Here is a 136,805-nt window from a genome sequence, read left to right on the forward strand (position 1 = left end):
CTCACCAACACAACTCAGCCAAACCTGCCAGGAAGACCAATGCATTCAGCTGCTTCTACGAAACATCAGCTTACACTTTTCTACTTTAAAAACTAACAGTATATTTACATGCAAGATTTCTTAAAAAGTGGCTATATCCAATAATTTAAAAAAAGCTTAAACATAATACCAAGCTTGTCACCAGCTGCATAGGTCATACTATCAATCCTCTTTATTTCATTCTCCTTTGAAAACAAAATTCCAAGGAGCTCTTGAAATTCATTTTTAAGAGCGCCTTTTGTATCCTTTATTCACTCTTAAAGATAACCATGGAACAAGTAACGAAATAGCTGAAGGAAAATTAGCAGTGTTTTATTTGTCCTGAACCTAAGAATTTAGAACCTTACATTTTTACAAACATGATTTTATACAAAGTATAGGCAATGAAGTTTTCCATCCCCACTAAAGAAAAGGATGTGGCCTGAACCACGGCTGCAGCACCCCCAAGGCTGTAACTGCTCTGCCAAAGGTTCTTCCATGGTCATGGCTCTCAGGTGCTCCAGCACGACCCCAGGCACAGGCACTGATGTTTCGAGGGCTACCTGCTGAGCATGGCCTAATCCACAGCCACAGAGGCTTCAGGTTTATCCCTGGGCCACAATCCCTTCTTGGGCATGGAAACAACCATGGCCACAGGTACTCTGAGAGATTCCTGCTCTGCCATGGGCTTATTCCCAGCCACGGATGCCTGCTCCTGTCTGGGCTCATCCACAGGTCACAGATCCCTCGACTGGAGCTCACACCACTGGAGTTCCAGCAGCACAGAAACAGCAGCGATGTCCTGGCCTGGTCTCATGGATGATGGGAAGGAAAAGCAGGTTCTATTTCAGGGTTTTAAGTGGAGTTTTGATCCTGTCCCTCACAGAATACACCTGGAGCAGGTGTCCAGCTGTGTGACACACAGAAAGGGTGTGCTGGGTGAAGAATGGGCAGATGTACTGGCTTTCAGTAGGATAGGATCCATTTTCTTCCCAGGGAGCGGCAAAGAGCTGGGTTTGGATTCAGGACGGGAATGTGGTGGATAGCACACAGATGTCTTGGATGTTGCTGAGTGGGGCTTGCCCTCCTCAAGGACTTTGCAGTGGCACATTGGACAATCCATGTCCCGTGCTCTGCCAACAAGGAGGTGAGACCATCAACATTCCCCTCCTCATCCCTGTGTCCTACGTAAAGCAGAATCTTCCACCCGCTCTGCTCCAGAGAGCTGGCAAGTGCCCCTAGGGAGCCCCCTCATCCCTCCTGGGGCACTGCGGAGGGCGGGGCCGAGGCAGGGCTGTGACTGCACAAAGGGGCAGAGCGCTGGCGTGAGGCAGGGCTGTGATGTCCCAGGGCTGTGCTGGCCGCAGCACTGTGACATCGCTGTGACATCACCGCGCTGTCGCTGTGTGAGACGGGCCAGCGCCCGCAGCTGCCAGTGCAGTCGCGACGGGACGTGCCGGAGCCATGGGTGACGGTGACGTCCTGCTGACCGTGCTTCTCCTGCTGCTGGCCGCCGTGGCTGTCTGGTGGGCCTTTGGCCACCGGCAACCGCGGGGCCGGCGGACACGGAGAGGGAAGTGGAGGAAGCGCCCCAGGGTCCAGCCCAGAGGCTCACGGAGGAAGCGAGGAGCCCCTGCGGCTCCCAGGTTCCCCAGGCCTCGGGCGACTCCTGGCAAGCGGCCACGTGCTCCCGCCAGCCCCCTGGGCAGCCCCTGCAGCTGCGGCCCCTGCCTGGCAGAGGCCCGGGAGCTGCAGGAACTGATGCTGCACCTCGGGGATGGCAACGGGACATGTGAGCCGCTCTACTCCGGGATGTGGCAGGCATTGTGGAAAGAACTGGAGGAGCTGCAGAACCAAGGCCACCTGCCCTACTGTGGCTTATCCAGCTCCTCCAGAAGCCTCCATCCCGTCCACAGGCTGCTCCCAGCAAGTTTCTCCATCCCTGGGAGAGCCTCAAGGCCTGCAAGGATGGCACAGCAGGGGAGAGACATCTCCATTCATGCAGGAAGCTCAGGCTGTCAGAGACCCTGCATCCAGCCAGGGGCCTCTGCTATCTCTGACAGCCTGCATCCCTTGCAGAGGCTCAGTGAGACCTGTCAGTCTGCAGAAGGAGCAGAGCCCGTGGACAGGCCTCCCAGCTCCCTTGGACTCTGGGACTTCAACAACACAGGCAACATCCTGACCCTTGACGTGGCAAGGGAAAGCCCAGAAGTCCAACTGGGAGCCCAGACCGGTGCAGGGGAGCCTGCTCAGGAGCAGCTGGCGGGGCAGCAAGCGTCCTGGAGCCAGCAGTGGGCATCCCACAGCAGCCAGGACAGCCAGGACGCTCTTCTGGTTCTGCCCGCCAGCAACAGCCCCAGCCTGGTGGTGGAGACGGGCCTCCAGACAGCACGGAGGTTCCTCCATCTGCAGGAAGCTGCCCCAAGACAGCCCTCGAGTGCAGCCAAGGCCTTTCTAGTAGCAGGTGAGATCTCCCGAGGAGCTGCCTGCGGCTCCCCCGGGGCTCTGGAGGGGCGCGGCCAGGCCAGGCCAGGGCCCCTGCGAGCAGCCTAGTCGCCGGCTGTTTCCAGTGCCTCCGACGGCACGGCTTGAAAAAGCCCTGTCTGCCTTGCAGCCGCTCCTGGCATCCCCCTGTGCCAAGGCTCGGGCTGCAGCCCCGGCCGTCGTCAGGAGCAGAGCCCAGCCCACGCCGCCGGGGACAGCGACGGTGCCGCCCTGCCCCGCTGCCCCGGGGCTGCCGCAGCCGCCTGTGCGCGCTGCCCCGGCCCGGCTCTGCCGCTCGCCAGCCCGGCGGCTGCAGGGCGGTGGCCGCTGCCCGGCGCGCAGCAGGAAGCAGGTGAGAGCGCGGCGGCCGCGGGGGCCCGGCCCGCTTCACTCGCGGGCACTTGCGGGGGGTTCTGGGCGCAAGGCTGATGGCTTCTCTCGGCCGCAGGGCAACAGAGGCAGCGGCAGGAGCTGTACCTGTGGGGCCCGCAGCTGGGCAGCGGCGGCTTCAGCACCGTCTACTCGGGCATCCGCCTCTCGGACGGGAGCCCGGTGAGTGGCCGCCACGGCCGGGCGGGGCAGGAGGGGCAGCGGCGGGGAGCGGCAGGGCTGGAGCTCAGCCCTCCTCTCTCCGTGGCTCGCAGGTGGCCATCAAACGCGTGGCCCGGGAGAGCGTCCTGCAGTGGGACGAGCTGGTGAGTGAACGGGGCCAGCGGGACAGAGCGGGGCGTGGCGGGCAGGGAGAATCCCGGGGCGGGCTCAGCGTGCGGAGCCGCAGCCCCGCGGGCCTGGGCACACCGGAGAGCGGAGCTGGGGCCGGGCAGCGGCAGCCCCGAGCATCCCCCGGGCGGGAGGAAGCGCAAGCGCCTGGGAGGCTGCGCCAGGGGGCACTGGGGCATCCCGGGCAGGGCGCAGCGCAGCCCCAGGGCTGCTGCAGCAGCAGCAGCAGCAGCAGCAGGCTGCTGCAGGCACTGACTTTCTCCTGCTCACAGCCCGACGGCACCCGCGTGCCCTTGGAGGTGGTGCTCATGGAGAAGGTGGGCTCTGGCTGCCAGAATATCATCCAGCTCCTGGACTGGTTTGAGCTGCCTGACAGCTTCGTGCTGGTCCTGGAGCGTCCGGAGGCATCGCAGGATCTCCTGCAGCTCCTGCAGGAGCAGGGCTGCCTGTGCGAGGAGCAGGCGCGCTGGCTTTTCTGCCAGGTGCTGGAGGCCGTGCGGCACTGCACCGCCTGCGGCGTCCTGCACCGGGACATCAAGCCAGAGAACCTCCTGGTGAACCCGGAGAGCGGCCACCTGAAGCTCATTGACTTCGGCTGCGGCACCTTCCTCCAGGAGCGGGCCTTCACGGGCTTTGCCGGTGAGCCCATGGCCTGGGCCCTGCTCCCGGTGCCAGGCACCGCATGGCCCCGTTCCCTCCTGGGCTGCGGGCTGCGTCCTGCAGCCGGCCGCCTTTAGGAACGGGGCGGATGCCGAGCCCCAGGAGCCGGCTGCCAGCCCTGCCGACAGAGGGGGGGCAAAAGCGGCTCCCGGCCCCTGGGCTCAGCGGGCCCACGATGGCCTGGGCTGCTCCGCTGGCCTTCTTGGCCTTGCGGAATGGTTTCGTGCCTTTGGCCAGCTGGCTGGGGGACGCGGGGTGGCCTCGGGGGGAAGCTGTGGCCACGGCTGCAGCCCCTGCCTCGGCCAGGAGGCCGGCGCCAGGCTCTGGAAGGCAGCAGCCTGCGCCCGGCCAGCGCCGCCTGTCTCCCCTAGGAACGCGTGTGTACAGCCCGCCCGAGTGGATCTGGCTCGGCTGCTACCACGGCCACGCGGCCACCATCTGGTCCCTGGGCGTGCTGCTGTACGTCATGGTCTGCGGGAGCCTCCCCTTCCAGGATGAGCCTGACATCGTGCTGGGCAAGCTCGTCTTCCGGCAGCAGCTCTCTCCAGGTGGGTGTCCGGCCTCAAGCCGGCGGGCTTTGGCAGCTGGCGGCGCGCAGCTCGGCGCGGCCCTCACCAGCTCCGCGGGACGTGGATCTGCCCTCCAGGGCCGGCCGCAGGAGGGGCCCGTGCCGACGGGGTCAGCACGGCACGGGCGGCCGGAGGAGGCGGCCGTGTCCCGCCGTGCCGCTCTCCCGCGTGGGGCAGAGCCGGTCGGGAGCCCGGCACGGCCCAGAGCCCGGCACAACATGGCCCGGGCCCCGCGGGCGACAGGGGCAGCTGGGCAGGAGACTCTGCCGGTGACCGGCGCTTTCTGCCTTCTCTCCCCAGATCTCCAGCACCTGATCCGATGGTGTTTGGCCAAGCACCCTGCGGACAGGCCGGAGCTGGAGGAGATCTCATGCCACCCTTGGGTGCAGGGCCGGCACTTTTGATGCCTTGCCGGAGCCTCTGCAGCACCCACTTTCCGAGTTCCACGCAGGACTGAGAACCCGAAAAATAAAACAGCAAACCCATTGTGGTGTGTCAAGGGGCTGGTTCTTTTCAGCAACTTCAGCTAAAGAAACGTCTTGGGAAAAGGGGGAATCAGAGTGCTGCCTTCAGACTTTGTCAAGCTTTCCATGCCTGCCCTCCCGGCTGGTTCTTTATATCTTCAAGCTCAGGCCCTAGTGCGGGCAGGAGGGGCTTTGCCCAGCCAAGAAATTCAGCAGCGCAACAACAGCTGCCCTTGCAAAGTGGCAGGGCTTCTTGGTGTCTCTTGAAGCGACACACAGGTCCATGTGTGAATTCCAAGGGTTATTTGATTTCCGGGACAGAGACGTTCCTCTCTTAGCAGAACTCTGAGGAGAGCCAGAAGCTACAAAATATCATTTCAGGTTGAGCCCTGCTGAGCTCTTTTTTATTTCTTCCTATGAAATGGGAGGCAGGGCTAGGCACTTGACCAGCTTGGTCTGCATCATCCTAAGTCATGTGCATGGAGCCCACAGGAAATGTTGAGATGCCAGAGTCATTCCCACAGTGCTGGTCTCATTTTACCCCCCAAAAATATCTTCTGCTGCCTTAAAAACAACCGATGGTAATGGAAAGCGCAGTAACCAGTCACAGGAAAGCACCCAGCTGCCCGCCTGTGGCAGGTTCCATCTACTAAACCTGTGCCACCTTCAGAAAATAGTGTGGCTGCCTCTGCGAGGCAACAGCGCATTCTCCTGCTCTCATTCCCACTGTCAGAGCAAAACTGGAACCAAGCAATCCCATTCCATCACAACCACCCTTACGCTGAAAAGGTGGAGCCCTGATCTCAGGAATGCCATTTGTGGCAGAGGTTTTCCGGGAGCGAAAGCATCCTCCCTTCCCAGAGGTATTGCAAGTTCCCCCTCTCCCCACTCCATTCCATCCATAAATTGAACACTAACAATCCAGAAATGTTATACACCACAACCCTGGGATGTATTTTTTTCTTTAGGCAGATCTAAAGCAAGCTGGAAGTTGATCAGCATCTTCTGCCCTCTTCAAGTGAGCATTTGTAACTTTTCTTCCTACAATAATCCAACCAAACTGCTTGGTTACTCCTTGTCCTAGATTGCAAGGCAATGTGTGTATTCTCTCTGCCACCTGTTGGAGGTGTGGCAGTTATCTTCTGTTCATTGGGCAGTTTTCTTTATCTCTTCTACAAACCAATACTCCCTCTGGGGAGAAATCTGCTGGTAATGGGCCATGGAGTGGCCCTGCATGGCTGATAAAATTATATCATCTCACTGGGAGATCTTCTGCCCAGGGGGAGGAACCAAGTATTCCTAACTGGGTATAATCAGAGATTTTGGGACACCAGGGCAGCCTTTCTCCCAACTGGATTCCTGGAGGTGCAGCTTTCTTCGCCACTGGATTCCCAGAGGAAGACCAGGCCCATCTATACCACTACTGGGCCTTCAGAAGAAAACTCCACCTTTCTACAGGATCCCTGCTCCAGCAGAAGCACAGCTGGAACTGCAGGAGCACTGCAGCCACCATTTAATGGGATGCTGCCACCACCCTGACCCACAGGGTGTCAGGTCTTATTCTGACTCTCTCACTCGTTTCTTTTTGTTGAGCTTTGTCCTATTACATTTGTATTTTTGAGTTTTCCTAGTAAAGAACTGTTATGGTTTGACACTGGCACAATGCCAATGCTCCCATGAAAATGTGATCCCTCCCTTGAATGCTGTGAAGTGGAATTTAGAGCAGAGCAAAACAGGCCTAAACTTAATAACAGAAAAAAAAAAACTTTATTAAGCTACTACTACAAAAGAAAAGAGAAAGGAAAAAAAGGAAAGAAAAAATACACAAAGATCAAATGAAAACCTTGCAAAGCATTCCTCTTCCTACCACCCAACTCTAACAAACTACAGTGAGACACAATCTAGACCCCAATCAGGTTTTTACCTTCTAAACAATCGATACTCAGCCCCTTCGAGGGAGGCAGGAGCCTCTCTTGTGGCACAGACTCTTGAAGAAAATACAGATCTACATCTTGTGTTTCTATGTCACACATGGCACCGCCCGGAGAAAAGTTTGCTATAGTGACCCTCTCTTTTCTATGCACAGTGCTCTCACCACCAATGCATGGATGGACAGACTGCTTTTAGGATATTTCCTTTCAAGGATGCCCTGCCAAGAGGGAAGAAAAACAACAGTTCAGTTTTTCATTTTTTGGGACCACAGTCCCCCCTATTTTCCCATTTCCCCTAGAGCTGAGGGCTTAAAAACAGAGATCTTCTTCTCTTCTCTTTCCTTTAAAGACAGGGGGTGCCACCACAAACCCTCTAACTTTTTTCTCTGTTCACTTCTGTGTCTTCCCAGCTGAAGCAGGTCTCTTGACTCACTGGCATTTTCTCAAAATACAGTCTTTCTTAAAAGAGAAGATTAGTTCAGTTTGTGGCTAACATGGAAAAGTCCAGTCAAAAGCCACTCCTTGTCCGCCTCCCATCTAGAATTTCTCCTTCTAACATCCCAGGGTCCAAGGTGTCCCTCTTCCTCTCTTTCAAACCGAGGAGGGGAAGGAAAAATTCACAAAGCTTTCATTTCTCAAGAAAGGGTCAAAAGTTCAAACTCCGCACGGATGGCTCGATGCCCAGACTCCGGCAACTCCCACGCACTGGGCACCTTGCAGCTCCCCCCGCTCCTCCTTCCTCACGGTGGAATTGCTGACAAAACTGCCGATGTCTCTTTCTCTCTCTCTCTCGGGAGAGAAACTCTGGGGGGGGGGAACGGAGACATCTTAGATTTCTTCCACCCTTCCATCTGCAGGGGCCAGCCCGGTTCCAGTCCCTCCACCCTTTGGCATTACCTCCGTCAGGCCATGGGCCTTCCCCTCCCCACCCAGCCACGGGCCGGGCGGGGGAGGCTGCACTGCACGCTGACCGGAACTAAAGACAACGAGTTCCCCTGGGAATTCTGCTTTTAACCCCTCTGTGTTCTCAGAGGCGTGTCCACCTTCAATTGGTTAATATCTAAATTGAGCTCTTCCTTCTGGAAAAAATTCTCTTTCCGTGTCAAACTATGACACTCTACCCTTTGCTTCAGAGAACACTGATTACAAAAAAAGAAAAAAAAAAAATCAGTATCAAAATTACATTTAACACATTCTATATGAAACAGCAACTTATACTAAATTTCTACCCTAATTTATTTCAAAATTTAACACATGCTTTGCTTTTATTCTTCTTTGATTTCATCTTACAGCTTTTATGTTATCACTATCTTATCTTGTCTTATATGATTTTATTTTATTTTTCCCGGTCAGGGAACCAAAAATGTCATGGTTTGACACTGGCACAATGCCAGTGCTCCCATGAAAATGTGATCCCTCCCTTGAATGCTATGAAGTGGAATTTAGAACAGTGCAAAACAGGCCTAAGCTTAATAAGAGAAAAAAAACTTTATTAAGCTACTACTACAAAAGAAAAGAGAAAGGAAAAAAGGGAAAGAAAAAATACACAAAGATCAAATGAAAACCTTGCAAAGCATTCATCTTCCTACCACCTAACTCAAACAAACTACAGTGAAACACAATCTAGACCCCAATCAGGTTTTTACCTTCTAAACAATCGATACTCAGCCCTTCGAGGGAGGCAGGAGTCTCTTGTGGCACAGACTCTTGAAGAAAATACAGCTCTACATTTTGTGTTTCTATGTATTTCTTGTGTATCTTGTGTTTCTATGGGGGGGGGGGCGGGGGGGGACGGAGACATCTTAGATTTCTTCCACCCTTCCATCTGCATGGGCCAGCCCGGTTTCAGTCCCTCCACCCTTCGGCCTTACCTCCGTCAGGCCATGGGCCTTCCCCTCCCCGCCCAGCCACGGGCCGGGCGGGGGAGGCTGCACTGCACGCTGACCGGAACTAAAGAGAGCGAGTTCCCCTGGGAATTCTGCTTTTAACCCCTCTATATTCCCAGAGGTGTGTCCACCTTCAATTGGTTAATATCTAAATTGACCTCTTCCTTCCGGAAAAAGTTCTCTTTCCGTATGAAACTACGACAAGAACTGTTATTCCCATATTTTCACCCGAGAGCCTTTTAATTTTAAAATTATTATGATTTGGATGGAAGGGGTTTACATTTTCCGTTTCAGGGGAGGCTTCTGCCTTCTTTAGCAGACACCTGTCTTTTCAAACCCAGACACTGCTCCAAGTAGTTGTTGCTGGTAGATTTTGCTGTGCTTCCCCATTATTAACCCAATTTAAATTTAAGCCAAGTGAAATAAGTACTATTTTGCAAATATTGAAACGTCTATATTTGAAGTTCTCAACATACTACAGAGATTGGATAGGTGATTTTCAAACTCTAACGGTGATATTGACCACAGAATATCAATAAATAGGAACTATCAGACAAAAGTTTATCTAATACACACCCTCAAAAAGCCTCAATTTTCTTTTTCTTTTCTATTCTGGAAGAAACAAATTTACCAGCAATGCCATGCATCCAACAAAGTGACCCAGGCAGGCTGATGATCCTTCAGATTCCAGTTTTCAAGGGTGACTCTAGTTGGACACTGCTTGGAGCACTGCTCACACAGTGCTCATGTTAGGATGAAGTTCACAGAATAAAGTGTTTTATTAATTTGCCTTGAAGGGGCAATTTCTTCCATAAAACTTCCAAGATTTCTCCGGGAACAGAAGGGATCACGCTGTGCTGTGCAAGGCTACCATGATTTAAGAGTCCAGATTACCTTGGCATATTTAAATAACCTTGTCATTAACAGCAAAGGAGCGGTGCAATTTCCAAGGCTGCGTAAGAAAAGGATGTGTGTAGATCCAGCTCTGAAACAAAGCCCAGCTACAAGGTACTTTTGTTTGCTAGGTTTGCAGAGAGCCTTTTTCTCCTGCCCAGACCATCCTCTCCAGGATAACTGCAACAAAACCAAAACACACACTCACCAACACAACTCAGCCAAACCTGCCAGGAAGACCAATGCATTCAGCTGCTTCTACGAAACATCAGCTTACACTTTTCTACTTTAAAAACTAACAGTATATTTACATGCAAGATTTCTTAAAAAGTGGCTATATCCAATAATTTAAAAAAAGCTTAAACATAATACCAAGCTTGTCACCAGCTGCATAGGTCATACTATCAATCCTCTTTATTTCATTCTCCTTTGAAAACAAAATTCCAAGGAGCTCTTGAAATTCATTTTTAAGAGCGCCTTTTGTATCCTTTATTCACTCTTAAAGATAACCATGGAACAAGTAACGAAATAGCTGAAGGAAAATTAGCAGTATTTTATTTGTCCTGAACCTAAGAATTTAGAACCTTACATTTTTACAAACATGATTTTATACAAAGTATAGGCAATTAAGTTTTCCATCCCCACTAAAGAAAAGGATGTGGCCTGAACCACGGCTGCAGCACCCCCAAGGCTGTAACTGCTCTGCCAGGGGTTCTTCCATGGTCATGGCTCTCAGGTGCTCCAGCACGACCCCAGGCACAGGCACTGATGTTTCGAGGGCTACCTGCTGAGCATGGCCTAATCCACAGCCACAGAGGCTTCAGGTTTATCCCTGGCCCACAATCCCTTCTTGGGCATGGAAACAACCATGGCCACAGGTACTCTGAGAGATTCCTGCTCTGCCATGGGCTTATTCCCAGCCACGGATGCATGCTCCTGTCTGGGCTCATCCACAGGTCACAGATCCCTCGACTGGAGCTCACACCACTGGAGTTCCAGCAGCACAGAAACAGCAGCGATGTCCTGGCCTGGTCTCATGGATGATGGGAAGGAAAAGCAGGTTCTATTTCAGGGTTTTAAGTGGAGTTTTGATCCTGTCCCTAACAGAATACACCTGGAGCAGGTGTCCAGCTGTGTGACACACAGAAAGGGTGTGCTGGGTGAAGAATGGGCAGATGTACTGGCTTTCAGTAGGATAGGATCCATTTTCTTCCCAGGGAGCGGCAAAGAGCTGGGTTTGGATTCAGGACGGGAATGTGGTGGATAGCACACAGATGTCTTGGATGTTGCTGAGTGGGGCTTGCCCTCCTCAAGGACTTTGCAGTGTCACATTGGACAATCCATGTCCCGTGCTCTGCCAGCAAGGAGGTGAGACCATCAACATTCCCCTCCTCATCCCTGTGTCCTACGTAAAGAAGAATCTTCCACCCGCTCTGCTCCAGAGAGCTGGCAAGTGCCCCTAGGGAGCCCCCTCATCCCTCCTGGGGCACTGCGGAGGGCGGGGCCGAGGCAGGGCTGTGACTGCACAAAGGGGCAGAGCGCTGGCGTGAGGCAGGGCTGTGATGTCCCAGGGCTGTGCTGGCCGCAGCACTGTGACATCGCTGTGACATCACCGCGCTGTCGCTGTGTGAGACGGGCCAGCGCCCGCAGCTGCCAGTGCAGTCGCGACGGGACGTGCCGGAGCCATGGGTGACGGTGACGTCCTGGTGACCGTGCTTCTCCTGCTGCTGGCCGCCGTGGCTGTCTGGTGGGCCTTTGGCCACCGGCAACCGCGGGGCCGGCGGACACGGAGAGGGAAGTGGAGGAAGCGCCCCAGGGTCCAGCCCAGAGGCTCACGGAGGAAGCGAGGAGCCCCTGCGGCTCCCAGGTTCCCCAGGCCTCGGGCGACTCCTGGCAAGCGGCCACGTGCTCCCGCCAGCCCCCTGGGCAGCCCCTGCAGCTGCGGCCCCTGCCTGGCAGAGGCCCGGGAGCTGCAGGAACTGATGCTGCACCTCGGGGATGGCAACGGGACACCTGAGCCGCTCTATTCTGGGATGTGGCAGGAGTTGTGGAATGAACTGGAGGAGCTGCAGAACCAAGGCCACCTGCCCTGCTGTGGCTTAGCCAGCTCCTCCAGAAGCCTCCATCCCGTCCAGAGGCTGCTCCCAGCAAGTTTCTCCATCCCTGGGAGAGCCTCAAGGCCTGCAAGGATGGCACAGCAGGGGAGAGACATCACCATTCATGCAGGAAGCTCAGGCTGTCAGAGACCCTGCATCCAGCCAGGGGCCTCTGCTATCTCTGACAGCCTGCATCCCTTGCAGAGGCTCAGTGAGACCTGTCAGCCTGCAGAAGGAGCAGAGCCCGTGGACAGGTCTCCCAGCTCCCTTGGACTCTGGGACTTCAACAACACAGGCGCCATCCTGACCCTTGACGTGGCAAGGGAAAGCGCAGAAGTCCAACTGGGAGCCCAGACCGGTGCAGGGGAGCCTGCTCAGGAGCAGCTGGTGGGGCAGCAAGCGTCCTGGAGCCAGCAGTGGGCATCCCACAGCAGCCAGGACAGCCAGGACGCTCTTCTGGTTCTGCCCGCCAGCAACAGCCCCAGCCTGGTGGTGGAGACGGGCCTCCAGACAGCACGGAGGTTCCTCCATCTGCAGGAAGCTGCCCCAAGACAGCCCTCGAGTGCCGCCAAGGCCTTTCTAGTAGCAGGTGAGATCTCCCGAGGAGCTGCCTGCGGCTCCCCCGGGGCTCTGGAGGGGCGCGGCCAGGCCAGGCCAGGGCCCCTGCGAGCAGCCTAGTCGCCGGCTGTTTCCAGTGCCTCCGACGGCACGGCTTGAAAAAGCCCTGTCTGCCTTGCAGCCGCTCCTGGCATCCCCCTGTGCCAAGGCTCGGGCTGCAGCCCCGGCCGTCGTCAGGAGCAGAGCCCAGCCCACGCCGCCGGGGACAGCGACGGTGCCGCCCTGCCCCGCTGCCCCGGGGCTGCCGCAGCCGCCTGTGCGCGCTGCCCCGGCCCGGCTCTGCCGCTCGCCAGCCCGGCGGCTGCAGGGCGGTGGCCGCTGCCCGGCGCGCAGCAGGAAGCAGGTGAGAGCGCGGCGGCCGCGGGGGCCCGGCCCGCTTCACTCGCGGGCACTTGCGGGGGGTTCTGGGCGCAAGGCTGATGGCTTCTCTCGGCCGCAGGGCAACAGAGGCAGCGGCAGGAGCTGTACCTGTGGGGCCCGCAGCTGGGCAGCGGCGGCTTCAGCACCGTCTACTCGGGCATCCGCCTCTCGGACGGGAGCCCGGTGAGTGGCCGCCACGGCCGGGCGGGGCAGGAGGGGCAGCGGCGGGGAGCGGCAGGGCTGGAGCTCAGCCCTCCTCTCTCCGTGGCTCGCAGGTGGCCATCAAACGCGTGGCCCGGGAGAGCGTCCTGCAGTGGGACGAGCTGGTGAGTGAACGGGGCCAGCGGGACAGAGCGAGGCGTGGCGGGCAGGGAGAATCCCGGGGCGGGCTCAGCGTGCGGAGCCGCAGCCCCGCGGGCCTGGGCACACCGGAGAGCGGAGCTGGGGCCGGGCAGCGGCACCCCCGAGCATCCCCCGGGCGGGAGGAAGCGCAAGCGCCTGGGAGGCTGCGCCAGGGGGCACTGGGGCATCCCGGGCAGGGCGCAGCGCAGCCCCAGGGCTGCTGCAGCAGCAGCAGCAGCAGCAGCAGGCTGCTGCAGGCACTGACTTTCTGCTGCTCACAGCCCGACGGCACCCGCGTGCCCTTGGAGGTGGTGCTCATGGAGAAGGTGGGCTCTGGATGCCAGAATATCATCCAGCTCCTCGATTGGTTTGAGCTGCCGGACAGCTTTGTGCTAGTGCTGGAGCGTCCGGAGGCATCGCAGGATCTCCTGCAGTTCCTGCAGGAGCAGGGCTGCCTGTGCGAGGAGCAGGCGCGCTGGCTTTTCTGCCAGGTGCTGGAGGCCGTGCGGCACTGCACCGCCTGCGGCGTCCTGCACCGGGACATCAAGCCAGAGAACCTCCTGGTGAACCCGGAGAGCGGCCACCTGAAGCTCATTGACTTCGGCTGCGGCACCTTCCTCCAGGAGCGGGCCTTCACGGGCTTTGCCGGTGAGCCCATGGCCTGGGCCCTGCTCCCGGTGCCAGGCACCGCACGGCCCCGTTCCCTCCTGGGCTGCGGGCTGCGTCCTTCAGCCGGCCGCCTTTAGGCACGGGGCGGATGCCGAGCCCCAGGAGCCGGCTGCCGGCCCTGCCGACAGAGGGGAGGCAAAAGCGGCTCCCGGCCCCTGGGCTCAGCGGGCCCACGAGGGCCTGGGCTGCTCCGCTGGCCTTCTTGGCCTTGCGGAATGGTTTCGTGCCTTTGGCCAGCTGGCTGGGGGACGCGGGGTGGCCTCGGGGGGAAGCTGTGGCCACGGCTGCAGCCCCTGCCTCGGCCAGGAGGCCGGCGCCAGGCTCTGGAAGGCAGCAGCCTGCGTCCCGGTCAGCGCTGCCTGTCTCCCCTAGGAACGCGCGTGTACAGCCCGCCCGAGTGGATCTGGCTCGGCTGCTACCACGGCCACGCGGCCACCATCTGGTCACTGGGCGTGCTGCTGTACGTCATGGTCTGCGGGAGCCTCCCCTTCCAGGATGAGCCTGACATCGTGCTGGGCAAGCTCGTCTTCCGGCAGCAGCTCTCTCCAGGTGGGTGTCCGGCCTCAAGCCGGCGGGCTTTGGCAGCTGGCGGCGCGCAGCTCGGCGCGGCCCTCACCAGCTCCGCGGGACGTGGATCTGCCCTCCAGGGCCGGCCGCAGGAGGGGCCCGTGCCGACGGGGTCAGCGCGGCACGGGCGGCCGGAGGAGGCGGCCGTGTCCCGCCGTGCCGCTCTCCTGCGTGGGGCAGAGCCGGTCGGGAGCCCGGCACGGCCCAGAGCCCGGCACAACATGGCCCGGGCCCCGCGGGCGACAGGGGCAGCTGGGCAGGAGACTCTGCCGGTGACCGGCGCTTTCTGCCTTCTCTCCCCAGATCTCCAGCACCTGATCCGATGGTGTTTGGCCAAGCACCCTGCGGACAGGCCGGAGCTGGAGGAGATCTCATGCCACCCTTGGGTGCGGGGCCGGCGCTTTTGATGCCTTGCTGGAGCCTCTGCAGCACCCACTTTCCGAGTCCCACACAGGACTGAGAACCCGAAAAATAAAACAACCAACCCACTGCGGTGTGTCAAGACTGGTCCTTGTCAGCAACTTCAGCTAAAGAAACGTCTTGGGAAATGGGGGAATCAGAGTGCTGCCTTCAGCCTTTGTCAAGCTTTCCATGCCTGCCCTCCCGGCTGGTTCTTTATATCTTCCAGCTCAGGCCGTAGTGCGGGTAGGAGGGGCTTTGCCCAGCCAAGAAATGCAGCAGTGGAACAACAGCTGCCCTTGCAAAATGGCAGGGCTTCTTGGTGTCTCTTGAAGCGACACACAGGTCCATGTGTGAATTCCAAGGGTTTTTTGGTTTCCGGGACAGAGACGTTCCTCTCTTAGCAGAACTCTGAGGAGAGCCAGAAGCTACAAAATATCATTTCAGGTTGAGCCCTGCTGAGCTCTTTTTTATTTCTTCCTATGAAATGGCAGGCAGGGCTAGGCGCTTGACCAGCTTGGTCTGCACCATCCTAAGTCATGTGCATGGAGCCCACAGGAAATGTTGAGATGCCAGAGTCATTCCCACAGTGCTGGTCTCATTTTACCCCCCAAAAATATCTTCTGCTGCCTTAAAAACAACCGATGGTAATGGAAAGTGCAGTAACCAGTCACAGGAAAGCACCCAGCTGCCTGCCTGTGGAGGGTGCCATCTACTAAACCTGTGCCACCTTCAGAAAATAGTGTGGCTGCCTCTGCGAGGCAACAGCACATTCTCCTGCTCTCATTCCCACTGTCAGAGCAAAACTGGAACCAAGCAATCCCATTCCATCACAACCACCCTTACGCTGAAAAGGTGGAGCCCTGATCTCAGGAATGCCATTTGTGGCAGAGGTTTTCCAGGAGCGAAAGCATCCTCCCTTCCCAGGGGTATTGCAAGTTCCCCCTCTCCCCACTCCTTTCCATCCATAAATTGAACACTGACAATCCAGAAATGTTATACACCACAACCCTGGGATGTATTTTTTTCTTTAGGTAGATCTAAAGCAAGCTGGAAGTTGTTCAGCATTTTCTGCCCTCTTCAAGTGAGCATTTGTAACTTTTCTTCCTACAATAATCCAACCAAACTGCTTGGTTACTCCTTTTCCTAGATTGCAAGGCAATGTGTGTATTCTCTCTGCCACCTGTTGGAGGTGTGGCAGTTATCTTCTGTTCAATGGGCAGTTTTCTTTATCTCTTCTACAAACCAATACTCCCTCTGGGGAGAAATCTGCTGGTAATGGGCCATGGAGTGGCCCTGCATGGCTGATAAAATTATATCATCTCACTGGGAGATGTTCTGCCCAGGGGGAGGAACCAAGTATTCCTAACTGGGTATAATCAGAGATTTTGGGACACCAGGACAGCCTTTCTCCCAACTGGATTCCCGGAGGTGCAGCTTTCTTTGCCACTGGATTCCCAGAGGAAGACCAGGCCCATCTATACCACTACTGGGCCTTCAGAAGAAAACTCCACCTTTCTACAGGATCCCTGCTCCAGCAGAAGCACAGCTGGAACTGCAGGAGCACTGCAGCCACCATTTAATGGGATGCTGCCACCACCCTGACCCACAGGGTGTCAGGTCTTATTCTGACTCTCTCACTCGTTTCTTTTTGTTGAGCTTTGTCCTATTACATTTGTATTTTTGAGTTTTCCTAGTAAAGAACTGTTATGGTTTGACACTGGCACAATGCCAATGCTCCCATGAAAATGTGATCCCTCCCTTGAATGCTGTGAAGTGGAATTTAGAGCAGAGCAAAACAGGCCTAAGCTTAATAACAGAAATAAAACTTTATTAAGCTACTACTACAAAAGAAAAGAGAAAGGAAAAAAAGGGAAAGAAAAAATACACAAATATCAAATGAAAACCTTGCAAAGCATTCCTCTTCCTACCACCAAACTCTAACAAACTACAGTGAGACACAATCTAGACCCCAATCAGGTTTTTACCTTCTAAACAATCGATACTCAGCGCCTTCGAGGGAGGCAGGAGTCTCTCTTGTGGCACAGACTCTTCAATACAGATCTACATCTTGTGTTCCTATGTCACACATGGCACCGCCTGGAGAAAAGTTTGCTATAGTAACCCTCTCTTTTCTATGCACACTGCTCTCACCACCAATGCATGGATGGACAGACTGCTTTTAGGATTTTTCCTTTCAAGGATGCCCTGCCAAGAGAGGAGAAAAACAACAGTTCAGTTTTTCATTGTTTGGGTCCACTGTCCCCCCTATTTTCCCATTTCCCCTAGAGCTGAGGGTTTAAAAACAGAGATCTTCTTCTCTTCTCTTTCCTTTAAAGACAGGGGGCGCCACCACAAACCCTCTAACTTTTTTCTCTGTTCACTTCTGTGTCTTCCCAGCTGAAACAGGTCTCTTGACTCACTGGCATTTTCTCAAAATACAGTCTCTCTTAAAAGAAGACTAGTTCAGTTTGTGGCTAACAAGGAAAAGTCCAGTCAAAAGCCACTCCTTGTCCCCCTCCCATCTAGAATTTCTCCTTCTAACATCCCAGGGTCTAAGGTGTCTCTCTTCCTCTCTTTCAAACCGAGGAGGGGAAGGAAAAATTAACAAAGCTTTCATTTCTCAAGAAAGGGTTAAAAGTTCAAACTCCCCACAGATGGCTCGATGCCCAGACATCCAGCAACTCCCACGCACTGGGCACCTTGCAGCTCCCCCCGCTCCTCCTTCCTGACAGTGGAATTGCTGACAAAACTGCCGATGTCTCTTTCTCTCTCTCTCTCGGGAGAGAAACTCTGGGGGGGGGGAACGGAGACATCTTAGATTTCTTCCACCCTTCCATCTGCAGGGGCCAGCCCGGTTCCAGTCCCTCCACCCTTCGGCCTTACCTCCGTCAGGCCATGGCCTTTCCCCTCCCCACCCAGCCACGGGCCAGGCGGGGGAGGCTGCACTACACACTAACCAGAACTAAAGAGAGCGAGTTCCCCTGGGAATTCTGCTTTTAACCCCTCTATATTCCCAGAGGCGTGTCCACCTTCAATTGGTTAATATCTAAATTGATCTCTTCCTTCCGGAAAAAATTCTCTTTCTGTGTCAAACCACGACACTCTACCCTTTGCTTCAGAGAACACTGATTACAAAAAAAAAAAAAAAATCAGTATCAAAATTACATTTAACACATTCTATATGAAACAGCAACTTATACTAAATTTCTACCCTAATTTATTTCAAAACTTAACACAAGCTTTGCTTTTATTCTTCTTTGATTTCATCTTACAGCTTTTATGTTATCACTATCTTATCTTGTCTTATATGATTTTATTTTATTTTTCCCGGTCAGGGAACCAAAAATGTCATGGTTTGACACTGGCACAATGCCAGTGCTCCCATGAAAATGTGATCCCTCCCTTGAATGCTGTGAAGTGGAATTTAGAGCAGAGCAAAATAGGCCTAAGCTTAATAACAGAAAAAAAACTTTATTAAGCTACTACTACAAAAGAAAAGAGAAAGGAAAAAAGGGAAAGAAAAAATACACAAAGATCAAATTGAAACCTTGCAAAGCAGTCATCTTCCTACCACCTAACTCTAACAAACTACAGTGAGACACAATCTAGACCCCAATCAGGTTTTTACCTTCTAAACAATCGATACTCAGCCCTTCAAGGGAGGCAGGAGTCTCTTGTGGCACAGACTCTTGAAGAAAATACAGCTCTACATCTTGTGTTTGTATGTGTTTCTTGTGTATCTTGTGTTTCTATGGGGGGGGGGCGGGGGGGGACGGAGACATCTTAGATTTCTTCCACCCTTCCATCTGCAGGGGCCAGCCCGGTTTCAGTCCCTCCACCCTTCGGCCTCACCTCCATCAGGCCATGGGCTTTCCCCTCCCCACCCAGCCACGGGCCGGGCGGGGGAGGCTGCACTACACACTAACCAGAACTAAAGAGAGCGAGTTCCCCTGGGAATTCTGCTTTTAACCCCTCTATATTCCCAGAGGTGTGTCCACCTTCAATTGGTTAATATCTAAATTGACCTCGTCCTTCCAGAAAAAATTCTCTTTCCGTATCAAACTAGGACAAGAACTGTTATTCCCATATCTTCACTCGAGAGCCTTTTAATTTTAAAATTATAATGATTTGGAGGGAAGGGGTTTACATTTTCCGTTTCAGGGGAGGCTTCTGCCTTCTTTAGCAGACACCTGTCTTTTCAAACCAAGACACTGCTCCAAGTAGTTGTTGCTGGAAGATTTTGCTGTGCTTCCCCATTATTAACCCAATTTAAATTTAAGCCAAGTGAAATAAGTACTATTTTGCAAATATTGAAACGTCTATATTTGAAGTTCTCAACATACTACAGAGATTGGATAGGTGATTTTCAAACTCTAACGGTGATATTGACCACAGAATATCAATAAATAGGAACTATCAGACAAAAGTTTATCTAATACACACCCTCAAAAAGCCTCAATTTTCTTTTTCTTTTCTATTCTGGAAGAAACAAATTTACCAGCAATGCCATGCATCCAACAAAGTGACCCAGGCAGGCTGATGATCCTTCAGATTCCAGTTTTCAAGGGTGACTCTAGTTGGACACTGCTTGGAGCACTGCTCACACAGTGCTCATGTTAGGATGAAGTTCACAGAATAAAGTGTTTTATTAATTTGCCTTGAAGGGGCAATTTCTTCCATAAAACTTCCAAGATTTCTTCGGGAACAGAAGGGATCACGCTGTGCTGTGCAAGGCTACCATGATTTAAGAGTCCAGATTACCTTGGCATATTTAAATAACCTTGTCATTAACAGCAAAGGAGCGGTGCAATTTCCAAGGCTGCATAAGAAAAGGATGTGTGTAGATCCAGCTCTGAAACAAAGCCCAGCTACAAGGTACTTTTGTTTGCTAGGTTTGCAGAGAGCCTTTTTCTCCTGCCCAGACCATCCTCTCCAGGATAACTGCAACAAAACCAAAACACACACTCACCAACACAACTCAGCCAAACCTGCCAGGAAGACCAATGCATTCAGCTGCTTCTACAAAACATCAGCTTACACTTTTCTACTTTAAAAACTAACAGTATATTTACATGCAAGATTTCTTAAAAAGTGGCTATATCCAATAATTTAAAAAAAGCTTCAACATAATACCAAGCTTGTCACCAGCTGCATAGGTCATACTATCAATCCTCTTTATTTCATTCTCCTTTGAAAACAAAATTCCAAGGAGCTCTTGAAATTCATTTTTAAGAGCGCCTTTTGTATCCTTTATTCACTCTTAAAGATAACCATGGAACAAGTAACGAAATAGCTGAAGGAAAATTAGCAGTGTTTTATTTGTCCTGAACCTAAGAATTTAGAACCTTACATTTTTACAAACATGATTTTATACAAAGTATAGGCAATTAAGTTTTCCATCCCCACTAAAGAAAAGGATGTGGCCTGAACCACGGCTGCAGCACCCCCAAGGCTGTAACTGCTCTGCCAGGGGTTCTTCCATGGTCATGGCTCTCAGGTGCTCCAGCACGACCCCAGGCACAGGCACTGATGTTTCGAGGGCTACCTGCTGAGCATGGCCTAATCCACAGCCACAGAGGCTTCAGGTTTATCCCTGGCCCACAATCCCTTCTTGGGCATGGAAACAACCATGGCCACAGGTACTCTGAGAGATTCCTGCTCTGCCATGGGCTTATTCCCAGCCGCGGATGCCTGCGGGTGTCCTGCTCCTGTCTGGGCTCATCCACAGGTCACAGATCCCTCGACTGGAGCTCACACCACTGGAGTTCCAGCAGCACAGAAACAGCAGCGATGTCCTGGCCTGGTCTCATGGATGATGGGAAGGAAAAGCAGGTTCTATTTCAGGGTTTTAAGTGGAGTTTTGATCCTGTCCCTAACAGAATACACCTGGAGCAGGTGTCCAGCTGTGAGACAAACAGAGACAGGGTGTGCTGGGTGAAGAATGGTGATGTACTGGTTTTCAAGGGGATAGGATCCATTTTCTTCCCAGGGAGCGGCAAAGAGCTGGGTTTGGATTCAGGACGGGAATGTGGTGGATAGCACACAGATGTCTTGGATGTTGCTGAGTGGGGCTTGCCCTCCTCAAGGACTTTGCAGTGTCACATTGGACAATCCATGTCCCGTGCTCTGCCAGCAAGGAGGTGAGACCATCAACATTCCCCTCCTCATCCCTGTGTCCTACGTAAAGCAGAATCTTCCACCCGCTCTGCTCCAGAGAGCTGGCAAGTGCCCCTAGGGAGCCCCCTCATCCCTCCTGGGGCACTGCGGAGGGCGGGGCCGAGGCAGGGCTGTGACTGCACAAAGGGGCAGAGCGCTGGCGTGAGGCAGGGCTGTGATGTCCCAGGGCTGTGCTGGCCGCAGCACTGTGACATCGCTGTGACATCACCGCGCTGTCGCTGTGTGAGACGGGCCAGCGCCCGCAGCTACCAGTGCAGTCGCGACGGGGCGTGCCGGAGCCATGGGTGACGGTGACGTCCTGCTGACCGTGCTTCTCCTGCTGCTGGCCGCCGTGGCTGTCTGGTGGGCCTTTGGCCACCGGCAACCGCGGGGCCGGCGGACACGGAGAGGGAAGTGGAGGAAGCGCCCCAGGGTCCAGCCCAGAGGCTCACGGAGGAAGCGAGGAGCCCCTGCGGCTCCCAGGTTCCCCAGGCCTCGGGCGACTCCTGGCAAGCGGCCACGTGCTCCCGCCAGCCCCCTGGGCAGCCCCTGCAGCTGCGGCCCCTGCCTGGCAGAGGCCCGGGAGCTGCAGGAACTGATGCTGCACCTCGGGGATGGCAACGGGACACGTGAGCCACTCTACTCTGGGATGTGGCAGGCATTGTGGAAAGAACTGGAGGAGCTGCAGAACCAAGGCCACCTGCCCTGCTGTGGCTTAGCCAGCTCCTCCAGAAGCCTCCATCCCGTCCACAGGCTGCTCCCAGCAAGTTTCTCCATCCCTGGGAGAGCCTCAAGGCCTGCAAGGATGGCACAGCAGGGGAGAGACATCACCATCCATGCAGGAAGCTCAGGCTGTCAGAGACCCTGCATCCAGCCAGGGGCCTCTGCTATCTCTGACAGCCTGCATCCCTTGCAGAGGCTCAGTGAGACCTGTCAGTCTGCAGAAGGAGCAGAGCCCGTGGACAGGCCTCCCAGCTCCCTTGGACTCTGGGACTTCAACAACACAGGCAACATCCTGACCCTTGACGTGGCAAGGGAAAGCCCAGAAGTCCAACTGGGAGCCCAGACCGGTGCAGGGGAGCCTGCTCAGGAGCAGCTGGCGGGGCAGCAAGCGTCCTGGAGCCAGCAGTGGGCATCCCACAGCAGCCAGGACAGCCAGGACGCTCTTCTGGTTCTGCCCGCCAGCAACAGCCCCAGCCTGGTGGTGGAGACGGGCCTCCAGACAGCACGGAGGTTCCTCCATCTGCAGGAAGCTGCCCCAAGACAGCCCTCGAGTGCAGCCAAGGCCTTTCTAGTAGCAGGTGAGATCTCCCGAGGAGCTGCCTGCGGCTCCCCCGGGGCTCTGGAGGGGCGCGGCCAGGCCAGGCCAGGGCCCCTGCGAGCAGCCTAGTCGCCGGCTGTTTCCAGTGCCTCCGACGGCACGGCTTGAAAAAGCCCTGTCTGCCTTGCAGCCGCTCCTGGCATCCCCCTGTGCCAAGGCTCGGGCTGCAGCCCCGGCCGTCGTCAGGAGCAGAGCCCAGCCCACGCCGCCGGGGACAGCGACGGTGCCGCCCTGCCCCGCTGCCCCGGGGCTGCCGCAGCCGCCTGTGCGCGCTGCCCCGGCCCGGCTCTGCCGCTCGCCAGCCCGGCGGCTGCAGGGCGGTGGCCGCTGCCCGGCGCGCAGCAGGAAGCAGGTGAGAGCGCGGCGGCCGCGGGGGCCCGGCCCGCTTCACTCGCGGGCACTTGCGGGGGGTTCTGGGCGCAAGGCTGATGGCTTCTCTCGGCCGCAGGGCAACAGAGGCAGCGGCAGGAGCTGTACCTGTGGGGCCCGCAGCTGGGCAGCGGCGGCTTCAGCACCGTCTACTCGGGCATCCGCCTCTCGGACGGGAGCCCGGTGAGTGGCCGCCACGGCCGGGCGGGGCAGGAGGGGCAGCGGCGGGGAGCGGCAGGGCTGGAGCTCAGCCCTCCTCTCTCCGTGGCTCGCAGGTGGCCATCAAACGCGTGGCCCGGGAGAGCGTCCTGCAGTGGGACGAGCTGGTGAGTGAACGGGGCCAGCGGGACAGAGCGGGGCGTGGCGGGCAGGGAGAATCCCGGGGCGGGCTCAGCGTGCGGAGCCGCAGCCCCGCGGGCCTGGGCACACCGGAGAGCGGAGCTGGGGCCGGGCAGCGGCACCCCCGAGCATCCCCCGGGCGGGAGGAAGCGCAAGCGCCTGGGAGGCTGCGCCAGGGAGCACTGGGGCATCCCGGGCAGGGCGCAGCGCAGCCCCAGGGCTGCTGCAGCAGCAGCAGCAGCAGCAGCAGGCTGCTGCAGGCACTGACTTTCTCCTGCTCACAGCCCGACGGCACCCGCGTGCCCTTGGAGGTGGTGCTCATGGAGAAGGTGGGCTCTGGCTGCCAGAATATCATCCAGCTCCTGGACTGGTTTGAGCTGCCTGACAGCTTCGTGCTGGTCCTGGAGCGTCCGGAGGCATCGCAGGATCTCCTGCAGCTCCTGCAGGAGCAGGGCTGCCTGTGCGAGGAGCAGGCGCGCTGGCTTTTCTGCCAGGTGCTGGAGGCCGTGCGGCACTGCACCGCCTGCGGCGTCCTGCACCGGGACATCAAGCCAGAGAACCTCCTGGTGAACCCGGAGAGCGGCCACCTGAAGCTCATTGACTTCGGCTGCGGCACCTTCCTCCAGGAGCGGGCCTTCACGGGCTTTGCCGGTGAGCCCATGGCCTGGGCCCTGCTCCCGGTGCCAGGCACCGCATGGCCCCGTTCCCTCCTGGGCTGCGGGCTGCGTCCTGCAGCCGGCCGCCTTTAGGAACGGGGCGGATGCCGAGCCCCAGGAGCCGGCTGCCGGCCCTGCCGACAGAGGGGGGGCAAAAGCGGCTCCCGGCCCCTGGGCTCAGCGGGCCCACGATGGCCTGGGCTGCTCCGCTGGCCTTCTTGGCCTTGCGGAATGGTTTCGTGCCTTTGGCCAGCTGGCTGGGGGACGCGGAGTGGCCTCGGGGGGAAGCTGTGGCCACGGCTGCAGCCCCTGCCTCGGCCAGGAGGCCGGCGCCAGGCTCTGGAAGGCAGCAGCCTGCGCCCGGCCAGCGCCGCCTGTCTCCCCTAGGAACGCGCGTGTACAGCCCGCCCGAGTGGATCTGGCTCGGCTGCTACCACGGCCACGCGGCCACCATCTGGTCCCTGGGCGTGCTGCTGTACGTCATGGTCTGCGGGAGCCTCCCCTTCCAGGATGAGCCTGACATCGTGCTGGGCAAGCTCGTCTTCCGGCAGCAGCTCTCTCCAGGTGGGTGTCCGGCCTCAAGCCGGCGGGCTTTGGCAGCTGGCGGCGCGCAGCTCGGCGCGGCCCTCACCAGCTCCGCGGGACGTGGATCTGCCCTCCAGGGCCGGCCGCAGGAGGGGCCCGTGCCGACGGGGTCAGCACGGCACGGGCGGCTGGAGGAGGCGGCCGTGTCCCGCCGTCCCGCTCTCCCGCGTGGGGCAGAGCCGGTCGGGAGCCCGGCACGGCCCAGAGCCCGGCACAACATGGCCCGGGCCCCGCGGGCGACGGGGGCAGCTGGGCAGGAGACTCTGCCGGTGACCGGCGCTTTCTGCCTTCTCTCCCCAGATCTCCAGCACCTGATCCGATGGTGTTTGGCCAAGCACCCTGCGGACAGGCCGGAGCTGGAGGAGATCTCATGCCACCCTTGGGTGCAGGGCCGGCACTTTTGATGCCTTGCCGGAGCCTCTGCAGCACCCACTTTCCGAGTTCCACGCAGGACTGAGAACCCGAAAAATAAAACAGCAAACCCATTGTGGTGTGTCAAGGGGCTGGTTCTTTTCAGCAACTTCAGCTAAAGAAACGTCTTGGGAAAAGGGGGAATCAGAGTGCTGCCTTCAGACTTTGTCAAGCTTTCCATGCCTGCCCTCCTGGCTGGTTCTTTATATCTTCAAGCTCAGGCCCTAGTGCGGGCAGGAGGGGCTTTGCCCAGCCAAGAAATTCAGCAGCGGAACAACAGCTGCCCTTGCAAAGTGGCAGGGCTTCTTGGTGTCTCTTGAAGCGACACACAGGTCCATGTGTGAATTCCAAGGGTTATTTGGTTTCCGGGACAGAGACGTTCCTCTCTTAGCAGAACTCTGAGGAGAGCCAGAAGCTACAAAATATCATTTCAGGTTGAGCCCTGCTGAGCTCTTTTTTATTTCTTCCTATGAAATGGGAGGCAGGGCTAGGCACTTGACCAGCTTGGTCTGCATCATCGTAAGTCATGTGCATGGAGCCCACAGGAAATGTTGAGATGCCAGAGTCATTCCCACAGTGCTGGTCTCATTTTACCCCCCAAAAATATCTTCTGCTGCCTTAAAAACAACCGATGGTAATGGAAAGTGCAGTAACCAGTCACAGGAAAGCACCCAGCTGCCCGCCTGTGGCAGGTTCCATCTACTAAACCTGTGCCACCTTCAGAAAATAGTGTGGCTGCCTCTGCGAGGCAACAGCGCATTCTCCTGCTCTCATTCCCACTGTCAGAGCAAAACTGGAACCAAGCAATCCCATTCCATCACAACCACCCTTACGCTGAAAAGGTGGAGCCCTGATCTCAGGAATGCCATTTGTGGCAGAGGTTTTCCGGGAGCGAAAGCATCCTCCCTTCCCAGAGGTATTGCAAGTTCCCCCTCTCCCCACTCCATTCCATCCATAAATTGAACACTAACAATCCAGAAATGTTATACACCACAACCCTGGGATGTATTTTTTTCTTTAGGCAGATCTAAAGCAAGCTGGAAGTTGATCAGCATCTTCTGCCCTCTTCAAGTGAGCATTTGTAACTTTTCTTCCTACAATAATCCAACCAAACTGCTTGGTTACTCCTTGTCCTAGATTGCAAGGCAATGTGTGTATTCTCTCTGCCACCTGTTGGAGGTGTGGCAGTTATCTTCTGTTCATTGGGCAGTTTTCTTTATCTCTTCTACAAACCAATACTCCCTCTGGGGAGAAATCTGCTGGTAATGGGCCATGGAGTGGCCCTGCATGGCTGATAAAATTATATCATCTCACTGGGAGATCTTCTGCCCAGGGGGAGGAACCAAGTATTCCTAACTGGGTATAATCAGAGATTTTGGGACACCAGGGCAGCCTTTCTCCCAACTGGATTCCTGGAGGTGCAGCTTTCTTCGCCACTGGATTCCCAGAGGAAGACCAGGCCCATCTATACCACTACTGGGCCTTCAGAAGAAAACTCCACCTTTCTACAGGATCCCTGCTCCAGCAGAAGCACAGCTGGAACTGCAGGAGCACTGCAGCCACCATTTAATGGGATGCTGCCACCACCCTGACCCACAGGGTGTCAGGTCTTATTCTGACTCTCTCACTCGTTTCTTTTTGTTGAGCTTTGTCCTATTACATTTGTATTTTTGAGTTTTCCTAGTAAAGAACTGTTATGGTTTGACACTGGCACAATGCCAATGCTCCCATGAAAATGTGATCCCTCCCTTGAATGCTGTGAAGTGGAATTTAGAGCAGAGCAAAACAGGCCTAAACTTAATAACAGAAAAAAAAAACTTTATTAAGCTACTACTACAAAAGAAAAGAGAAAGGAAAAAAGGGAAAGAAAAAATACACAAAGATCAAATGAAAACCTTGCAAAGCATTCCTCTTCCTACCACCCAACTCTAACAAACTACAGTGAGACACAATCTAGACCCCAATCAGGTTTTTACCTTCTAAACGATCGATACTCAGCCCCTTCGAGGGAGGCAGGAGCCTCTCTTGTGGCACAGACTCTTGAAGAAAATACAGATCTACATCTTGTGTTTCTATGTCACACATGGCACCGCCCGGAGAAAAGTTTGCTATAGTGACCTTCTCTTTTCTATGCACAAGTGCTCTCACCACCAATGCATGGATGGACAGACTGCTTTTAGGATATTTCCTTTCAAGGATGCCCTGCCAAGAGGGAAGAAAAACAACAGTTCAGTTTTTCATTTTTTGGGACCACAGTCCCCCCTATTTTCCCATTTCCCCTAGAGCTGAGGGCTTAAAAACAGAGATCTTCTTCTCTTCTCTTTCCTTTAAAGACAGGGGGTGCCACCACAAACCCTCTAACTTTTTTCTCTGTTCACTTCTGTGTCTTCCCAGCTGAAGCAGGTCTCTTGACTCACTGGCATTTTCTCAAAATACAGTCTTTCTTAAAAGAGAAGATTAGTTCAGTTTGTGGCTAACATGGAAAAGTCCAGTCAAAAGCCACTCCTTGTCCGCCTCCCATCTAGAATTTCTCCTTCTAACATCCCAGGGTCCAAGGTGTCTCTCTTCCTCTCTTTCAAACCGAGGAGGGGAAGGAAAAATTCACAAAGCTTTCATTTCTCAAGAAAGGGTCAAAAGTTCAAACTCCGCACGGATGGCTCGATGCCCAGACTCCGGCAACTCCCACGCACTGGGCACCTTGCAGCTCCCCCCGCTCCTCCTTCCTCACGGTGGAATTGCTGACAAAACTGCCGATGTCTCTTTCTCTCTCTCTCTCGGGAGAGAAACTCTGGGCGGCGGGGGACAGAGACATCTTAGATTTCTTCCACCCTTCCATCTGCAGGGGCCAGCCCGGTTCCAGTCCCTCCACCCTTTGGCCTTACCTCCGTCAGGCCATGGGCCTTCCCCTCCCCACCCAGCCACGGGCCGGGCGGGGGAGGCTGCACTGCACGCTGACCGGAACTAAAGACAACGAGTTCCCCTGGGAATTCTGCTTTTAACCCCTCTGTGTTCTCAGAGGCGTGTCCACCTTCAATTGGTTAATATCTAAATTGAGCTCTTCCTTCTGGAAAAAATTCTCTTTCCGTGTCAAACTATGACACTCTACCCTTTGCTTCAGAGAACACTGATTACAAAAAAAGAAAAAAAAAAAATCAGTATCAAAATTACATTTAACACATTCTATATGAAACAGCAACTTATACTAAATTTCTACCCTAATTTATTTCAAAATTTAACACATGCTTTGCTTTTATTCTTCTTTGATTTCATCTTACAGCTTTTATGTTATCACTATCTAATCTTGTCTTATATGATTTTATTTTATTTTTCCCGGTCAGGGAACCAAAAATGTCATGGTTTGACACTGGCACAATGCCAGTGCTCCCATGAAAATGTGATCCCTCCCTTGAATGCTGTGAAGTGGAATTTAGAGCAGAGCAAAATAGGCCTAAGCTTAATAACAGAAAAAAAACTTTATTAAGCTACTACTACAAAAGAAAAGAGAAAGGAAAAAAGGGAAAGAAAAAATACACAAAGATCAAATTGAAACCTTGCAAAGCAGTCATCTTCCTACCACCTAACTCTAACAAACTACAGTGAGACACAATCTAGACCCCAATCAGGTTTTTACCTTCTAAACAATCGATACTCAGCCCTTCGAGGGAGGCAGGAGTCTCTTGTGGCACAGACTCTTGAAGAAAATACAGCTCTACATTTTGTGTTTGTACGTGTTTCTTGTGTATCTTGTGTTTCTATGGGGGGGGGGCGGGGGGGGACGGAGACATCTTAGATTTCTTCCACCCTTCCATCTGCAGGGGCCAGCCCGGTTTCAGTCCCTCCACCCTTCGGTCTCACCTCCATCAGGCCATGGGCCTTCCCCTCCCCACCCAGCCACGGGCCGGGCAGGGGAGGCTGCACTACACACTAACCAGAACTAAAGAGAGCGAGTTCCCCTGGGAATTCTGCTTTTAACCCCTCTATATTCCCAGAGGTGTGTCCACCTTCAATTGGTTAATATCTAAATTGACCTCGTCCTTCCGGAAAAAATTCTCTTTCCGTATCAAACTAGGACAAGAACTGTTATTCCCATATCTTCACTCGAGAGCCTTTTAATTTTAAAATTATAATGATTTGGAGGGAAGGGGTTTACATTTTCCGTTTCAGGGGAGGCTTCTGCCTTCTTTAGCAGACACCTGTCTTTTCAAACCAAGACACTGCTCCAAGTAGTTGTTGCTGGAAGATTTTGCTGTGCTTCCCCATTATTAATCCAATTTAAATTTAACCCAAGTGAAATAGGTACTATTTTGCAAATATTGAAACGTCTATATTTGAAGTTCTCAACATACTACAGAGATTGGATAGGTGATTTTCAAACTCTAACGGTGATATTGACCACAGAATATCAATAAATAGGAACTATCAGACAAAAGTTTATCTAATACACACCCTCAAAAAGCTTCAATTTTCTTTTTCTTTTCTATTCTGGAAGAAACAAATTTACCAGCAATGCCATGCATCCAACAAAGTGACCCAGGCAGGCTGATGATCCTTCAGATTCCAGTTTTCAAGGGTGACTCTAGTTGGACACTGCTTGGAGCACTGCTCACACAGTGCTCATGTTAGGATGAAGTTCACAGAATAAAGTGTTTTATTAATTTGCCTTGAAGGGGCAATTTCTTCCACAAAACATCCAAGATTTCTTCGGGAACAGAAGGGATCACGCTGTGCTGTGCAAGGCTACCATGATTTAAGAGTCCAGATTACCTTGGCATATTTAAATAACCTTGTCATTAACAGCAAAGGAGCGGTGCAATTTCCAAGGCTGCATAAGAAAAGGATGTGTGTAGATCCAGCTCTGAAACAAAGCCCAGCTACAAGGTACTTTTGTTTGCTAGGTTTGCAGAGAGCCTTTTTCTCCTGCCCAGACCATCCTCTCCAGGATAACTGCAACAAAACCAAAACACACACTCACCAACACAACTCAGCCAAACCTGCCAGGAAGACCAATGCATTCAGCTGCTTCTACAAAACATCAGCTTACACTTTTCTACTTTAAAAACTAACAGTATATTTACATGCAAGATTTCTTAAAAAGTGGCTATATCCAATAATTTAAAAAAAGCTTAAACATAATACCAAGCTTGTCACCAGCTGCATAGGTCATACTATCAATCCTCTTTATTTCATTCTCCTTTGAAAACAAAATTCCAAGGAGCTCTTGAAATTCATTTTTAAGAGCGCCTTTTGTATCCTTTATTCACTCTTAAAGATAACCATGGAACAAGTAACGAAATAGCTGAAGGAAAATTAGCAGTGTTTTATTTGTCCTGAACCTAAGAATTTAGAACCTTACATTTTTACAAACATGATTTTATACAAAGTATAGGCAATTAAGTTTTCCATCCCCACTAAAGAAAAGGATGTGGCCTGAACCACGGCTGCAGCACCCCCAAGGCTGTAACTGCTCTGCCAGGGGTTCTTCCATGGTCATGGCTCTCAGGTGCTCCAGCACGACCCCAGGCACAGGCACTGATGTTTCGAGGGCTACCTGCTGAGCATGGCCTAATCCACAGCCACAGAGGCTTCAGGTTTATCCCTGGCCCACAATCCCTTCTTGGGCATGGAAACAACCATGGCCACAGGTACTCTGAGAGATTCCTGCTCTGCCATGGGCTTATTCCCAGCCGCGGATGCCTGCGGGTGTCCTGCTCCTTTCTGGGCTCATCCACAGGTCACAGATCCCTCGACTGGAGCTCACACCACTGGAGTTCCAGCAGCACAGAAACAGCAGCGATGTCCTGGCCTGGTCTCATGGATGATGGGAAGGAAAAGCAGGTTCTATTTCAGGGTTTTAAGTGGAGTTTTGATCCTGTCCCTCACAGAATACACCTGGAGCAGGTGTCCAGCTGTGTGACACACAGAAAGGGTGTGCTGGGTGAAGAATGGGCAGATGTACTGGCTTTCAGTAGGATAGGATCCATTTTCTTCCCAGGGAGCGGCAAAGAGCTGGGTTTGGATTCAGCACGGGAATGTGGTGGATAGCACACAGATGTCTTGGATGTTGCTGAGTGGGGCTTGCCCTCCTCAAGGACTTTGCAGTGTCACATTGGACAATCCATGTCCCGTGCTCTGCCAACAAGGAGGTGAGACCATCAACATTCCCCTCCTCATCCCTGTGTCCTACGTAAAGCAGAATCTTCCACCCGCTCTGCTCCAGAGAGCTGGCAAGTGCCCCTAGGGAGCCCCCTCATCCCTCCTGGGGCACTGCGGAGGGCGGGGCCGAGGCAGGGCTGTGACTGCACAAAGGGGCAGAGCGCTGGCGTGAGGCAGGGCTGTGATGTCCCAGGGCTGTGCTGGCCGCAGCACTGTGACATCGCTGTGACATCACCGCGCTGTCGCTGTGTGAGACGGGCCAGCGCCCGCAGCTGCCAGTGCAGTCGCGACGGGGCGTGCCGGAGCCATGGGTGACGGTGACGTCCTGCTGACCGTGCTTCTCCTGCTGCTGGCCGCCGTGGCTGTCTGGTGGGCCTTTGGCCACCGGCAACCGCGGGGCCGGCGGACACGGAGAGGGAAGTGGAGGAAGCGCCCCAGGGTCCAGCCCAGAGGCTCACAGAGGAAGCGAGGAGCCCCTGCGGCTCCCAGGTTCCCCAGGCCTCGGGCGACTCCTGGCAAGCGGCCATGTGCTCCCGCCAGCCCCCTGGGCAGCCCCTGCAGCTGCGGCCCCTGCCTGGCAGACGCCCGGGAGCTGCAGGAACTGATGCTGCACCTCGGGGATGGCAACGGGACATGTGAGCCGCTCTACTCTGGGATGTGGCAGGCATTGTGGAAAGAACTGGAGGAGCTGCAGAACCAAGGCCACCTGCCCTACTGTGGCTTATCCAGCTCCTCCAGAAGCCTCCATCCCGTCCAGAGGCTGCTCCCAGCAAGTTTCTCCATCCCTGGGAGAGCCTCAAGGCCTGCAAGGATGGCACAGCAGGGGAGAGACATCACCATTCATGCAGGAAGCTCAGGCTGTCAGAGACCCTGCATCCAGCCAGGGGCCTCTGCTATCTCTGACAGCCTGCATCCCTTGCAGAGGCTCAGTGAGACCTGTCAGTCTGCAGAAGGAGCAGAGCCCGTGGACAGGCCTCCCAGCTCCCTTGGACTCTGGGACTTCAACAACACAGGCGCCATCCTGACCCTTGACGTGGCAAGGGAAAGCCCAGAAGTCCAACTGGGAGCCCAGACCGGTGCAGGGGAGCCTGCTCAGGAGCAGCTGGCGGGGCAGCAAGCGTCCTGGAGCCAGCAGTGGGCATCCCACAGCAGCCAGGACAGCCAGGACGCTCTTCTGGTTCTGCCCGCCAGCAACAGCCCCAGCCTGGTGGTGGAGACGGGCCTCCAGACAGCACGGAGGTTCCTCCATCTGCAGGAAGCTGCCCCAAGACAGCCCTCGAGTGCAGCCAAGGCCTTTCTAGTAGCAGGTGAGATCTCCCGAGGAGCTGCCTGCGGCTCCCCCGGGGCTCTGGAGGGGCGCGGCCAGGCCAGGCCAGGGCCCCTGCGAGCAGCCTAGTCGCCGGCTGTTTCCAGTGCCTCCGACGGCACGGCTTGAAAAAGCCCTGTCTGCCTTGCAGCCGCTCCTGGCATCCCCCTGTGCCAAGGCTCGGGCTGCAGCCCCGGCCGTCGTCAGGAGCAGAGCCCAGCCCACGCCGCCGGGGACAGCGACGGTGCCGCCCTGCCCCGCTGCCCCGGGGCTGCCGCAGCCGCCTGTGCGCGCTGCCCCGGCCCGGCTCTGCCGCTCGCCAGCCCGGCGGCTGCAGGGCGGTGGCCGCTGCCCGGCGCGCAGCAGGAAGCAGGTGAGAGCGCGGCGGCCGCGGGGGCCCGGCCCGCTTCACTCGCGGGCACTTGCGGGGGGTTCTGGGCGCCAGGCTGATGGCTTCTCTCGGCCGCAGGGCAACAGAGGCAGCGGCAGGAGCTGTACCTGTGGGGCCCGCAGCTGGGCAGCGGCGGCTTCAGCACCGTCTACTCGGGCATCCGCCTCTCGGACGGGAGCCCGGTGAGTGACCGCCACGGCCGGGCGGGGCAGGAGGGGCAGCGGCGGGGAGCGGCAGGGCTGGAGCTCAGCCCTCCTCTCTCCGTGGCTCGCAGGTGGCCATCAAACGCGTGGCCCGGGAGAGCGTCCTGCAGTGGGACGAGCTGGTGAGTGAACGGGGCCAGCGGGACAGAGCGGGGCGTGGCGGGCAGGGAGAATCCCGGGGCGGGCTCAGCGTGCGGAGCCGCAGCCCCGCGGGCCTGGGCACACCGGAGAGCGGAGCTGGGGCCGGGCAGCGGCACCCCCGAGCATCCCCCGGGCGGGAGGAAGCGCAAGCGCCTGGGAGGCTGCGCCAGGGGGCACTGGGGCATCCCGGGCAGGGCGCAGTGCAGCCCCAGGGCTGCTGCAGCAGCAGCAGCAGCAGGCTGCTGCAGGCACTGACTTTCTCCTGCTCACAGCCCGACGGCACCCGCGTGCCCTTGGAGGTGGTGCTCATGGAGAAGGTGGGCTCTGGCTGCCAGAATATCATCCAGCTCCTGGACTGGTTTGAGCTGCCTGACAGCTTCGTGCTGGTCCTGGAGCGTCCGGAGGCATCGCAGGATCTCCTGCAGTTCCTGCAGGACCAGGGCTGCCTGTGCGAGGAGCAGGCGCGCTGGCTTTTCTGCCAGGTGCTGGAGGCAGTGCGGCACTGCACCGCCTGCGGCGTCCTGCACCGGGACATCAAGCCAGAGAACCTCCTGGTGAACCCGGAGAGCGGCCACCTGAAGCTCATTGACTTCGGCTGCGGCACCTTCCTCCAGGAGCGGGCCTTCACGGGCTTTGCCGGTGAGCCCATGGCCTGGGCCCTGCTCCCGGTGCCAGGCACCGCACGGCCCCGTTCCCTCCTGGGCTGCGGGCTGCGTCCTGCAGCCGGCCGCCTTTAGGCACGGGGCGGATGCCGAGCCCCAGGAGCTGGCTGCCGGCCCTGCCGACAGAGGGGGGGCAAAAGCGGCTCCCGGCCCCTGGGCTCAGCGGGCCCACGAGGGCCTGGGCTGCTCCGCTGGCCTTCTTGGCCTTGCGGAATGGTTTCGTGCCTTTGGCCAGCTGGCTGGGGGACGCGGGGTGGCCTTGGGGGGAAGTTGTGGCCACGGCTGCAGCCCCTGCCTCGGCCAGGAGGCCGGCGCCAGGCTCTGGAAGGCAGCAGCCTGCGCCCGGCCAGCGCCGCCTGTCTCCCCTAGGAACGCGCGTGTACAGCCCGCCCGAGTGGATCTGGCTCGGCTGCTACCACGGCCACGCGGCCACCATCTGGTCCCTGGGCGTGCTGCTGTACGTCATGGTCTGCGGGAGCCTCCCCTTCCAGGATGAGCCTGACATCGTGCTGGGCAAGCTCGTCTTCCGGCAGCAGCTCTCTCCAGGTGGGTGTTCGGCCTCAAGCCGGCGGGCTTTGGCAGCTGGCGGCGCGCAGCTCGGCGCGGCCCTCACCAGCTCCGCGGGACGTGGATCTGCCCTCCAGGGCCGGCCGCAGGAGGGGCCCGTGCCGACGGGGTCAGCGCGGCACGGGTGGCCGGAGGAGGCGGCCGTGTCCCGCCGTGCCGCTCTCCTGCGTGGGGCAGAGCCGGTCGGGAGCCCGGCACAGCCCAGAGCCCGGCACAACATGGCCCGGGCCCCGCGGGCGACGGGGGCAGCTGGGCAGGAGACTCTGCCGGTGACCGGCGCTTTCTGCCTTCTCTCCCCAGAGCTCCAGCACCTGATCCGATGGTGTTTGGCCAAGCACCCTGCGGACAGGCCGGAGCTGGAGGAGATCTCATGCCACCCTTGGGTGCGGGGCTGGCGCTTTTGATGCCTTGCCGGAGCCTCTGCAGCACCCACTTTCCGAGTTCCACGCAGGACTGAGAACCCGAAAAATAAAACAACCAACCCATTGTGGTGTGTCAAGGGGCTGGTTCTTTTCAGCAACTTCAGCTAAAGAAACGTCTTGGGAAAAGGGGGAATCAGAGTGCTGCCTTCAGACTTTGTCAAGCTTTCCATGCCTGCCCTCCCGGCTGGTTCTTTATATCTTCAAGCTCAGGCCCTAGTGCGGGCAGGAGGGACTTTGCCCAGCCAAGAAATGCAGCAGTGGAACAACAGCTGCTCTTGCAAAGTGGCAGGGCTTCTTGGTGTCTCTTGAAGCGACACACAGGTCCATGTGTGAATTCCAAGGGTTTTTTGGTTTCCGGGACAGAGACGTTCCTCTCTTAGCAGAACTCTGAGGAGAGCCAGAAGCTACAAAATATCATTTCAGGTTGAGCCCTGCTGAGCTCTTTTTTATTTCTTCCTATGAAATGGCAGGCAGGGCTAGGCGCTTGACCAGCTTGGTCTGCACCATCCTAAGTCATGTGCATGGAGCCCACAGGAAATGTTGAGATGCCAGAGTCATTCCCACAGTGCTGGTCTCATTTTACCCCCCAAAAATATCTTCTGCTGCCTTAAAAACAACCGATGGTAATGGAAAGGGCAGTAACCAGTCACAGGAAAGCACCCAGCTGCCTGCCTGTGGAGGGTGCCATCTACTAAACCTGTGCCACCTTCAGAAAATAGTGTGGCTGCCTCTGCGAGGCAACAGCATATTCTCCTGCTCTCATTCCCACTGTCAGAGCAAAACTGGAATCAAGCAATCCCATTCCATCACAACCACCCTTACGCTGAAAAGGTGGAGCCCTGATCTCAGGAATGCCATTTGTGGCAGAGGTTTTCAGGGAGCGAAAGCATCCTCCCTTCCCAGGGGTATTGCAAGTTCCCCCTCTCCCCACTCCTTTCCATCCATAAATTGAACACTGACAATCCAGAAATGTTATACACCACAACCCTGGGATGTATTTTTTTCTTTAGGTAGATCTAAAGCAAGCTGGAAGTTGTTCAGCATTTTCTGCCCTCTTCAAGTGAGCATTTGTAACTTTTCTTCCTACAATAATCCAACCAAACTGCTTGGTTACTCCTTTTCCTAGATTGCAAGGCAATGTGTGTATTCTCTCTGCCACCTGTTGGAGGTGTGGCAGTTATCTTCTGTTCATTGGGCAGTTTTCTTTGTCTCTTCTACAAACCAATACTCCCTCTGGGGAGAAATCTGCTGGTAATGGGCCATGGAGTGGCCCTGCATGGCTGATAAAATTATATCATCTCACTGGGAGATGTTCTGCCCAGGGGGAGGAACCAAGTATTCCTAACTGGGTATAATCAGAGATTTTGGGACACCAGGGCAGCCTTTCTCCCAACTGGATTCCCGGAGGTGCAGCTTTCTTTGCCACTGGATTCCCAGAGGAAGACCAGGCCCATCTATACCACTACTGGGCCTTCAGAAGAAAACTCCACCTTTCTACAGGTTCCCTGCTCCAGCAGAAGCACAGCTGGAACTGCAGGAGCACTGCAGCCACCATTTAATGGGATGCTGCCACCACCCTGACCCACAGGGTGTCAGGTCTTATTCTGACTCTCTCACTCGTTTCTTTTTGTTGAGCTTTGTCCTATTACATTTGTATTTTTGAGTTTTCCTAGTAAAGAACTGTTATGGTTTGACACTGGCACAATGCCAATGCTCCCATGAAAATGTGATCCCTCCCTTGAATGCTGTGAAGTGGAATTTAGAGCAGAGCAAAACAGGCCTAAGCTTAATAACAGAAATAAAACTTTATTAAGCTACTACTACAAAAGAAAAGAGAAAGGAAAAAAAGGGAAAGAAAAAATACACAAATATCAAATGAAAACCTTGCAAAGCATTCCTCTTCCTACCACCAAACTCTAACAAACTACAGTGAGACACAATCTAGACCCCAATCAGGTTTTTACCTTCTAAACAATCGATACTCAGCGCCTTCGAGGGAGGCAGGAGTCTCTCTTGTGGCACAGACTCTTCAATACAGATCTACATCTTGTGTTTCTATGTCACACATGGCACCGCCTGGAGAAAAGTTTGCTATAGTGACCTTCTCTTTTCTATGCACAGTGCTCTCACCACCAATGCATGGATGGACAGACTGCTTTTAGGATTTTTCCTTTCAAGGATGCCCTGCCAAGAGAGGAGAAAAACAACAGTTCAGTTTTTCATTGTTTGGGTCCACTGTCCCCCCTATTTTCCCATTTCCCCTAGAGCTGAGGGTTTAAAAACAGAGATCTTCTTCTCTTCTCTTTCCTTTAAAGACAGGGGGCGCCACCACAAACCCTCTAACTTTTTTCTCTGTTCACTTCTGTGTCTTCCCAGCTGAAACAGGTCTCTTGACTCACTGGCAATTTCTCAAAATACAGTCTCTCTTAAAAGAAGATTAGTTCAGTTTGTGGCTAACACGGAAAAGTCCAGTCAAAAGCCACTCCTTGTCCCCCTCCCATCTAGAATTTCTCCTTCTAACATCCCAGGGTCTAAGGTGTCTCTCTTCCTCTCTTTCAAACCGAGGAGGGGAAGGAAAAATTCACAAAGCTTTCATTTCTCAAGAAAGGGTTAAAAGTTCAAACTCCGCATGGATGGCTCGATGCCCAGACTCCAGCAACTCCCACGCACAGGGCACCTTGCAGCTCCCCCCGCTCCTCTTTCCTCACGGTGGAATTGCTGACAAAACTGCCGATGTCTCTTTCTCTCTCTCTCTCGGGAGAGAAACTCTGGGGGGGGGAACGGAGACATCTTAGATTTCTTCCACCCTTCCATCTGCAGGGGCCAGCCCGGTTCCAGTCCCTCCACCCTTCGGCCTTACCTCCGTCAGGCCATGGCCTTTCCCCTCCCCACCCAGCCACGGGCCGGGCGGGGGAGGCTGCACTACACACTAACCGGAACTAAAGAGAGCGAGTTCCCCTGGGAATTCTGCTTTTAACCCCTCTGTGTTCTCAGAGGCGTGTCCACCTTCAATTGGTTAATATCTAAATTGATCTCTTCCTTCCGGAAAAAATTCTCTTTCTGTGTCAAACCACGACACTCTACCCTTTGCTTCAGAGAACACTGATTACAAAAAAAGAAACAAAAAATCACTATCAAAATTACATTTAACACATTCTATATGAAACAGCAACTTATACTAAATTTCTACCCTAATTTATTTCAAAATTTAACACATGCTTTGCTTTTATTCTTCTTTGATTTCATCTTACAGCTTTTATGTTATCACTAGCTTATCTTGTCTTATTTGATTTTATTTTATTTTTCCCGGTCAGGGAACCAAAAATGTCATGGTTTGACACTGGCACAATGCCAGTGCTCCCATGAAAATGTGATCCCTCCCTTGAATGCTGTGAAGTGGAATTTAGAGCAGAGCAAAACAGGCCTAAGCTTAATAAGAGAAAAAAAAAAAAACTTTATTAGGCTACTACTACAAAAGAAAAGAGAAAGGAAAAAAAGGAAAGAAAAAATACACAAAGATCAAATTGAAACCTTGCAAAGCATTCATCTTCCTACCACCTAACTCTAACAAACTACAGTGAGACACAATCTAGACCCCACTCAGGTTTTTACCTTCTAAACAATCGATACTCAGCCCTTCGAGGGAGGCAGGAGTCTCTTGTGGCACAGACTCTTGAAGAAAATACAGCTCTACATCTTGTGTTTCTATGTGTTTCTTGTGTATCTTGTGTTTTTCTGCGGGGGGACGGAGACATCTTAGGTTTTTTCCACCCTTCCATCTGCAGGGGCCAGCCCGGTTTCAGTCCCTCCACCCTTTGGCCTTACCTCCGTCAGGCCATGGGCCTTCCCCTCCCCACCCAGCCACGGGCCAGGCGGGGGAGGCTGCACTACACACTAACCAGAACTAAAGAGAGCGAGTTCCCCTGGGAATTCTGCTTTTAACCCCTCTATATTCCCAGAGGTGTGTCCACCTTCAATTGGTTAATATCTAAATTGACCTCGTCCTTCCGGAAAAAATTCTCTTTCCGTATCAAACTAGGACAAGAACTGTTATTCCCATATCTTCACCCGAGAGCCTTTTAATTTTAAAATTATAATGATTTGGAGGGAAGGGGTTTACATTTTCCGTTTCAGGGGAGGCTTCTGCCTTCTTTAGCAGACACCTGTCTTTTCAAACCAAGACACTGCTCCAAGTAGTTGTTGCTGGAAGATTTTGCTGTGCTTCCCCATTATTAACCCAGTTTAAATTTAACCCAAGTGAAATAAGTACTATTTTGCAAATATTGAAACGTCTATATTTGAAGTTCTCAACATACTACAGAGATTGGATAGGTGATTTTCAAACTCTAACGGTGATATTGACCACAGAATATCAATAAATAGGAACTATCAGACAAAAGTTTATCTAATACACACCCTCAAAAAGCCTCAATTTTCTTTTTCTTTTCTATTCTGAAGAAACAAATTTACCAGCAATGCCATGCATCCAACAAAGTGACCCAGGCAGGCTGATGATCCTTCAGATTCCAGTTTTCAAGGGTGACTCTAGTTGGACACTGCTTGGAGCACTGCTCACACAGTGCTCATGTTAGGATGAAGTTCACAGAATAAAGTGTTTTATTAATTTGCCTTGAAGGGGCAATTTCTTCCATAAAACTTCCAAGATTTCTCCGGGAACAGAAGGGATCACGCTGTGCTGTGCAAGGCTACCATGATTTAAGAGTCCAGATTACCTTGCCATATTTAAATAACCTTGTCATTAACAGCAAAGGAGCGGTGCAATTTCCAAGGCTGCATAAGAAAAGGATGTGTGTAGATCCAGCTCTGAAACAAAGCCCAGCTACAAGGTACTTTTGTTTGCTAGGTTTGCAGAGAGCCTTTTTCTCCTGCCCAGACCATCCTCTCCAGGATAACTGCAACAAAACCAAAACACACACTCACCAACACAACTCAGCCAAACCTGCCAGGAAGACCAATGCATTCAGCTGCTTCTACAAAACATCAGCTTACACTTTTCTACTTTAAAAACTAACAGTATAAATATACATGCAAGATTTCTTAAAAAGTGGCTATATCCAATAATTTAAAAAAAGCTTAAACATAATGCCAAGCTTGTCACCAGCTGCATAGGTCATACTATCAATCCTCTTTATTTCATTCTCCTTTGAAAACAAAATTCCAAAGAGCTCTTGAAATTCATTTTTAAGAGCGCCTTTTGTATCCTTTATTCACTCTTAAAGATAACCATGGAACAAGTAACAAAATAGCTGAAGGAAAATTAGCAGTGTTTTATTTGTCCTGAACCTAAGAATTTAGAACCTTACATTTTTACAAACATGATTTTATACAAAGTATAGGCAATGAAGTTTTCCATCCCCACTAAAGAAATGGATTTGGCCTGAACCACGGCTGCAGCACCCCCAAGGCTGTAACTGCTCTGCCAGGGGTTCTTCCATGGTCATGGCTCTCAGGTGCTCCAGCACGACCCCAGGCACAGGCACTGATGTTTCGAGGGCTACCTGATGAGCATGGCCTAATCCACAGCCACAGAGGCTTCAGGTTTATCCCTGGGCCACAATCCCTTCTTGGCCATGGAAACAACCATGGCCACAGGTACTCTGAGAGATTCCTGCTCTGCCATGGGCTTATTCCCAGCCGCAGATGTCTGCGGGTGTCCTGCTCCTGTCTGGGCTCATCCACAGGTCACAGATCCCTCGACTGGAGCTCACACCACTGGAGTTCCAGCAGCACAGAAACAGCAGCGATGTCCTGGCCTGGTCTCATGGATGATGGGAAGGAAAAGCAGGTTCTATTTCAGGGTTTTAAGTGGAGTTTTGATCCTGTCCCTCACAGAATACACCTGGAACAGGTGTCCAGCTGTGTGACACACAGAAAGGGTGTGCTGGGTGAAGAATGGGCAGATGTACTGGCTTTCAGTGGGATAGGATCCATTTTCTTCCCAGGGAGCGGCAAAGAGCTGGGTTTGGATTCAGCATGGGAATATGGTGGATAGCACACAGATGTCTTGGATGTTGCTGAGTGGGGCTTGCCCTCCTCAAGGACTTTGCAGTGTCACATTGGACAACCCATGTCCCGTGCTCTGCCAGCAAGGAGGTGAGACCATCAACATTCCCCTCCTCATCCCTGTGTCCTACGTAAAGAAGAATCTTCCACCCGCTCTGCTCCAGAGAGCTGGCAAGTGCCCCTGGGGAGCACCCTCATCCCTCCTGGGGCACTGCGGAGGGCGGGGCCGAGGCAGGGCTGTGACTGCACAAAGGGGCAGAGCGCTGGCGTGAGGCAGGGCTGTGATGTCCCAGGGCTGTGCTGGCCGCAGCACTGTGACATCGCTGTGACATCACCGCGCTGTCGCTGTGTGAGACGGGCCAGCGCCCGCAGCTGCCAGTGCAGTCGCGACGGGACGTGCCGGAGCCATGGGTGACGGTGACGTCCTGCTGACCGTGCTTCTCCTGCTGCTGGCCGCCGTGGCTGTCTGGTGGGCCTTTGGCCACCGGCAACCGCGGGGCCGGCGGACACGGAGAGGGAAGTGGAGGAAGCGCCCCAGGGTCCAGCCCAGAGGCTCACGGAGGAAGCGAGGAGCCCCTGCGGCTCCCAGGTTCCCCAGGCCTCGGGCGACTCCTGGCAAGCGGCCACGTGCTCCCGCCAGCCCCCTGGGCAGCCCCTGCAGCTGCGGCCCCTGCCTGGCAGAGGCCCGGGAGCTGCAGGAACTGATGCTGCACCTCGGGGATGGCAACGGGACACGTGAGCCGCTCTATTCTGGGATGTGGCAGGCATCGTGGAAAGAACTGGAGGAGCTGCAGAACCAAGGCCACCTGCCCTGCTGTGGCTTAGCCAGCTCCTCCAGAAGCCTCCATCCCGTCCACAGGCTGCTCCCAGCAAGTTTCTCCATCCCTGGGAGAGCCTCAAGGCCTGCAAGGACGGCACAGCAGGGGAGAGACATCTCCATTCATGCAGGAAGCTCAGGCTGTCAGAGACCCTGCATCCAGCCAGGGGCCTCTGCTATCTCTGACAGCCTGCATCCCTTGCAGAGGCTCAGTGAGACCTGTCAGCCTGCGGAAAGAGCAGAGCCCGTGGACAGGTCTCCCAGCTCCCTTGGACTCTGGGACTTCAACAACACAGGCAACATCCTGACCCTTGACGTGGCAAGGGAAGGCCCAGAAGTCCAACTGGGAGCCCAGACCGATGCAGGGTAGCCCGCTCAGGAGCAGCTGGCGGGGCAGCAAGCATCCTGGAGCCAGCAGTGGGCATCCCACAGCAGCCAGGACAGCCAGGACGCTCTTCTGGTTCTGCCCGCCAGCAACAGCCCCAGCCTGGTGGTGGAGACGGGCCTCCAGACAGCACGGAGGTTCCTCCATCTGCAGGAAGCTGCCCCAAGACAGCCCTCGAGTGCAGCCAAGGCCTTTCTAGTAGCAGGTGAGATCTCCCGAGGAGCTGCCTGCGGCTCCCCCGGGGCTCTGGAGGGGCGCGGCCAGGCCAGGCCAGGGCCCCTGCGAGCAGCCTAGTCGCCGGCTGTTTCCAGTGCCTCCGACGGCACGGCTTGAAAAAGCCCTGTCTGCCTTGCAGCCGCTCCTGGCATCCCCCTGTGCCAAGGCTCGGGCTGCAGCCCCGGCCGTCGTCAGGAGCAGAGCCCAGCCCACGCCGCCGGGGACAGCGACGGTGCCGCCCTGCCCCGCTGCCCCGGGGCTGCCGCAGCCGCCTGTGCGCGCTGCCCCGGCCCGGCTCTGCCGCTCGCCAGCCCGGCGGCTGCAGGGCGGTGGCCGCTGCCCGGCGCGCAGCAGGAAGCAGGTGAGAGCGCGGCGGCCGCGGGGGCCCGGCCCGCTTCACTCGCGGGCACTTGCGGGGGGTTCTGGGCGCAAGGCTGATGGCTTCTCTCGGCCGCAGGGCAACAGAGGCAGCGGCAGGAGCTGTACCTGTGGGGCCCGCAGCTGGGCAGCGGCGGCTTCAGCACCGTCTACTCGGGCATCCGCCTCTCGGACGGGAGCCCGGTGAGTGGCCGCCACGGCCGGGCGGGGCAGGAGGGGCAGCGGCGGGGAGCGGCAGGGCTGGAGCTCAGCCCTCCTCTCTCCGTGGCTCGCAGGTGGCCATCAAACGCGTGGCCCGGGAGAGCGTCCTGCAGTGGGACGAGCTGGTGAGTGAACGGGGCCAGCGGGACAGAGCGGGGCGTGGCGGGCAGGGAGAATCCCGGGGCGGGCTCAGCGTGCGGAGCCGCAGCCCCGCGGGCCTGGGCACACCGGAGAGCGGAGCTGGGGCCGGGCAGCGGCACCCCCGAGCATCCCCCGGGCGGGAGGAAGCGCAAGCGCCTGGGAGGCTGCGCCAGGGGGCACTGGGGCATCCCGGGCAGGGCGCAGCGCAGCCCCAGGGCTGCTGCAGCAGCAGCAGCAGCAGCAGCAGGCTGCTGCAGGCACTGACTTTCTCCTGCTCACAGCCCGACGGCACCCGCGTGCCCCTGGAGGTGGTGCTCATGGAGAAGGTGGGCTCTGGATGCCAGAATATCATCCAGCTCCTCGATTGGTTTGAGCTGCCGGACAGCTTTGTGCTAGTGCTGGAGCGTCCGGAGGCATCGCAGGATCTCCTGCAGCTCCTGCAGGAGCAGGGCTGCCTGTGCGAGGAGCAGGCGCGCTGGCTTTTCTGCCAGGTGCTGGAGGCCGTGCGGCACTGCACCGCCTGCGGCGTCCTGCACCGGGACATCAAGCCAGAGAACCTCCTGGTGAACCCGGAGAGCGGCCACCTGAAGCTCATTGACTTCGGCTGCGGCACCTTCCTCCAGGAGCGGGCCTTCACGGGCTTTGCCGGTGAGCCCATGGCCTGGGCCCTGCTCCCGGTGCCAGGCACTGCACGGCCCCGTTCCCTCCTGGGCTGCGGGCTGCGTCCTGCAGCCGGCCGCCTTTAGGAACGGGGCGGATGCCGAGCCCCAGGAGCCGGCTGCAGGCCCTGCCGACAGAGGGGGGGCAAAAGCGGCTCCCGGCCCCTGGGCTCAGTGGGCCCACGAGGGCCTGGGCTGCTCCGCTGGCCTTCTTGGCCTTGCGGAATGGTTTCGTGCCTTTGGCCAGCTGGCTGGGGGACGCGGGGTGGCCTCGGGGGGAATCTGTGGCCACGGCTGCAGCCCCTGCCTCGGCCAGGAGGCCGGCGCCAGGCTCTGGAAGGCAGCAGCCTGCGCCCGGCCAGCGCCGCCTGTCTCCCCTAGGAACGCGCGTGTACAGCCCGCCCGAGTGGATCTGGCTCGGCTGCTACCACGGCCACGCGGCCACCATCTGGTCCCTGGGCGTGCTGCTGTACGTCATGGTCTGCGGGAGCCTCCCCTTCCAGGATGAGCCTGACATCGTGCTGGGCAAGCTCGTCTTCCGGCAGCAGCTCTCTCCAGGTGGGTGTCCGGCCTCAAGCCGGCGGGCTTTGGCAGCTGGCGGCGCGCAGCTCGGCGCGGCCCTCACCAGCTCCGCGGGACGTGGATCTGCCCTCCAGGGCCGGACGAAGGAGGGGCCCGTGCCGACGGGGTCAGCGCGGCACGGGCGGCCGGAGGAGGCGGCCGTGTCCCGCCGTGCCGCTCTCCTGCGTGGGGCAGAGCCGGTCGGGAGCCCGGCACAGCCCAGAGCCCGGCACAACATGGCCCGGGCCCCGCGGGCGACGGGGGCAGCTGGGCAGGAGACTCTGCCGGTGACCGGCGCTTTCTGCCTTCTCTCCCCAGAGCTCCAGCACCTGATCCGATGGTGTTTGGCCAAGCACCCTGCGGACAGGCCGGAGCTGGAGGAGATCTCATGCCACCCTTGGGTGCGGGGCCGGCATTTTTGATGCCTTGCCGGAGCCTCTGCAGCACCCACTTTCCGAGTTCCACGCAGGACTGAGAACCCGAAAAATAAAACAACCAACCCATTGTGGTGTGTCAAGGCTGGTCCTTGTCAGCAACTTCAGCTAAAGAAACGTCTTGGGAAAAGGGGGAATCAGAGTGCTGCCTTCAGACTTTGTCAAGCTTTCCATGCCTGCCCTCCCGGCTGGTTTTTTGTATCTTCAAGCTCAGGCCGTAGTGCGGGTAGGAGGGGCTTTGCCCAGCCAAGAAATTCAGCAGCGGAACAACAGCTGCTCTTGCAAAGTGGCAGGGCTTCTTGGTGTCTCTTGAAGCGACACACAGGTCCATGTGTGCATTCCAGGGGTTATTTGGTTTCAGGGACAGAGACGTTCCTCTCTTACCAGAACTCTGAGGAGAGCCGGAAGCTACAAAATATCATTTCAGGTTGAGCCCTGCTGAGCTCTTTTTTATTTCTTCCTATGAAATGGGAGGCAGGGCTAGGCACTTGACCAGCTTGGTCTGCACCATCCTAAGTCATGTGCATGGAGCCCACAGGAAATGTTGAGATGCCAGAGTCATTCCCACAGTGCTGGTCTCATTTTACCCCCAAAAAATATCTTCTGCTGCCTTAAAAACAACCGATGGTAATGGAAAGCGCAGTAACCAGTCACAGGAAAGCACCCAGCTGCCTGCCTGTGGAGGGTGCCATCTACTAAACCTGTGCCACCTTCAGAAAATAGTGTGGCTGCCTCTGCGAGGCAACAGCACATTCTCCTGCTCTCATTCCCACTGTCAGAGCAAAACTGGAACCAAGCAATCCCATTCCATCACAACCACCCTTACGCTGAAAAGGTGGAGCCCTGATCTCAGGAATGCCATTTGTGGCAGAGGTTTTCCGGGAGCGAAAGCATCCTCCCTTCCCAGAGGTATTGCAAGTTCCCCCTCTCCCCACTCCATTCCATCCATAAATTGAACACTAACAATCCAGAAATGTTATACACCACAACCCTGGGATGTATTTTTTTTCTTTAGGTAGATCTAAAGCAAGCTGGAAGTTGTTCAGCATCTTCTGCCCTCTTCAAGTGAGCATTTGTAACTTTTCTTCCTACAATAATCCAACCAAACTGCTTGGTTACTCCTTGTCCTAGATTGCAAGGCAATGTGTGTATTCTCTCTGCCACCTGTTGGAGGTGTGGCAGTTATCTTCTGTTCATTGGGCAGTTTTCTTTATCTCTTCTACAAACCAATACTCCCTCTGGGGAGAAATCTGCTGGTAATGGGCCATGGAGTGGCCCTGCATGGCTGATAAAATTACATCATCCCACTGGGAGATCTTCTGCCCAGGGGGAGGAACCAAGTATTCCTAACTGGGTATAATCAGAGATTTTGGGACACCAGGGCAGCCTTTCTCCCAACTGGATTCCCGGAGGTGCAGCTTTCTTCGCCACTGGATTCCCAGAGGAAGACCAGGCCCATCTATACCACTACTGGGCCTTCAGAAGAAAACTCCACCTTTCTACAGGATCCCTGCTCCAGCAGAAGCACAGCTGGAACTGCAGGAGCACTGCAGCCACCATTTAATGGGATGCTGCCACCACCCTGACCCACAGGGTGTCAGGTCTTATTCTGACTCTCTCACTCGTTTCTTTTTGTTGAGCTTTGTCCTATTACATTTGTATTTTTGAGTTTTCCTAGTAAAGAACTGTTATGGTTTGACACTGGCACAATGCCAATGCTCCCATGAAAATGTGATCCCTCCCTTGAATGCTGTGAAGTGGAATTTAGAGCAGAGCAAAACAGGCCTAAGCTTGATAACAGAAAAAAAAAACTTTATTAAGCTACTACTACAAAAGAAAAGAGAAAGGAAAAAAAGGAAAGAAAAAATACACAAAGATCAAATGAAAACCTTGCAAAGCATTCCTCTTCCTACCACCCAACTCTAACAAACTACAGTGAGACACAATCTAGACCCCAATCAGGTTTTTACCTTCTAAACGATCGATACTCAGCCCCTTCGAGGGAGGCAGGAGCCTCTCTTGTGGCACAGACTCTTGAAGAAAATACAGATCTACATCTTGTGTTTCTATGTCACACATGGCACCGCCCGGAGAAAAGTTTGCTATAGTGACCTTTTCTTTTCTATGCACAGTGCTCTCACCACCAATGCATGGATGGACAGACTGCTTTTAGGATATTTCCTTTCAAGGATGCCCTGCCAAGAGGGAAGAAAAACAACAGTTCAGTTTTTCATTTTTTGGGACCACAGTCCCCCCTATTTTCCCATTTCCCCTAGAGCTGAGGGTTTAAAAACAGAGATCTTCTTCTCTTCTCTTTCCTTTAAAGACAGGGGGCGCCACCACAAACCCTCTAACTTTTTTCTCTGTTCACTTCTGTGTCTTCCCAGCTGAAGCAGGTCTCTTGACTCACTGGCATTTTCTCAAAATACAGTCTTTCTTAAAAGAGAAGATTAGTTCAGTTTGTGGCTAACATGGAAAAGTCCAGTCAAAAGCCACTCCTTGTCCGCCTCCCATCTAGAATTTCTCCTTCCAACATCCCAGGGTCCAAGGTGTCCTCTTCCTCTCTTTCAAACCGAGGAGGGGAAGGAAAAATTCACAAAGCTTTCATTTCTCAAGAAAGGGTCAAAAGTTCAAACTCCGCACGGATGGCTCGATGCCCAGACTCCGGCAACTCCCACGCACTGGGCACCTTGCAGCTCCCCCCGCTCCTCCTTCCTCACGGTGGAATTGCTGACAAAACTGCCGATGTCTCTTTCTCTCTCTCTCTCGGGAGAGAAACTCTGGGCGGCGGGGGACAGAGACATCTTAGATTTCTTCCACCCTTCCATCTGCAGGGGCCAGCCCGGTTCCAGTCCCTCCACCCTTTGGCCTTACCTCCGTCAGGCCATGGGCCTTCCCCTCCCCACCCAGCCACGGGCCGGGCGGGGGAGGCTGCACTGCACGCTGACCGGAACTAAAGAGAGCGAGTTCCCCTGGGAATTCTGCTTTTAACCCCTCTGTGTTCTCAGAGGCGTGTCCACCTTCAATTGGTTAATATCTAAATTGAGCTCTTCCTTCTGGAAAAAATTCTCTTTCCGTGTCAAACTATGACACTCTACCCTTTGCTTCAGAGAACACTGATTACAAAAAAAGAAAAAAAAAAAATCAGTATCAAAATTACATTTAACACATTCTATATGAAACAGCAACTCATACTAAATTTCTACCCTAATTTATTTCAAAATTTAACACATGCTTTGCTTTTATTCTTCTTTGATTTCATCTTACAGCTTTTATGTTATCACTATCTTATCTTGTCTTATATGATTTTATTTTATTTTTCCCGGTCAGGGAACCAAAAATGTCATGGTTTGACACTGGCACAATGCCAGTGCTCCCATGAAAATGTGATCCCTCCCTTGAATGCTATGAAGTGGAATTTAGAACAGTGCAAAACAGGCCTAAGCTTAATAAGAGAAAAAAAACTTTATTAAGCTACTACTACAAAAGAAAAGAGAAAGGAAAAAAGGGAAAGAAAAAATACACAAAGATCAAATGAAAACCTTGCAAAGCATTCATCTTCCTACCACCCAACTCTAACAAACTACAGTGAGACACAATCTAGACCCCAGTCAGGTTTTTACCTTCTAAACAATCGATACTCAGCCCTTCGAGGGAGGCAGGAGTCTCTTGTGGCACAGACTCTTGAAGAAAATACAGCTCTACATCTTGTGTTTCTATGTGTTTCTTGTGTATCTTGTGTTTCTCTGGGGGGGGCGGGGGGGGACGGAGACATCTTAGATTTCTTCCACCCTTCCATCTGCAGGGGCCAGCCCAGTTTCAGTCCCTCCACCCTTTGGCCTTACCTCCGTCAGGCCATGGGCCTTCCCCTCCCCACCCAGCCACGGGCCGGGCGGGGGAGGCTGCACTGCACGCTGACCGGAACTAAAGAGAGCGAGTTCCCCTGGGAATTCTGCTTTTAACCCCTCTATATTCCCAGAGGTGTGTCCACCTTCAATTGGTTAATATCTAAATTGACCTCTTCCTTCCGGAAAAAATTCTCTTTCCGTATGAAACTACGACAAGAACTGTTATTCCCATATTTTCACCCGAGAGCCTTTTAATTTTAAAATTATAATGATTTGGAGGGAAGGGGTTTACATTTTCCGTTTCAGGGGAGGCTTCTGCCTTCTTTAGCAGACACCTGTCTTTTCAAACCCAGACACTGCTCCAAGTAGTTGTTGCTGGTAGATTTTGCTGTGCTTCCCCATTATTAACCCAATTTAAATTTAAGCCAAGTGAAATAAGTACTATTTTGCAAATATTGAAACGTCTATATTTGAAGTTCTCAACATACTACAGAGATTGGATAGGTGATTTTCAAACTCTAACGGTGATATTGACCACAGAATATCAATAAATAGGAACTATCAGACAAAAGTTTATCTAATACACACCCTCAAAAAGCCTCAATTTTCTTTTTCTTTTCTATTCTGGAAGAAACAAATTTACCAGCAATGCCATGCATCCAACAAAGTAACCCAGGCAGGCTGATGATCCTTCAGATTCCAGTTTTCAAGGGTGACTCTAGTTGGACACTGCTTGGAGCACTGCTCACACAGTGCTCATGTTAGGATGAAGTTCACAGAATAAAGTGTTTTATTAATTTGCCTTGAAGGGGCAATTTCTTCCATAAAACTTCCAAGATTTCTCCGGGAACAGAAGGGATCACGCTGTGCTGTGCAAGGCTACCATGATTTAAGAGTCCAGATTACCTTGGCATATTTAAATAACCTTGTCATTAACAGCAAAGGAGCGGTGCAATTTCCAAGGCTGCGTAAGAAAAGGATGTGTGTAGATCCAGCTCTGAAACAAAGCCCAGCTACAAGGTACTTTTGTTTGCTAGGTTTGCAGAGAGCCTTTTTCTCCTGCCCAGACCATCCTCTCCAGGATAACTGCAACAAAACCAAAACACACACTCACCAACACAACTCAGCCAAACCTGCCAGGAAGACCAATGCATTCAGCTGCTTCTACGAAACATCAGCTTACACTTTTCTACTTTAAAAACTAACAGTATATTTACATGCAAGATTTCTTAAAAAGTGGCTATATCCAATAATTTAAAAAAAGCTTAAACATAATACCAAGCTTGTCACCAGCTGCATAGGTCCTACTATCAATCCTCTTTATTTCATTCTCCTTTGAAAACAAAATTCCAAGGAGCTCTTGAAATTCATTTATAAGAGCGCCTTTTGTATCCTTTATTCACTCTTAAAGATAACCATGGAACAAGTAACGAAATAGCTGAAGGAAAATTAGCAGTGTTTTATTTGTCCTGAACCTAAGAATTTAGAACCTTACATTTTTACAAACATGATTTTATACAAAGTATAGGCAATGAAGTTTTCCATCCCCACTAAAGAAAAGGATGTGGCCTGAACCACGGCTGCAGCACCCCCAAGGCTGTAACTGCTCTGCCAAAGGTTCTTCCATGGTCATGGCTCTCAGGTGCTCCAGCACGACCCCAGGCACAGGCACTGATGTTTCGAGGGCTACCTGCTGAGCATGGCCTAATCCACAGCCACAGAGGCTTCAGGTTTATCCCTGGGCCACAATCCCTTCTTGGCCATGGAAACAACCATGGCCACAGGTACTCTGAGAGATTCCTGCTCTGCCATGGGCTTATTCCCAGCCACGGATGCCTGCTCCTGTCTGGGCTCATCCACAGGTCACAGATCCCTCGACTGGAGCTCACACCACTGGAGTTCCAGCAGCACAGAAACAGCAGCGATGTCCTGGCCTGGTCTCATGGATGATGGGAAGGAAAAGCAGGTTCTATTTCAGGGTTTTAAGTGGAGTTTTGATCCTGTCCCTCACAGAATACACCTGGAGCAGGTGTCCAGCTGTGTGACACACAGAAAGGGTGTGCTGGGTGAAGAATGGGCAGATGTACTGGCTTCAGTAGGATAGGATCCATTTTCTTCCCAGGGAGCGGCAAAGAGCTGGGTTTGGATTCAGGACGGGAATGTGGTGGATAGCACACAGATGTCTTGGATGTTGCTGAGTGGGGCTTGCCCTCCTCAAGGACTTTGCAGTGTCACATTGGACAATCCATGTCCCGTGCTCTGCCAGCAAAGAGGTGAGACCATCAACATTCCCCTCCTCATCCCTGTGTCCTACGTAAAGAAGAATCTTCCACCCTCTCTGCTCCAGAGAGCTGGCAAGTGCCCCTAGGGAGCCCCCTCATCCCTCCTGGGGCACTGCGGAGGGCGGGGCCGAGGCAGGGCTGTGACTGCACAAAGGGGCAGAGCGCTGGCGTGAGGCAGGGCTGTGATGTCCCAGGGCTGTGCTGGCCGCAGCACTGTGACATCGCTGTGACATCACCGCGCTGTGGCTGTGTGAGACGGGCCAGCGCCCGCAGCTGCCAGTGCAGTCGCGACGGGACGTGCCGGAGCCATGGGTGACGGTGACGTCCTGCTGACCGTGCTTCTCCTGCTGCTGGCCGCCGTGGCTGTCTGGTGGGCCTTTGGCCACCGGCAACCGCGGGGCCGGCGGACACGGAGAGGGAAGTGGAGGAAGCGCCCCAGGGTCCAGCCCAGAGGCTCACGGAGGAAGCGAGGAGCCCCTGCGGCTCCCAGGTTCCCCAGGCCTCGGGCGACTCCTGGCAAGCGGCCACGTGCTCCCGCCAGCCCCCTGGGCAGCCCCTGCAGCTGCGGCCCCTGCCTGGCAGAGGCCCGGGAGCTGCAGGAACTGATGCTGCACCTCGGGGATGGCAACGGGACACGTGAGCCGCTCTACTCTGGGATGTGGCAGGAGTTGTGGAATGAACTGGAGGAGCTGCAGAACCAAGGCCACCTGCCCTGCTGTGGCTTAGCCAGCTCCTCCAGAAGCCTCCATCCCGTCCGGAGGCTGCTCCCAGCAAGTTTCTCCATCCCTGGGAGAGCCTCAAGGCCTGCAAGGATGGCACAGCAGGGGAGAGACATCACCATTCATGCAGGAAGCTCAGGCTGTCAGAGACCCTGCATCCAGCCAGGGGCCTCTGCTATCTCTGACAGCCTGCATCCCTTGCAGAGGCTCAGTGAGACCTGTCAGCCTGCAGAAGGAGCAGAGCCCGTGGACAGGTCTCCCAGCTCCCTTGGACTCTGGGACTTCAACAACACAGGCGCCATCCTGACCCTTGACATGGCAAGGGAAAGCGCAGAAGTCCAACTGGGAGCCCAGACCGGTGCAGGGGAGCCTGCTCAGGATCAGCTGCTGGGGCAGCAAGCCTCCTGCAGCCAGCAGTGGGCATCCCACAGCAGCCAGGACAGCCAGGACGCTCTTCTGGTTCTGCCCGCCAGCAACAGCCCCAGCCTGGTGGTGGAGACGAGCCTCCAGACAGCACGGAGGTTCCTCCATCTGCAGGAAGCTGCCCCAAGACAGCCCTCGAGTGCCGCCAAGGCCTTTCTAGTAGCAGGTGAGATCTCCCGAGGAGCTGCCTGCGGCTCCCCCGGGGCTCTGGAGGGGCGCGGCCAGGCCAGGCCAGGGCCCCTGCGAGCAGCCTAGTCGCCGGCTGTTTCCAGTGCCTCCGACGGCACGGTTTGAAAAAGCCCTGTCTGCCTTGCAGCCGCTCCTGGCATCCCCCTGTGCCAAGGCTCGGGCTGCAGCCCCGGCCGTCGTCAGGAGCAGAGCCCAGCCCACGCCGCCGGGGACAGCGACGGTGCCGCCCTGCCCCGCTGCCCCGGGGCTGCCGCAGCCGCCTGTGCGCGCTGCCCCGGCCCGGCTCTGCCGCTCGCCAGCCCGGCGGCTGCAGGGCGGTGGCCGCTGCCCGGCGCGCAGCAGGAAGCAGGTGAGAGCGCGGCGGCCGCGGGGGCCCGGCCCGCTTCACTCGCGGGCACTTGCGGGGGGTTCTGGGCGCAAGGCTGATGGCTTCTCTCGGCCGCAGGGCAACAGAGGCAGCGGCAGGAGCTGTACCTGTGGGGCCCGCAGCTGGGCAGCGGCGGCTTCAGCACCGTCTACTCGGGCATCCGCCTCTCGGACGGGAGCCCGGTGAGTGGCCGCCACGGCCGGGCGGGGCAGGAGGGGCAGCGGCGGGGAGCGGCAGGGCTGGAGCTCAGCCCTCCTCTCTCCGTGGCTCGCAGGTGGCCATCAAACGCGTGGCCCGGGAGAGCGTCCTGCAGTGGGACGAGCTGGTGAGTGAACGGGGCCAGCGGGACAGAGCGGGGCGTGGCGGGCAGGGAGAATCCCGGGGCGAACTCAGCGTGCGGAGCCGCAGCCCCGCGGGTCTGGGCACACCGGAGAGCGGAGCTGGGGCCGGGCAGCGGCACCCCCGAGCATCCCCCGGGCGGGAGGAAGCGCAAGCGCCTGGGAGGCTGCGCCAGGGGGCACTGGGGCATCCCGGGCAGGGCGCAGCGCAGCCCCAGGGCTGCTGCAGCAGCAGCAGCAGCAGCAGCAGGCTGCTGCAGGCACTGACTTTCTCCTGCTCACAGCCCGACGGCACCCGCGTGCCCCTGGAGGTGGTGCTCATGGAGAAGGTGGGCTCTGGATGCCAGAATATCATCCAGCTCCTCGATTGGTTTGAGCCGCCGGACAGCTTTGTGCTAGTGCTGGAGCGTCCGGAGGCATCGCAGGATCTCCTGCAGCTCCTGCAGGAGCAGGGCTGCCTGTGCGAGGAGCAGGCGCGCTGGCTTTTCTGCCAGGTGCTGGAGGCCGTGCGGCACTGCACCGCCTGCGGCGTCCTGCACCGGGACATCAAGCCAGAGAACCTCCTGGTGAACCCGGAGAGCGGCCACCTGAAGCTCATTGACTTCGGCTGCGGCACCTTCCTCCAGGAGCGGGCCTTCACGGGCTTTGCCGGTGAGCCCATGGCCTGGGCCCTGCTCCCGGTGCCAGGCACTGCACGGCCCCGTTCCCTCCTGGGCTGCGGGCTGCGTCCTGCAGCCGGCCGCCTTTAGGAACGGGGCGGATGCCGAGCCCCAGGAGCCGGCTGCAGGCCCTGCCGACAGAGGGGGGGCAAAAGCGGCTCCCGGCCCCTGGGCTCAGTGGGCCCACGAGGGCCTGGGCTGCTCCGCTGGCCTTCTTGGCCTTGCGGAATGGTTTCGTGCCTTTGGCCAGCTGGCTGGGGGACGCGGGGTGGCCTCGGGGGGAATCTGTGGCCACGGCTGCAGCCCCTGCCTCGGCCAGGAGGCCGGCGCCAGGCTCTGGAAGGCAGCAGCCTGCGCCCGGCCAGCGCCGCCTGTCTCCCCTAGGAACGCGCGTGTACAGCCCGCCCGAGTGGATCTGGCTCGGCTGCTACCACGGCCACGCGGCCACCATCTGGTCCCTGGGCGTGCTGCTGTACGTCATGGTCTGCGGGAGCCTCCCCTTCCAGGATGAGCCTGACATCGTGCTGGGCAAGCTCGTCTTCCGGCAGCAGCTCTCTCCAGGTGGGTGTCCGGCCTCAAGCCGGCGGGCTTTGGCAGCTGGCGGCGCGCAGCTCGGCGCGGCCCTCACCAGCTCCGCGGGACGTGGATCTGCCCTCCAGGGCCGGACGAAGGAGGGGCCCGTGCCGACGGGGTCAGCGCGGCACGGGCGGCCGGAGGAGGCGGCCGTGTCCCGCCGTGCCGCTCTCCTGCGTGGGGCAGAGCCGGTCGGGAGCCCGGCACAGCCCAGAGCCCGGCACAACATGGCCCGGGCCCCGCGGGCGACGGGGGCAGCTGGGCAGGAGACTCTGCCGGTGACCGGCGCTTTCTGCCTTCTCTCCCCAGAGCTCCAGCACCTGATCCGATGGTGTTTGGCCAAGCACCCTGCGGACAGGCCGGAGCTGGAGGAGATCTCATGCCACCCTTGGGTGCGGGGCCGGCATTTTTGATGCCTTGCCGGAGCCTCTGCAGCACCCACTTTCCGAGTTCCACGCAGGACTGAGAACCCGAAAAATAAAACAACCAACCCATTGTGGTGTGTCAAGGCTGGTCCTTGTCAGCAACTTCAGCTAAAGAAACGTCTTGGGAAAAGGGGGAATCAGAGTGCTGCCTTCAGACTTTGTCAAGCTTTCCATGCCTGCCCTCCCGGCTGGTTTTTTGTATCTTCAAGCTCAGGCCGTAGTGCGGGTAGGAGGGGCTTTGCCCAGCCAAGAAATTCAGCAGCGGAACAACAGCTGCTCTTGCAAAGTGGCAGGGCTTCTTGGTGTCTCTTGAAGCGACACACAGGTCCATGTGTGCATTCCAGGGGTTATTTGGTTTCAGGGACAGAGACGTTCCTCTCTTACCAGAACTCTGAGGAGAGCCGGAAGCTACAAAATATCATTTCAGGTTGAGCCCTGCTGAGCTCTTTTTTATTTCTTCCTATGAAATGGGAGGCAGGGCTAGGCACTTGACCAGCTTGGTCTGCACCATCCTAAGTCATGTGCATGGAGCCCACAGGAAATGTTGAGATGCCAGAGTCATTCCCACAGTGCTGGTCTCATTTTACCCCCAAAAAATATCTTCTGCTGCCTTAAAAACAACCGATGGTAATGGAAAGCGCAGTAACCAGTCACAGGAAAGCACCCAGCTGCCTGCCTGTGGAGGGTGCCATCTACTAAACCTGTGCCACCTTCAGAAAATAGTGTGGCTGCCTCTGCGAGGCAACAGCACATTCTCCTGCTCTCATTCCCACTGTCAGAGCAAAACTGGAACCAAGCAATCCCATTCCATCACAACCACCCTTACGCTGAAAAGGTGGAGCCCTGATCTCAGGAATGCCATTTGTGGCAGAGGTTTTCCGGGAGCGAAAGCATCCTCCCTTCCCAGAGGTATTGCAAGTTCCCCCTCTCCCCACTCCATTCCATCCATAAATTGAACACTAACAATCCAGAAATGTTATACACCACAACCCTGGGATGTATTTTTTTTCTTTAGGTAGATCTAAAGCAAGCTGGAAGTTGTTCAGCATCTTCTGCCCTCTTCAAGTGAGCATTTGTAACTTTTCTTCCTACAATAATCCAACCAAACTGCTTGGTTACTCCTTGTCCTAGATTGCAAGGCAATGTGTGTATTCTCTCTGCCACCTGTTGGAGGTGTGGCAGTTATCTTCTGTTCATTGGGCAGTTTTCTTTATCTCTTCTACAAACCAATACTCCCTCTGGGGAGAAATCTGCTGGTAATGGGCCATGGAGTGGCCCTGCATGGCTGATAAAATTACATCATCCCACTGGGAGATCTTCTGCCCAGGGGGAGGAACCAAGTATTCCTAACTGGGTATAATCAGAGATTTTGGGACACCAGGGCAGCCTTTCTCCCAACTGGATTCCCGGAGGTGCAGCTTTCTTCGCCACTGGATTCCCAGAGGAAGACCAGGCCCATCTATACCACTACTGGGCCTTCAGAAGAAAACTCCACCTTTCTACAGGATCCCTGCTCCAGCAGAAGCACAGCTGGAACTGCAGGAGCACTGCAGCCACCATTTAATGGGATGCTGCCACCACCCTGACCCACAGGGTGTCAGGTCTTATTCTGACTCTCTCACTCGTTTCTTTTTGTTGAGCTTTGTCCTATTACATTTGTATTTTTGAGTTTTCCTAGTAAAGAACTGTTATGGTTTGACACTGGCACAATGCCAATGCTCCCATGAAAATGTGATCCCTCCCTTGAATGCTGTGAAGTGGAATTTAGAGCAGAGCAAAACAGGCCTAAGCTTGATAACAGAAAAAAAAAACTTTATTAAGCTACTACTACAAAAGAAAAGAGAAAGGAAAAAAAGGAAAGAAAAAATACACAAAGATCAAATGAAAACCTTGCAAAGCATTCCTCTTCCTACCACCCAACTCTAACAAACTACAGTGAGACACAATCTAGACCCCAATCAGGTTTTTACCTTCTAAACGATCGATACTCAGCCCCTTCGAGGGAGGCAGGAGCCTCTCTTGTGGCACAGACTCTTGAAGAAAATACAGATCTACATCTTGTGTTTCTATGTCACACATGGCACCGCCCGGAGAAAAGTTTGCTATAGTGACCTTTTCTTTTCTATGCACAGTGCTCTCACCACCAATGCATGGATGGACAGACTGCTTTTAGGATATTTCCTTTCAAGGATGCCCTGCCAAGAGGGAAGAAAAACAACAGTTCAGTTTTTCATTTTTTGGGACCACAGTCCCCCCTATTTTCCCATTTCCCCTAGAGCTGAGGGTTTAAAAACAGAGATCTTCTTCTCTTCTCTTTCCTTTAAAGACAGGGGGCGCCACCACAAACCCTCTAACTTTTTTCTCTGTTCACTTCTGTGTCTTCCCAGCTGAAGCAGGTCTCTTGACTCACTGGCATTTTCTCAAAATACAGTCTTTCTTAAAAGAGAAGATTAGTTCAGTTTGTGGCTAACATGGAAAAGTCCAGTCAAAAGCCACTCCTTGTCCGCCTCCCATCTAGAATTTCTCCTTCCAACATCCCAGGGTCCAAGGTGTCCTCTTCCTCTCTTTCAAACCGAGGAGGGGAAGGAAAAATTCACAAAGCTTTCATTTCTCAAGAAAGGGTCAAAAGTTCAAACTCCGCACGGATGGCTCGATGCCCAGACTCCGGCAACTCCCACGCACTGGGCACCTTGCAGCTCCCCCCGCTCCTCCTTCCTCACGGTGGAATTGCTGACAAAACTGCCGATGTCTCTTTCTCTCTCTCTCTCGGGAGAGAAACTCTGGGCGGCGGGGGACAGAGACATCTTAGATTTCTTCCACCCTTCCATCTGCAGGGGCCAGCCCGGTTCCAGTCCCTCCACCCTTCGGCCTTACCTCCGTCAGGCCATGGGCCTTCCCCTCCCCACCCAGCCACGGGCCGGGCGGGGGAGGCTGCACTGCACGCTGACCGGAACTAAAGAGAGCGAGTTCCCCTGGGAATTCTGCTTTTAACCCCTCTGTGTTCTCAGAGGCGTGTCCACCTTCAATTGGTTAATATCTAAATTGAGCTCTTCCTTCTGGAAAAAATTCTCTTTCCGTGTCAAACTATGACACTCTACCCTTTGCTTCAGAGAACACTGATTACAAAAAAAGAAAAAAAAAAAATCAGTATCAAAATTACATTTAACACATTCTATATGAAACAGCAACTCATACTAAATTTCTACCCTAATTTATTTCAAAATTTAACACATGCTTTGCTTTTATTCTTCTTTGATTTCATCTTACAGCTTTTATGTTATCACTATCTTATCTTGTCTTATATGATTTTATTTTATTTTTCCCGGTCAGGGAACCAAAAATGTCATGGTTTGACACTGGCACAATGCCAGTGCTCCCATGAAAATGTGATCCCTCCCTTGAATGCTATGAAGTGGAATTTAGAACAGTGCAAAACAGGCCTAAGCTTAATAAGAGAAAAAAAACTTTATTAAGCTACTACTACAAAAGAAAAGAGAAAGGAAAAAAGGGAAAGAAAAAATACACAAAGATCAAATGAAAACCTTGCAAAGCATTCATCTTCCTACCACCCAACTCTAACAAACTACAGTGAGACACAATCTAGACCCCAGTCAGGTTTTTACCTTCTAAACAATCGATACTCAGCCCTTCGAGGGAGGCAGGAGTCTCTTGTGGCACAGACTCTTGAAGAAAATACAGCTCTACATCTTGTGTTTCTATGTGTTTCTTGTGTATCTTGTGTTTCTCTGGGGGGGGCGGGGGGGGACGGAGACATCTTAGATTTCTTCCACCCTTCCATCTGCAGGGGCCAGCCCAGTTTCAGTCCCTCCACCCTTTGGCCTTACCTCCGTCAGGCCATGGGCCTTCCCCTCCCCACCCAGCCACGGGCCGGGCGGGGGAGGCTGCACTGCACGCTGACCGGAACTAAAGAGAGCGAGTTCCCCTGGGAATTCTGCTTTTAACCCCTCTATATTCCCAGAGGTGTGTCCACCTTCAATTGGTTAATATCTAAATTGACCTCTTCCTTCCGGAAAAAATTCTCTTTCCGTATGAAACTACGACAAGAACTGTTATTCCCATATTTTCACCCGAGAGCCTTTTAATTTTAAAATTATAATGATTTGGAGGGAAGGGGTTTACATTTTCCGTTTCAGGGGAGGCTTCTGCCTTCTTTAGCAGACACCTGTCTTTTCAAACCCAGACACTGCTCCAAGTAGTTGTTGCTGGTAGATTTTGCTGTGCTTCCCCATTATTAACCCAATTTAAATTTAAGCCAAGTGAAATAAGTACTATTTTGCAAATATTGAAACGTCTATATTTGAAGTTCTCAACATACTACAGAGATTGGATAGGTGATTTTCAAACTCTAACGGTGATATTGACCACAGAATATCAATAAATAGGAACTATCAGACAAAAGTTTATCTAATACACACCCTCAAAAAGCCTCAATTTTCTTTTTCTTTTCTATTCTGGAAGAAACAAATTTACCAGCAATGCCATGCATCCAACAAAGTAACCCAGGCAGGCTGATGATCCTTCAGATTCCAGTTTTCAAGGGTGACTCTAGTTGGACACTGCTTGGAGCACTGCTCACACAGTGCTCATGTTAGGATGAAGTTCACAGAATAAAGTGTTTTATTAATTTGCCTTGAAGGGGCAATTTCTTCCATAAAACTTCCAAGATTTCTCCGGGAACAGAAGGGATCACGCTGTGCTGTGCAAGGCTACCATGATTTAAGAGTCCAGATTACCTTGGCATATTTAAATAACCTTGTCATTAACAGCAAAGGAGCGGTGCAATTTCCAAGGCTGCGTAAGAAAAGGATGTGTGTAGATCCAGCTCTGAAACAAAGCCCAGCTACAAGGTACTTTTGTTTGCTAGGTTTGCAGAGAGCCTTTTTCTCCTGCCCAGACCATCCTCTCCAGGATAACTGCAACAAAACCAAAACACACACTCACCAACACAACTCAGCCAAACCTGCCAGGAAGACCAATGCATTCAGCTGCTTCTACGAAACATCAGCTTACACTTTTCTACTTTAAAAACTAACAGTATATTTACATGCAAGATTTCTTAAAAAGTGGCTATATCCAATAATTTAAAAAAAGCTTAAACATAATACCAAGCTTGTCACCAGCTGCATAGGTCCTACTATCAATCCTCTTTATTTCATTCTCCTTTGAAAACAAAATTCCAAGGAGCTCTTGAAATTCATTTTTAAGAGCGCCTTTTGTATCCTTTATTCACTCTTAAAGATAACCATGGAACAAGTAACGAAATAGCTGAAGGAAAATTAGCAGTGTTTTATTTGTCCTGAACCTAAGAATTTAGAACCTTACATTTTTACAAACATGATTTTATACAAAGTATAGGCAATGAAGTTTTCCATCCCCACTAAAGAAAAGGATGTGGCCTGAACCACGGCTGCAGCACCCCCAAGGCTGTAACTGCTCTGCCAAAGGTTCTTCCATGGTCATGGCTCTCAGGTGCTCCAGCACGACCCCAGGCACAGGCACTGATGTTTCGAGGGCTACCTGCTGAGCATGGCCTAATCCACAGCCACAGAGGCTTCAGGTTTATCCCTGGGCCACAATCCCTTCTTGGCCATGGAAACAACCATGGCCACAGGTACTCTGAGAGATTCCTGCTCTGCCATGGGCTTATTCCCAGCCACGGATGCCTGCTCCTGTCTGGGCTCATCCACAGGTCACAGATCCCTCGACTGGAGCTCACACCACTGGAGTTCCAGCAGCACAGAAACAGCAGCGATGTCCTGGCCTGGTCTCATGGATGATGGGAAGGAAAAGCAGGTTCTATTTCAGGGTTTTAAGTGGAGTTTTGATCCTGTCCCTCACAGAATACACCTGGAGCAGGTGTCCAGCTGTGTGACACACAGAAATGGTGTGCTGGGTGAAGAATGGGCAGATGTACTGGCTTCAGTAGGATAGGATCCATTTTCTTCCCAGGGAGCGGCAAAGAGCTGGGTTTGGATTCAGGACGGGAATGTGGTGGATAGCACACAGATGTCTTGGATGTTGCTGAGTGGGGCTTGCCCTCCTCAAGGACTTTGCAGTGTCACATTGGACAATCCATGTCCCGTGCTCTGCCAGCAAAGAGGTGAGACCATCAACATTCCCCTCCTCATCCCTGTGTCCTACGTAAAGAAGAATCTTCCACCCTCTCTGCTCCAGAGAGCTGGCAAGTGCCCCTAGGGAGCCCCCTCATCCCTCCTGGGGCACTGCGGAGGGCGGGGCCGAGGCAGGGCTGTGACTGCACAAAGGGGCAGAGCGCTGGCGTGAGGCAGGGCTGTGATGTCCCAGGGCTGTGCTGGCCGCAGCACTGTGACATCGCTGTGACATCACCGCGCTGTGGCTGTGTGAGACGGGCCAGCGCCCGCAGCTGCCAGTGCAGTCGCGACGGGACGTGCCGGAGCCATGGGTGACGGTGACGTCCTGCTGACCGTGCTTCTCCTGCTGCTGGCCGCCGTCGCTGTCTGGTGGGCCTTTGGCCACCGGCAACCGCGGGGCCGGCGGACACGGAGAGGGAAGTGGAGGAAGCGCCCCAGGGTCCAGCCCAGAGGCTCACGGAGGAAGCGAGGAGCCCCTGCGGCTCCCAGGTTCCCCAGGCCTCGGGCGACTCCTGGCAAGCGGCCACGTGCTCCCGCCAGCCCCCTGGGCAGCCCCTGCAGCTGCGGCCCCTGCCTGGCAGAGGCCCGGGAGCTGCAGGAACTGATGCTGCACCTCGGGGATGGCAACGGGACACGTGAGCCGCTCTACTCTGGGATGTGGCAGGAGTTGTGGAATGAACTGGAGGAGCTGCAGAACCAAGGCCACCTGCCCTGCTGTGGCTTAGCCAGCTCCTCCAGAAGCCTCCATCCCGTCCAGAGGCTGCTCCCAGCAAGTTTCTCCATCCCTGGGAGAGCCTCAAGGCCTGCAAGGATGGCACAGCAGGGGAGAGACATCACCATTCATGCAGGAAGCTCAGGCTGTCAGAGACCCTGCATCCAGCCAGGGGCCTCTGCTATCTCTGACAGCCTGCATCCCTTGCAGAGGCTCAGTGAGACCTGTCAGCCTGCAGAAGGAGCAGAGCCCGTGGACAGGTCTCCCAGCTCCCTTGGACTCTGGGACTTCAACAACACAGGCGCCATCCTGACCCTTGACATGGCAAGGGAAAGCGCAGAAGTCCAACTGGGAGCCCAGACCGGTGCAGGGGAGCCTGCTCAGGATCAGCTGCTGGGGCAGCAAGCCTCCTGCAGCCAGCAGTGGGCATCCCACAGCAGCCAGGACAGCCAGGACGCTCTTCTGGTTCTGCCCGCCAGCAACAGCCCCAGCCTGGTGGTGGAGACGAGCCTCCAGACAGCACGGAGGTTCCTCCATCTGCAGGAAGCTGCCCCAAGACAGCCCTCGAGTGCCGCCAAGGCCTTTCTAGTAGCAGGTGAGATCTCCCGAGGAGCTGCCTGCGGCTCCCCCGGGGCTCTGGAGGGGCGCGGCCAGGCCAGGCCAGGGCCCCTGCGAGCAGCCTAGTCGCCGGCTGTTTCCAGTGCCTCCGACGGCACGGTTTGAAAAAGCCCTGTCTGCCTTGCAGCCGCTCCTGGCATCCCCCTGTGCCAAGGGTCGGGCTGCAGCCCCGGCCGTCGTCAGGAGCAGAGCCCAGCCCACGCCGCCGGGGACAGCGACGGTGCCGCCCTGCCCCGCTGCCCCGGGGCTGCCGCAGCCGCCTGTGCGCGCTGCCCCGGCCCGGCTCTGCCGCTCGCCAGCCCGGCGGCTGCAGGGCGGTGGCCGCTGCCCGGCGCGCAGCAGGAAGCAGGTGAGAGCGCGGCGGCCGCGGGGGCCCGGCCCGCTTCACTCGCGGGCACTTGCGGGGGGTTCTGGGCGCAAGGCTGATGGCTTCTCTCGGCCGCAGGGCAACAGAGGCAGCGGCAGGAGCTGTACCTGTGGGGCCCGCAGCTGGGCAGCGGCGGCTTCAGCACCGTCTACTCGGGCATCCGCCTCTCGGACGGGAGCCCGGTGAGTGGCCGCCACGGCCGGGCGGGGCAGGAGGGGCAGCGGCGGGGAGCGGCAGGGCTGGAGCTCAGCCCTCCTCTCTCCGTGGCTCGCAGGTGGCCATCAAACGCGTGGCCCGGGAGAGCGTCCTGCAGTGGGACGAGCTGGTGAGTGAACGGGGCCAGCGGGACAGAGCGGGGCGTGGCGGGCAGGGAGAATCCCGGGGCGGGCTCAGCGTGCGGAGCCGCAGCCCCGCGGGCCTGGGCACACCGGAGAGCGGAGCTGGGGCCGGGCAGCGGCACCCCCGAGCATCCCCCGGGCGGGAGGAAGCGCAAGCGCCTGGGAGGCTGCGCCAGGGGGCACTGGGGCATCCCGGGCAGGGCGCAGCGCAGCCCCAGGGCTGCTGCAGCAGCAGCAGCAGCAGCAGCAGGCTGCTGCAGGCACTGACTTTCTCCTGCTCACAGCCCGACGGCACCCGCGTGCCCCTGGAGGTGGTGCTCATGGAGAAGGTGGGCTCTGGATGCCAGAATATCATCCAGCTCCTCGATTGGTTTGAGCTGCCGGACAGCTTTGTGCTAGTGCTGGAGCGTCCGGAGGCATCGCAGGATCTCCTGCAGCTCCTGCAGGAGCAGGGCTGCCTGTGCGAGGAGCAGGCGCGCTGGCTTTTCTGCCAGGTGCTGGAGGCCGTGCGGCACTGCACCGCCTGCGGCGTCCTGCACCGGGACATCAAGCCAGAGAACCTCCTGGTGAACCCGGAGAGCGGCCACCTGAAGCTCATTGACTTCGGCTGCGGCACCTTCCTCCAGGAGCGGGCCTTCACAGGCTTTGCCGGTGAGCCCATGGCCTGGGCCCTGCTCCCGGTGCCAGGCACCGCACGGCCCCGTTCCCTCCTGGGCTGCGGGCTGCGTCCTGCAGCCGGCCGCCTTTAGGAACGGGGCGGATGCCGAGCCCCAGGAGCCGGCTGCCGGCCCTGCCGACAGAGGGGGGGCAAAAGCGGCTCCCAGCCCCTGGGCTCAGCGGGCCCACGATGGCCTGGGCTGCTCCGCTGGCCTTCTTGGCCTTGCGGAATGGTTTCGTGCCTTTGGCCAGCTGGCTGGGGGACGCGGGGTGGCCTCGGGGGGAAGCTGTGGCCACGGCTGCAGCCCCTGCCTCGGCCAGGAGGCCGGCGCCAGGCTCTGGAAGGCAGCAGCCTGCGCCCGGCCAGCGCCGCCTGTCTCCCCTAGGAACGCGCGTGTACAGCCCGCCCGAGTGGATCTGGCTCGGCTGCTACCACGGCCACGCGGCCACCATCTGGTCCCTGGGCGTGCTGCTGTACGTCATGGTCTGCGGGAGCCTCCCCTTCCAGGATGAGCCTGACATCGTGCTGGGCAAGCTCGTCTTCCGGCAGCAGCTCTCTCCAGGTGGGTGTCCGGCCTCAAGCCGGCGGGCTTTGGCAGCTGGCGGCGCGCAGCTCGGCGCGGCCCTCACCAGCTCCGCGGGACGTGGATCTGCCCTCCAGGGCCGGCCGCAGGAGGGGCCCGTGCCGACGGGGTCAGCGCGGCACGGGCGGCCGGAGGAGGCGGCCGTGTCCCGCCGTGCCGCTCTCCTGCGTGGGGCAGAGCCGGTCGGGAGCCCGGCACGGCCCAGAGCCCGGCACAACATGGCCCGGGCCCCGCGGGCGACGGGGGCAGCTGGGCAGGAGACTCTGCCGGTGACCGGCGCTTTCTGCCTTCTCTCCCCAGAGCTCCAGCACCTGATCCGATGGTGTTTGGCCAAGCACCCTGCGGACAGGCCGGAGCTGGAGGAGATCTCATGCCACCCTTGGGTGCAGGGCCGGCGCTTTTGATGCCTTGCCGGAGCCTCTGCAGCACCCACTTTCCGAGTTCCACGCAGGACTGAGAACCCGAAAAATAAAACAGCAAACCCATTGTGGTGTGTCAAGGGGCTGGTTCTTTTCAGCAACTTCAGCTAAAGAAACGTCTTGGGAAAAGGGGGAATCAGAGTGCTGCCTTCAGACTTTGTCAAGCTTTCCATGCCTGCCCTCCCGGCTGGTTCTTTATATCTTCAAGCTCAGGCCCTAGTGCGGGCAGGAGGGGCTTTGCCCAGCCAAGAAATTCAGCAGCGGAACAACAGCTGCCCTTGCAAAGTGGCAGGGCTTCTTGGTGTCTCTTGAAGCAACACACAGGTCCATGTGTGAATTCCAAGGGTTATTTGGTTTCCGGGACAGAGACGTTCCTCTCTTAGCAGAACTCTGAGGAGAGCCAGAAGCTACAAAATATCATTTCAGGTTGAGCCCTGCTGAGCTCTTTTTTATTTCTTCCTATGAAATGGGAGGCAGGGCTAGGCACTTGACCAGCTTGGTCTGCATCATCCTAAGTCATGTGCATGGAGCCCACAGGAAATGTTGAGATGCCAGAGTCATTCCCACAGTGCTGGTCTCATTTTACCCCCCAAAAATATCTTCTGCTGCCTTAAAAACAACCGATGGTAATGGAAAGCGCAGTAACCAGTCACAGGAAAGCACCCAGCTGCCCGCCTGTGGCAGGTGCCATCTACTAAACCTGTGCCACCTTCAGAAAATAGTGTGGCTGCCTCTGCGAGGCAACAGCGCATTCTCCTGCTCTCATTCCCACTGTCAGAGCAAAACTGGAACCAAGCAATCCCATTCCATCACAACCACCCTTACGCTGAAAAGGTGGAGCCCTGATCTCAGGAATGCCATTCGTGGCAGAGGTTTTCCGGGAGTGAAAGCATCCTCCCTTCCCAGAGGTATTGCAAGTTCCCCCTCTCCCCACTCCATTCCATCCATAAATTGAACACGAACAATCCAGAAATGTTATACACCACAACCCTGGGATGTATTTTTTTTCTTTAGGTAGATCTAAAGCAAGCTGGAAGTTGTTCAGCATCTTCTGCCCTCTTCAAGTGAGCATTTGTAACTTTTCTTCCTACAATAATCCAACCAAACTGCTTGGTTATTCCTTGTCCTAGATTGCAAGGCAATGTGTGTATTCTCTCTGCCACCTGTTGGAGGTGTGGCAGTTATCTTCTGTTCATTGGGCAGTTTTCTTTATCTCTTCTACAAACCAATACTCTCTCTGGGGAGAAATCTGCTGGTAATGGGCCATGGAATGGCCCTGCATGGCTGATAAAATTATATCATCTCACTGGGAGATCTTCGGCTCAGGGGGAGGAACCAAGTATTCCTAACTGGGTATAATCAGAGATTTTGGGACACCAGGGCAACCTTTCTCCCAACTGGATTCCCGGAGGTGCAGCTTTCTTTGCCACTGGATTCCCAGAGGAAGACCAGGCCCATCTATACCACTACTGGGCCTTCAGAAGAAAACTCCACCTTTCTACAGGATCCCTGCTCCAGCAGAAGCACAGCTGGCACTGCAGGAGCACTGCAGCCACCATTTAATGGGATGCTGCCACCACCCTGACCCACAGGGTGTCAGGTCTTATTCTGACTCTCTCACTCGTTTCTTTTTGTTGAGCTTTGTCCTATTACATTTGTATTTTTGAGTTTTCCTAGTAAAGAACTGTTATGGTTTGACACTGGCACAATGCCAATGCTCCCATGAAAATGTGATCCCTCCCTTGAATGCTGTGAAGTGGAATTTAGAGCAGAGCAAAACAGGCCTAAGCTTAATAACAGAAATAAAACTTTATTAAGCTACTACTACAAAAGAAAAGAGAAAGGAAAAAAAGGAAAGAAAAAATACACAAAGATGAAATGAAAACCTTGCAAAGCATTCCTCTTCCTACCACCAAACTCTAACAAACTACAGTGAGATACAATCTAGACCCCAATCAGGTTTTTACCTTCTAAACAATCGATACTCAGCGCCTTCGAGGGAGGCAGGAGTCTCTCTTGTGCCACAGACTCTTCAATACAGATCTACATCTTGTGTTTCTATGTCACACATGGCACCGCCTGGAGAAAAGTTTGCTATAGTGACCTTCTCTTTTCTATGCACAGTGCTCTCACCACCAATGCATAGATGGACAGACTGCTTTTAGGATTTTTCCTTTCAAGGATGCCCTGCCAAGAGAGGAGAAAAACAACAGTTCAGTTTTTCATTGTTTGGGTCCACTGTCCCCCCTATTTTCCCATTTCCCCTAGAGCTGAGGGTTTAAAAACAGAGATCTTCTTCTCTTCTCTTTCCTTTAAAGACAGGGGGCGCCACCACAAACCCTCTAACTTTTTTCTCTGTTCACTTCTGTGTCTTCCCAGCTGAAACAGGTCTCTTGACTCACTGGCATTTTCTCAAAATACAGTCTCTCTTAAAAGAAGATTAGTTCAGTTTGTGGCTAACACGGAAAAGTCCAGTCAAAAGCCACTCCTTGTCCCCCTCCCATCTAGAATTTCTCCTTCTAACATACCAGGGTCTAAGGTGTCTCTCTTCCTCTCTTTTAAACTGAGGAGGGGAAGGAAAAATTCACAAAGCTTTCATTTCTCAAGAAAGGGTTAAAAGTTCAAACTCCCCACAGATGGCTCGATGCCCAGACTCCGGCAACTCCCACGCACTGGGCACCTTGCAGCTCCCCCCGCTCCTCCTTCCTGACAGTGGAATTGCTGACAAAGCTGCCGCTGTCTCTTTCTCTCTCTCTCTCGGGAGAGAAACTCTGGCGGGGGGGGAACGGAGACATCTTAGATTTCTTCCACCCTTCCATCTGCAGGGGCCAGCCCAGTTCCAGTCCCTCCACCCTTCGGCCTTACCTCCGTCAGGCCATGGGCCTTCCCCTCCCCACCCAGCCACGGGCTGGGCGGGGTAGGCTGCACTACACACTAACCAGAACTAAAGAGAGCGAGTTCCCCTGGGAATTCTGCTTTTAACCCCTCTATATTCCCAGAGGCGTGTCCACCTTCAATTGGTTAATATCTAAATTGATCTCTTCCTTCTGGAAAAAATTCTCTTTCCGTGTCAAACTACGACACTCTACCCTTTGCTTCGGAGAACACTGATTACAAAAAAAAAAAAAAATCAGTATCAAAATTACATTTAACACATTCTATATGAAACAGCAACTTATACTAAATTTCTACCCTAATTTATTTCAAAACTTAACACAAGCTTTGCTTTTATTCTTCTTTGATTTCATCTTACAGCTTTTATGTTATCACTATCTTATCTTGTCTTATTTGATTTTATTTTATTTTTCCCGGTCAGGGAACCAAAAATGTCATGGTTTGACACTGGCACAATGCCAGTGCTCCCATGAAAATGTGATCCCTCCCTTGAATGCTGTGAAGTGGAATTTAGAGCAGAGCAAAATAGGCCTAAGCTTAATAACAGAAAAAAAACTTTATTAAGCTACTACTACAAAAGAAAAGAGAAAGGAAAAAAGGGAAAGAAAAAATACACAAAGATCAAATTGAAACCTTGCAAAGCAGTCATCTTCCTACCACCTAACTCTAACAAACTACAGTGAGACACAATCTAGACCCCAATCAGGTTTTTACCTTCTAAACAATCGATACTCAGCCCTTCGAGGGAGGCAGGAGTCTCTTGTGCCACAGACTCTTGAAGAAAATACAGCTCTACATTTTGTGTTTCTATGTGTTTCTTGTGTATCTTGTGTTTCTCTGCGGGGGGACGGAGACATCTTAGGTTTCTTCCACCCTTCCATCTGCAGGGGCCAGCCTGGTTTCAGTCCCTCCACCCTTCGGCCTCACCTCCATCAGGCCATGGGCCTTCCCCTCCCCACCCAGCCACGGGCCAGGCGGGGGAGGCTGCACTGCACGCTGACCGGAACTAAAGAGAGCGAGTTCCCCTGGGAATTCTGCTTTTAACCCCTCTATATTCCCAGAGGTGTGTCCACCTTCAATTGGTTAATATCTAAATTGACCTCGTCCTTCCGGAAAAAATTCTCTTTCCGTATGAAACTACGACAAGAACTGTTATTCCCATATTTTAAACCGAGAGCCTTTTAATTTTAAAATTATAATGATTTGGAGGGAAGGGGTTTACATTTTCCGTTTCAGGGGAGGCTTCTGCCTTCTTTAGCAGACACCTGTCTTTTCAAACCAAGACACTGCTCCAAGTAGTTGTTGCTGGTAGATTTTGCTGTGCTTCCCCATTATTAATCCAATTTAAATTTAACCCAAGTGAAATAGGTACTATTTTGCAAATATTGAAACGTCTATATTTGAAGATCTCAACATACTACAGAGATTGGATAGGTGATTTTCAAACTCTAACGGTGATATTGACCACAGAATATCAATAAATAGGAACTATCAGACAAAAGTTTATCTAATACACACCCTCAAAAAGCCTCAATTTTCTTTTTCTTTTCTATTCTGGAAGAAACAAATTTACCAGCAATGCCATGCATCCAACAAAGTGACCCAGGCAGGCTGATGATCCTTCAGATTCCAGTTTTCAAGGGTGACTCTAGTTGGACACTGCTTGGAGCACTGCTCACACAGTGCTCATGTTAGGATGAAGTTCACAGAGTAAAGTGTTTTATTAATTTGCCTTGAAGGGGCAATTTCTTCCATAAAACTTCCAAGATTTCTCCGGGAACAGAAGGGATCACGCTGTGCTGTGCAAGGCTACCATGATTTAAGAGTCCAGATTACGTTGGCATATTTAAATAACCTTGTCATTAACAGCAAAGGAGCGGTGCAATTTCCAAGGCTGCATAAGAAAAGGATGTGTGTAGATCCAGCTCTGAAACAAAGCCCAGCTACAAGGTACTTTTGTTTGCTAGGTTTGCAGAGAGCCTTTTTCTCCTGCCCAGACCATCCTCTCCAGGATAACTGCAACAAAACCAAAACACACACTCACCAACACAACTCAGCCAAACCTGCCAGGAAGACCAATGCATTCAGCTGCTTCTACAAAACATCAGCTTACACTTTTCTACTTTAAAAACTAACAGTATAAATATACATGCAAGATTTCTTAAAAAGTGGCTATATCCAATAATTTAAAAAAAGCTTCAACATAATACCAAGCTTGTCACCAGCTGCATAGGTCATACTATCAATCCTCTTTATTTCATTCTCCTTTGAAAACAAAATTCCAAAGAGCTCTTGAAATTCATTTTTAAGAGCGCCTTTTGTATCCTTTATTCACTCTTAAAGATAACCATGGAACAAGTAACGAAATAGCTGAAGGAAAATTAGCAGTGTTTTATTTGTCCTGAACCTAAGAATTTAGAACCTTACATTTTTACAAACATGATTTTATACAAAGTATAGGCAATGAAGTTTTCCATCCCCACTAAAGAAATGGATTTGGCCTGAACCACGGCTGCAGCACCCCCAAGGCTGTAACTGCTCTGCCAGGGGTTCTTCCATGGTCATGGCTCTCAGGTGCTCCAGCACGACCCCAGGCACAGGCACTGATGTTTCGAGGGCTACCTGCTGAGCATGGCCTAATCCACAGCCACAGAGGCTTCAGGTTTATCCCTGGGCCACAATCCCTTCTTGGGCATGGAAACAACCATGGCCACAGGTACTCTGAGAGATTCCTGCTCTGCCATGGGCTTATTCCCAGCCGCGGATGCCTGCGGGTGTCCTGCTCCTTTCTGGGCTCATCCACAGGTCACAGATCCCTCGACTGGAGCTCACACCACTGGAGTTCCAGCAGCACAGAAACAGCAGCGATGTCCTGGCCTGGTCTCATGGATGATGGGAAGGCAAAGCAGGTTCTATTTCAGGGTTTTAAGTGGAGTTTTGATCCTGTCCCTCACAGAATACACCTGGAGCAGGTGTCCAGCTGTGTGACACACAGAAATGGTGTGCTGGGTGAAGAATGGGCAGATGTACTGGCTTTCAGTAGGATAGGATCCATTTTCTTCCCAGGGAGCGGCAAAGAGCTGGGTTTGGATTCAGGACGGGAATGTGGTGGATAGCACACAGATGTCTTGGATGTTGCTGAGTGGGGCTTGCCCTCCTCAAGGACTTTGCAGTGTCACATTGGACAATCCATGTCCCGTGCTCTGCCAACAAGGAGGTGAGACCATCAACATTCCCCTCCTCATCCCTGTGTCCTACGTAAAGCAGAATCTTCCACCCGCTCTGCTCCAGAGAGCTGGCAAGTGCCCCTAGGGAGCCCCCTCATCCCTCCTGGGGCACTGCGGAGGGCGGGGCCGAGGCAGGGCTGTGACTGCACAAAGGGGCAGAGCGCTGGCGTGAGGCAGGGCTGTGATGTCCCAGGGCTGTGCTGGCCGCAGCACTGTGACATCGCTGTGACATCACCGCGCTGTCGCTGTGTGCGACGGGCCAGCGCCCGCAGCTGCCAGTGCAGTCGCGACGGGACGTGCCGGAGCCATGGGTGACGGTGACGTCCTGCTGACCGTGCTTCTCCTGCTGCTGGCCGCCGTGGCTGTCTGGTGGGCCTTTGGCCACCGGCAACCGCGGGGCCGGCGGACACGGAGAGGGAAGTGGAGGAAGCGCCCCAGGGTCCAGCCCAGAGGCTCACGGAGGAAGCGAGGAGCCCCTGCGGCTCCCAGGTTCCCCAGGCCTCGGGCGACTCCTGGCAAGTGGCCACGTGCTCCCGCCAGCCCCCTGGGCAGCCCCTGCAGCTGCGGCCCCTGCCTGGCAGAGGCCCGGGAGCTGCAGGAACTGATGCTGCACCTCGGGGATGGCAACGGGACACGTGAGCAGCTCTATTCTGGGATGTGGCAGGCATTGTGGAAAGAACTGGAGGAGCTGCAGAACCAAGGCCACCTGCCCTGCTGTGGCTTAGCCAGCTCCTCCAGAAGCCTCCATCCCGTACAGAGGCTGCTCCCAGCAAGTTTCTCCATCCCTGGGAGAGCCTCAAGGCCTGCAAGGATGGCACAGCAGGGGAGAGACATCACCATTCATGCAGGAAGCTCAGGCTGTCAGAGACCCTGCATCCAGCCAGGGGCCTCTGCTATCTCTGACAGCCTGCATCCCTTGCAGAGGCTCAGTGAGACCTGTCAGCCTGCGGAAGGAGCAGAGCCCGTGGACAGGTCTCCCAGCTCCCTTGGACTCTGGGACTTCAACAACACAGGCAACATCCTGACCCTTGACGTGGCAAGGGAAAGCCCAGAAGTCCAACTGGGAGCCCAGCCCGATGCAGGGGAGCCCGCTCAGGAGCAGCTGCTGGGGCAGCAAGCGTCCTGGAGCCAGCAGTGGGCATCCCACAGCAGCCAGGACAGCCAGGACGCTCTTCTGGTTCTGCCCGCCAGCAACAGCCCCAGCCTGGTGGTGGAGACGAGCCTCCAGACAGCACGGAGGTTCCTCCATCTGCAGGAAGCTGCCCCAAGACAGCCCTCGAGTGCCGCCAAGGCCTTTCTAGTAGCAGGTGAGATCTCCCGAGGAGCTGCCTGCGGCTCCCCCGGGGCTCTGGAGGGGCGCAGCCAGGCCAGGCCAGGGCCCCTGCGAGCAGCCTAGTCGCCGGCTGTTTCCAGTGCCTCCGACGGCACGGCTCGAAAAAGCCCTGTCTGCCTTGCAGCCGCTCCTGGGATCCCCCTGTGCCAAGGGTCGGGCTGCAGCCCCGGCCGTCGTCAGGAGCAGAGCCCAGCCCACGCCGCCGGGGACAGCGACGGTGCCGCCCTGCCCCGCTGCCCCGGGGCTGCCGCAGCCGCCTGTGCGCGCTGCCCCGGCCCGGCTCTGCCGCTCGCCAGCCCGGCGGCTGCAGGGCGGTGGCCGCTGCCCGGCGCGCAGCAGGAAGCAGGTGAGAGCGCGGCGGCCGCGGGGGCCCGGCCCGCTTCACTCGCGGGCACTTGCGGGGGGTTCTGGGCGCAAGGCTGATGGCTTCTCTCGGCCGCAGGGCAACAGAGGCAGCGGCAGGAGCTGTACCTGTGGGGCCCGCAGCTGGGCAGCGGCGGCTTCAGCACCGTCTACTCGGGCATCCGCCTCTCGGACGGGAGCCCGGTGAGTGGCCGCCACGGCCGGGCGGGGCAGGAGGGGCAGCGGCGGGGAGCGGCAGGGCTGGAGCTCAGCCCTCCTCTCTCCGTGGCTCGCAGGTGGCCATCAAACGCGTGGCCCGGGAGAGCGTCCTGCAGTGGGACGAGCTGGTGAGTGAACGGGGCCAGCGGGACAGAGCGGGGCGTGGCGGGCAGGGAGAATCCCGGGGCGGGCTCAGCGTGCGGAGCCGCAGCCCCGCGGGCCTGGGCACACCGGAGAGCGGAGCTGGGGCCGGGCAGCGGCACCCCCGAGCATCCCCCGGGCGGGAGGAAGCGCAAGCGCCTGGGAGGCTGCGCCAGGGGGCACTGGGGCATCCCGGGCAGGGCGCAGCGCAGCCCCAGGGCTGCTGCAGCAGCAGCAGCAGCAGCAGCAGGCTGCTGCAGGCACTGACTTTCTACTGCTCACAGCCCGACGGCACCCGCGTGCCCTTGGAGGTGGTGCTCATGGAGAAGGTGGGCTCTGGATGCCACAACATCATCCAGCTCCTGGACTGGTTTGAGCTGCCTGACAGCTTCGTGCTGGTCCTGGAGCGTCCGGAGGCATCGCAGGATCTCCTGCAGTTCCTGCAGGAGCAGGGCTGCCTGTGCGAGGAGCAGGCGCGCTGGCTTTTCTGCCAGGTGCTGGAGGCCGTGCGGCACTGCACCGCCTGCGGCGTCCTGCACCGGGACATCAAGCCAGAGAACCTCCTGGTGAACCCGGAGAGCGGCCACCTGAAGCTCATTGACTTCGGCTGCGGCACCTTCCTCCAGGAGCGGGCCTTCACGGGGTTTGCCGGTGAGCCCATGGCCTGGGCCCTGCTCCCGGTGCCAGGCACCGCACGGCCCCGTTCCCTCCTGGGCTGCGGGCTGCGTCCTTCAGCCGGCCGCCTTTAGGAACGGGGCGGATGCCGAGCCCCAGGAGCCGGCTGCTGGCCCTGCCGACAGAGGGGGGGCAAAAGCGGCTCCCAGCCCCTGGGCTCAGCAGGCCCACGAGGGCCTGGGCTGCTCCGCTGGCCTTCTTGGCCTTGCGCAATGGTTTCGTGCCTTTGGCCAGCTGGCTGGGGGACGCGGGATGGCCTCGGGGGGAAGCTGTGGCCACGGCTGCAGCCCCTGCCTCGGCCAGGAGGCCGGCGCCAGGCTCTGGAAGGCAGCAGCCTGCGCCCGGCCAGCGCCGCCTGTCTCCCCTAGGAACGCGCGTGTACAGCCCGCCCGAGTGGATCTGGCTCGGCTGCTACCACGGCCACGCGGCCACCATCTGGTCCCTGGGCGTGCTGCTGTACGTCATGGTCTGCGGGAGCCTCCCCTTCCAGGATGAGCCTGACATCGTGCTGGGCAAGCTCGTCTTCCGGCAGCAGCTCTCTCCAGGTGGGTGTCCGGCCTCAAGCCGGCGGGCTTTGGCAGCTGGCGGCGCGCAGCTCGGCGCGGCCCTCACCAGCTCCGCGGGACGTGGATCTGCCCTCCAGGGCCGGCCGCAGGAGGGGCCCGTGCCGACGGGGTCAGCGCGGCACGGGCGGCCGGAGGAGGCGGCCGTGTCCCGCCGTGCCGCTCTCCCGCGTGGAGCAGAGCCGGTCGGGAGCCCGGCACGGCCCAGAGCCCGGCACAACATGGCCCGGGCCCCGCGGGCGACGGGGGCAGCTGGGCAGGAGACTCTGCCGGTGACCGGCGCTTTCTGCCTTCTCTCCCCAGAGCTCCAGCACCTGATCCGATGGTGTTTGGCCAAGCACCCTGCGGACAGGCCGGAGCTGGAGGAGATCTCATGCCACCCTTGGGTGCAGGGCCGGCGCTTTTGATGCCTTGCCGGAGCCTCTGCAGCACCCACTTTCCGAGTCCCACGCAGGACTGAGAACCCAAAAAATAAAACAACCAACCGATTGTGGTGTGTCAAGGCTGGTCCTTGTCAGCAACTTCAGCTAAAGAAACGTCTTGGGAAAAGGGGGAATCAGAGTGCTGCCTTCAGCCTTTGTCAAGCTTTCCATGCCTGCCCTCCCGGCTGGTTCTTTATATCTTCAAGCTCAGGCCCTAGTACGGGTAGGAGGGGCTTTGCCCAGCCAAGAAATGCAGCAGTGGAACAACAGCTGCCCTTGTGTCGTGGTTTGACACGGAAAGAGAATTTTTTTCCAGAAGGAAGAGGTCAATTTAGATATTGACCAATTGAAGGTGAACACGCCTCTGAGAACACAGAGGGGTTAAAAGCAGAATTCCCAGGGGAACTCGCTCTCTTTGGTTCCGGTGAGCATGCAGTGCAAACTCTCCCCTGCCCAGCCGTGGCTGGGTGGGGGAAGGGAAGTCCCATGGCCTGAAAGGTAGGCCCCAAGGGTGGTGGATGGACTGGAACCTGGCTGGCCCCTGCAGATGGAAGGGTGGAAGAAATCTAAGATGTCTCTGTTCCCCGCCGCCCAGAGTTTCTCTCCCGAGAGGGAGAGAGAAAAGAGACAGTGGCAGATTTGTCAGCAATTTCACCGTGAGGAAGGAGGAGCGGGGGGAGCTGCAAGGTGCCCAGTGCGTGGGAGTTGCCGGAGTCTGAGCATCGAGTCATCCCTGGGAGTTCGGACTTTTAACCCTTCCTTGAGAAATGAAAGCTTGTGAATTTTTCCTTCCCCTCCTCGGTTTGAAAGAGAGGAAGAGGGACACCTTGGACCCTGGGATGTTGGAAGGAGGAATTCTGGATGGGAGGGGGACAAGGAGTGGCATTTGGCTGGACTTTTCCGTGTTAGCCACAACCTGAACCAATCTTCTCCTTCAAGAGGGACTGTGTTTTGGGAGGATGCCAGTGAGTCAAGAGACCTCCTTCAGCTGGGAAAAAGACAAAATTGAACAGAGAAAAGGTTAGGGAGGTTGTGGTGGCATCCCCCTGTCCTGGAAAGGAAAGAGAAGAGAAGAAGATCTCTGTTCTTGAGCCCTCGGCCCCAGGGGAAAATGGGGCCGGACTGTGGTCCCAAACAATGAAAACTGAACTGTTGTTTTTCTCCTCTCTTGGCAGGGCATCCTTGAAAGGAAAAATCCTAAAAGCAGTCTGTCCATCCATGCACTGGTGGTGAGAGCACTGTGCATGGAAAGGAGAAGGGTCACCATGGCAAACTTTTTCTCCGGGTGGTGCCATGTGTGACATGGAAACACAGGATGTGGAGCTGTGTTTCTTGGGGGGTCTGTGGCACAGGAGAGACTCTGTTCCCTCGATGGACTGAGTATCGATTGTTTGGAGGGTGGAAACCTGATTGGGGTCCAGATTGTGTCTCACTGTGGTTTGTTGGAGTTGGGTGGTGGGGGAGGAATGTTTTGCAAGGTTTTCATTTGATCTTTGTGTGGGTTTTTTTTTCCCTTCTTTAGTTTTCTCTTTTCTTTTGTAGTAGTAGTATAATAAAGTTTTTTTTCTGTTATTAAGCTTGGGCCTGCTTTGCTCTATTCTAGATTCCACTTCACAGCATTCAAGGGAGGGATCACATTTTCATGGGGGCACTGGCATTGTGCCAGTGTCAAGCCATGACACCTTGCAAAGTGGCAGGGCTTCTTGGTGTCTCTTGAAGCGACACACAGGTCCATGTGTGAATTCCAAGGGTTATTTGGTTTCAGAGACAGAGACGTTCCTCTCTTACCAGAACTCTGAGGAGAGCCAGAAGCTACAAAATATCATTTCAGGTTGAGCCCTGCTGAGCTCTTTTTTTTTCTTCCTATGAAATGGGATGCAGGGCTAGGCGCTTGACCAGCTTAGTGTGCACCATCCTAAGTCATGTGCATGGAGCCCACAGGAAATGTTGAGATGCCAGAGTCATTCCCACAGTGCTGGTCTCATTTTACCCCCCAAAAATATCTTCTGCTGCCTTAAAAACAACCAATGGTAATGGAAAGTGCAGTAACCAGTCACAGGAAAGCACCCAGCTGCCTGCCTGTGGAGGGTGCCATCTACTAAACCTGTGCCACATTCAGAAAATAGTGTGGCTGCCTCTGCGAGGCAACAGCGCATTCTCCTGCTCTCATTCCCACTGTCAGAGCAAAACTGGAACCAAGCCATCCCATTCCATCACAATCACCCTTACGCTGAAAAGGTGAAGCCCTGATCTCAGGAATGCCATTCGTGGCAGAGGTTTTCCGGGAGTGAAAGCATCCTCCCTTCCCAGAGGTATTGCAAGTTCCCCCTCTCCCCACTCCTTTCCATCCATAAATTGAACACTGACAATCCAGAAATGTTATACACCACATTCCTGGGATGTATTTTTTTCTTTAGGTAGATCTAAAACAAGCTGGAAGTTGTTCAGCATCTTCTGCCCTCTTCAAGTGAGCATTTGTAACTTTTCTTCCTACAATAATCCAACCAAACTGCTTGGTTACTCCTTGTCCTAGATTGCAAGGCAATGTGTGTATTCTCTCTGCCACCTGTTGGAGGTGTGGCAGTTATCTTCTGTCCATTGTGCAGTTTTCTTTATCTCTTCTACAAACCAATCCTCCCTCTGGGGAGACATCTGCTGGTAATGGGCCATGGAGTGGCCCTGCATGGCTGATAAAATTATATCATCTCACTGGGCGATCTTCTGCCCAGGGGGAGGAACCAAGTATTCCTAACTGGGTATAATCAGAGATTTTGGGACACCAGGGCAGCCTTTCTCCCAACTGGATTCCCGGAGGTGCAGCTTTCTTCGCCACTGGATTCCCAGAGGAAGACCAGGCCCATCTATACCACTACTGGGCCTTCAGAAGAAAACTCCACCTTTCTACAGGATCCCTGCTCCAGCAGAAGCACAGCTGGAACTGCAGGAGCACCGCAGCCACCATTTAGTGGGATGCTGCCACCACCCTGACCCACAGGGTGTCAGGTCTTATTCTGACTCTCTCACTCGTTTCTTTTTGTTGAGCTTTGTCCTATTACATTTGTATTTTTGAGTTTTCCTAGTAAAGAACTGTTATGGTTTGACACTGGCACAATGCCAATGCTCCCATGAAAATGTGATCCCTCCCTTGAATGCTGTGAAGTGGAATTTAGAGCAGAGCAAAACAGGCCTAAGCTTGATAACAGAAAAAAAAACTTTATTAAGCTACTACTACAAAAGAAAAGAGAAAGGAAAAAAGGGAAAGAAAAAATACACAAAGATCAAATGAAAACCTTGCAAAGCATTCCTCTCCCTACCACCCAACTCTAACAAACTACAGTGAGACACAATCTAGACCCCACTCAGGTTTTTACCTTCTAAACGATCGATACTCAGCCCCTTCGAGGGAGGCAGGAGCCTCTCTTGTGGCACAGACTCTTGAAGAAAATACAGATCTACATCTTGTGTTTCTATGTCACACATGGCACCGCCCGGAGAAAAGTTTGCTATAGTGACCTTCTCTTTTCTATGCACAGTGCTCTCACCACCAATGCATGGATGGACAAACTGCTTTTAGGATATTTCCTTTCAAGGATGCCCTGCCAAGAGGGGAGAAAAACAACAGTTCAGTTTTTCATTGTTTGGGTCCACTGTCCCCCCTATTTTCCCATTTCCCCTAGAGCTGAGGGTTTAAAAACAGAGATCTTCTTCTCTTCTCTTTCCTTTAAAGACAGGGGGCGCCACCACAAACCCTCTAACTTTTTTCTCTGTTCACTTCTGTGTCTTCCCAGCTGAAACAGGTCTCTTGACTCACTGGCATTTTCTCAAAATACAGTCTCTCTTAAAAGAAGATTAGTTCAGTTTGTGGCTAACACGGAAAAGTCCAGTCAAAAGCCACTCCTTGTCCCCCTCCCATCTAGAATTTCTCCTTCTAACATCCCAGGGTCTAAGGTGTCTCTCTTCCTCTCTTTCAAACCGAGGAGGGGAAGGAAAAATTCACAAAGCTTTCATTTCTCAAGAAAGGGTTAAAAGTTCAAACTCTGCACAGATGGCTCGATGCCCAGACTCCGGCAACTCCCACGCACTGGGCACCTTGCAGCTCCCCCTGCTCCTCCTTCCTGACAGTGAAATTGCTGACAAAACTGCCGCTGTCTCTTTCTCTCTCTCTCTCGGGAGAGAAACTCTGGCGGGGGGGGAACGGAGACATCTTAGATTTCTTCCACCCTTCCATCTGCAGGGGCCAGCCCGGTTCCAGTCCCTCCACCCTTCGGCCTTACCTCCGTCAGGCCATGGGCCTTCCCCTCCCCACCCAGCCACGGGCCGGGCGGGGGAGGCTGCCCTACACACTGACCAGAACTAAAGAGAGCGAGTTCCCCTGGGAATTCTGCTTTTAACCCCTCTATATTCCCAGAGGCGTGTCCACCTTCAATTGGTTAATATCTAAATTGATCTCTTCCTTCTGGAAAAAATTCTCTTTCCGTGTCAAACTACGACACTCTACCCTTTGCTTCGGAGAACACTGATTACAAAAAAAAAAAAAAATCAGTATCAAAATTACATTTAACACATTCTATATGAAACAGCAACTTATACTAAATTTCTACCCTAATTTATTTCAAAACTTAACACATGCTTTGCTTTTATTCTTCTTTGATTTCATCTTACAGCTTTTATGTTATCACTATCTTATCTTGTCTTATTTGATTTTATTTTATTTTTCCCGGTCAGGGAACCAAAAATGTCATGGTTTGACACTGGCACAATGCCAGTACTCCTATGAAAATGTGATCCCTCCCTTGAATGCTGTGAAGTGGAATTTAGAACAGAGCAAAACAGGCCTAAGCTTAATAACAGAAAAAAAAAACTTTATTAAGCTACTACTACAAAAGAAAAGAGAAAGGAAAAAAGGGAAAGAAAAAATATACAAAGATCAAATGAAAACCTTGCAAAGCATTCATCTTCCTACCACCCAACTCTAACAAACTACAGTGAGACAAATCTAGACCCCACTCAGGTTTTTACCTTCTAAACGATCGATACTCAGCCCTTCGAGGGAGGCAGGAGCCTCTCTTGTGGCACAGACTCTTGAAGAAAATACAGCTCTACATCTTGTGTTTCTATGTGTTTCTTGTGTATCTTGTGTTTCTCTGCGGGGGGACGGAGACATCTTAGATTTCTTCCACCCTTCCATCTGCAGGGACCAGCCCGGTTTCAGTCCCTCCACCCTTCGGCCTTACCTCCGTCAGGCCATGGGCCTTCCCCTCCCCACCCAGCCCCGGGCCGGGCGGGGGAGGCTGCACTACACACTGACCAGAACTAAAGAGAGCGAGTTCCCCTGGGAATTCTGCTTTTAACCCCTCTATATTCCCAGAGGTGTGTTCACCTTCAATTGGTTAATATCTAAATTGACCTCGTCCTTCCGGAAAATATTATCTTTCCGTATCAAACTAGGACAAGAACTGTTATTCCCATATCTTCACCCGAGAGCCTTTTAATTTTAAAATTATAATGATTTGGAGGGAGGGGGTTTACATTTTCCGTTTCAGGGGAGGCTTCTGCCTTCTTTAGCAGACACCTGTCTTTTCAAACAAAGACACTGCTCCAAGTAGTTGTTGCTGGAAGATTTTGCTGTGCTTCCCCATTATTTAACCCAATTTAAATTTAACCCAAGTGAAATAAGTACTATTTTGCAAATATTGAAACGTCTATATTTGAAGTTCTCAACATACTACAGAGATTGGATAGGTTATTTTCAAACTCTAACGGTGATATTGACCACAGAATATCAATAAATAGGAACTATCAGACAAAAGTTTATCTAATACACACCCTCAAAAAGCCTCAATTTTCTTTTTCTTTTCTATTCTGGAAGAAACAAATTTACCAGCAATGCCATGCATCCAACAAAGTGACCCAGGCAGGCTGATGATCCTTCAGATTCCAGTTTTCAAGGGTGACTCTAGTTGGACACTGCTTGGAGCACTGCTCACACAGTGCTCATGTTAGGATGAAGTTCACAGAATACAGTGTTTTATTAATTTGCCTTGAAGGGGCAATTTCTTCCATAAAACTTCCAAGATTTCTCCGGGAACAGAAGGGATCACGCTGTGCTGTGCAAGGCTACCATGATTTAAGAGTCCAGATTACCTTGCCATATTTAAATAACCTTGTCATTAACAGCAAAGGAGCGGTGCAATTCCCAAGGCTGCGTAAGAAAAGGATGTGTGTAGATCCAGCTCTGAAACAAAGCCCAGCTACAAGGTACTTTTGTTTGCTAGGTTTGCAGAGAGCCTTTTTCTCCTGCCCAGACCATCCTCTCCAGGATAACTGCAACAAAACCAAAACACACACTCACCAACACAACTCAGCCAAACCTGCCAGGAAGACCAATGCATTCAGCTGCTTCTACAAAACATCAGCTTACACTTTTCTACTTTAAAAACTAACAGAATATTTACATGCAAGATTTCTTAAAAAGTGGCTATATCCAATAATTTAAAAAAAGCTTCAACATAATACCAAGCTTGTCACCAGCTGCATAGGTCATACTATCAATCCTCTTTATTTCATTCTCCTTTGAAAACAAAATTCCAAAGAGCTCTTGAAATTCATTTTTAAGAGCGCCTTTTGTATCCTTTATTCACTCTTAAAGATAACCATGGAACAAGTAACGAAATAGCTGAAGGAAAATTAGCAGTGTTTTATTTGTCCTGAACCTAAGAATTTAGAACCTTACATTTTTACAAACATGATTTTATACAAAGTATAGGCAATGAAGTTTTCCATCCCCACTAAAGAAAAGGATGTGGCCTGAACCACGGCTGCAGCACCCCCAAGGCTGTAACTGCTCTGCCAGGGGTTCTTCCATGGTCATGGCTCTCAGGTGCTCCAGCACGACCCCAGGCACAGGCACTGATGTTTCGAGGGCTACCTGCTGAGCATGGCCTAATCCACAGCCACAGAGGCTTCAGGTTTATCCCTGGGCCACAGTCCCTTCTTGGGCATGGAAACAACCATGGCCACAGGTACTCTGAGAGATTCCTGCTCTGCCATGGGCTTATTCCCAGCCACGGATGCCTGCTCCTGTCTGGGCTCATCCACAGGTCACAGATCCCTCGACTGGAGCTCACACCACTGGAGTTCCAGCAGCACAGAAACAGCAGCGATGTCCTGGCCTGGTCTCATGGATGATGGGAAGGAAAAGCAGGTTCTATTTCAGGGTTTTAAGTGGAGTTTTGATCCTGTCCCTCACAGAATACACCTGGAGCAGGTGTCCAGCTGTGTGACACACAGAAAGGGTGTGCTGGGTGAAGAATGGGCAGATGTACTGGCTTTCAGTGGGATAGGATCCATTTTCTTCCCAGGGAGCGGCAAAGAGCTGGGTTTGGATTCAGCACGGGAATATGGTGGATAGCACACAGATGTCTTGGATGTTGCTGAGTGGGGCTTGCCCTCCTCAAGGACTTTGCAGTGTCACATTGGACAACCCATGTCCCGTGCTCTGCCAGCAAGGAGGTGAGACCATCAACATTCCCCTCCTCATCCCTGTGTCCTACGTAAAGAAGAATCTTCCACCCGCTCTGCTCCAGAGAGCTGGCAAGTGCCCCTAGGGAGCCCCCTCATCCCTCCTGGGGCACTGCGGAGGGCGGGGCCGAGGCAGGGCTGTGACTGCACAAAGGGGCAGAGCGCTGGCGTGAGGCAGGGCTGTGATGTCCCAGGGCTGTGCTGGCCGCAGCACTGTGACATCGCTGTGACATCACCGCGCTGTCGCTGTGTGAGACGGGCCAGCGCCCGCAGCTGCCAGTGCAGTCGCGACGGGACGTGCCGGAGCCATGGGTGACGGTGACGTCCTGCTGACCGTGCTTCTCCTGCTGCTGGCCGCCATGGCTGTCTGGTGGGCCTTTGGCCACCGGCAACCACGGGGCCGGCGGACACGGAGAGGGAAGTGGAGGAAGCGCCCCAGGGTCCAGCCCAGAGGCTCACGGAGGAAGCGAGGAGCCCCTGCGGCTCCCAGGTTCCCCAGGCCTCGGGCGACTCCTGGCAAGCGGCCACGTGCTCCCGCCAGCCCCCTGGGCAGCCCCTGCAGCTGCGGCCCCTGCCTGGCAGAGGCCCGGGAGCTGCAGGAACTGATGCTGCACCTCGGGGATGGCAACGGGACACGTGAGCCACTCTACTCTGGGATGTGGCAGGCATTGTGGAAAGAACTGGAGGAGCTGCGGAACCAAGGCCACCTGCCCTGCTGTGGCTTAGCCAGCTCCTCCAGAAGCCTCCATCCCGTCCACAGGCTGCTCCCAGCAAGTTTCTCCATCCCTGGGAGAGCCTCAAGGCCTGCAAGGATGGCACAGCAGGGGAGAGACATCACCATCCATGCAGGAAGCTCAGGCTGTCAGAGACCCTGCATCCAGCCAGGAGCCTCTGCTATCTCTGACAGCCTGCATCCCTTGCTGAGGCTCAGTGAGACCTGTCAGCCTGCGGAAGGAGCAGAGCCCGTGGACAGGTCTCCCAGCTCCCTTGGACTCTGGGACTTCAACAACACAGGGAACATCCTGACCCTTGACGTGGCAAGGGAAAGCGCAGAAGTCCAACTGGGAGCCCAGCCCGATGCAGGGGAGCCTGCTCAGGAGCAGCTGGCGGGGCAGCAAGCGTCCTGGAGCCAGCAGTGGGCATCCCACAGCAGCCAGGACAGCCAGGACGCTCTTCTGGTTCTGCCCGCCAGCAACAGCCCCAGCCTGGTGGTGGAGACGGGCCTCCAGACAGCACGGAGGTTCCTCCATCTGCAGGAAGCTGCCCCAAGACAGCCCTCGAGTGCCGCCAAGGCCTTTCTAGTAGCAGGTGAGATCTCCCGAGGAGCTGCCTGCGGCTCCCCCGGGGCTCTGGAGGGGCGCGGCCAGGCCAGGCCAGGGCCCCTGCGAGCAGCCTAGTCGCCGGCTGTTTCCAGTGCCTCCGACGGCACGGCTCGAAAAAGCCCTGTCTGCCTTGCAGCCGCTCCTGGGATCCCCCTGTGCCAAGGCTCGGGCTGCAGCCCCGGCCGTCGGCAGGAGCAGAGCCCAGCCCACGCCGCCGGGGACAGCGACGGTGCCGCCCTGCCCCGCTGCCCCGGGGCTGCCGCAGCCGCCTGTGCGCGCTGCCCCGGCCCGGCTCTGCCGCTCGCCAGCCCGGCGGCTGCAGGGCGGTGGCCGCTGCCCGGCGCGCAGCAGGAAGCAGGTGAGAGCGCGGCGGCCGCGGGGGCCCGGCCCGCTTCACTCGCGGGCACTTGCGGGGGGTTCTGGGCGCAAGGCTGATGGCTTCTCTCGGCCGCAGGGCAACAGAGGCAGCGGCAGGAGCTGTACCTGTGGGGCCCGCAGCTGGGCAGCGGCGGCTTCAGCACCGTCTACTCGGGCATCCGCCTCTCGGACGGGAGCCCGGTGAGTGGCCGCCACGGCCGGGCGGGGCAGGAGGGGCAGCGGCGGGGAGCGGCAGGGCTGGAGCTCAGCCCTCCTCTCTCCGTGGCTCGCAGGTGGCCATCAAACGCGTGGCCCGGGAGAGCGTCCTGCAGTGGGACGAGCTGGTGAGTGAACGGGGCCAGCGGGACAGAGCGGGGCGTGGCGGGCAGGGAGAATCCCGGGGCGGGCTCAGCGTGCGGAGCCGCAGCCCCGCGGGCCTGGGCACACCGGAGAGCGGAGCTGGGGCCGGGCAGCGGCACCCCCGAGCATCCCCCGGGCGGGAGGAAGCGCAAGCGCCTGGGAGGCTGCGCCAGGGGGCACTGGGGCATCCCGGGCAGGGCGCAGCGCAGCCCCAGGGCTGCTGCAGCAGCAGCAGCAGCAGCAGCAGGCTGCTGCAGGCACTGACTTTCTACTGCTCACAGCCCGACGGCACCCGCGTGCCCTTGGAGGTGGTGCTCATGGAGAAGGTGGGCTCTGGATGCCACAACATCATCCAGCTCCTGGACTGGTTTGAGCTGCCTGACAGCTTCGTGCTGGTCCTGGAGCGTCCGGAGGCATCGCAGGATCTCCTGCAGTTCCTGCAGGAGCAGGGCTGCCTGTGCGAGGAGCAGGCGCGCTGGCTTTTCTGCCAGGTGCTGGAGGCCGTGCGGCACTGCACCGCCTGCGGCGTCCTGCACCGGGACATCAAGCCAGAGAACCTCCTGGTGAACCCGGAGAGCGGCCACCTGAAGCTCATTGACTTCGGCTGCGGCACCTTCCTCCAGGAGCGGGCCTTCACGGGGTTTGCCGGTGAGCCCATGGCCTGGGCCCTGCTCCCGGTGCCAGGCACCGCACGGCCCCGTTCCCTCCTGGGCTGCGGGCTGCGTCCTTCAGCCGGCCGCCTTTAGGAACGGGGCGGATGCCGAGCCCCAGGAGCCGGCTGCTGGCCCTGCCGACAGAGGGGGGGCAAAAGCGGCTCCCAGCCCCTGGGCTCAGCAGGCCCACGAGGGCCTGGGCTGCTCCGCTGGCCTTCTTGGCCTTGCGCAATGGTTTCGTGCCTTTGGCCAGCTGGCTGGGGGACGCGGGATGGCCTCGGGGGGAAGCTGTGGCCACGGCTGCAGCCCCTGCCTCGGCCAGGAGGCCGGCGCCAGGCTCTGGAAGGCAGCAGCCTGCGCCCGGCCAGCGCCGCCTGTCTCCCCTAGGAACGCGCGTGTACAGCCCGCCCGAGTGGATCTGGCTCGGCTGCTACCACGGCCACGCGGCCACCATCTGGTCCCTGGGCGTGCTGCTGTACGTCATGGTCTGCGGGAGCCTCCCCTTCCAGGATGAGCCTGACATCGTGCTGGGCAAGCTCGTCTTCCGGCAGCAGCTCTCTCCAGGTGGGTGTCCGGCCTCAAGCCGGCGGGCTTTGGCAGCTGGCGGCGCGCAGCTCGGCGCGGCCCTCACCAGCTCCGCGGGACGTGGATCTGCCCTCCAGGGCCGGCCGCAGGAGGGGCCCGTGCCGACGGGGTCAGCGCGGCACGGGCGGCCGGAGGAGGCGGCCGTGTCCCGCCGTGCCGCTCTCCCGCGTGGAGCAGAGCCGGTCGGGAGCCCGGCACGGCCCAGAGCCCGGCACAACATGGCCCGGGCCCCGCGGGCGACGGGGGCAGCTGGGCAGGAGACTCTGCCGGTGACCGGCGCTTTCTGCCTTCTCTCCCCAGAGCTCCAGCACCTGATCCGATGGTGTTTGGCCAAGCACCCTGCGGACAGGCCGGAGCTGGAGGAGATCTCATGCCACCCTTGGGTGCAGGGCCGGCGCTTTTGATGCCTTGCCGGAGCCTCTGCAGCACCCACTTTCCGAGTCCCACGCAGGACTGAGAACCCAAAAAATAAAACAACCAACCGATTGTGGTGTGTCAAGGCTGGTCCTTGTCAGCAACTTCAGCTAAAGAAACGTCTTGGGAAAAGGGGGAATCAGAGTGCTGCCTTCAGCCTTTGTCAAGCTTTCCATGCCTGCCCTCCCGGCTGGTTCTTTATATCTTCAAGCTCAGGCCCTAGTACGGGTAGGAGGGGCTTTGCCCAGCCAAGAAATGCAGCAGTGGAACAACAGCTGCCCTTGTGTCGTGGTTTGACACGGAAAGAGAATTTTTTTCCAGAAGGAAGAGGTCAATTTAGATATTGACCAATTGAAGGTGAACACGCCTCTGAGAACACAGAGGGGTTAAAAGCAGAATTCCCAGGGGAACTCGCTCTCTTTGGTTCCGGTGAGCATGCAGTGCAAACTCTCCCCTGCCCAGCCGTGGCTGGGTGGGGGAAGGGAAGTCCCATGGCCTGAAAGGTAGGCCCCAAGGGTGGTGGATGGACTGGAACCTGGCTGGCCCCTGCAGATGGAAGGGTGGAAGAAATCTAAGATGTCTCTGTTCCCCGCCGCCCAGAGTTTCTCTCCCGAGAGGGAGAGAGAAAAGAGACAGTGGCAGATTTGTCAGCAATTTCACCGTGAGGAAGGAGGAGCGGGGGGAGCTGCAAGGTGCCCAGTGCGTGGGAGTTGCCGGAGTCTGAGCATCGAGTCATCCCTGGGAGTTCGGACTTTTAACCCTTCCTTGAGAAATGAAAGCTTGTGAATTTTTCCTTCCCCTCCTCGGTTTGAAAGAGAGGAAGAGGGACACCTTGGACCCTGGGATGTTGGAAGGAGGAATTCTGGATGGGAGGGGGACAAGGAGTGGCATTTGGCTGGACTTTTCCGTGTTAGCCACAACCTGAACCAATCTTCTCCTTCAAGAGGGACTGTGTTTTGGGAGGATGCCAGTGAGTCAAGAGACCTCCTTCAGCTGGGAAAAAGACAAAATTGAACAGAGAAAAGGTTAGGGAGGTTGTGGTGGCATCCCCCTGTCCTGGAAAGGAAAGAGAAGAGAAGAAGATCTCTGTTCTTGAGCCCTCGGCCCCAGGGGAAAATGGGGCCGGACTGTGGTCCCAAACAATGAAAACTGAACTGTTGTTTTTCTCCTCTCTTGGCAGGGCATCCTTGAAAGGAAAAATCCTAAAAGCAGTCTGTCCATCCATGCACTGGTGGTGAGAGCACTGTGCATGGAAAGGAGAAGGGTCACCATGGCAAACTTTTTCTCCGGGTGGTGCCATGTGTGACATGGAAACACAGGATGTGGAGCTGTGTTTCTTGGGGGGTCTGTGGCACAGGAGAGACTCTGTTCCCTCGATGGACTGAGTATCGATTGTTTGGAGGGTGGAAACCTGATTGGGGTCCAGATTGTGTCTCACTGTGGTTTGTTGGAGTTGGGTGGTGGGGGAGGAATGTTTTGCAAGGTTTTCATTTGATCTTTGTGTGGGTTTTTTTTTCCCTTCTTTAGTTTTCTCTTTTCTTTTGTAGTAGTAGTATAATAAAGTTTTTTTTCTGTTATTAAGCTTGGGCCTGCTTTGCTCTATTCTAGATTCCACTTCACAGCATTCAAGGGAGGGATCACATTTTCATGGGGGCACTGGCATTGTGCCAGTGTCAAGCCATGACACCTTGCAAAGTGGCAGGGCTTCTTGGTGTCTCTTGAAGCGACACACAGGTCCATGTGTGAATTCCAAGGGTTATTTGGTTTCAGAGACAGAGACGTTCCTCTCTTACCAGAACTCTGAGGAGAGCCAGAAGCTACAAAATATCATTTCAGGTTGAGCCCTGCTGAGCTCTTTTTTTTTCTTCCTATGAAATGGGATGCAGGGCTAGGCGCTTGACCAGCTTAGTGTGCACCATCCTAAGTCATGTGCATGGAGCCCACAGGAAATGTTGAGATGCCAGAGTCATTCCCACAGTGCTGGTCTCATTTTACCCCCCAAAAATATCTTCTGCTGCCTTAAAAACAACCAATGGTAATGGAAAGTGCAGTAACCAGTCACAGGAAAGCACCCAGCTGCCTGCCTGTGGAGGGTGCCATCTACTAAACCTGTGCCACATTCAGAAAATAGTGTGGCTGCCTCTGCGAGGCAACAGCGCATTCTCCTGCTCTCATTCCCACTGTCAGAGCAAAACTGGAACCAAGCCATCCCATTCCATCACAATCACCCTTACGCTGAAAAGGTGAAGCCCTGATCTCAGGAATGCCATTCGTGGCAGAGGTTTTCCGGGAGTGAAAGCATCCTCCCTTCCCAGAGGTATTGCAAGTTCCCCCTCTCCCCACTCCTTTCCATCCATAAATTGAACACTGACAATCCAGAAATGTTATACACCACATTCCTGGGATGTATTTTTTTTCTTTAGGTAGATCTAAAACAAGCTGGAAGTTGTTCAGCATCTTCTGCCCTCTTCAAGTGAGCATTTGTAACTTTTCTTCCTACAATAATCCAACCAAACTGCTTGGTTACTCCTTGTCCTAGATTGCAAGGCAATGTGTGTATTCTCTCTGCCACCTGTTGGAGGTGTGGCAGTTATCTTCTGTCCATTGTGCAGTTTTCTTTATCTCTTCTACAAACCAATCCTCCCTCTGGGGAGACATCTGCTGGTAATGGGCCATGGAGTGGCCCTGCATGGCTGATAAAATTATATCATCTCACTGGGAGATCTTCTGCCCAGGGGGAGGAACCAAGTATTCCTAACTGGGTATAATCAGAGATTTTGGGACACCAGGGCAGCCTTTCTCCCAACTGGATTCCCGGAGGTGCAGCTTTCTTCGCCACTGGATTCCCAGAGGAAGACCAGGCCCATCTATACCACTACTGGGCCTTCAGAAGAAAACTCCACCTTTCTACAGGATCCCTGCTCCAGCAGAAGCACAGCTGGAACTGCAGGAGCACCGCAGCCACCATTTAGTGGGATGCTGCCACCACCCTGACCCACAGGGTGTCAGGTCTTATTCTGACTCTCTCACTCGTTTCTTTTTGTTGAGCTTTGTCCTATTACATTTGTATTTTTGAGTTTTCCTAGTAAAGAACTGTTATGGTTTGACACTGGCACAATGCCAATGCTCCCATGAAAATGTGATCCCTCCCTTGAATGCTGTGAAGTGGAATTTAGAGCAGAGCAAAACAGGCCTAAGCTTGATAACAGAAAAAAAAACTTTATTAAGCTACTACTACAAAAGAAAAGAGAAAGGAAAAAAGGGAAAGAAAAAATACACAAAGATCAAATGAAAACCTTGCAAAGCATTCCTCTCCCTACCACCCAACTCTAACAAACTACAGTGAGACACAATCTAGACCCCACTCAGGTTTTTACCTTCTAAACGATCGATACTCAGCCCCTTCGAGGGAGGCAGGAGTCTCTCTTGTGGCACAGACTCTTGAAGAAAATACAGATCTACATCTTGTGTTTCTATGTCACACATGGCACCGCCCGGAGAAAAGTTTGCTATAGTGACCTTCTCTTTTCTATGCACAGTGCTCTCACCACCAATGCATGGATGGACAAACTGCTTTTAGGATATTTCCTTTCAAGGATGCCCTGCCAAGAGGGGAGAAAAACAACAGTTCAGTTTTTCATTGTTTGGGTCCACTGTCCCCCCTATTTTCCCATTTCCCCTAGAGCTGAGGGTTTAAAAACAGAGATCTTCTTCTCTTCTCTTTCCTTTAAAGACAGGGGGCGCCACCACAAACCCTCTAACTTTTTTCTCTGTTCACTTCTGTGTCTTCCCAGCTGAAACAGGTCTCTTGACTCACTGGCATTTTCTCAAAATACAGTCTCTCTTAAAAGAAGATTAGTTCAGTTTGTGGCTAACACGGAAAAGTCCAGTCAAAAGCCACTCCTTGTCCCCCTCCCATCTAGAATTTCTCCTTCTAACATCCCAGGGTCTAAGGTGTCTCTCTTCCTCTCTTTCAAACCGAGGAGGGGAAGGAAAAATTCACAAAGCTTTCATTTCTCAAGAAAGGGTTAAAAGTTCAAACTCTGCACAGATGGCTCGATGCCCAGACTCCGGCAACTCCCACGCACTGGGCACCTTGCAGCTCCCCCTGCTCCTCCTTCCTGACAGTGAAATTGCTGACAAAACTGCCGCTGTCTCTTTCTCTCTCTCTCTCGGGAGAGAAACTCTGGCGGGGGGGGAACGGAGACATCTTAGATTTCTTCCACCCTTCCATCTGCAGGGGCCAGCCCGGTTCCAGTCCCTCCACCCTTCGGCCTTACCTCCGTCAGGCCATGGGCCTTCCCCTCCCCACCCAGCCACGGGCCGGGCGGGGGAGGCTGCACTACACACTGACCAGAACTAAAGAGAGCGAGTTCCCCTGGGAATTCTGCTTTTAACCCCTCTATATTCCCAGAGGCGTGTCCACCTTCAATTGGTTAATATCTAAATTGATCTCTTCCTTCTGGAAAAAATTCTCTTTCCGTGTCAAACTACGACACTCTACCCTTTGCTTCGGAGAACACTGATTACAAAAAAAAAAAAAAATCAGTATCAAAATTACATTTAACACATTCTATATGAAACAGCAACTTATACTAAATTTCTACCCTAATTTATTTCAAAACTTAACACATGCTTTGCTTTTATTCTTCTTTGATTTCATCTTACAGCTTTTATGTTATCACTATCTTATCTTGTCTTATTTGATTTTATTTTATTTTTCCCGGTCAGGGAACCAAAAATGTCATGGTTTGACACTGGCACAATGCCAGTACTCCTATGAAAATGTGATCCCTCCCTTGAATGCTGTGAAGTGGAATTTAGAACAGAGCAAAACAGGCCTAAGCTTAAAAACAGAAAAAAAAAACTTTATTAAGCTACTACTACAAAAGAAAAGAGAAAGGAAAAAAGGGAAAGAAAAAATATACAAAGATCAAATGAAAACCTTGCAAAGCATTCATCTTCCTACCACCCAACTCTAACAAACTACAGTGAGACAAATCTAGACCCCACTCAGGTTTTTACCTTCTAAACGATCGATACTCAGCCCTTCGAGGGAGGCAGGAGCCTCTCTTGTGGCACAGACTCTTGAAGAAAATACAGCTCTACATCTTGTGTTTCTATGTGTTTCTTGTGTATCTTGTGTTTCTCTGCGGGGGGACGGAGACATCTTAGATTTCTTCCACCCTTCCATCTGCAGGGACCAGCCCGGTTTCAGTCCCTCCACCCTTCGGCCTTACCTCCGTCAGGCCATGGGCCTTCCCCTCCCCACCCAGCCCCGGGCCGGGCGGGGGAGGCTGCACTACACACTGACCAGAACTAAAGAGAGCGAGTTCCCCTGGGAATTCTGCTTTTAACCCCTCTATATTCCCAGAGGTGTGTTCACCTTCAATTGGTTAATATCTAAATTGACCTCGTCCTTCCGGAAAATATTATCTTTCCGTATCAAACTAGGACAAGAACTGTTATTCCCATATCTTCACCCGAGAGCCTTTTAATTTTAAAATTATAATGATTTGGAGGGAGGGGGTTTACATTTTCCGTTTCAGGGGAGGCTTCTGCCTTCTTTAGCAGACACCTGTCTTTTCAAACAAAGACACTGCTCCAAGTAGTTGTTGCTGGAAGATTTTGCTGTGCTTCCCCATTATTTAACCCAATTTAAATTTAACCCAAGTGAAATAAGTACTATTTTGCAAATATTGAAACGTCTATATTTGAAGTTCTCAACATACTACAGAGATTGGATAGGTTATTTTCAAACTCTAACGGTGATATTGACCACAGAATATCAATAAATAGGAACTATCAGACAAAAGTTTATCTAATACACACCCTCAAAAAGCCTCAATTTTCTTTTTCTTTTCTATTCTGGAAGAAACAAATTTACCAGCAATGCCATGCATCCAACAAAGTGACCCAGGCAGGCTGATGATCCTTCAGATTCCAGTTTTCAAGGGTGACTCTAGTTGGACACTGCTTGGAGCACTGCTCACACAGTGCTCATGTTAGGATGAAGTTCACAGAATACAGTGTTTTATTAATTTGCCTTGAAGGGGCAATTTCTTCCATAAAACTTCCAAGATTTCTCCGGGAACAGAAGGGATCACGCTGTGCTGTGCAAGGCTACCATGATTTAAGAGTCCAGATTACCTTGCCATATTTAAATAACCTTGTCATTAACAGCAAAGGAGCGGTGCAATTCCCAAGGCTGCGTAAGAAAAGGATGTGTGTAGATCCAGCTCTGAAACAAAGCCCAGCTACAAGGTACTTTTGTTTGCTAGGTTTGCAGAGAGCCTTTTTCTCCTGCCCAGACCATCCTCTCCAGGATAACTGCAACAAAACCAAAACACACACTCACCAACACAACTCAGCCAAACCTGCCAGGAAGACCAATGCATTCAGCTGCTTCTACAAAACATCAGCTTACACTTTTCTACTTTAAAAACTAACAGAATATTTACATGCAAGATTTCTTAAAAAGTGGCTATATCCAATAATTTAAAAAAAGCTTCAACATAATACCAAGCTTGTCACCAGCTGCATAGGTCATACTATCAATCCTCTTTATTTCATTCTCCTTTGAAAACAAAATTCCAAAGAGCTCTTGAAATTCATTTTTAAGAGCGCCTTTTGTATCCTTTATTCACTCTTAAAGATAACCATGGAACAAGTAACGAAATAGCTGAAGGAAAATTAGCAGTGTTTTATTTGTCCTGAACCTAAGAATTTAGAACCTTACATTTTTACAAACATGATTTTATACAAAGTATAGGCAATGAAGTTTTCCATCCCCACTAAAGAAAAGGATGTGGCCTGAACCACGGCTGCAGCACCCCCAAGGCTGTAACTGCTCTGCCAGGGGTTCTTCCATGGTCATGGCTCTCAGGTGCTCCAGCACGACCCCAGGCACAGGCACTGATGTTTCGAGGGCTACCTGCTGAGCATGGCCTAATCCACAGCCACAGAGGCTTCAGGTTTATCCCTGGGCCACAGTCCCTTCTTGGGCATGGAAACAACCATGGCCACAGGTACTCTGAGAGATTCCTGCTCTGCCATGGGCTTATTCCCAGCCACGGATGCCTGCTCCTGTCTGGGCTCATCCACAGGTCACAGATCCCTCGACTGGAGCTCACACCACTGGAGTTCCAGCAGCACAGAAACAGCAGCGATGTCCTGGCCTGGTCTCATGGATGATGGGAAGGAAAAGCAGGTTCTATTTCAGGGTTTTAAGTGGAGTTTTGATCCTGTCCCTCACAGAATACACCTGGAGCAGGTGTCCAGCTGTGTGACACACAGAAAGGGTGTGCTGGGTGAAGAATGGGCAGATGTACTGGCTTTCAGTGGGATAGGATCCATTTTCTTCCCAGGGAGCGGCAAAGAGCTGGGTTTGGATTCAGCACGGGAATATGGTGGATAGCACACAGATGTCTTGGATGTTGCTGAGTGGGGCTTGCCCTCCTCAAGGACTTTGCAGTGTCACATTGGACAACCCATGTCCCGTGCTCTGCCAGCAAGGAGGTGAGACCATCAACATTCCCCTCCTCATCCCTGTGTCCTACGTAAAGAAGAATCTTCCACCCGCTCTGCTCCAGAGAGCTGGCAAGTGCCCCTAGGGAGCCCCCTCATCCCTCCTGGGGCACTGCGGAGGGCGGGGCCGAGGCAGGGCTGTGACTGCACAAAGGGGCAGAGCGCTGGCGTGAGGCAGGGCTGTGATGTCCCAGGGCTGTGCTGGCCGCAGCACTGTGACATCGCTGTGACATCACCGCGCTGTCGCTGTGTGAGACGGGCCAGCGCCCGCAGCTGCCAGTGCAGTCGCGACGGGACGTGCCGGAGCCATGGGTGACGGTGACGTCCTGCTGACCGTGCTTCTCCTGCTGCTGGCCGCCGTGGCTGTCTGGTGGGCCTTTGGCCACCGGCAACCACGGGGCCGGCGGACACGGAGAGGGAAGTGGAGGAAGCGCCCCAGGGTCCAGCCCAGAGGCTCACGGAGGAAGCGAGGAGCCCCTGCGGCTCCCAGGTTCCCCAGGCCTCGGGCGACTCCTGGCAAGCGGCCACGTGCTCCCGCCAGCCCCCTGGGCAGCCCCTGCAGCTGCGGCCCCTGCCTGGCAGAGGCCCGGGAGCTGCAGGAACTGATGCTGCACCTCGGGGATGGCAACGGGACACGTGAGCCACTCTACTCTGGGATGTGGCAGGCATTGTGGAAAGAACTGGAGGAGCTGCGGAACCAAGGCCACCTGCCCTGCTGTGGCTTAGCCAGCTCCTCCAGAAGCCTCCATCCCGTCCACAGGCTGCTCCCAGCAAGTTTCTCCATCCCTGGGAGAGCCTCAAGGCCTGCAAGGATGGCACAGCAGGGGAGAGACATCACCATCCATGCAGGAAGCTCAGGCTGTCAGAGACCCTGCATCCAGCCAGGAGCCTCTGCTATCTCTGACAGCCTGCATCCCTTGCTGAGGCTCAGTGAGACCTGTCAGCCTGCGGAAGGAGCAGAGCCCGTGGACAGGTCTCCCAGCTCCCTTGGACTCTGGGACTTCAACAACACAGGGAACATCCTGACCCTTGACGTGGCAAGGGAAAGCGCAGAAGTCCAACTGGGAGCCCAGCCCGATGCAGGGGAGCCTGCTCAGGAGCAGCTGGCGGGGCAGCAAGCGTCCTGGAGCCAGCAGTGGGCATCCCACAGCAGCCAGGACAGCCAGGACGCTCTTCTGGTTCTGCCCGCCAGCAACAGCCCCAGCCTGGTGGTGGAGACGGGCCTCCAGACAGCACGGAGGTTCCTCCATCTGCAGGAAGCTGCCCCAAGACAGCCCTCGAGGCAGCCAAGGCCTTTCTAGTAGCAGGTGAGATCTCCCGAGGAGCTGCCTGCGGCTCCCCCGGGGCTCTGGAGGGGCGAGGCCAGGCCAGGCCAGGGCCCCTGCGAGCAGCCTAGTCGCCGGCTGTTTCCAGTGCCTCCGACGGCACGGCTTGAAAAAGCCCTGTCTGCCTTGCAGCCGCTCCTGGGATCCCCCTGTGCCAAGGCTCGGGCTGCAGCCCCGGCCGTCGTCAGGAGCAGAGCCCAGCCCACGCCGCCGGGGACAGCGACGGTGCCGCCCTGCCCCGCTGCCCCGGGGCTGCCGCAGCCGCCTGTGCGCGCTGCCCCGGCCCGGCTCTGCCGCTCGCCAGCCCGGCGGCTGCAGGGCGGTGGCCGCTGCCCGGCGCGCAGCAGGAAGCAGGTGAGAGCGCGGCGGCCGCGGGGGCCCGGCCCGCTTCACTCGCGGGCACTTGCGGGGGGTTCTGGGCGCAAGGCTGATGGCTTCTCTCGGCCGCAGGGCAACAGAGGCAGCGGCAGGAGCTGTACCTGTGGGGCCCGCAGCTGGGCAGCGGCGGCTTCAGCACCGTCTACTCGGGCATCCGCCTCTCGGACGGGAGCCCGGTGAGTGGCCGCCACGGCCGGGCGGGGCAGGAGGGGCAGCGGCGGGGAGCGGCAGGGCTGGAGCTCAGCCCTCCTCTCTCCGTGGCTCGCAGGTGGCCATCAAACGCGTGGCCCGGGAGAGCGTCCTGCAGTGGGACGAGCTGGTGAGTGAACGGGGCCAGCGGGACAGAGCGGGGCGTGGCGGGCAGGGAGAATCCCGGGGCGGGCTCAGCGTGCGGAGCCGCAGCCCCGCGGGCCTGGGCACACCGGAGAGCGGAGCTGGGGCCGGGCAGCGGCACCCCCGAGCATCCCCCGGGCGGGAGGAAGCGCAAGCGCCTGGGAGGCTGCGCCAGGGGGCACTGGGGCATCCCGGGCAGGGCGCAGCGCAGCCCCAGGGCTGCTGCAGCAGCAGCAGCAGCAGGCTGCTGCAGGCACTGACTTTCTCCTGCTCACAGCCCGACGGCACCCGCGTGCCCTTGGAGGTGGTGCTCATGGAGAAGGTGGGCTCTGGCTGCCAGAATATCATCCAGCTCCTGGACTGGTTTTAGCTGCCTGACAGCTTCGTGCTGGTCCTGGAGCGTCCGGAGGCATCGCAGGATCTCCTGCAGTTCCTGCAGGAGCAGGGCTGCCTGTGCGAGGAGCAGGCGCGCTGGCTTTTCTGCCAGGTGCTGGAGGCAGTGCGGCACTGCACCGCCTGCGGCGTCCTGCACCGGGACATCAAGCCAGAGAACCTCCTGGTGAACCCGGAGAGCGGCCACCTGAAGCTCATTGACTTCGGCTGCGGCACCTTCCTCCAGGAGCGGGCCTTCACGGGCTTTGCCGGTGAGCCCATGGCCTGGGCCCTGCTCCCGGTGCCAGGCACCGCACGGCCCCGTTCCCTCCTGGGCTGCGGGCTGCGTCCTTCAGCCGGCCGCCTTTAGGAACGGGGCGGATGCTGAGCCCCAGGAGCCGGCTGCTGGCCCTGCCGACAGAGGGGGGGCAAAAGCGGCTCCCGGCCCCTGGGCTCAGCAGGCCCACGAGGGCCTGGGCTGCTCCGCTGGCCTTCTTGGCCTTGCGGAATGGTTTCGTGCCTTTGGCCAGCTGGCTGGGGGACGCGGGGTGGCCTCGGGGGGAAGCTGTGGCTACGGCCGCAGCCCCTGCCTCGGCCAGGAGGCCGGCGCCAGGCTCTGGAAGGCAGCAGCCTGCGCCCGGCCAGCGCCGCCTGTCTCCCCTAGGAACGCGCGTGTACAGCCCGCCCGAGTGGATCTGGCTCGGCTGCTACCACGGCCACGCGGCCACCATCTGGTCCCTGGGCGTGCTGCTGTACGTCATGGTCTGCGGGAGCCTCCCCTTCCAGGATGAGCCTGACATCGTGCTGGGCAAGCTCGTCTTCCGGCAGCAGCTCTCTCCAGGTGGGTGTCCGGCCTCAAGCCGGCGGGCTTTGGCAGCTGGCGGCGCGCAGCTCGGCGCGGCCCTCACCAGCTCCGCGGGACGTGGATCTGCCCTCCAGGGCCGGCCGCAGGAGGGGCCCGTGCCGACGGGGTCAGCGCGGCACGGGCGGCCGGAGGAGGCGGCCGTGTCCCGCCGTGCCGCTCTCCTGCGTGGGGCAGAGCCGGTCGGGAGCCCGGCACGGCCCAGAGCCCGGCACAACATGGCCCGGGCCCCGCGGGCGACGGGGGCAGCTGGGCAGGAGACTCTGCCGGTGACCGGCGCTTTCTGCCTTCTCCCCCCAGAGGTCCAGCACCTGATCCAATGGTGTTTGGCCAAGCACCCTGCGGACAGGCCGGAGCTGGAGGAGATCTCATGCCACCCTTGGGTGCGGGGCCAGCGCTTTTGATGCCTTGCCGGAGCCTCTGCAGCACCCACTTTCCGAGTTCCACGCAGGACTGAGAACCCGAAAAATAAAACAACCAACCCATTGCGGTGTGTCAAGGCTGGTCCTTGTCAGCAACTTCAGCTAAAGAAACGTCTTGGGAAAAGGGGGAATCAGAGTGCTGCCTTCAGACTTTGTCAAGCTTTCCATGCCTGCCCTCCCGGCTGGTTCTTTATATCTTCAGCTCAGGCCCTAGTGCGGGTAGGAGGGGCTTTGCCCAGCCAAGAAATGCAGCAGTGGAACAACAGCTGCCCTTGCAAAGTGGCAGGGCTTATTGGTGTCTCTTGAAGCGACACACAGGTCTTCTTGGTGTCTCTTGAAGCGACACACAGGTCCATGTGTGAATTCCAAGGGTTATTTGGTTTCCGGGACAGAGACGTTCCTCTCTTAGCAGAACTCTGAGGAGAGCCAGAAGCTACAAAATATCATTTCAGGTTGAGCCCTGCTGAGCTCTTTTTTATTTCTTCCTATGAAATGGCAGGCAGGGCTAGGCGCTTGACCAGCTTGGTCTGCACCATCCTAAGTCATGTGCATGGAGCCCACAGGAAATGTTGAGATGCCAGAGTCATTCCCACAGTGCTGGTCTCATTTTACCCCCCAAAAATATCTTCTGCTGCCTTAAAAACAACCAATGGTAATGGAAAGTGCAGTAACCAGTCACAGGAAAGCACCCAGCTGCCTGCCTGTGGAGGGTGCCATCTACTAAACCTGTGCCACCTTCAGAAAATAGTGTGGCTGCCTCTGCGAGGCAACAGCACATTCTCCTGCTCTCATTCCCACTGTCAGAGCAAAACTGGAAGCAAGCAATCCCATTCCATCACAACCACCCTTACGCTGAAAAGGTGGAGCCCTGATCTCAGGAATGCCATTTGTGGCAGAGGTTTTCCAGGAGTGAAAGCATCCTCCCTTCCCAGAGGTATTGCAAGTTCCCCCTCTCCCCACTCCTTTCCATCCATAAATTGAACACTGACAATCCAGAAATGTTATACACCACAACCCTGGGATGTATTTTTTTCTTTAGGTAGATCTAAAGCAAGCTGGAAATTGTTCAGCATTTTCTGCCCTCTTCAAGTGAGCATTTGTAACTTTTCTTCCTACAATAATCCAACCAAACTGCTTGGTTACTCCTTTTCCTAGATTGCAAGGCAATGTGTGTATTCTCTCTGCCACCTGTTGGAGGTGTGGCAGTTATCTTCTGTTCATTGGGCAGTTTTCTTTATCTCTTCTACAAACCAATACTCCCTCTGGGGAGAAATCTGCTGGTAATGGGCCATGGAGTGGCCCTGCATGGCTGATAAAATTATATCATCTCACTGGGAGATGTTCTGCCCAGGGGGAGGAACCAAGTATTCCTAACTGGGTATAATCAGAGATTTTGGGACACCAGGGCAGCCTTTCTCCCAACTGGATTCCCGGAGGTGCAGCTTTCTTCGCCACTGGATTCCCAGAGGAAGACCAGGCCCATCTATACCACTACTGGGCCTTCAGAAGAAAACTCCACCTTTCTACAGGATCCCTGCTCCAGCAGAAGCACAGCTGGAACTGCAGGAGCACTGCAGCCACCATTTAATGGGATGCTGCCACCACCCTGACCCACAGGGTGTCAGGTCTTATTCTGACTCTCTCACTCGTTTCTTTTTGTTGAGCTTTGTCCTATTACATTTGTATTTTTGAGTTTTCCTAGTAAAGAACTGTTATGGTTTGACACTGGCACAATGCCAATGCTCCCATGAAAATGTGATCCCTCCCTTGAATGCTGTGAAGTGGAATTTAGAGCAGAGCAAAACAGGCCTAAGCTTAATAACAGAAATAAAACTTTATTAAGCTACTACTACAAAAGAAAAGAGAAAGGAAAAAAAGGGAAAGAAAAAATACACAAATATCAAATGAAAACCTTGCAAAGCATTCCTCTTCCTACCACCAAACTCTAACAAACTACAGTGAGACACAATCTAGACCCCAATCAGGTTTTTACCTTCTAAACAATCGATACTCAGCGCCTTCGAGGGAGGCAGGAGTCTCTCTTGTGGCACAGACTCTTCAATACAGATCTACATCTTGTGTTTCTATGTCACACATGGCACCGCCTGGAGAAAAGTTTGCTATAGTAACCCTCTCTTTTCTATGCACAGTGCTCTCACCACCAATGCATGGATGGACAGACTGCTTTTAGGATTTTTCCTTTCAAGGATGCCCTGCCAAGAGAGGAGAAAAACAACAGTTCAGTTTTTCATTGTTTGGGTCCACTGTCCCCCCTATTTTCCCATTTCCCCTAGAGCTGAGGGTTTAAAAACAGAGATCTTCTTCTCTTCTCTTTCCTTTAAAGACAGGGGGCGCCACCACAAACCCTCTAACTTTTTTCTCTGTTCACTTCTGTGTCTTCCCAGCTGAAGGAGGTCTCTTGACTCACTGGCATTTTCTCAAAATACAGTCTCTCTTAAAAGAAGATTAGTTCAGTTTGTGGCTAACACGGAAAAGTCCAGTCAAAAGCCACTCCTTGTCCCCCTCCCATCTAGAATTTCTCCTTCTAACATCCCAGGGTCTAAGGTGTCTCTCTTCCTCTCATTTAAACTGAGGAGGGGAAGGAAAAATTCACAAAGCTTTCATTTCTCAAGAAAGGGTTAAAAGTTCAAACTCCGCACGGATGGCTCGATGCCCAGACTCCGGCAACTCCCACGCACTGGGCACCTTGCAGCTCCCCCTGCTCCTCCTTCCTGACAGTGAAATTGCTGACAAAACTGCCGCTGTCTCTTTCTCTCTCTCTCTCGGGAGAGAAACTCTGGCGGGGGGGGAACGGAGACATCTTAGATTTCTTCCCCCCTTCCATCTGCAGGGGCCAGCCCGGTTCCAGTCCCTCCACCCTTTGGCCTTACCTCCGTCAGGCCATGGGCCTTCCCCTCCCCACCCAGCCACGGGCCGGGCGGGGGAGGCTGCACTACACACTGACCAGAACTAAAGAGAGCGAGTTCCCCTGGGAATTCTGCTTTTAACCCCTCTGTGTTCTCAGAGGCGTGTCCACCTTCAATTGGTTAATATCTAAATTGATCTCTTCCTTCTGGAAAAAATTCTCTTTCCGTGTCAAACTACGACACTCTACCCTTTGCTTCGGAGAACACTGATTACAAAAAAAAAAAAAATCAGTATCAAAATTACATTTAACACATTCTATATGAAACAGCAACTTATACTAAATTTCTACCCTAATTTATTTCAAAACTTAACACATGCTTTGCTTTTATTCTTCTTTGATTTCATCTTACAGCTTTTATGTTATCACTATCTTATCTTGTCTTATTTGATTTTATTTTATTTTTCCCGGTCAGGGAACCAAAAATGTCATGGTTTGACACTGGCACAATGCCAGTACTCCTATGAAAATGTGATCCCTCCCTTGAATGCTGTGAAGTGGAATTTAGAACAGAGCAAAACAGGCCTAAGCTTAATAACAGAAAAAAAAAACTTTATTAAGCTACTACTACAAAAGAAAAGAGAAAGGAAAAAAGGGAAAGAAAAAATATACAAAGATCAAATGAAAACCTTGCAAAGCATTCATCTTCCTACCACCCAACTCTAACAAACTACAGTGAGACACAATCTAGACCCCACTCAGGTTTTTACCTTCTAAACGATCGATACTCAGCCCTTCGAGGGAGGCAGGAGCCTCTCTTGTGGCACAGACTCTTGAAGAAAATACAGATCTACATCTTGTGTTTCTATGTGTTTCTTGTGTATCTTGTGTTTCTCTGCGGGGGGACGGAGACATCTTAGATTTCTTCCACCCTTCCATCTGCAGGGACCAGCCCGGTTTCAGTCCCTCCACCCTTCGGCCTTACCTCCGTCAGGCCATGGGCCTTCCCCTCCCCACCCAGCCCCGGGCCGGGCGGGGGAGGCTGCACTGAACGCTGACCAGAACTAAAGAGAGCGAGTTCCCCTGGGAATTCTGCTTTTAACCCCTCTATATTCCCAGAGGTGTGTTCACCTTCAATTGGTTAATATCTAAATTGACCTCGTCCTTCCGGAAAAAATTATCTTTCCGTATCAAACTAGGACAAGAACTGTTATTCCCATATCTTCACCCGAGAGCCTTTTAATTTTAAAATTATAATGATTTGGAGGGAGGGGGTTTACATTTTCCGTTTCAGGGGAGGCTTCTGCCTTCTTTAGCAGACACCTGTCTTTTCAAACAAAGACACTGCTCCAAGTAGTTGTTGCTGGAAGATTTTGCTGTGCTTCCCCATTATTTAACCCAATTTAAATTTAACCCAAGTGAAATAAGTACTATTTTGCAAATATTGAAACGTCTATATTTGAAGTTCTCAACATACTACAGAGATTGGATAGGTTATTTTCAAACTCTAACGGTGATATTGACCACAGAATATCAATAAATAGGAACTATCAGACAAAAGTTTATCTAATACACACCCTCAAAAAGCCTCAATTTTCTTTTTCTTTTCTATTCTGGAAGAAACAAATTTACCAGCAATGCCATGCATCCAACAAAGTGACCCAGGCAGGCTGATGATCCTTCAGATTCCAGTTTTCAAGGGTGACTCTAGTTGGACACTGCTTGGAGCACTGCTCACACAGTGCTCATGTTAGGATGAAGTTCACAGAATACAGTGTTTTATTAATTTGCCTTGAAGGGGCAATTTCTTCCATAAAACTTCCAAGATTTCTCCGGGAACAGAAGGGATCACGCTGTGCTGTGCAAGGCTACCATGATTTAAGAGTCCAGATTACCTTGGCATATTTAAATAACCTTGTCATTAACAGCAAAGGAGCGGTGCAATTTCCAAGGCTGCGTAAGAAAAGGATGTGTGTAGATCCAGCTCTGAAACAAAGCCCAGCTACAAGGTACTTTTGTTTGCTAGGTTTGCAGAGAGCCTTTTTCTCCTGCCCAGACCATCCTCTCCAGGATAACTGCAACAAAACCAAAACACACACTCACCAACACAACTCAGCCAAACCTGCCAGGAAGACCAATGCATTCAGCTGCTTCTACGAAACATCAGCTTACACTTTTCTACTTTAAAAACTAACAGTATAAATATACATGCAAGATTTCTTAAAAAGTGGCTATATCCAATAATTTAAAAAAAGCTTCAACATAATACCAAGCTTGTCACCAGCTGCATAGGTCATACTATCAATCCTCTTTATTTCATTCTCCTTTGAAAACAAAATTCCAAAGAGCTCTTGAAATTCATTTTTAAGAGCGCCTTTTGTATCCTTTATTCACTCTTAAAGATAACCATGGAACAAGTAACGAAATAGCTGAAGGAAAATTAGCAGTGTTTTATTTGTCCTGAACCTAAGAATTTAGAACCTTACATTTTTACAAACATGATTTTATACAAAGTATAGGCAATGAAGTTTTCCATCCCCACTAAAGAAAAGGATGTGGCCTGAACCACGGCTGCAGCACCCCCAAGGCTGTAACTGCTCTGCCAGGGGTTCTTCCATGGTCATGGCTCTCAGGTGCTCCAGCACGACCCCAGGCACAGGCACTGATGTTTCGAGGGCTACCTGCTGAGCATGGCCTAATCCACAGCCACAGAGGCTTCAGGTTTATCCCTGGGCCACAGTCCCTTCTTGGGCATGGAAACAACCATGGCCACAGGTACTCTGAGAGATTCCTGCTCTGCCATGGGCTTATTCCCAGCCACGGATGCCTGCTCCTGTCTGGGCTCATCCACAGGTCACAGATCCCTCGACTGGAGCTCACACCACTGGAGTTCCAGCAGCACAGAAACAGCAGCGATGTCCTGGCCTGGTCTCATGGATGATGGGAAGGAAAAGCAGGTTCTATTTCAGGGTTTTAAGTGGAGTTTTGATCCTGTCCCTCACAGAATACACCTGGAGCAGGTGTCCAGCTGTGTGACACACAGAAAGGGTGTGCTGGGTGAAGAATGGGCAGATGTACTGGCTTTCAGTGGGATAGGATCCATTTTCTTCCCAGGGAGCGGCAAAGAGCTGGGTTTGGATTCAGCACGGGAATATGGTGGATAGCACACAGATGTCTTGGATGTTGCTGAGTGGGGCTTGCCCTCCTCAAGGACTTTGCAGTGTCACATTGGACAACCCATGTCCCGTGCTCTGCCAGCAAGGAGGTGAGACCATCAACATTCCCCTCCTCATCCCTGTGTCCTACGTAAAGAAGAATCTTCCACCCGCTCTGCTCCAGAGAGCTGGCAAGTGCCCCTAGGGAGCCCCCTCATCCCTCCTGGGGCACTGCGGAGGGCGGGGCCGAGGCAGGGCTGTGACTGCACAAAGGGGCAGAGCGCTGGCGTGAGGCAGGGCTGTGATGTCCCAGGGCTGTGCTGGCCGCAGCACTGTGACATCGCTGTGACATCACCGCGCTGTCGCTGTGTGAGACGGGCCAGCGCCCGCAGCTGCCAGTGCAGTCGCGACGGGACGTGCCGGAGCCATGGGTGACGGTGACGTCCTGCTGACCGTGCTTCTCCTGCTGCTGGCCGCCGTGGCTGTCTGGTGGGCCTTTGGCCACCGGCAACCACGGGGCCGGCGGACACGGAGAGGGAAGTGGAGGAAGCGCCCCAGGGTCCAGCCCAGAGGCTCACGGAGGAAGCGAGGAGCCCCTGCGGCTCCCAGGTTCCCCAGGCCTCGGGCGACTCCTGGCAAGCGGCCACGTGCTCCCGCCAGCCCCCTGGGCAGCCCCTGCAGCTGCGGCCCCTGCCTGGCAGAGGCCCGGGAGCTGCAGGAACTGATGCTGCACCTCGGGGATGGCAACGGGACACGTGAGCCACTCTACTCTGGGATGTGGCAGGCATTGTGGAAAGAACTGGAGGAGCTGCGGAACCAAGGCCACCTGCCCTGCTGTGGCTTAGCCAGCTCCTCCAGAAGCCTCCATCCCGTCCACAGGCTGCTCCCAGCAAGTTTCTCCATCCCTGGGAGAGCCTCAAGGCCTGCAAGGATGGCACAGCAGGGGAGAGACATCACCATCCATGCAGGAAGCTCAGGCTGTCAGAGACCCTGCATCCAGCCAGGAGCCTCTGCTATCTCTGACAGCCTGCATCCCTTGCTGAGGCTCAGTGAGACCTGTCAGCCTGCGGAAGGAGCAGAGCCCGTGGACAGGTCTCCCAGCTCCCTTGGACTCTGGGACTTCAACAACACAGGGAACATCCTGACCCTTGACGTGGCAAGGGAAAGCGCAGAAGTCCAACTGGGAGCCCAGCCCGATGCAGGGGAGCCTGCTCAGGAGCAGCTGGCGGGGCAGCAAGCGTCCTGGAGCCAGCAGTGGGCATCCCACAGCAGCCAGGACAGCCAGGACGCTCTTCTGGTTCTGCCCGCCAGCAACAGCCCCAGCCTGGTGGTGGAGACGGGCCTCCAGACAGCACGGAGGTTCCTCCATCTGCAGGAAGCTGCCCCAAGACAGCCCTCGAGGCAGCCAAGGCCTTTCTAGTAGCAGGTGAGATCTCCCGAGGAGCTGCCTGCGGCTCCCCCGGGGCTCTGGAGGGGCGAGGCCAGGCCAGGCCAGGGCCCCTGCGAGCAGCCTAGTCGCCGGCTGTTTCCAGTGCCTCCGACGGCACGGCTTGAAAAAGCCCTGTCTGCCTTGCAGCCGCTCCTGGGATCCCCCTGTGCCAAGGCTCGGGCTGCAGCCCCGGCCGTCGTCAGGAGCAGAGCCCAGCCCACGCCGCCGGGGACAGCGACGGTGCCGCCCTGCCCCGCTGCCCCGGGGCTGCCGCAGCCGCCTGTGCGCGCTGCCCCGGCCCGGCTCTGCCGCTCGCCAGCCCGGCGGCTGCAGGGCGGTGGCCGCTGCCCGGCGCGCAGCAGGAAGCAGGTGAGAGCGCGGCGGCCGCGGGGGCCCGGCCCGCTTCACTCGCGGGCACTTGCGGGGGGTTCTGGGCGCAAGGCTGATGGCTTCTCTCGGCCGCAGGGCAACAGAGGCAGCGGCAGGAGCTGTACCTGTGGGGCCCGCAGCTGGGCAGCGGCGGCTTCAGCACCGTCTACTCGGGCATCCGCCTCTCGGACGGGAGCCCGGTGAGTGGCCGCCACGGCCGGGCGGGGCAGGAGGGGCAGCGGCGGGGAGCGGCAGGGCTGGAGCTCAGCCCTCCTCTCTCCGTGGCTCGCAGGTGGCCATCAAACGCGTGGCCCGGGAGAGCGTCCTGCAGTGGGACGAGCTGGTGAGTGAACGGGGCCAGCGGGACAGAGCGGGGCGTGGCGGGCAGGGAGAATCCCGGGGCGGGCTCAGCGTGCGGAGCCGCAGCCCCGCGGGCCTGGGCACACCGGAGAGCGGAGCTGGGGCCGGGCAGCGGCACCCCCGAGCATCCCCCGGGCGGGAGGAAGCGCAAGCGCCTGGGAGGCTGCGCCAGGGGGCACTGGGGCATCCCGGGCAGGGCGCAGCGCAGCCCCAGGGCTGCTGCAGCAGCAGCAGCAGCAGGCTGCTGCAGGCACTGACTTTCTCCTGCTCACAGCCCGACGGCACCCGCGTGCCCTTGGAGGTGGTGCTCATGGAGAAGGTGGGCTCTGGCTGCCAGAATATCATCCAGCTCCTGGACTGGTTTTAGCTGCCTGACAGCTTCGTGCTGGTCCTGGAGCGTCCGGAGGCATCGCAGGATCTCCTGCAGTTCCTGCAGGAGCAGGGCTGCCTGTGCGAGGAGCAGGCGCGCTGGCTTTTCTGCCAGGTGCTGGAGGCAGTGCGGCACTGCACCGCCTGCGGCGTCCTGCACCGGGACATCAAGCCAGAGAACCTCCTGGTGAACCCGGAGAGCGGCCACCTGAAGCTCATTGACTTCGGCTGCGGCACCTTCCTCCAGGAGCGGGCCTTCACGGGCTTTGCCGGTGAGCCCATGGCCTGGGCCCTGCTCCCGGTGCCAGGCACCGCACGGCCCCGTTCCCTCCTGGGCTGCGGGCTGCGTCCTTCAGCCGGCCGCCTTTAGGAACGGGGCGGATGCTGAGCCCCAGGAGCCGGCTGCTGGCCCTGCCGACAGAGGGGGGGCAAAAGCGGCTCCCGGCCCCTGGGCTCAGCAGGCCCACGAGGGCCTGGGCTGCTCCGCTGGCCTTCTTGGCCTTGCGGAATGGTTTCGTGCCTTTGGCCAGCTGGCTGGGGGACGCGGGGTGGCCTCGGGGGGAAGCTGTGGCTACGGCCGCAGCCCCTGCCTCGGCCAGGAGGCCGGCGCCAGGCTCTGGAAGGCAGCAGCCTGCGCCCGGCCAGCGCCGCCTGTCTCCCCTAGGAACGCGCGTGTACAGCCCGCCCGAGTGGATCTGGCTCGGCTGCTACCACGGCCACGCGGCCACCATCTGGTCCCTGGGCGTGCTGCTGTACGTCATGGTCTGCGGGAGCCTCCCCTTCCAGGATGAGCCTGACATCGTGCTGGGCAAGCTCGTCTTCCGGCAGCAGCTCTCTCCAGGTGGGTGTCCGGCCTCAAGCCGGCGGGCTTTGGCAGCTGGCGGCGCGCAGCTCGGCGCGGCCCTCACCAGCTCCGCGGGACGTGGATCTGCCCTCCAGGGCCGGCCGCAGGAGGGGCCCGTGCCGACGGGGTCAGCGCGGCACGGGCGGCCGGAGGAGGCGGCCGTGTCCCGCCGTGCCGCTCTCCTGCGTGGGGCAGAGCCGGTCGGGAGCCCGGCACGGCCCAGAGCCCGGCACAACATGGCCCGGGCCCCGCGGGCGACGGGGGCAGCTGGGCAGGAGACTCTGCCGGTGACCGGCGCTTTCTGCCTTCTCCCCCCAGAGGTCCAGCACCTGATCCAATGGTGTTTGGCCAAGCACCCTGCGGACAGGCCGGAGCTGGAGGAGATCTCATGCCACCCTTGGGTGCGGGGCCAGCGCTTTTGATGCCTTGCCGGAGCCTCTGCAGCACCCACTTTCCGAGTTCCACGCAGGACTGAGAACCCGAAAAATAAAACAACCAACCCATTGCGGTGTGTCAAGGCTGGTCCTTGTCAGCAACTTCAGCTAAAGAAACGTCTTGGGAAAAGGGGGAATCAGAGTGCTGCCTTCAGACTTTGTCAAGCTTTCCATGCCTGCCCTCCCGGCTGGTTCTTTATATCTTCAGCTCAGGCCCTAGTGCGGGTAGGAGGGGCTTTGCCCAGCCAAGAAATGCAGCAGTGGAACAACAGCTGCCCTTGCAAAGTGGCAGGGCTTATTGGTGTCTCTTGAAGCGACACACAGGTCTTCTTGGTGTCTCTTGAAGCGACACACAGGTCCATGTGTGAATTCCAAGGGTTATTTGGTTTCCGGGACAGAGACGTTCCTCTCTTAGCAGAACTCTGAGGAGAGCCAGAAGCTACAAAATATCATTTCAGGTTGAGCCCTGCTGAGCTCTTTTTTATTTCTTCCTATGAAATGGCAGGCAGGGCTAGGCGCTTGACCAGCTTGGTCTGCACCATCCTAAGTCATGTGCATGGAGCCCACAGGAAATGTTGAGATGCCAGAGTCATTCCCACAGTGCTGGTCTCATTTTACCCCCCAAAAATATCTTCTGCTGCCTTAAAAACAACCAATGGTAATGGAAAGTGCAGTAACCAGTCACAGGAAAGCACCCAGCTGCCTGCCTGTGGAGGGTGCCATCTACTAAACCTGTGCCACCTTCAGAAAATAGTGTGGCTGCCTCTGCGAGGCAACAGCACATTCTCCTGCTCTCATTCCCACTGTCAGAGCAAAACTGGAAGCAAGCAATCCCATTCCATCACAACCACCCTTACGCTGAAAAGGTGGAGCCCTGATCTCAGGAATGCCATTTGTGGCAGAGGTTTTCCAGGAGTGAAAGCATCCTCCCTTCCCAGAGGTATTGCAAGTTCCCCCTCTCCCCACTCCTTTCCATCCATAAATTGAACACTGACAATCCAGAAATGTTATACACCACAACCCTGGGATGTATTTTTTTCTTTAGGTAGATCTAAAGCAAGCTGGAAATTGTTCAGCATTTTCTGCCCTCTTCAAGTGAGCATTTGTAACTTTTCTTCCTACAATAATCCAACCAAACTGCTTGGTTACTCCTTTTCCTAGATTGCAAGGCAATGTGTGTATTCTCTCTGCCACCTGTTGGAGGTGTGGCAGTTATCTTCTGTTCATTGGGCAGTTTTCTTTATCTCTTCTACAAACCAATACTCCCTCTGGGGAGAAATCTGCTGGTAATGGGCCATGGAGTGGCCCTGCATGGCTGATAAAATTATATCATCTCACTGGGAGATGTTCTGCCCAGGGGGAGGAACCAAGTATTCCTAACTGGGTATAATCAGAGATTTTGGGACACCAGGGCAGCCTTTCTCCCAACTGGATTCCCGGAGGTGCAGCTTTCTTCGCCACTGGATTCCCAGAGGAAGACCAGGCCCATCTATACCACTACTGGGCCTTCAGAAGAAAACTCCACCTTTCTACAGGATCCCTGCTCCAGCAGAAGCACAGCTGGAACTGCAGGAGCACTGCAGCCACCATTTAATGGGATGCTGCCACCACCCTGACCCACAGGGTGTCAGGTCTTATTCTGACTCTCTCACTCGTTTCTTTTTGTTGAGCTTTGTCCTATTACATTTGTATTTTTGAGTTTTCCTAGTAAAGAACTGTTATGGTTTGACACTGGCACAATGCCAATGCTCCCATGAAAATGTGATCCCTCCCTTGAATGCTGTGAAGTGGAATTTAGAGCAGAGCAAAACAGGCCTAAGCTTAATAACAGAAATAAAACTTTATTAAGCTACTACTACAAAAGAAAAGAGAAAGGAAAAAAAGGGAAAGAAAAAATACACAAATATCAAATGAAAACCTTGCAAAGCATTCCTCTTCCTACCACCAAACTCTAACAAACTACAGTGAGACACAATCTAGACCCCAATCAGGTTTTTACCTTCTAAACAATCGATACTCAGCGCCTTCGAGGGAGGCAGGAGTCTCTCTTGTGGCACAGACTCTTCAATACAGATCTACATCTTGTGTTTCTATGTCACACATGGCACCGCCTGGAGAAAAGTTTGCTATAGTAACCCTCTCTTTTCTATGCACAGTGCTCTCACCACCAATGCATGGATGGACAGACTGCTTTTAGGATTTTTCCTTTCAAGGATGCCCTGCCAAGAGAGGAGAAAAACAACAGTTCAGTTTTTCATTGTTTGGGTCCACTGTCCCCCCTATTTTCCCATTTCCCCTAGAGCTGAGGGTTTAAAAACAGAGATCTTCTTCTCTTCTCTTTCCTTTAAAGACAGGGGGCGCCACCACAAACCCTCTAACTTTTTTCTCTGTTCACTTCTGTGTCTTCCCAGCTGAAGGAGGTCTCTTGACTCACTGGCATTTTCTCAAAATACAGTCTCTCTTAAAAGAAGATTAGTTCAGTTTGTGGCTAACACGGAAAAGTCCAGTCAAAAGCCACTCCTTGTCCCCCTCCCATCTAGAATTTCTCCTTCTAACATCCCAGGGTCTAAGGTGTCTCTCTTCCTCTCATTTAAACTGAGGAGGGGAAGGAAAAATTCACAAAGCTTTCATTTCTCAAGAAAGGGTTAAAAGTTCAAACTCCGCACGGATGGCTCGATGCCCAGACTCCGGCAACTCCCACGCACTGGGCACCTTGCAGCTCCCCCTGCTCCTCCTTCCTGACAGTGAAATTGCTGACAAAACTGCCGCTGTCTCTTTCTCTCTCTCTCTCGGGAGAGAAACTCTGGCGGGGGGGGAACGGAGACATCTTAGATTTCTTCCCCCCTTCCATCTGCAGGGGCCAGCCCGGTTCCAGTCCCTCCACCCTTTGGCCTTACCTCCGTCAGGCCATGGGCCTTCCCCTCCCCACCCAGCCACGGGCCGGGCGGGGGAGGCTGCACTACACACTGACCAGAACTAAAGAGAGCGAGTTCCCCTGGGAATTCTGCTTTTAACCCCTCTGTGTTCTCAGAGGCGTGTCCACCTTCAATTGGTTAATATCTAAATTGATCTCTTCCTTCTGGAAAAAATTCTCTTTCCGTGTCAAACTACGACACTCTACCCTTTGCTTCGGAGAACACTGATTACAAAAAAAAAAAAAATCAGTATCAAAATTACATTTAACACATTCTATATGAAACAGCAACTTATACTAAATTTCTACCCTAATTTATTTCAAAACTTAACACATGCTTTGCTTTTATTCTTCTTTGATTTCATCTTACAGCTTTTATGTTATCACTATCTTATCTTGTCTTATTTGATTTTATTTTATTTTTCCCGGTCAGGGAACCAAAAATGTCATGGTTTGACACTGGCACAATGCCAGTACTCCTATGAAAATGTGATCCCTCCCTTGAATGCTGTGAAGTGGAATTTAGAACAGAGCAAAACAGGCCTAAGCTTAATAACAGAAAAAAAAAACTTTATTAAGCTACTACTACAAAAGAAAAGAGAAAGGAAAAAAGGGAAAGAAAAAATATACAAAGATCAAATGAAAACCTTGCAAAGCATTCATCTTCCTACCACCCAACTCTAACAAACTACAGTGAGACACAATCTAGACCCCACTCAGGTTTTTACCTTCTAAACGATCGATACTCAGCCCTTCGAGGGAGGCAGGAGCCTCTCTTGTGGCACAGACTCTTGAAGAAAATACAGATCTACATCTTGTGTTTCTATGTGTTTCTTGTGTATCTTGTGTTTCTCTGCGGGGGGACGGAGACATCTTAGATTTCTTCCACCCTTCCATCTGCAGGGACCAGCCCGGTTTCAGTCCCTCCACCCTTCGGCCTTACCTCCGTCAGGCCATGGGCCTTCCCCTCCCCACCCAGCCCCGGGCCGGGCGGGGGAGGCTGCACTGAACGCTGACCAGAACTAAAGAGAGCGAGTTCCCCTGGGAATTCTGCTTTTAACCCCTCTATATTCCCAGAGGTGTGTTCACCTTCAATTGGTTAATATCTAAATTGACCTCGTCCTTCCGGAAAAAATTATCTTTCCGTATCAAACTAGGACAAGAACTGTTATTCCCATATCTTCACCCGAGAGCCTTTTAATTTTAAAATTATAATGATTTGGAGGGAGGGGGTTTACATTTTCCGTTTCAGGGGAGGCTTCTGCCTTCTTTAGCAGACACCTGTCTTTTCAAACAAAGACACTGCTCCAAGTAGTTGTTGCTGGAAGATTTTGCTGTGCTTCCCCATTATTTAACCCAATTTAAATTTAACCCAAGTGAAATAAGTACTATTTTGCAAATATTGAAACGTCTATATTTGAAGTTCTCAACATACTACAGAGATTGGATAGGTTATTTTCAAACTCTAACGGTGATATTGACCACAGAATATCAATAAATAGGAACTATCAGACAAAAGTTTATCTAATACACACCCTCAAAAAGCCTCAATTTTCTTTTTCTTTTCTATTCTGGAAGAAACAAATTTACCAGCAATGCCATGCATCCAACAAAGTGACCCAGGCAGGCTGATGATCCTTCAGATTCCAGTTTTCAAGGGTGACTCTAGTTGGACACTGCTTGGAGCACTGCTCACACAGTGCTCATGTTAGGATGAAGTTCACAGAATACAGTGTTTTATTAATTTGCCTTGAAGGGGCAATTTCTTCCATAAAACTTCCAAGATTTCTCCGGGAACAGAAGGGATCACGCTGTGCTGTGCAAGGCTACCATGATTTAAGAGTCCAGATTACCTTGGCATATTTAAATAACCTTGTCATTAACAGCAAAGGAGCGGTGCAATTTCCAAGGCTGCGTAAGAAAAGGATGTGTGTAGATCCAGCTCTGAAACAAAGCCCAGCTACAAGGTACTTTTGTTTGCTAGGTTTGCAGAGAGCCTTTTTCTCCTGCCCAGACCATCCTCTCCAGGATAACTGCAACAAAACCAAAACACACACTCACCAACACAACTCAGCCAAACCTGCCAGGAAGACCAATGCATTCAGCTGCTTCTACGAAACATCAGCTTACACTTTTCTACTTTAAAAACTAACAGTATAAATATACATGCAAGATTTCTTAAAAAGTGGCTATATCCAATAATTTAAAAAAAGCTTCAACATAATACCAAGCTTGTCACCAGCTGCATAGGTCATACTATCAATCCTCTTTATTTCATTCTCCTTTGAAAACAAAATTCCAAAGAGCTCTTGAAATTCATTTTTAAGAGCGCCTTTTGTATCCTTTATTCACTCTTAAAGATAACCATGGAACAAGTAACGAAATAGCTGAAGGAAAATTAGCAGTGTTTTATTTGTCCTGAACCTAAGAATTTAGAACCTTACATTTTTACAAACATGATTTTATACAAAGTATAGGCAATGAAGTTTTCCATCCCCACTAAAGAAAAGGATGTGGCCTGAACCACGGCTGCAGCACCCCCAAGGCTGTAACTGCTCTGCCAGGGGTTCTTCCATGGTCATGGCTCTCAGGTGCTCCAGCACGACCCCAGGCACAGGCACTGATGTTTCGAGGGCTACCTGCTGAGCATGGCCTAATCCACAGCCACAGAGGCTTCAGGTTTATCCCTGGGCCACAGTCCCTTCTTGGGCATGGAAACAACCATGGCCACAGGTACTCTGAGAGATTCCTGCTCTGCCATGGGCTTATTCCCAGCTGCGGATGCCTGCGGGTGTCCTGCTCCTGTCTGGGCTCATCCACAGGTCACAGATCCCTCGACTGGAGCTCACACCACTGGAGTTCCAGCAGCACAGAAACAGCAGCGATGTCCTGGCCTGGTCTCATGGATGATGGGAAGGAAAAGCAGGTTCTATTTCAGGGTTTTAAGTGGAGTTTTGATCCTGTCCCTCACAGAATACACCTGGAGCAGGTGTCCAGCTGTGTGACACACAGAAAGGGTGTGCTGGGTGAAGAATGGGCAGATGTACTGGCTTCAGTAGGATAGGATCCATTTTCTTCCCAGGGAGCGGCAAAGAGCTGGGTTTGGATTCAGGACGGGAATGTGGTGGATAGCACACAGATGTCTTGGATGTTGCTGAGTGGGGCTTGCCCTCCTCAAGGACTTTGCAGTGTCACATTGGACAATCCATGTCCCGTGCTCTGCCAGCAAGGAGGTGAGACCATCAACATTCCCCTCCTCATCCCTGTGTCCTACGTAAAGAAGAATCTTCCACCCGCTCTGCTCCAGAGAGCTGGCAAGTGCCCCTAGGGAGCCCCCTCATCACTCCTGGGGCAATGCGGAGGGCGGGGCCGAGGCAGGGCTGTGACTGCACAAAGGGGCAGAGCGCTGGCGTGAGGCAGGGCTGTGATGTCCCAGGGCTGTGCTGGCCGCAGCACTGTGACATCGCTGTGACATCACTGCGCTGTGGCTGTGTGAGACGGGCCAGCGCCCGCAGCTGCCAGTGCAGTCGCGACGGGACGTGCCGGAGCCATGGGTGACGGTGACGTCCTGGTGACCGTGCTTCTCCTGCTGCTGGCCGCCGTGGCTGTCTGGTGGGCCTTTGGCCACCGGCAACCGCGGGGCCGGCGGACACGGAGAGGGAAGTGGAGGAAGCGCCCCAGGGTCCAGCCCAGAGGCTCACCGAGGAAGCGAGGAGCCCCTGCGGCTCCCAGGTTCCCCAGGCCTCGGGCGACTCCTGGCAAGCGGCCACGTGCTCCCGCCAGCCCCCTGGGCAGCCCCTGCAGCTGCGGCCCCTGCCTGGCAGAGGCCCGGGAGCTGCAGGAACTGATGCTGCACCTCGGGGATGGCAACGGGACACCTGAGCCGCTCTACTCTGGGATGTGGCAGGAGTTGTGGAATGAACTGGAGGAGCTGCAGAACCAAGGCCACCTGCCCTGCTGTGGCTTAGCCAGCTCCTCCAGAAGCCTCCATCCCGTCCACAGGCTGCTCCCAGCAAGTTTCTCCATCCCTGGGAGAGCCTCAAGGCCTGCAAGGATGGCACAGCAGGGGAGAGACATCACCATTCATGCAGGAAGCTCAGGCTGTCAGAGACCCTGCATCCAGCCAGGGGCCTCTGCTATCTCTGACAGCCTGCATCCCTTGCAGAGGCTCAGTGAGACCTGTCAGCCTACAGAAGGAGCAGAGCCCGTGGACAGGTCTCCCAGCTCCCTTGGACTCTGGGACTTCAACAACACAGGCGCCATCCTGACCCTTGACGTGGCAAGGGAAAGCGCAGAAGTCCAACTGGGAGCCCAGACCGGTGCAGGGGAGCCTGCTCAGGAGCAGCTGCTGGGGCAGCAAGCGTCCTGGAGCCAGCAGTGGGCATCCCACAGCGGCCAGGACAGCCAGGATGCTCTTCTGGTTCTGCCCGCCAGCAACAGCCCCAGCCTGGTGGTGGAGACGGGCCTCCAGACAGCACGGAGGTTCCTCCATCTGCAGGAAGCTGCCCCAAGACAGCCCTCGAGTGCAGCCAAGGCCTTTCTAGTAGCAGGTGAGATCTCCCGAGGAGCTGCCTGCGGCTCCCCCGGGGCTCTGGAGGGGCGCGGCCAGGCCAGGCCAGGGCCCCTGCGAGCAGCCTAGCCGCCGGCTGTTTCCAGTGCCTCCGACGGCACGGCTTGAAAAAGCCCTGTCTGCCTTGCAGCCGCTCCTGGCATCCCCCTGTGCCAAGGCTCGGGCTGCAGCCCCGGCCGTCGTCAGGAGCAGAGCCCAGCCCACGCCGCCGGGGACAGCGACGGTGCCGCCCTGCCCCGCTGCCCCGGGGCTGCCGCAGCCGCCTGTGCGCGCTGCCCCGGCCCGGCTCTGCCGCTCGCCAGCCCGGCGGCTGCAGGGCGGTGGCCGCTGCCCGGCGCGCAGCAGGAAGCAGGTGAGAGCGCGGCGGCCGCGGGGGCCCGGCCCGCTTCACTCGCGGGCACTTGCGGGGGGTTCTGGGCGCAAGGCTGATGGCTTCTCTCGGCCGCAGGGCAACAGAGGCAGCGGCAGGAGCTGTACCTGTGGGGCCCGCAGCTGGGCAGCGGCGGCTTCAGCACCGTCTACTCGGGCATCCGCCTCTCGGACGGGAGCCCGGTGAGTGGCCGCCACGGCCGGGCGGGGCAGGAGGGGCAGCGGCGGGGAGCGGCAGGGCTGGAGCTCAGCCCTCCTCTCTCCGTGGCTCGCAGGTGGCCATCAAACGCGTGGCCCGGGAGAGCGTCCTGCAGTGGGACGAGCTGGTGAGTGAACGGGGCCAGCGGGACAGAGCGGGGCGTGGCGGGCAGGGAGAATCCCGGGGCGGGCTCAGCGTGCGGAGCCGCAGCCCCGCGGGCCTGGGCACACCGGAGAGCGGAGCTGGGGCCGGGCAGCGGCACCCCCGAGCATCCCCCGGGCGGGAGGAAGCGCAAGCGCCTGGGAGGCTGCGCCAGGGGGCACTGGGGCATCCCGGGCAGGGCGCAGCGCAGCCCCAGGGCTGCTGCAGCAGCAGCAGCAGCAGCAGCAGCAGGCTGCTGCAGGCACTGACTTTCTCCTGCTCACAGCCCGACGGCACCCGCGTGCCCTTGGAGGTGGTGCTCATGGAGAAGGTGGGCTCTGGCTGCCAGAATATCATCCAGCTCCTCGATTGGTTTGAGCTGCCGGACAGCTTTGTGCTAGTGCTGGAGCGTCCGGAGGCATCGCAGGATCTCCTGCAGTTCCTGCAGGAGCAGGGCTGCCTGTGCGAGGAGCAGGCGCGCTGGCTTTTCTGCCAGGTGCTGGAGGCAGTGCGGCACTGCACCGCCTGCGGCGTCCTGCACTGGGACATCAAGCCAGAGAACCTCCTGGTGAACCCGGAGAGCGGCCACCTGAAGCTCATTGACTTCGGCTGCGGCACCTTCCTCCAGGAGCGGGCCTTCACGGGCTTTGCCGGTGAGCCCATGGCCTGGGCCCTGCTCCCGGTGCCAGGCACCGCACGGCCCCGTTCCCTCCTGGGCTGCGGGCTGCGTCCTTCAGCCGGCCGCCTTTAGGCACGGGGCGGATGCCGAGCCCCAGGAGCCGGCTGCCGGCCCTGCCGACAGAGGGGGGGCAAAAGCGGCTCCCGGCCCCTGGGCTCAGCGGGCCCACGAGGGCCTGGGCTGCTCCGCTGGCCTTCTTGGCCTTGCGGAATGGTTTCGTGCCTTTGGCCAGCTGGCTGGGGGACGCGGGGTGGCCTCGGGGGGAAGCTGTGGCCACGGCTGCAGCCCCTGCCTCGGCCAGGAGGCCGGCGCCAGGCTCTGGAAGGCAGCAGCCTGCGCCTGGCCAGCGCCGCCTGTCTCCCCTAGGAACGCGCGTGTACAGCCCGCCCGAGTGGATCTGGCTCGGCTGCTACCACGGCCACGCGGCCACCATCTGGTCCCTGGGCGTGCTGCTGTACGTCATGGTCTGCGGGAGCCTCCCCTTCCAGGATGAGCCTGACATCGTGCTGGGCAAGCTCGTCTTCCGGCAGCAGCTCTCTCCAGGTGGGTGTCCGGCCTCAAGCCGGCGGGCTTTGGCAGCTGGCGGCGCACAGCTCGGCGCGGCCCTCACCAGCTCCGCGGGACGTGGATCTGCCCTCCAGGGCCGGCCGCAGGAGGGGCCCGTGCCGACGGGGTCAGCGCGGCACGGGCGGCCGGAGGAGGAGGCCGTGTCCCGCCGTGCCGCTCTCCCGCGTGGGGCAGAGCCGGTCGGGAGCCCGGCACGGCCCAGAGCCCGGCACAACATGGCCCGGGCCCCGCGGGCGACGGGGGCAGCTGGGCAGGAGACTCTGCCGGTGACCGGCGCTTTCTGCCTTCTCTCCCCAGAGCTCCAGCACCTGATCCGATGGTGTTTGGCCAAGCACCCTGCGGACAGGCCGGAGCTGGAGGAGATCTCATGCCACCCTTGGGTGCGGGGCCGGCATTTTTGATGCCTTGCCGGAGCCTCTGCAGCACCAACTTAGCGAGTCCCACGCAGGACTGAGAACCCGAAAAATAAAACAGCAAACCCATTGCGGTGTGTCAAGGGGCTGGTTCTTTTCAGCAACTTCAGCTAAAGAAACGTCTTGGGCAAGGGGGGAATCAGAGTGCTGCCTTCAGCCTTTGTCAAGCTTTCCATGCCTGCCCTCCCGGCTGGTGTTTTGTATCTTCAAGCTCAGGCCGTAGTGGGGGCAGGAGGGGCTTTGCCCAGCCAAGAAATGCAGCAGTGGAACAACAGCTACCCTTGCAAAGTGGCAGGGCTTCTTGGTGTCTCTTGAAGCGACACACAGGTCCATGTGTGAATTCCAAGGGTTATTTGGCTTCAGGGACAGAGACGTTCCTCTCTTAGCAGAACTCTGAGGAGAGCCAGAAGCTACAAAATATCATTTCAGGTTGAGCCCTGCTGAGCTCTTTTTTTTTCTTCCTATGAAATGGGATGCAGGGCTAGGTGCTTGACCAGCTTGGTCTGCACCATCCTAAGTCATGTGCATGGAGCCCACAGGAAATGTTGAGATGCCAGAGTCATTCCCACAGTGCTGGTCTCATTTTACCCCCCAAAAATATCTTCTGCTGCCTTAAAAACAACCGATGGTAATGGAAAGTGCAGTAACCAGTCACAGGAAAGCACCCAGCTGCCTGCCTGTGGACGGTGCCATCTACTAAATCTGTGCCACCTTCAGAAAATAGTGTGGCTGCCTCTGCGAGGCAACAGCGCATTCTCCTGCTCTCATTCCCACTGTCAGAGCAAAACTGGAATCAAGCAATCCCATTCCATCACAACCACCCTTACGCTGAAAGGGTGGAGCCCTGATCTCAGGAATGCCATTTGTGGCAGAGGTTTTCCGGGAGTGAAAGCATCCTCCCTTCCCAGAGGTATTGCAAGTTCCCCCTCTCCCCACTCCTTTCCATCCATAAATTGAACACTGACAATCCAGAAATGTTATACACCACAACCCTGGGATGTATTTTTTTCTTTAGGTAGATCTAAAGCAAGCTGGAAGTTGTTCAGCATTTTCTGCCCTCTTCAAGTGAGCATTTGTAACTTTTCTTCCTACAATAATCCAACCAAACTGCTTGGTTACTCCTTTTCCTAGATTGCAAGGCAATGTGTGTATTCTCTCTGCCACCTGTTGGAGGTGTAGCAGTTATCTTCTGTTCATTGGGCAGTTTTCTTTATCTCTTCTACAAACCAATACTCCCTCTGGGGAGAAATCTGCTGGTAATGGGCCATGGAGTGGCCCTGCATGGCTGATAAAATTATATCATCCCACTGGGAGATGTTCTGCCCAGGGGGAGGAACCAAGTATTCCTAACTGGGTATAATCAGAGATTTTGGGACACCAGGGCAGCCTTTCTCCCAACTGGATTCCCGGAGGTGCAGCTTTCTTCGCCACTGGATTCCCAGAGGAAGACCAGGCCCATCTATACCACTACTGGGCCTTCAGAAGAAAACTCCACCTTTCTACAGGATCCCTGCTCCAGCAGAAGCACAGCTGGAACTGCAGGAGCACTGCAGCCACCATTTAATGGGATGCAGCCACCACCCTGACCCACAGGGTGTCAGGTCTTATTCTGACTCTCTCACTCGTTTCTTTTTGTTGAGCTTTGTCCTATTACATTTGTATTTTTGAGTTTTCCTAGTAAAGAACTGTTATGGTTTGACACTGGCACAATGCCAATGCTCCCATGAAAATGTGATCCCTCCCTTGAATGCTGTGAAGTGGAATTTAGAGCAGAGCAAAACAGGCCTAAGCTTAATAACAGAAATAAAACTTTATTAAGCTACTACTACAAAAGAAAAGAGAAAGGAAAAAAAGGAAAGAAAAAATACACAAAGATGAAATTAAAACTTTGCAAAGCATTCCTCTTCCTACCACCCAACTCTAACAAACTACAGTGAGACACAATCTAGACCCCACTCAGGTTTTTACCTTCTAAACGATCGATACTCAGCCCCTTCGAGGGAGGCAGGAGCCTCTCTTGTGGCACAGACTCTTGAAGAAAATACAGATCTACATCTTGTGTTTCTATGTCACACATGGCACCGCCCGGAGAAAAGTTTGCTATAGTGACCTTCTCTTTTCTATGCACAGTGCTCTCACCACCAATGCATGGATGGACAGACTGCTTTTAGGATATTTCCTTTCAAGGATGCCCTGCCAAGAGGGGAGAAAAAAAACAGTTCAGTTTCTCATTTTTTGGGACCACAGTCCCCCCTATTTTCCCATTTCCCCTAGAGCTGAGGGTTTAAAAACAGAGATCTTCTTCTCTTCTCTTTCCTTTAAAGACAGGGGGCGCCACCACAAACCCTCTAACTTTTTTCTCTGTTCACTTCTGTGTCTTCCCAGCTGAAGGAGGTCTCTTGACTCACTGGCATTTTCTCAAAATACAGTCTCTCTTAAAAGAAGATTAGTTCAGTTTGTGGCTAACACGGAAAAGTCCAGTCAAAAGCCACTCCTTGTCCCCCTCCCATCTAGAATTTCTCCTTCTAACATCCCAGGGTCTAAGGTGTCTCTCTTCCTCTCTTTCAAACCGAGGAGGGGAAGGAAAAATTCACAAAGCTTTCATTTCTCAAGAAAGGGTTAAAAGTTCAAACTCCGCACGGATGGCTCGATGCCCAGACTCCGGCAACTCCCACGCACAGGGCACCTTGCAGCTCCCCCCGCTCCTCTTTCCTCACGGTGGAATTGCTGACAAAACTGCCGATGTCTCTTTCTCTCTCTCTCTCAGGAGAGAAACTCTGGGGGGGGGAACGGAGACATCTTAGATTTCTTCCACCCTTCCATCTGCAGGGGCCAGCCCGGTTCCAGTCCCTCCACCCTTCGGCCTTACCTCCGTCAGGCCATGGCCTTTCCCCTCCCCACCCAGCCACGGGCCGGGCAGGGGAGGCTGCACTACACACTAACCGGAACTAAAGAGAGCGAGTTCCCCTGGGAATTCTGCTTTTAACCCCTCTGTGTTCTCAGAGGCGTGTCCACCTTCAATTGGTTAATATCTAAATTGATCTCTTCCTTCCGGAAAAAATTCTCTTTCTGTGTCAAACCACGACACTCTACCCTTTGCTTCAGAGAACACTGATTACAAAAAAAGAAACAAAAAATCACTATCAAAATTACATTTAACACATTCTATATGAAACAGCAACTTATACTAAATTTCTACCCTAATTTATTTCAAAATTTAACACATGCTTTGCTTTTATTCTTCTTTGATTTCATCTTACAGCTTTTATGTTATCACTAGCTTATCTTGTCTTATTTGATTTTATTTTATTTTTCCCGGTCAGGGAACCAAAAATGTCATGGTTTGACACTGGCACAATGCCAGTGCTCCCATGAAAATGTGATCCCTCCCTTGAATGCTGTGAAGTGGAATTTAGAGCAGAGCAAAACAGGCCTAAGCTTAATAAGAGAAAAAAAAAAAACTTTATTAGGCTACTACTACAAAAGAAAAGAGAAAGGAAAAAAAGGAAAGAAAAAATACACAAAGATCAAATTGAAACCTTGCAAAGCATTCATCTTCCTACCACCTAACTCTAACAAACTACAGTGAGACACAATCTAGACCCCACTCAGGTTTTTACCTTCTAAACAATCGATACTCAGCCCTTCGAGGGAGGCAGGAGTCTCTTGTGGCACAGACTCTTGAAGAAAATACAGCTCTACATCTTGTGTTTCTATGTGTTTCTTGAGTATCTTGTGTTTCTCTGCGGAGGGACGGAGACATCTTAGGTTTCTTCCACCCTTCCATCTGCAGGGGCCAGCCCGGTTTCAGTCCCTCCACCCTTCGGCCTCACCTCCATCAGGCCATGGGCCTTCCCCTCCCCACCCAGCCACGGGCCAGGCGGGGGAGGCTGCACTGCACGCTGACCGGAACTAAAGAGAGCGAGTTCCCCTGGGAATTCTGCTTTTAACCCCTCTATATTCCCAGAGGTGTGTCCACCTTCAATTGGTTAATATCTAAATTGACCTCGTCCTTCCGGAAAAAATTCTCTTTCCGTATCAAACTAGGACAAGAACTGTTATTCCCATATCTTCACCCGAGAGCCTTTTAATTTTAAAATTATAATGATTTGGAGGGAAGGGGTTTACATTTTCCGTTTCAGGGGAGGCTTCTGCCTTCTTTAGCAGACACCTGTCTTTTCAAACCAAGACACTGCTCCAAGTAGTTGTTGCTGGAAGATTTTGCTGTGCTTCCCCATTATTAACCCAGTTTAAATTTAACCCAAGTGAAATAAGTACTATTTTGCAAATATTGAAACGTCTATATTTGAAGTTCTCAACATACTACAGAGAATGGATAGGTGATTTTCAAACTCTAACGGTGATATTGACCACAGAATATCAATAAATAGGAACTATCAGACAAAAGTTTATCTAATACACACCCTCAAAAAGCCTCAATTTTCTTTTTCTTTTCTATTCTGAAGAAACAAATTTACCAGCAATGCCATGCATCCAACAAAGTGACCCAGGCAGGCTGATGATCCTTCAGATTCCAGTTTTCAAGGGTGACTCTAGTTGGACACTGCTTGGAGCACTGCTCACACAGTGCTCATGTTAGGATGAAGTTCACAGAATAAAGTGTTTTATTAATTTGCCTTGAAGGGGCAATTTCTTCCATAAAACTTCCAAGATTTCTTCGGGAACAGAAGGGATCACGCTGTGCTGTGCAAGGCTACCATGATTTAAGAGTCCAGATTACCTTGGCATATTTAAATAACCTTGTCATTAACAGCAAAGGAGCGGTGCAATTTCCAAGGCTGCGTAAGAAAAGGATGTGTGTAGATCCAGCTCTGAAACAAAGCCCAGCTACAAGGTACTTTTGTTTGCTAGGTTTGCAGAGAGCCTTTTTCTCCTGCCCAGACCATCCTCTCCAGGATAACTGCAACAAAACCAAAACTCAGCCAAACCTGCCAGGCAGACAAATGCATTCAGCTGCTTCTACAAAACATCAGCTTACACTTTTATACTTTAAAAACTAACAGTATAAATATACATGCAAGATTTCTTAAAAAGTGGCTATATCCAATAATTTAAAAAAAGCTTAAACATAATGCCAAGCTTGTCACCAGCTGCATAGGTCATACTATCAATCCTCTTTATTTCATTCTCCTTTGAAAACAAAATTCCAAAGAGCTCTTGAAATTAATTTTTAAGAGCGCCTTTTGTATCCTTTATTCACTCTTAAAGATAACCATGGAACAAGTAACAAAATAGCTGAAGGAAAATTAGCAGTGTTTTATTTGTCCTGAACCTAAGAATTTAGAACCTTACATTTTTACAAACATGATTTTATACAAAGTATAGGCAATGAAGTTTTCCATCCCCACTAAAGAAATGGATTTGGCCTGAACCACGGCTGCAGCACCCCCAAGGCTGTAACTGCTCTGCCAGGGGTTCTTCCATGGTCATGGCTCTCAGGTGCTCCAGCACGACCCCAGGCACAGGCACTGATGTTTCGAGGGCTACCTGCTGAGCATGGCCTAATCCACAGCCACAGAGGCTTCAGGTTTATCCCTGGGCCACAATCCCTTCTTGGGCATGGAAACAACCATGGCCACAGGTACTCTGAGAGATTCCTGCTCTGCCATGGGCTTATTCCCAGCCGCGCATGTCTGCGGGTGTCCTGCTCCTGTCTGGGCTCATCCACAGGTCACAGATCCCTCGACTGGAGCTCACACCACTGGAGTTCCAGCAGCACAGAAACAGCAGCGATGTCCTGGCCTGGTCTCATGGATGATGGGAAGGAAAAGCAGGTTCTATTTCAGGGTTTTAAGTGGAGTTTTGATCCTGTCCCTCACAGAATACACCTGGAACAGGTGTCCAGCTGTGTGACACACAGAAAGGGTGTGCTGGGTGAAGAATGGGCAGATGTACTGGCTTTCAGTGGGATAGGATCCATTTTCTTCCCAGGGAGCGGCAAAGAGCTGGGTTTGGATTCAGCATGGGAATATGGTGGATAGCACACAGATGTCTTGGATGTTGCTGAGTGGGGCTTGCCCTCCTCAAGGACTTTGCAGTGTCACATTGGACAACCCATGTCCCGTGCTCTGCCAGCAAGGAGGTGAGACCATCAACATTCCCCTCCTCATCCCTGTGTCCTACATAAAGAAGAATCTTCCACCCGCTCTGCTCCAGAGAGCTGGCAAGTGCCCCTGGGGAGCCCCCTCATCCCTCCTGGGGCACTGCGGAGGGCGGGGCCGAGGCAGGGCTGTGACTGCACAAAGGGGCAGAGCGCTGCCGTGAGGCAGGGCTGTGATGTCCCAGGGCTGTGCTGGCCGCAGCACTGTGACATCGCTGTGACATCACTGCGCTGTGGCTGTGTGAGACGGGCCAGCGCCTGCAGCTGCCAGTGCAGTTGCGACGGGACGTGCCGGAGCCATGGGTGACGGTGACGTCCTGCTGACCGTGCTTCTCCTGCTGCTGGCCGCCGTGGCTGTCTGGTGGGCCTTTGGCCACCGGCAACCGCGGGGCCGGCGGACACGGAGAGGGAAGTGGAGGAAGCGCCCCAGGGTCCAGCCCAGAGGCTCACGGAGGAAGCGAGGAGCCCCTGCGGCTCCCAGGTTCCCCAGGCCTCGGGCGACTCCTGGCAAGTGGCCACGTGCTCCCGCCAGCCCCCTGGGCAGCCCCTGCAGCTGCGGCCCCTGCCTGGCAGAGGCCCGGGAGCTGCAGGAACTGATGCTGCACCTCGGGGATGGCAACGGGACACGTGAGCCGCTCTATTCTGGGATGTGGCAGGCATTGTGGAAAGAACTGGAGGAGCTGCAGAACCAAGGCCACCTGCCCTGCTGTGGCTTAGCCAGCTCCTCCAGAAGCCTCCATCCCGTCCACAGGCTGCTCCCAGCAAGTTTCTCCATCCCTGGGAGAGCCTCAAGGCCTGCAAGGACGGCACAGCAGGGGAGAGACATCTCCATTCATGCAGGAAGCTCAGGCTGTCAGAGACCCTGCATCCAGCCAGGGGCCTCTGCTATCTCTGACAGCCTCCATCCCTTGCAGAGGCTCAGTGAGACCTGTCAGCCTGCGGAAAGAGCAGAGCCCGTGGACAGGTCTCCCAGCTCCCTTGGACTCTGGGACTTCAACAACACAGGCAACATCCTGACCCTTGACGTGGCAAGGGAAGGCCCAGAAGTCCAACTGGGAGCCCAGACCGATGCAGGGGAGCCCGCTCAGGAGCAGCTGGCGGGGCAGCAAGCATCCTGGAGCCAGCAGTGGGCATCCCACAGCAACCAGGACAGCCAGGACGCTCTTCTGGTTCTGCCCGCCAGCAACAGCCCCAGCCTGGTGGTGGAGACGGGCCTCCAGACAGCACGGAGGTTCCTCCATCTGCAGGAAGCTGCCCCAAGACAGCCCTCGAGTGCCGCCAAGGCCTTTCTAGTAGCAGGTGAGATCTCCCGAGGAGCTGCCTGCGGCTCCCCCGGGGCTCTGGAGGGGCGCGGCCAGGCCAGGCCAGGGCCCCTGCGAGCAGCCTAGTCGCCGGCTGTTTCCAGTGCCTCCGACGGCACGGCTCGAAAAAGCCCTGTCTGCCTTGCAGCCGCTCCTGGGATCCCCCTGTGCCAAGGCTCGGGCTGCAGCCCCGGCCGTCGTCAGGAGCAGAGCCCAGCCCACGCCGCCGGGGACAGCGACGGTGCCGCCCTGCCCCGCTGCCCCGGGGCTGCCGCAGCCGCCTGTGCGCGCTGCCCCGGCCCGGCTCTGCCGCTCGCCAGCCCGGCGGCTGCAGGGCGGTGGCCGCTGCCCGGCGCGCAGCAGGAAGCAGGTGAGAGCGCGGCGGCCGCGGGGGCCCGGCCCGCTTCACTCGCGGGCACTTGCGGGGGGTTCTGGGCGCCAGGCTGATGGCTTCTCTCGGCCGCAGGGCAACAGAGGCAGCGGCAGGAGCTGTACCTGTGGGGCCCGCAGCTGGGCAGCGGCGGCTTCAGCACCGTCTACTCGGGCATCCGCCTCTCGGACGGGAGCCCGGTGAGTGGCCGCCACGGCCGGGCGGGGCAGGAGGGGCAGCGGCGGGGAGCGGCAGGGCTGGAGCTCAGCCCTCCTCTCTCCGTGGCTCGCAGGTGGCCATCAAACGCGTGGCCCGGGAGAGCGTCCTGCAGTGGGACGAGCTGGTGAGTGAACGGGGCCAGCGGGACAGAGCGGGGCGTGGCGGGCAGGGAGAATCCCGGGGCGGGCTCAGCGTGCGGAGCCGCAGCCCCGCGGGCCTGGGCACACCGGAGAGCGGAGCTGGGGCCGGGCAGCGGCACCCCCGAGCATCCCCCGGGCGGGAGGAAGCGCAAGCGCCTGGGAGGCTGCGCCAGAGGGCACTGGGGCATCCCGGGCAGGGCGCAGCGCAGCCCCAGGGCTGCTGCAGCAGCAGCAGCAGCAGCAGCAGGCTGCTGCAGGCACTGACTTTCTCCTGCTCACAGCCCGACGGCACCCGCGTGCCCTTGGAGGTGGTGCTCATGGAGAAGGTGGGCTCTGGCTGCCAGAATATCATCCAGCTCCTTGATTGGTTTGAGCTGCCGGACAGCTTTGTGCTAGTGCTGGAGCGTCCGGAGGCATCGCAGGATCTCCTGCAGCTCCTGCAGGAGCAGGGCTGCCTGTGCGAGCAGCAGGCGCGCTGGCTTTTCTGCCAGGTGCTGGAGGCCGTGCGGCACTGCACCGCCTGCGGCGTCCTGCACCGGGACATCAAGCCAGAGAACCTCCTGGTGAACCCGGAGAGCGGCCACCTGAAGCTCATTGACTTCGGCTGCGGCACCTTCCTCCAGGAGCGGGCCTTCACGGGCTTTGCCGGTGAGCCTATGGCCTGGGCCCTGCTCCCGGTGCCAGGCACCGCACGGCCCCGTTCCCTCCTGGGCTGCGGGCTGCGTCCTTCAGCCGGCCGCCTTTAGGAACGGGGCGGATGCCGAGCCCCAGGAGCTGGCTGCTGGCCCTGCCGACAGAGGGGGGACAAAAGCGGCTCCCGGCCCCTGGGCTCAGCGGGCCCACGAGGGCCTGGGCTGCTCCGCTGGCCTTCTTGGCCTTGCGCAATGGTTTCGTGCCTTTGGCCAGCTGGCTGGGGGACGCGGGGTGGCCTCGGGGGGAAGCTGTGGCCACGGCTGCAGCCCCTGTCTCGGCCAGGAGGCCGGCGCCAGGCTCTGGAAGGCAGCAGCCTGCGCCCGGCCAGCGCCGCCTGTCTCCCCTAGGAACGCGCGTGTACAGCCCGCCCGAGTGGATCTGGCTCGGCTGCTACCACGGCCACGCGGCCACCATCTGGTCCCTGGGCGTGCTGCTGTACGTCATGGTCTGCGGGAGCCTCCCCTTCCAGGCTGAGCCTGACATCGTGCTGGGCAAGCTCGTCTTCCGGCAGCAGCTCTCTCCAGGTGGGTGTCCGGCCTCAAGCCGGCGGGCTTTGGCAGCTGGCGGCGCGCAGCTCGGCGCGGCCCTCACCAGCTCCGCGGGACGTGGATCTGCCCTCCAGGGCCGGCCGCAGGAGGGGCCCGTGCCGACGGGGTCAGCGCGGCACGGGCGGCCGGAGGAGGCGGCCGTGTCCCGCCGTGCCGCTCTCCCGCGTGGGGCAGAGCCGGTCGGGAGCCCAGCACGGCCCAGAGCCCGGCACAACATGGCCCGGGCCCCGCGGGCGACGGGGGCAGCTGGGCAGGAGACTCTGCCGGTGACCGGCGCTTTCTGCCTTCTCCCCCAGAGCTCCAGCACCTGATCCGATGGTGTTTGGCCAAGCACCCTGCGGACAGGCCGGAGCTGGAGGAGATCTCATGCCACCCTTGGGTGCGGGGCCGGCGCTTTTGATGCCTTGCCGGAGCCTCTGCAGCACCAACTTAGCGAGTCCCACGCAGGACTGAGAACCCAAAAAATAAAACAGCAAACCCATTGCGGTGTGTCAAGGGGCTGGTTCTTTTCAGCAACTTCAGCTAAAGAAACGTCTTGGGCAAGGGGGGAATCAGAGTGCTGCCTTCAGCCTTTGTCAAGCTTTCCATGCCTGCCCTCCCGGCTGGTTCTTTATATCTTCAAGCTCAGGCTGTAGTGCGGGTAGGAGGGGCTTTGTCCAGCCAAGAAATGCAGCAGTGGAACAACAGCTGCCCTTGCAAAGTGGCAGGGCTTCTTGGTGTCTCTTGAAGCGACACACAGGTCCATGTGTGAATTCCAAGGGTTATTTGGTTTCAGGGACAGAGACGTTCCTCTCTTACCAGAACTCTGAGGAGAGCCAGAAGCTACAAAATATCATTTCAGGTTGAGCCCTGCTGAACTCTTTTTCTTTCTTCCTATGAAATGGGAGGCAGGGCTAGGCACTTGACCAGCTTGGTCTGCACCATCCTAAGTCATGTGCATGGAGCCCACAGGAAATGTTGAGATGCCAGAGTCATTCCCACAGTGCTGGTCTCATTTTAGCCCCCAAAAATATCTTCTGCTGCCTTAAAAACAACCGATGGTAATGGAAAGCGCAGTAACCAGTCACAGGAAAGCTCCCAGCTGCCTGCCTGTGGCAGGTGCCATCTACTAAACCTGTGCCACCTTCAGAAAATAGTGTGGCTGCCTCTGCGAGGCAACAGCGCATTCTCCTGCTCTCATTCCCACTGTCAGAGCAAAACTGGAACCAAGCAATCCCATTCCATCACGACCACCCTTACGCTGAAAAGGTGGAGCCCTGATCTCAGGAATGCCATTTGTGGCAGAGGTTTTCCGGGAGCGAAAGCATCCTCCCTTCCCAGAGGTATTGCAAGTTCCCCCTCTCCCCACTCCATTCCATCCATAAATTGAACACTAACAATCCAGAAATGTTATACACCACAACCCTGGGATGTATTTTTTTTCTTTAGGTAGATCTAAAGCAAGCTGGAAGTTGTTCAGCATCTTCTGCCCTCTTCAAGTGAGCATTTGTAACTTTTCTTCCTACAATAATCCAACCAAACTGCTTGGTTACTCCTTGTCCTAGATTGCAAGGCAATGTGTGTATTCTCTCTGCCACCTGTTGGAGGTGTGGCAGTTATCTTCTGTTCATTGGGCAGTTTTCTTTATCTCTTCTACAAACCAATACTCCCTCTGGGGAGAAATCTGCTGGTAATGGGCCATGGAGTGGCCCTGCATGGCTGATAAAATTACATAATCCCACTGGGAGATCTTCTGCCCAGGGGGAGGAACCAAGTATTCCTAACTGGGTATAATCAGAGATTTTGGGACACCAGGGCAGCCTTTCTCCCAACTGGATTCCCGGAGGTGCAGCTTTCTTCGCCACTGGATTCCCAGAGGAAGACCAGGCCCATCTATACCACTACTGGGCCTTCAGAAGAAAACTCCACCTTTCTACAGGATCCCTGCTCCAGCAGAAGCACAGCTGGAACTGCAGGAGCACTGCAGCCACCATTTAATGGGATGCAGCCACCACCCTGACCCACAGGGTGTCAGGTCTTATTCTGACTCTCTCACTCGTTTCTTTTTGTTGAGCTTTGTCCTATTACATTTGTATTTTTGAGTTTTCCTAGTAAAGAACTGTTATGGTTTGACACTGGCACAATGCCAATGCTCCCATGAAAATGTGATCCCTCCCTTGAATGCTGTGAAGTGGAATTTAGAGCAGAGCAAAACAGGCCTAAGCTTAATAACAGAAAAAAAAAACTTTATTAAGCTACTACTACAAAAGAAAAGAGAAAGGAAAAAAAGGAAAGAAAAAATACACAAAGATCAAATGAAAACCTTGCAAAGCATTCCTCTTCCTACCACCCAACTCTAACAAACTACAGTGAGACACAATCTAGACCCCAATCAGGTTTTTACCTTCTAAACGATCGATACTCAGCCCCTTCGAGGGAGGCAGGGGCCTCTCTTGTGGCACAGACTCTTGAAGAAAATACAGATCTACATCTTGTGTTTCTATGTCACACATGGCACCGCCCGGAGAAAAGTTTGCTATAGTGACCTTCTCTTTTCTATGCACAGTGCTCTCACCACCAATGCATGGATGGACAGACTGCTTTTAGGATATTTCCTTTCAAGGATGCCCTGCCAAGAGGGAAGAAAAACAACAGTTCAGTTTTTCATTTTTTGGGACCACAGTCCCCCCTATTTTCCCATTTCCCCTAGAGCTGAGGGTTTAAAAACAGAGATCTTCTTCTCTTCTCTTTCCTTTAAAGACAGGGGGCGCCACCACAAACCCTCTAACTTTTTTCTCTGTTCACTTCTGTGTCTTCCCAGCTGAAGCAGGTCTCTTGACTCACTGGCATTTTCTCAAAATACAGTCTTTCTTAAAAGAGAAGATTAGTTCAGTTTGTGGCTAACATGGAAAAGTCCAGTCAAAAGCCACTCCTTGTCCGCCTCCCATCTAGAATTTCTCCTTCCAACATCCCAGGGTCCAAGGTGTCCTCTTCCTCTCTTTCAAACCGAGGAGGGGAAGGAAAAATTCACAAAGCTTTCATTTCTCAAGAAAGGGTTAAAAGTTCAAACTCCGCACGGATGGCTCGATGCCCAGACTCCGGCAACTCCCACGCACTGGGCACCTTGCAGCTCCCCCCGCTCCTCCTTCCTCACGGTGGAATTGCTGACAAAACTGCCGATGTCTCTTTCTCTCTCTCTCTCGGGAGAGAAACTCTGGGCGGCGGGGGACAGAGACATCTTAGATTTCTTCCACCCTTCCATCTGCAGGGGCCAGCCCGGTTCCAGTCCCTCCACCCTTCGGCCTTACCTCCGTCAGGCCATGGGCCTTCCCCTCCCCACCCAGCCACGGGCCGGGCGGGGGAGGCTGCACTGCACGCTGACCGGAACTAAAGAGAGCGAGTTCCCCTGGGAATTCTGCTTTTAACCCCTCTGTGTTCTCAGAGGCGTGTCCACCTTCAATTGGTTAATATCTAAATTGAGCTCTTCCTTCTGGAAAAAATTCTCTTTCCGTGTCAAACTATGACACTCTACCCTTTGCTTCAGAGAACACTGATTACAAAAAAAGAAAAAAAAAAAATCAGTATCAAAATTACATTTAACACATTCTATATGAAACAGCAACTCATACTAAATTTCTACCCTAATTTATTTCAAAATTTAACACATGCTTTGCTTTTATTCTTCTTTGATTTCATCTTACAGCTTTTATGTTATCACTAGCTTATCTTGTCTTATATGATTTTATTTTATTTTTCCCGGTCAGGGAACCAAAAATGTCATGGTTTGACACTGGCACAATGCCAGTGCTCCCATGAAAATGTGATCCCTCCCTTGAATGCTATGAAGTGGAATTTAGAACAGTGCAAAACAGGCCTAAGCTTAATAAGAGAAAAAAAACTTTATTAAGCTACTACTACAAAAGAAAAGAGAAAGGAAAAAAGGGAAAGAAAAAATACACAAAGATCAAATGAAAACCTTGCAAAGCATTCATCTTCCTACCACCCAACTCTAACAAACTACAGTGAGACACAATCTAGACCCCAATCAGGTTTTTACCTTCTAAACAATCGATACTCAGCCCTTCGAGGGAGGCAGGAGTCTCTTGTGGCACAGACTCTTGAAGAAAATACAGCTCTACATCTTGTGTTTCTATGTGTTTCTTGTGTATCTTGTGTTTCTCTGGGGGGGGCGGGGGGGGACGGAGACATCTTAGATTTCTTCCACCCTTCCATCTGCAGGGGCCAGCCCAGTTTCAGTCCCTCCACCCTTTGGCCTTACCTCCGTCAGGCCATGGGCCTTCCCCTCCCCACCCAGCCACGGGCCGGGCGGGGGAGGCTGCACTGCACGCTGACCGGAACTAAAGAGAGCGAGTTCCCCTGGGAATTCTGCTTTTAACCCCTCTATATTCCCAGAGGTGTGTCCACCTTCAATTGGTTAATATCTAAATTGACCTCTTCCTTCCGGAAAAAATTCTCTTTCCGTATGAAACTACGACAAGAACTGTTATTCCCATATTTTCACCCGAGAGCCTTTTAATTTTAAAATTATAATGATTTGGAGGGAAGGGGTTTACATTTTCCGTTTCAGGGGAGGCTTCTGCCTTCTTTAGCAGACACCTGTCTTTTCAAACCCAGACACTGCTCCAAGTAGTTGTTGCTGGTAGATTTTGCTGTGCTTCCCCATTATTAACCCAATTTAAATTTAAGCCAAGTGAAATAAGTACTATTTTGCAAATATTGAAACGTCTATATTTGAAGTTCTCAACATACTACAGAGATTGGATAGGTGATTTTCAAACTCTAACGGTGATATTGACCACAGAATATCAATAAATAGGAACTATCAGACAAAAGTTTATCTAATACACACCCTCAAAAAGCCTCAATTTTCTTTTTCTTTTCTATTCTGGAAGAAACAAATTTACCAGCAATGCCATGCATCCAACAAAGTGACCCAGGCAGGCTGATGATCCTTCAGATTCCAGTTTTCAAGGGTGACTCTAGTTGGACACTGCTTGGAGCACTGCTCACACAGTGCTCATGTTAGGATGAAGTTCACAGAATAAAGTGTTTTATTAATTTGCCTTGAAGGGGCAATTTCTTCCATAAAACTTCCAAGATTTCTCCGGGAACAGAAGGGATCACGCTGTGCTGTGCAAGGCTACCATGATTTAAGAGTCCAGATTACCTTGGCATATTTAAATAACCTTGTCATTAACAGCAAAGGAGCGGTGCAATTTCCAAGGCTGCGTAAGAAAAGGATGTGTGTAGATCCAGCTCTGAAACAAAGCCCAGCTACAAGGTACTTTTGTTTGCTAGGTTTGCAGAGAGCCTTTTTCTCCTGCCCAGACCATCCTCTCCAGGATAACTGCAACAAAACCAAAACACACACTCACCAACACAACTCAGCCAAACCTGCCAGGAAGACCAATGCATTCAGCTGCTTCTACAAAACATCAGCTTACACTTTTCTACTTTAAAAACTAACAGTATATTTACATGCAAGATTTCTTAAAAAGTGGCTATATCCAATAATTTAAAAAAAGCTTAAACATAATACCAAGCTTGTCACCAGCTGCATAGGTCATACTATCAATCCTCTTTATTTCATTCTCCTTTGAAAACAAAATTCCAAGGAGCTCTTGAAATTCATTTTTAAGAGCGCCTTTTGTATCCTTTATTCACTCTTAAAGATAACCATGGAACAAGTAACGAAATAGCTGAAGGAAAATTAGCAGTGTTTTATTTGTCCTGAACCTAAGAATTTAGAACCTTACATTTTTACAAACATGATTTTATACAAAGTATAGGCAATGAAGTTTTCCATCCCCACTAAAGAAAAGGATGTGGCCTGAACCACGGCTGCAGCACCCCCAAGGCTGTAACTGCTCTGCCAAAGGTTCTTCCATGGTCATGGCTCTCAGGTGCTCCAGCACGACCCCAGGCACAGGCACTGATGTTTCGAGGGCTACCTGCTGAGCATGGCCTAATCCACAGCCACAGAGGCTTCAGGTTTATCCCTGGGCCACAATCCCTTCTTGGCCATGGAAACAACCATGGCCACAGGTACTCTGAGAGATTCCTGCTCTGCCATGGGCTTATTCCCAGCCACGGATGCCTGCTCCTGTCTGGGCTCATCCACAGGTCACAGATCCCTCGACTGGAGCTCACACCACTGGAGTTCCAGCAGCACAGAAACAGCAGCGATGTCCTGGCCTGGTCTCATGGATGATGGGAAGGAAAAGCAGGTTCTATTTCAGGGTTTTAAGTGGAGTTTTGATCCTGTCCCTCACAGAATACACCTGGAGCAGGTGTCCAGCTGTGTGACACACAGAAAGGGTGTGCTGGGTGAAGAATGGGCAGATGTACTGGCTTCAGTAGGATAGGATCCATTTTCTTCCCAGGGAGCGGCAAAGAGCTGGGTTTGGATTCAGGACGGGAATGTGGTGGATAGCACACAGATGTCTTGGATGTTGCTGAGCGGGGCTTGCCCTCCTCAAGGACTTTGCAGTGTCACATTGGACAATCCATGTCCCGTGCTCTGCCAGCAAAGAGGTGAGACCATCAACATTCCCCTCCTCATCCCTGTGTCCTACGTAAAGAAGAATCTTCCACCCGCTCTGCTCCAGAGAGCTGGCAAGTGCCCCTAGGGAGCCCCCTCATCCCTCCTGGGGCACTGCGGAGGGCGGGGCCGAGGCAGGGCTGTGACTGCACAAAGGGGCAGAGCGCTGGCGTGAGGCAGGGCTGTGATGTCCCAGGGCTGTGCTGGCCGCAGCACTGTGACATCGCTGTGACATCACTGCGCTGTGGCTGTGTGAGACGGGCCAGCGCCCGCAGCTGCCAGTGCAGTCGCGACGGGACGTGCCGGAGCCATGGGTGACGGTGACGTCCTGGTGACCGTGCTTCTCCTGCTGCTGGCCGCCGTGGCTGTCTGGTGGGCCTTTGGCCACCGGCAACCGCGGGGCCGGCGGACACGGAGAGGGAAGTGGAGGAAGCGCCCCAGGGTCCAGCCCAGAGGCTCACCGAGGAAGCGAGGAGCCCCTGCGGCTCCCAGGTTCCCCAGGCCTCGGGCGACTCCTGGCAAGCGGCCACGTGCTCCCGCCAGCCCCCTGGGCAGCCCCTGCAGCTGCGGCCCCTGCCTGGCAGAGGCCCGGGAGCTGCAGGAACTGATGCTGCACCTCGGGGATGGCAACGGGACACCTGAGCCGCTCTACTCTGGGATGTGGCAGGAGTTGTGGAATGAACTGGAGGAGCTGCAGAACCAAGGCCACCTGCCCTGCTGTGGCTTAGCCAGCTCCTCCAGAAGCCTCCATCCCGTCCACAGGCTGCTCCCAGCAAGTTTCTCCATCCCTGGGAGAGCCTCAAGGCCTGCAAGGATGGCACAGCAGGGGAGAGACATCACCATTCATGCAGGAAGCTCAGGCTGTCAGAGACCCTGCATCCAGCCAGGGGCCTCTGCTATCTCTGACAGCCTGCATCCCTTGCAGAGGCTCAGTGAGACCTGTCAGCCTACAGAAGGAGCAGAGCCCGTGGACAGGTCTCCCAGCTCCCTTGGACTCTGGGACTTCAACAACACAGGCGCCATCCTGACCCTTGACGTGGCAAGGGAAAGCGCAGAAGTCCAACTGGGAGCCCAGACCGGTGCAGGGGAGCCTGCTCAGGAGCAGCTGCTGGGGCAGCAAGCGTCCTGGAGCCAGCAGTGGGCATCCCACAGCGGCCAGGACAGCCAGGATGCTCTTCTGGTTCTGCCCGCCAGCAACAGCCCCAGCCTGGTGGTGGAGACGGGCCTCCAGACAGCACGGAGGTTCCTCCATCTGCAGGAAGCTGCCCCAAGACAGCCCTCGAGTGCAGCCAAGGCCTTTCTAGTAGCAGGTGAGATCTCCCGAGGAGCTGCCTGCGGCTCCCCCGGGGCTCTGGAGGGGCGCGGCCAGGCCAGGCCAGGGCCCCTGCGAGCAGCCTAGCCGCCGGCTGTTTCCAGTGCCTCCGACGGCACGGCTTGAAAAAGCCCTGTCTGCCTTGCAGCCGCTCCTGGCATCCCCCTGTGCCAAGGCTCGGGCTGCAGCCCCGGCCGTCGTCAGGAGCAGAGCCCAGCCCACGCCGCCGGGGACAGCGACGGTGCCGCCCTGCCCCGCTGCCCCGGGGCTGCCGCAGCCGCCTGTGCGCGCTGCCCCGGCCCGGCTCTGCCGCTCGCCAGCCCGGCGGCTGCAGGGCGGTGGCCGCTGCCCGGTGCGCAGCAGGAAGCAGGTGAGAGCGCGGCGGCCGCGGGGGCCCGGCCCGCTTCACTCGCGGGCACTTGCGGGGGGTTCTGGGCGCAAGGCTGATGGCTTCTCTCGGCCGCAGGGCAACAGAGGCAGCGGCAGGAGCTGTACCTGTGGGGCCCGCAGCTGGGCAGCGGCGGCTTCAGCACCGTCTACTCGGGCATCCGCCTCTCGGACGGGAGCCCGGTGAGTGGCCGCCACGGCCGGGCGGGGCAGGAGGGGCAGCGGCGGGGAGCGGCAGGGCTGGAGCTCAGCCCTCCTCTCTCCGTGGCTCGCAGGTGGCCATCAAACGCGTGGCCCGGGAGAGCGTCCTGCAGTGGGACGAGCTGGTGAGTGAACGGGGCCAGCGGGACAGAGCGGGGCGTGGCGGGCAGGGAGAATCCCGGGGCGGGCTCAGCGTGCGGAGCCGCAGCCCCGCGGGCCTGGGCACACCGGAGAGCGGAGCTGGGGCCGGGCAGCGGCACCCCCGAGCATCCCCCGGGCGGGAGGAAGCGCAAGCGCCTGGGAGGCTGCGCCAGGGGGCACTGGGGCATCCCGGGCAGGGCGCAGCGCAGCCCCAGGGCTGCTGCAGCAGCAGCAGCAGCAGCAGCAGCAGGCTGCTGCAGGCACTGACTTTCTCCTGCTCACAGCCCGACGGCACCCGCGTGCCCTTGGAGGTGGTGCTCATGGAGAAGGTGGGCTCTGGCTGCCAGAATATCATCCAGCTCCTCGATTGGTTTGAGCTGCCGGACAGCTTTGTGCTAGTGCTGGAGCGTCCGGAGGCATCGCAGGATCTCCTGCAGTTCCTGCAGGAGCAGGGCTGCCTGTGCGAGGAGCAGGCGCGCTGGCTTTTCTGCCAGGTGCTGGAGGCAGTGCGGCACTGCACCGCCTGCGGCGTCCTGCACCGGGACATCAAGCCAGAGAACCTCCTGGTGAACCCGGAGAGCGGCCACCTGAAGCTCATTGACTTCGGCTGCGGCACCTTCCTCCAGGAGCGGGCCTTCACGGGCTTTGCCGGTGAGCCCATGGCCTGGGCCCTGCTCCCGGTGCCAGGCACCGCACGGCCCCGTTCCCTCCTGGGCTGCGGGCTGCGTCCTTCAGCCGGCCGCCTTTAGGCACGGGGCGGATGCCGAGCCCCAGGAGCCGGCTGCCGGCCCTGCCGACAGAGGGGGGGCAAAAGCGGCTCCCGGCCCCTGGGCTCAGCGGGCCCACGAGGGCCTGGGCTGCTCCGCTGGCCTTCTTGGCCTTGCGGAATGGTTTCGTGCCTTTGGCCAGCTGGCTGGGGGACGCGGGGTGGCCTCGGGGGGAATCTGTGGCCACGGCTGCAGCCCCTGCCTCGGCCAGGAGGCCGGCGCCAGGCTCTGGAAGGCAGCAGCCTGCGCCTGGCCAGCGCCGCCTGTCTCCCCTAGGAACGCGCGTGTACAGCCCGCCCGAGTGGATCTGGCTCGGCTGCTACCACGGCCACGCGGCCACCATCTGGTCCCTGGGCGTGCTGCTGTACGTCATGGTCTGCGGGAGCCTCCCCTTCCAGGATGAGCCTGACATCGTGCTGGGCAAGCTCGTCTTCCGGCAGCAGCTCTCTCCAGGTGGGTGTCCGGCCTCAAGCCGGCGGGCTTTGGCAGCTGGCGGCGCACAGCTCGGCGCGGCCCTCACCAGCTCCGCGGGACGTGGATCTGCCCTCCAGGGCCGGCCGCAGGAGGGGCCCGTGCCGACGGGGTCAGCGCGGCACGGGCGGCCGGAGGAGGAGGCCGTGTCCCGCCGTGCCGCTCTCCCGCGTGGGGCAGAGCCGGTCGGGAGCCCGGCACGGCCCAGAGCCCGGCACAACATGGCCCGGGCCCCGCGGGCGACGGGGGCAGCTGGGCAGGAGACTCTGCCGGTGACCGGCGCTTTCTGCCTTCTCTCCCCAGAGCTCCAGCACCTGATCCGATGGTGTTTGGCCAAGCACCCTGCGGACAGGCCGGAGCTGGAGGAGATCTCATGCCACCCTTGGGTGCGGGGCCGGCATTTTTGATGCCTTGCCGGAGCCTCTGCAGCACCAACTTAGCGAGTCCCACGCAGGACTGAGAACCCGAAAAATAAAACAGCAAACCCATTGCGGTGTGTCAAGGGGCTGGTTCTTTTCAGCAACTTCAGCTAAAGAAACGTCTTGGGCAAGGGGGGAATCAGAGTGCTGCCTTCAGCCTTTGTCAAGCTTTCCATGCCTGCCCTCCCGGCTGGTGTTTTGTATCTTCAAGCTCAGGCCGTAGTGGGGGCAGGAGGGGCTTTGCCCAGCCAAGAAATGCAGCAGTGGAACAACAGCTACCCTTGCAAAGTGGCAGGGCTTCTTGGTGTCTCTTGAAGCGACACACAGGTCCATGTGTGAATTCCAAGGGTTATTTGGCTTCAGGGACAGAGACGTTCCTCTCTTAGCAGAACTCTGAGGAGAGCCAGAAGCTACAAAATATCATTTCAGGTTGAGCCCTGCTGAGCTCTTTTTTTTTCTTCCTATGAAATGGGATGCAGGGCTAGGTGCTTGACCAGCTTGGTCTGCACCATCCTAAGTCATGTGCATGGAGCCCACAGGAAATGTTGAGATGCCAGAGTCATTCCCACAGTGCTGGTCTCATTTTACCCCCCAAAAATATCTTCTGCTGCCTTAAAAACAACCGATGGTAATGGAAAGCGCAGTAACCAGTCACAGGAAAGCACCCAGCTGCCTGCCTGTGGAGGGTGCCATCTACTAAACCTGTGCCACCTTCAGAAAATAGTGTGGCTGCCTCTGTGAGGCAACAGCACATTCTCCTGCTCTCATTCCCACTGTCAGAGCAAAACTGGAACCAAGCAATCCCATTCCATCATAACCACCCTTACGCTGAAAAGGTGGAGCCCTGATCTCAGGAATGCCATTTGTGGCAGAGGTTTTCCGGGAGCGAAAGCATCCTCCCTTCCCAGAGGTATTGCAAGTTCCCCCTCTCCCCACTCCATTCCATCCATAAATTGAACACTAACAATCCAGAAATGTTATACACCACAACCCTGGGATGTATTTTTTTTCTTTAGGTAGATCTAAAGCAAGCTGGAAGTTGTTCAGCATCTTCTGCCCTCTTCAAGTGAGCATTTGTAACTTTTCTTCCTACAATAATCCAACCAAACTGCTTGGTTACTCCTTGTCCTAGATTGCAAGGCAATGTGTGTATTCTCTCTGCCACCTGTTGGAGGTGTGGCAGTTATCTTCTGTTCATTGGGCAGTTTTCTTTATCTCTTCTACAAACCAATACTCCCTCTGGGGAGAAATCTGCTGGTAATGGGCCATGGAGTGGCCCTGCATGGCTGATAAAATTATATCATCTCACTGGGAGATGTTCTGCCCAGGGGGAGGAACCAAGTATTCCTAACTGGGTATAATCAGAGATTTTGGGACACCAGGGCAGCCTTTCTCCCAACTGGATTCCCGGAGGTGCAGCT

General features: G+C 54.9%; 11 protein-coding genes across 11 annotated transcripts; all 11 read left to right on the forward strand.

The window, feature by feature from the left end:
• The first annotated feature begins 30,977 nt into the window (after positions 1 to 30,977).
• On the forward strand, positions 30,978 to 40,152 carry LOC144246181 (serine/threonine-protein kinase pim-1-like). Its single transcript, XM_077782640.1, has 6 exons — positions 30,978 to 30,987; positions 32,446 to 32,549; positions 32,642 to 32,692; positions 32,984 to 33,350; positions 33,743 to 33,812; positions 40,065 to 40,152. The coding sequence occupies exons 1-6, from the start codon at positions 30,978 to 30,980 to the stop codon at positions 40,150 to 40,152; spliced, it is 690 nt and encodes a 229-aa protein (XP_077638766.1).
• A 641-nt stretch (positions 40,153 to 40,793) lies between these two features.
• Positions 40,794 to 49,976, forward strand: LOC144246182 (serine/threonine-protein kinase pim-1-like). Its single transcript, XM_077782641.1, has 6 exons — positions 40,794 to 40,803; positions 42,262 to 42,365; positions 42,458 to 42,508; positions 42,806 to 43,172; positions 43,565 to 43,634; positions 49,889 to 49,976. Exons 1-6 carry the CDS (start codon positions 40,794 to 40,796, stop codon positions 49,974 to 49,976), a joined length of 690 nt encoding a protein of 229 aa, XP_077638767.1.
• A 640-nt stretch (positions 49,977 to 50,616) lies between these two features.
• On the forward strand, positions 50,617 to 59,799 carry LOC144246183 (serine/threonine-protein kinase pim-1-like). The gene is made up of 6 exons (XM_077782642.1): positions 50,617 to 50,626; positions 52,085 to 52,188; positions 52,281 to 52,331; positions 52,629 to 52,995; positions 53,388 to 53,457; positions 59,712 to 59,799. The coding sequence occupies exons 1-6, from the start codon at positions 50,617 to 50,619 to the stop codon at positions 59,797 to 59,799; spliced, it is 690 nt and encodes a 229-aa protein (XP_077638768.1).
• Positions 59,800 to 60,439: 640 nt separating this feature from the next.
• On the forward strand, positions 60,440 to 63,812 carry LOC144246184 (serine/threonine-protein kinase pim-1-like). The gene is made up of 6 exons (XM_077782643.1): positions 60,440 to 60,449; positions 61,908 to 62,011; positions 62,104 to 62,154; positions 62,452 to 62,818; positions 63,211 to 63,387; positions 63,709 to 63,812. The coding sequence occupies exons 1-6, from the start codon at positions 60,440 to 60,442 to the stop codon at positions 63,810 to 63,812; spliced, it is 813 nt and encodes a 270-aa protein (XP_077638769.1).
• Positions 63,813 to 69,428: 5,616 nt separating this feature from the next.
• LOC144246185 (serine/threonine-protein kinase pim-1-like) lies at positions 69,429 to 73,629 on the forward strand. Its single transcript, XM_077782644.1, has 6 exons — positions 69,429 to 69,438; positions 71,725 to 71,828; positions 71,921 to 71,971; positions 72,269 to 72,635; positions 73,028 to 73,204; positions 73,526 to 73,629. The coding sequence occupies exons 1-6, from the start codon at positions 69,429 to 69,431 to the stop codon at positions 73,627 to 73,629; spliced, it is 813 nt and encodes a 270-aa protein (XP_077638770.1).
• Positions 73,630 to 80,656: 7,027 nt separating this feature from the next.
• LOC144246186 (serine/threonine-protein kinase pim-1-like) lies at positions 80,657 to 84,846 on the forward strand. Its single transcript, XM_077782645.1, has 6 exons — positions 80,657 to 80,666; positions 82,942 to 83,045; positions 83,138 to 83,188; positions 83,486 to 83,852; positions 84,245 to 84,421; positions 84,743 to 84,846. The coding sequence occupies exons 1-6, from the start codon at positions 80,657 to 80,659 to the stop codon at positions 84,844 to 84,846; spliced, it is 813 nt and encodes a 270-aa protein (XP_077638771.1).
• A 7,028-nt stretch (positions 84,847 to 91,874) lies between these two features.
• LOC144246187 (serine/threonine-protein kinase pim-1-like) lies at positions 91,875 to 96,057 on the forward strand. The gene is given in 6 exon segments (XM_077782646.1): positions 91,875 to 91,884; positions 94,159 to 94,262; positions 94,355 to 94,405; positions 94,697 to 95,063; positions 95,456 to 95,632; positions 95,954 to 96,057. Coding segments are annotated over 6 exon segments (813 nt in total).
• A 5,649-nt stretch (positions 96,058 to 101,706) lies between these two features.
• On the forward strand, positions 101,707 to 111,725 carry LOC144246188 (serine/threonine-protein kinase pim-1-like). The gene is given in 7 exon segments (XM_077782647.1): positions 101,707 to 101,716; positions 103,991 to 104,094; positions 104,187 to 104,237; positions 104,529 to 104,895; positions 105,288 to 105,464; positions 105,786 to 105,868; positions 111,591 to 111,725. Coding segments are annotated over 7 exon segments (927 nt in total).
• Positions 111,726 to 112,365: 640 nt separating this feature from the next.
• On the forward strand, positions 112,366 to 121,532 carry LOC144246189 (serine/threonine-protein kinase pim-1-like). Its single transcript, XM_077782648.1, has 6 exons — positions 112,366 to 112,375; positions 113,834 to 113,937; positions 114,030 to 114,080; positions 114,381 to 114,747; positions 115,140 to 115,209; positions 121,445 to 121,532. Exons 1-6 carry the CDS (start codon positions 112,366 to 112,368, stop codon positions 121,530 to 121,532), a joined length of 690 nt encoding a protein of 229 aa, XP_077638774.1.
• A 641-nt stretch (positions 121,533 to 122,173) lies between these two features.
• LOC144246190 (serine/threonine-protein kinase pim-1-like) lies at positions 122,174 to 125,415 on the forward strand. Its single transcript, XM_077782649.1, has 6 exons — positions 122,174 to 122,183; positions 123,642 to 123,745; positions 123,838 to 123,888; positions 124,186 to 124,552; positions 124,945 to 125,024; positions 125,158 to 125,415. Exons 1-6 carry the CDS (start codon positions 122,174 to 122,176, stop codon positions 125,413 to 125,415), a joined length of 870 nt encoding a protein of 289 aa, XP_077638775.1.
• A 5,765-nt stretch (positions 125,416 to 131,180) lies between these two features.
• Positions 131,181 to 135,446, forward strand: LOC144246191 (serine/threonine-protein kinase pim-1-like). Its single transcript, XM_077782650.1, has 6 exons — positions 131,181 to 131,190; positions 133,465 to 133,568; positions 133,661 to 133,711; positions 134,012 to 134,378; positions 134,771 to 134,947; positions 135,269 to 135,446. Exons 1-6 carry the CDS (start codon positions 131,181 to 131,183, stop codon positions 135,370 to 135,372), a joined length of 813 nt encoding a protein of 270 aa, XP_077638776.1. The 3' UTR covers positions 135,373 to 135,446.
• The last annotated feature ends 1,359 nt before the right edge of the window (positions 135,447 to 136,805 follow it).

The sequence above is a fragment of the Lonchura striata genome, chromosome 4, assembly GCF_046129695.1.
Source record: "Lonchura striata isolate bLonStr1 chromosome 4, bLonStr1.mat, whole genome shotgun sequence".
Taxonomy (NCBI): Eukaryota; Metazoa; Chordata; class Aves; order Passeriformes; family Estrildidae; genus Lonchura; species Lonchura striata.

Coding starts and splice junctions, on each gene's coding strand:
- LOC144246181 (XM_077782640.1), top strand. Junction 32,550..32,641: donor GCCTCTCGGACGGGAGCCCG/GTGAGTGACCGC, acceptor CGTGGCTCGCAG/GTGGCCATCAAACGCGTGGC. Junction 33,813..40,064: donor GGCCACGCGGCCACCATCTG/GTCCCTGGGCGT, acceptor GCTCATCCACAG/GTCACAGATCCCTCGACTGG.
- LOC144246182 (XM_077782641.1), top strand. Junction 42,509..42,805: donor TCCTGCAGTGGGACGAGCTG/GTGAGTGAACGG, acceptor TCCTGCTCACAG/CCCGACGGCACCCGCGTGCC. Junction 43,173..43,564: donor GGCCTTCACGGGCTTTGCCG/GTGAGCCCATGG, acceptor TGTCTCCCCTAG/GAACGCGCGTGTACAGCCCG.
- LOC144246183 (XM_077782642.1), top strand. Junction 52,189..52,280: donor GCCTCTCGGACGGGAGCCCG/GTGAGTGGCCGC, acceptor CGTGGCTCGCAG/GTGGCCATCAAACGCGTGGC. Junction 52,996..53,387: donor GGCCTTCACGGGCTTTGCCG/GTGAGCCCATGG, acceptor TGTCTCCCCTAG/GAACGCGCGTGTACAGCCCG.
- LOC144246184 (XM_077782643.1), top strand. Junction 62,819..63,210: donor GGCCTTCACAGGCTTTGCCG/GTGAGCCCATGG, acceptor TGTCTCCCCTAG/GAACGCGCGTGTACAGCCCG. Junction 63,388..63,708: donor CCGGCAGCAGCTCTCTCCAG/GTGGGTGTCCGG, acceptor TTCTCTCCCCAG/AGCTCCAGCACCTGATCCGA.
- LOC144246185 (XM_077782644.1), top strand. Junction 71,829..71,920: donor GCCTCTCGGACGGGAGCCCG/GTGAGTGGCCGC, acceptor CGTGGCTCGCAG/GTGGCCATCAAACGCGTGGC. Junction 71,972..72,268: donor TCCTGCAGTGGGACGAGCTG/GTGAGTGAACGG, acceptor TACTGCTCACAG/CCCGACGGCACCCGCGTGCC.
- LOC144246186 (XM_077782645.1), top strand. Junction 83,189..83,485: donor TCCTGCAGTGGGACGAGCTG/GTGAGTGAACGG, acceptor TACTGCTCACAG/CCCGACGGCACCCGCGTGCC. Junction 83,853..84,244: donor GGCCTTCACGGGGTTTGCCG/GTGAGCCCATGG, acceptor TGTCTCCCCTAG/GAACGCGCGTGTACAGCCCG.
- LOC144246189 (XM_077782648.1), top strand. Junction 114,081..114,380: donor TCCTGCAGTGGGACGAGCTG/GTGAGTGAACGG, acceptor TCCTGCTCACAG/CCCGACGGCACCCGCGTGCC. Junction 115,210..121,444: donor GGCCACGCGGCCACCATCTG/GTCCCTGGGCGT, acceptor GCTCATCCACAG/GTCACAGATCCCTCGACTGG.
- LOC144246190 (XM_077782649.1), top strand. Junction 123,746..123,837: donor GCCTCTCGGACGGGAGCCCG/GTGAGTGGCCGC, acceptor CGTGGCTCGCAG/GTGGCCATCAAACGCGTGGC. Junction 123,889..124,185: donor TCCTGCAGTGGGACGAGCTG/GTGAGTGAACGG, acceptor TCCTGCTCACAG/CCCGACGGCACCCGCGTGCC.
- LOC144246191 (XM_077782650.1), top strand. Junction 133,712..134,011: donor TCCTGCAGTGGGACGAGCTG/GTGAGTGAACGG, acceptor TCCTGCTCACAG/CCCGACGGCACCCGCGTGCC. Junction 134,948..135,268: donor CCGGCAGCAGCTCTCTCCAG/GTGGGTGTCCGG, acceptor TTCTCTCCCCAG/AGCTCCAGCACCTGATCCGA.